General features: G+C 45.7%; 3 protein-coding genes across 3 annotated transcripts; all 3 read left to right on the top strand.

Annotated features, from left to right (window-relative positions):
• The first annotated feature begins 15,401 nt into the window (after positions 1 to 15,401).
• Positions 15,402 to 28,398, top strand: LOC115320459. The gene is made up of 2 exons (XM_040214778.3): positions 15,402 to 16,770; positions 28,372 to 28,398. The coding sequence occupies exons 1-2, from the start codon at positions 15,496 to 15,498 to the stop codon at positions 28,396 to 28,398; spliced, it is 1,302 nt and encodes a 433-aa protein (XP_040070712.1). The 5' UTR covers positions 15,402 to 15,495.
• A 3,804-nt stretch (positions 28,399 to 32,202) lies between these two features.
• On the top strand, positions 32,203 to 58,210 carry LOC115315241 (the record flags this gene model as incomplete). Its single annotated transcript, XM_040214792.1, has 6 exons — positions 32,203 to 32,403; positions 45,377 to 45,534; positions 46,396 to 46,475; positions 52,557 to 52,658; positions 52,750 to 52,914; positions 57,891 to 58,210. Coding segments are annotated over exons 1-6 (1,017 nt in total), but the record flags the coding sequence as incomplete, so codon positions are not given.
• A 19,406-nt stretch (positions 58,211 to 77,616) lies between these two features.
• On the top strand, positions 77,617 to 90,400 carry LOC115315242. The gene is made up of 5 exons (XM_040214791.1): positions 77,617 to 77,760; positions 80,183 to 80,355; positions 84,146 to 84,216; positions 87,538 to 87,741; positions 90,114 to 90,400. The coding sequence occupies exons 1-5, from the start codon at positions 77,617 to 77,619 to the stop codon at positions 90,398 to 90,400; spliced, it is 879 nt and encodes a 292-aa protein (XP_040070725.1).
• Positions 90,401 to 103,021: the final 12,621 nt, after the last annotated feature.

Here is a 103,021-nt window from a genome sequence, read left to right as displayed (position 1 = left end):
TCAGCTAGCTTGCACCTTTGCATTTAATCGCATCTAATCGTAACTTTAAAACGCAAGCTTCGCCTATTTTGGTGTTAGACTGTTGGCAGCTGATAAAACCCGTTTTCTCTACTGACGTCTAACCCCTTGTTAGCTCACTCGGTGGAGCGCTCCACTTAAAGTGGAAAGGTCCCGGTTAAGATACCTGGACCAGGCGGTTTATTTTGGTCGCACACAAGTCACCTAGCTGTGTTTGGGGATTTCTGTTTGTCCTTTGCCCCTCTTGTTCCCCTTCTCCAGGGATTATTTTCGTCATTTTTGTCCAGCTCGCTTGCATTGCATCTAATCATAACTTCAAAACGCAACCTTCGACCGTTTTGGTGTTAGACTGGTGGAAGCTGATGAAACTCGTTTGCTCTACTGACGTCTAACCCCTTGTTATCTCAGTTGTGGAGCGCTCCACTGAAAATGGAGAGGTCCCGGGTTCGATACCCGGACCAGGCGGATTATTTCGGTCGCACACCAGTCACCTAGCTGTGTTTGGAGATTTCTGTTGGTCCTTTGTCCCTCTTGTTCCCCTTCTCCAGGGATTATTTTCGTCATTTTTGTCCAGCTCGCTTGCATTGCATCTAGTCATAACTTCAAAACGCAAGCTTCGACCGTTTTGGTGTTAGACTGGTGGCAGCTGATAAAACCCGTTTGCTCTACTGACGTCTAACCCCTTGTTAGCTCAGTTGGTGGAGCGCTCCACTGAAAATGGAGAGGTCCCGGGTTCGACACCCGGACCAGGCGGATTATTTCGGTCGCACACCAGTCACCTAGCTGTGTTTGAAGATTTCTGTTTGTCCTTTGTCCCTCTTGTTCCCCTTCTCCAGGGATTATTTTCGCCAAACTTGTCTTTACATTTTCTACTAGCTACAGGCCGTAAAAGACTGAGTGAATTGTCTTCTATGCGCAACAAACGCGAGTGTTTACCTGCTGTCTGGACAGTCGCAAAATTTCAGCCGCACTTGTTTTGACGCCCATTTTGTTTTCTTTTTTTTTTGTGATCAGTGATTGACCATGCGAAAGCCAGCTTTTGCTGGCTTTTGTGTTTGAAAGAATCTGCTCCTTGTTTTAGAGGTAAGTCCTTAGAATGCAAGAATGTGCATTTAGCATACCCTGTGATTGTGTGATGCTCCCTCAAGACGTCGACAGCCTACCCTGCCGCACCATGAACCCATGGCCAGTTAACACCATGCATGTTGCAGCTGTGCAATTTTTTGACAGCTACCTGATTGACTCGGGCGAGAGTTTCAAATATATTTTTTCTCTAATACGCCGTTCCCAAGATTCACGTTTTTAAGACGGCCCCTGCGAATCATAGGGACATGCCCTTGGTTATAATTGTTCAACAACTCACTGGGACTCCTCGTGAAAGAAAAAAACGTTTGCTATTAATAGGTCGCTGATCAAAACAAACTTTAAATGGTACATTCAAACTTTTCCCGTACTCGAAAAGGTTGCTACGGGCAATTCGCTCAAACTGAGAAAAATCCTCTCGTACAGAAAAAGGAGTATATTTTATCTTAAATCCGGCAGCCAAAATGCTTTTTTTTTGTCGTTGTATCTGGCAAACTTGACAATGATAGGCCTGTATTTCTCTGGCTGATATCTGCCTAGGCGATGCGATCGTTCAAGATTTGAAGTGTCTAACTGAATACCTAACTTCTGCGTGCAAAACTACTCCACTTTCACTTTGGATTGACCTCAAGTCTTGGTTGAATTATCTGAGCACCAAAAGAAACGACGGGTTTGATCTCCTAAGCCTATTTTCATTGTGCTGACACTGCCTCTGAATAGTTGCCAGCTCGACAGAAATATCTGGTAAATATTTGAACAACTTCAGGGTGAAGTAGCTCATTAAAATGAACAATCCTGATCAAGCACAGCAGAATGAACATAATGCGTTTTGCTGCAGCAGCTGCAGCAAAAAACAAAGTGTCAAAATTTCCACATTGCACAAGGTGAATGTATTGCTCACGTCACTCAACGCCCCACCAAGGAGCCAATCCTGAACAATAATATAGTTCAAAGACGTGATGCACATTCCTGACGATGTAATGTAATTGTTAAATTGTAGCCGACAGCCGCAGAGGTCCTGGAGCAATGTACCTGCCTGCTGAGTAATTCTTAAATGGCTTTCCGCAGAAAACAGTAATTGAATATATAAAACATGGTGGGCGCAACGATTTTTGTACTTTGAACACATATCGCTTAGATACAAATGTTCACGCTCTTAACCCACGCATCACGCGTTAGTTAAGACTTAGTTACTGAAAGCCACAGGCACCGAGTCTCAAAGTTCTGTTGTTTTTTTTTATTTTTTTTTTTTTTTTTTTTATTAATTTTATATAGGACCCGAAACTTCGAGACATGAGAACTGGAAGTTGCATGTGCTGTCAGACGACCAGATACCGGTACTTCAAAACGCAACTACTTGCGAAACATGTGGATAACGTCGGCATGGTATGGCCGCACACATGGAGTCAGCATTAACAGACAACTCCGAAGTGAATTGCACACACCAAGTCGTGATTAAAAAGGGGACATCTTTCTGTGAACAGATATAATCTAACGAAAAGAGAGTCAATGTGCAAGCAGGTGAGCTGGCGTTAGTGAACCATTTTCTGTAACAGCCAAGAATGAAGTAAGAAAAAAAAAAGGCTTTGTAAACAAAGAAAATGACTCAAAGGGAACTTCTCAATTGAGGAAAAAGAAACAGGGGGGTTATTGGCTACACTGCTAACCAAAAAGCGTCTCTGTGATCGGCATTCGTGATTGGGCAAACGCTCACTATGATGTCTCTATAATTACTTCAACGGCGTTGTTTTAAGAACGTGATGATTCCAAGCTTCTATTGTGGTTTTTAGCCACAATAGAAGCTTGGAATATATAGCCATGATAATATATAGCCATGAATACCACTCGTGACATAACGATGAAGAAAATTCTACTCCTCACATCACGTACGAAAATTATTAGAGGGCGCAACCGAAACTGCCTGGCGCTAAGTGTCTGTCGAAGGAAAAAGAAAGCTTTCGTTTGAGTGTGGCTTTATTCATTTATAGTGTTTATGGACTAATAAAATCAATCGATTGCATTACTTTGCCATTCGTGCCTCTTCTAAGTTTAGCAGTTCTCTGATTGCTAACTTGGCAAACCTGAGAATAAAAATGTGTTCTTATTTGGAAGTGAAAGCTTGCCTGTCATGTTTGTGTGCGATATATTACAGTTTGTTGGTTTAATACGAGTCCCTCCTCTCGCACACCTATTTTTGTGTAGTGCAACATATGTACTAAAAATATTTACTGAATAGAAAAGCCCGGGTTTTGCACGAGGATCTGGGCCCCATTGACATAAATATGTCTGACAAAGATGCGCCTTGAAAGAACTGTTTTTTTGTTTTTCAAGGGAAAGTGATTAAAGGACGGATAAACCTATATAGTTGTTTTAAAGTTTATTGTGGAGGAAACTCGGGGAAGTTCCATTGAAGAGCCACCAGAGAGTTCATCATCGGGCAACCTTTAGAGCGGAATGTCGTGTTCAGAGGATCATATGAATGTTATGCAGCTGCAGGCGTCAGCTGTCGCCCTGAATCGAGGTCGTGGAGTTTTGGCGAAGTTCGAAGCTGTCTCTGAGAAGAGCTTCAGATTTTGCCCATGACGCAGTCAGGTCGTCCCGCCTCGCCGCCGGATCACTGCCTTGAGCGGGAACCCCATTACCCAGGTGCCGTTACATGCCTGCCTCCCTTTTTTTTCATTTTCTTGAAGTTTTACCGCTAGGTGGTGTGTGAACAGGGAGCGTTGACCGTGCCGCTAAAGTAAGTTATCACAGCAGACATTAAAAAAAAAAAAAAATCGTCAATTCATTTTTGAAGAGCCATTGAGGTCAAGGCTGGGACCGGTCCGTCCAGGGACTAGCCTTGTGATGCAAGGATGAGCTGTTTTGGAGCATCTAGCGCCGGTCCCGGGATGTTGACTACAACAGTTTCTGCACTAGGCCGTTTCTTTTGCGCACTCAGTCATGTGGTCGTCTTGACGTCTTATTCGGAGAGGTTTCTTGTTTCTAGCCGAACTGGTGACATGTGCCACAGGCCACAAGTTCTGGCGACAGGATGTCTACCAACGTATAAATCCTGGAATTGTCAAGGAATTCAAATGCATCCGGAGAAGTGAGCGAATTGTCAGAAGAATCGTCCAAAAGTTGGCAAGTTTGAGGAAATGTGCAATGTGGGCGGCACAGTGGCACGCAACGAAGCAGGTGGGTATGGCGCAAATGAACTTTGTACTGAGTAACAGTTGCCCGACTCATAACGGGGCAGCGCCAGCCAACATCCGATTCGCCCGATTAAAAAAAAACAGTCCGAACAGCCACTGCAACCCCGTCCTCCGCATTTTCTTATTTTGTAATGATCAGGGAATTTAATAAAATTATTAAAGAAAAACCTTGGGAAAATCAGTGAATTTGAAATATGTAACTTTATAGACGCCCTCTCTTATCATGCAGGCATATTTTGGCTCAAATCTAGGGATCCCTTGGCCCTCAAAGTTTTCAACAGCCCTCCGTCTTTCTACACCGAGAAGTACAGCACTCACTATGCGTTGCGTGCAGCACCCTAAGTAAGTTTTAAAGGGCTCAGAGATCTTTTTCTTCGTCAATGCCGTATAAAATACCCAGAGTCTGATTATCTGCACGTCTTCATGAGCCTCAAATTCTGAAATTTCATGGTTGCAGATAAAGTATTCATTTCCCCTATAATTCGCAAAATTCAGGGACAAGTGACGAAACCCAAACGTTAGTCGAGACGATGTTCGCGGTGGGTTCAATTCTAATTCGGTAGTTCTGTCAGCGAGATGATTTCCCACTCGGCCATTTGTGGGGCGGTAAATGTTTTTGCGCGTTACATCTGAAATTTTGAAACGCCCGGCAAGCCTCAATATCAAAGCGCAGCGCGTTAACGTAGCTGAGTCAGGCAGATGAACGGCACAATGCTCCGGCGCTTGTGGCTTCTACGAAATACCGCCCAGCCCATCCAACGTGGGCGTGCATGAGATCCGCGGGCGTCACGCCACAGTCAGTGTCGTTGCCTTTGCTTTCCTCAGTTAAGGGGTTCAATTGAACGTGGGCATTGTTTCACGTTCGTTTACCCGAGTGAAGGGTGTAGGCGCAGTTTGTTTTTCACTAATCTTCGAACACGATTTTGTCCAGGCGAGAACACTGAAGGGGTGACAGACCCCAACAGTCGACTTATCGGCACATCTGAACGGCTGCTCGTTGCCGTAGGTATTAGGCTACGAGAGGTCTAATTTCTTGGCTTGAAGCGAAGCTCACCGACCGGGTGTCGTTGGGCCGAGACAAAATTTCAAATCCCGAACGTCCGGTCCTGCATAGTCAAATTTGGTGCACCGGTAGACCTCCGTGTTTCGAAAAAGGTAACAGTAAAGATTTTAACGAGGCGAATGAATGTTTAATGGAAAACAATGACCGAGATAAGAAATGGCGACTCCACCATTTCAAAAACAATTTCCGTTCATATTTGTTTTCAAAACTATTTTACCGCAGTTATTCCGAAACTTGCATTTGTTTCATCGACTGTAATTCTTGTTTGCGGACGTTCTCTAACCCTAACGGTTGCGCGAAAGTTTCTGCACCATCAACAATACAGCATGTATGAGCATAAACTGCATTCTCGAACCCCAACCCACGGGCCAATTCCGGCCCGCGGACGTCTTCCGACTGGCGCGTAGCTGGCTGCAGTACTCCCAATGAAACTCTGCCCGCGGGCCGCGTAGAGCGGGCCCGCTGGTACCGGCACAAGCATAAGCGCGCGTAAAGGAACTGCGCCCGACCAGGCATTAGCCGCGTAAACGAAGTTACAAGAAAAACGAGATGAAACTTCCTGCCATAAGGCCATGAGGAGGGGAGGAGGAGGGAAGGGTATTGAGAAGAGGGTAGGCTGCTCTTCCTCCCTCTCCTTCTCCTCCTCCTCCCCTCATTCTTCAATATCCTTAGGGTTGTTCATTTTCAAGTTTTATATTTTTTTAATTCGGGGGGTCAAAATCGGGTGCTATTTTTCAAGCTGATAATCGGGGAGAAATCGGGTTTATTGTGAACACATTCCGAAATTCGGGTTTTTTTCGGGTTAAATTTAGAAATGTAATCAATAATACATTCGTTTTTTTTTTCTATTGGAGTGTATTACGAGATTTAACGCTGACGCGTTAAAATTAGCGGTCTCTTTGGTGCTGGTAATAGGGGGGACATCAGGGTTCTCCAGCTCCGATATCCGTCGGTCGCTTCAAAGAAAGCACCACCCACGGAATCCTCCTCTCCCTCAGGTGTCAACAAAAACCCCGACCGTTCGAGGGACAGTCGTCTTTGATCAGATATTTCGCTATGGAATAAACCTATTAAGTTTTCGCGATCTGTTTACGCGACTGACTGGCTTGGACGTTGTTCGTGAGAAAAGTTGGCCGCCAGCGAGATGCCCATGCTGCCCGAGAAACCCTGCTGGGCGTCGACACCTCAACGATTGAAGGGGGATAGGTAGTGCATTTCACAAGCTAAGTGCAGCAGGGCCGAAGCTACGTTGCGCGCCGAGGCGGTTCCACCTGCGCAGCGGGTGGACGGAAATGTTCCTCCGAGGCCCCAACGCCTATTGTCGCTTTTCCTCAGCTGGCCTCCACAGTATGTCACGGTGAGGTAGGCGCGCTCGTTAGGCGGTTGGTTCAGAGTCGTGTAGCGTCCACACTGCTGCACGCAGCTTGCGTAATGAACTATAGGTCACTGCTGTCCCGAGGTAGGGTAGCTAGCGTGTGTGCACCGCAAACTCCGTGCGGCGTAAAAATAAATGGGTTGGTTCTGTGGTTTTGGAATTCGGGGAGAAATCAATTTTAACCCGATTCTTCTTAAACGCGTTCGGGGTGTAAAAATCGGCTGAAATCGGGTTTTACCCGAAAACGAACCACCCTACATATCCTCCGAAGGGGTGACCCTGGGGCGAGGGGGCGCGTGAACCTGGGGATTCACGTGACCTGAAGGGTCACGCGACCGGGGGGGGGGGGGGGGGGGGGGGTTCACGCTACGTGGAGGGGTCATGGGATCTGGGGATCGCGTGACCTCAAGGGGAGGGTCACGTGACCTTGGGGGGTCACTTAACCTTGCGGTTACACCGACGGCGACGCCGCCCATGCCGGAAACGGGCCCCTAAGAGCTGCGCTCTAAAACGAGATAAAACTTCCTACCATAAGGCACGTCATCTCGTCATATTTTTAAGGGTGAATGGTACCCCGACATATGCCTTCAAGATGTTCTGACATTATCTCAACTTCTCCGGTGTAAAAACGGTTCAATCTTTCCAGGCGTATTATGTTGTGCTTCTAGTCATACCAAGCAAAAAATGATGTAAAAATAGTGAGGCATCTTTAATTTATAAATATATGAAATTAATAGTTTTTTTTACCTTATTTAAGGAACATTTAGAATATAGCTAGTGCTAATAAAACAATGAAACTTCTCTCACACCTTCTATACAATATGGCATTTGGCTGAACTAAAATAATAAAATTTAACTTTTTGTTCCTGCCTCGCGCAGATCCTCATCGAGATTTATCTATTTTTTGTGGATCGCGCGGTGAATGAGCATCTTGCTCGCTCGGGTAATGAATGTAAGATCTTCCGGTACGTTGACGACTATCTCGTTCTTTATCCTCTCTGAAACTCAGATGTTTCCATCCTTCAGACATTCAAAACTAACGCCAGTGGCCTCACCATCAAAAGGGAAGACCCTACTCAGGAGGGCCTTCAATTCCTTGATCTTTGACTGACCCATTCATCTCACGGTCTATGCTGGTCTTTTCAACAGCGTTCCCAGAAACCTGACCTCCCCTTCCCTAGCCTTTATTCAAAAACCGTTAAGTCCGGAATTGTTCAATCTCTCCTTTCCTCCTCTTGCAAAAAATCTTACGATCAAATGATCAGAGGGAGCCTGTCGCTGCAGGCCACCAGGCACCGGAGGGCGGGCTGCCGGTTGACCTCTTAGATAACATCAGCAAGAAACTCATCCTGCAGTCTAGGAGCCGCCCAAAGGAGGCCCCCTCCAGGACCCAGTCGGCCCGCCCAGCGTGCATCTTTAACTCTCACAACACGGCACACCAACTCTGCGCGCTTGCACATCGAATCAGCACCAGAGTTCTTTTCACATGCAAATTTAAATTCGGAGGCATGTGCAAGCAAGTCACAAGCCCAGAACCCGCACCCACATGCACAAAAAAACAAAAAAAAAAAAAACACGCGCAGTGCTTTCGGCCTTGCACAAGGGAGAAGGTGTATAGTATTCCTCTTGTGTGCGGAGCCGAGTACATCGGTCAGACGGGGCGCTGCGTGAATGACCGTCTCCGGGAGCACGCCAAGATCTCGTCACCCTCCCCGGGCTCCTTCCATCCAGTCGTGGCACACGCCAAAAACTGCCCCTCGTGCAACCCCTAGTTCTCGAAAACCAAAATTTTTTGCGGACACAAATCTAGATTCGGCAGGGAAATCCTTGAGTATCTACATATCAAATCTTCAGTCTCAAACCTGTCTAGCCCATCTCTTTCTCTTTCCGATCAAGAGATTCGCTTCCTGCGGGGCGAGAACGTTCCTCGAAAGGCATAAAAAGTCTAAATTCTTGTATCTTCTTCTCCTCCTATTCACCGCGCCCATTTCCCCCTCTCCCCTCCCTTCCCCAAGAGGGCATCGCCGGCACATCTCCTTTTCTCGGCGCCTTTTTCCCCTCCTCCCTTCCTTCCCCAAGAGCGGAACGTCGGCACTCGGGGCTGCGGGTAACGGCGACGTGTCAGTTGACACACAGCAGACAACCGCCCCCTTCCACCGTGCACGCTTAGCTGCAGCCAGGGCCACATGGCTCACGATTCTCTCACCCTCCATCCTCCCTATTTAGTAATTTACGTCCCCGACGCCCGCCCTCGAACTTCTAAAGGCGAAGTCGAGGCAGTAAAGGTTTAGTTGAAAGTCGGGAGCCCTGCCTTGTCTGTTTGTCTTAAATGTCCCTCTTTCCTTTTCGTAAAATTAATTGTATATTTGTTGATATTTTCTAATTTTTCGGAATTTGAAAAAAAAAAAAAAAAACCCAGGAAGGTATAAAAACATTGTGAAAGAACGATCGCTTAGTACACAACTTTAGGTTGGTGTCGAATTACTTAATAATACTCCCTATATTACACTAAGATACAAACATTAAAGGAGGCCAATTTAAGTCCAAATAGGAGCTCCAAAAAGAGGGGACATTACGGTAATACTTATTTTTTATTAATCTTGAAGCTCCGGTTTCTGCCACAGCACTTGTGTCCTTTGTTCTCATATAAGTAATAATTAAATTGCATGTGTTAAATTTTCAAAGCCTTCTTTTGTTGCGTTTATTTGAATTACAGTATCTTCAGTTTATACAGCAGCGGCCTTATTGAGAGCCAGAAAAAGCAATGTGGTCAACGGTGCCCGCAACTTTCGAAATAGCCAAAAGTTCAATCCACCTCACATGCTCAACATATATGAGAATTAGAAAAGTAACTTGTGTTGTTAATAGGAAATATATATATATATATATCAGTGTGTCGAACCGAAAAAAATACGGGTTCGGTTACGGTTCAGGTTCAGGTAAATTTATTTTGTTCCGGTTCAGTTCCGGTTCGATTAATTTGATCCGCGAACCGGTTCGCGAACCGGTTCGGAAATTATAAATGACAAATTGCAACATCAAAATAAATTACAAATAAAACATCTGAAATCAGCACATACGAAACGGGATACATCGTAGTGTAAGGCTTAGGGATTTCTACCAGAAATGGTTTCTTTATGTGCACTCAAAGGTTACCTCACCGACGTTTACGCATTCGGACTTCATCTAATTGGGTCCGACGCAGTAGCTGTAAAATCCGCGACCTCCTTACAAACCCACTTACAAGTAGAACTCGCTAACTATCCCGCCACCTCGGCATGTAAGCAATTGAAGGAACACTTGGGAGAAAATACAGCTTTCTTTATTTGAACTAGCCTTCGGTAACTCAAATTAGACCCTTAAAGAAGTTTTAATTAAACAAGATACGGAGTATGAAAAACACTTCACCGAACGCAACGCCAGAAGGACGTAATAGGATAAATATTAGAACAGAAGAGTTCGCTGTCTCACAAATATGTTAGCTTCTAAGTGCCTATACGAAACCGGATGCATTATTATCAAACTCCACAGCCTTTTCTTTTCTCATTCCGATGGAAGCAAGCCTCAAGAACTCGCGCGTTCTAGAAACGTGTTATGAAATGAGCATTCAGGATTTACGAGATTGTAGGAAAATAAAATCCCGTGACGCGATTTTTTTTTTTTTTTTTGCGCAGCCTTTTAATTATTTTTCTTCCGTGCAGCCGCGACCAGCGCAATACTGGTTCCTATGTCAAGATTCATGGATGCAGCATTTGTCAAGATTCATGAATGCAGCGTTTATATTCCTAAGACCGAGTGGAGAAGAAAAATATGTAAGCGAGGTGTGTGTCAGTTGACGGCACTTAAAAACCAAACGGAATTCATAGCACATTCATTGTCAACAGCGCGTGGCCGAACCGTTTTGACATGAGCCGGTAACCGTTATTTTTTTTCCGGTTCAGTTCCGGTTCGGGTTCATCGCGATAACAATATAACGGTTTCGGGTTCGGGTTCAGTTCCGGAAAAAATACCGGTTCGGTTCCGGTTTTCGGTTCGGTTCGGTTCCGGTTCGACACCCTGATATATATATATATATATATATATATATATATATATATATATATATATATATATATATATATATATATACATATACATCTTTTTTCTAAGATGAGTTTTATGATGCTGTTAGGCGCTCGCCTCATGGGCGACACACGCCGGCGTTCGTAAACGAGGCATCAGCGGTGTGAGACGCCTCCGCAAGGTCCTTCAACGGTCTCCTGAAAACGCTCTGAATTCAGTTGAAGTGTACGTTATCCTCACTTCTATGCATTCTACTTGCGTTAGGTAATGATACTGGCGTCTTTATTTTAAAGGGATACTGAACCAAACAATTTAGTGTCCATAATAAGTAGCGCGTTCTTTCCAAGAGTAGAAGCCGCCGGTGTGCGCGAGCACACGCAACAGAATTGACGTCATAGTCCCCCATTCGCGCTGAAGAAGACAGTGAAATGTATGGGCTTCTGGCCGAAGGAGAATAGGAACCGGCTTTTCATCTCCACAAGTGAAAGCTACGTGCTCGTTAGACCAATTGATCGATTACTTTTTACACCAGGCCCTACTGTGGAGATGAAAAGCTTCTCATCATTCTCATTTTCCCTGGAGCCCACAAATTGCAGTGTCACCTTAAGCGTAAATGGGGAATTATGATGTCAATTTTGTTGCGTGTTCTCGCGCACACCTGCGGCTGCTGGCTCGTGGAATGATCGTGCGCCGGTTATTATAGATACTGGAATTGCGACGGCGTAGGACCGGATGTGCTGCTATGGAGCGGGTCCTAAGCCGTCGCAAGAGGCTTAAAAACTGGTCTTGTTTCATCCGGTCCTATTCCGCCGCAACTCTGTCAACGCGCCATCACTCTACTTCTGCCCAGGCAACTGTCGGCGAACGCAGGCCTGCATTGTCTGCTTTCCGAGTCTGAAAACGAATACAGCGCGTCGGCCTTCTCTGTCGCATGTCGAGATAAAAAAACTATTAAGACTGAATAGGTATTCACCGGTGGAAAACGATAACAGTGACTGGCAACATAAGACAGTTGCCATCGGGTTCGTTTAAGTTTATAGGCACAAATTTGCCCCCCTTCAAACTTTAAGTTTTCTCAGTTGTTTATCGTCTGCCATTTTTCATCCGTGACAATATCCATTCGCTGTTCTGTACTGCGTTAGTACTTGAACTGTAAAATTACACGAAATCATATTTTCACGAATATGATAACAGAGGTGTAAAATATGTATTTTGTAGAAGCGAATTTGGCAAATCCAAGCTAAATCAAAATCATTTTATTCAAAATGAATATACAAAATATAACACTGCGTAATTAGGGTTGGTAAACAAAGAAACAACAATATTTGATTAGGTTGAACATGCACAACGCAATCGTCCACTCATGCGGTGCAGCCGAGGAGATGGCGGGATGCCCAGACGAGATATGCGCTGCCGATCCGTGCCGTCACCCAGTGAGCGGTCCCAATTGCGGAGAGCGATGACTGGAGGTCGGCATATCGAGCCCTTTGGTTTGCCGGAATCATCCTCCCGCGGTGCATTTTGGCCTGCACGGAGCGAGCCTCCCTTTGGTGACATCGATATGCGACGGACGGGGGCAGTAATTTGGCCACCGCTTGTTTCGCTGCTCCAAGAAGAACACCAGAGGGAAGAAAAACGACCTTACACAGACGGGTCCGCCTCCAACGCGTCTGAGAGAAGCCGGCGCGGGAATGACAACAGCAGTAGGCATCCCACGGAACCAACCAGCCTCCCCTGCAAAACAGCTAGTGGGACTCACCCAACCCTCCCGCATACTTCTCTGGCAGCCGACCCCAACCAGCCTCGGCTCCCGGTCTCCCCAAATGATCGCGGCCGTCCCCCTCCCAGTTCGCCTGAGGCGCACGCTGCTGCTCCTCCTCCTCTCTTCTCTACTCTTTCGAGAGGGCATGCGACACCAGCGCGGTGCATGTGCGGACACTCGGGGAATTCCGCGGAGGTGCTGAATGACTTCCACCAAAAGTGTGTAGCGACGGAAATGATCCTTTATCACACCTTCACTCCACTGGTTAAAGAACTGCTCTCAAGTCTGCTCGAGGCTAATCCACAAATGAAGGGAACATCCGACGAAGACCGAACCCCACAGGAAAATACTAGTACTGCCCGACAACTATCAGACACTCAATCATCACAGCCACATTTCCGAGGGACAGAGGAGTTCCCGCTCCTGCCTTCTCGGCGGGAGACGTCTACAACCGCCGATACCGAAGACTTGGTGTCGCCCGTGCGGAGAAATATCAACCGCGATCGACCTCTGCACCAAGACATAGACACACGCATAGACCAGCTGGAAGGCGAGATGCGCGAAGTAAAGCGCTACTTGAAGACCATCCTTGACAGACTCCCACCACCCAACAATGGCCAAGACAAGTAAAGGTTGCATTGTGTGGCAGTGGAATTGTCGAAGCTTGGCTCCGAAGAGGGGACACCTTCACCAGTACCTACAATCCCTACCACCAGAACGCAGACCAGACGTTTTGGCCATACAAGAAACGTGGAAGGCCATCACCATTCCGGGATACCAAGCCTTTAATCACACCAACTCATCAGGGGTCGTACGAGTCACCACGCTAGTGCGACGGAACCTACCAGCACGACTTCATTCAACCGGCATCGAAAACATTGAGCACACCTTCATCGAAATCTTGGCGGGCAAGAAGAAGAGCCATCGCAGCACGTTCATCCTCAATGTATACAGTCCTCCGAAGGCACGACACTCGTTTCACCAGCTCCTGCGCGCCGCCACAGACATGGCCAAGGGAAAAGCTCTGCTCATCGTTGGAGACTTTAACGCACCACACATGTCATGGGGCTATCCGCGGGACAGCGCTAAGGGTCGGCAGCTTTGGCAGGACATTGCCACCCTGGGACTGGACCTACTTACAGACCCGACGCAGCCAACTCGGAAAGCCACGGGCGGATACAAAGACACATCACCAGACCTCACACTCGGTCACTGCTTGGACGCAGAATGGCACAACACCCTGGAAACTCTGGGCAGTGACCACTATATCCTCAACATCCTGCTGAGACGCGGCCCTACGAAGCCCATGGGAAGGCCTCTGCGAGTGGTCGAGTGGGACACTTTCAGGCAGGAGCTTGACGAAGTGGACCGAGACGGAGAGATCAAGGACCTGGATCAGTGGACCGCAGGCATCAGAGAAGTTGAAGCCTCAGCCACAAGAAACATTCCCGAGGAAGCAAATCTGACCGCGGCGGACAGTTGGCTCCTGCACCTATGGGAAATGAAGACAAACCTTGAGGCACGCTTAAGGCGAAAGAAAGGAAATCGTCGGCTACGCAAGCGAATCGCAACATTGTACAAGACCATCGAGAGTCACGCCACCTATCTCACAACTAAGCAATGGGAAGACACATGCAACGAGTTCGAAGGAGCTCCCAACACTCCAAAGACGTGGAACATCCTTCGACATCTCCTCGACCCCGGACAAAGCCGAACCACAGTCCGAAATCAGATGGAGTGTATCCTGAACTCATTCAAGGGAGATTGAAACGAGCTTGTCCAAGAAGTACAAAACAAGTATATCGGACGAGCTCCGCCAACACCTGCGATGGAATACACGGGCCAGCCAAACCTTACGCTAGACGAAGAATTCCGACCCTTCGAAGTCATGGCTGCGATCCGAGAGCTCAAGACCCGCTCCGCTCCAGGACCTGATGGAGTCTCCAACAAGCTACTGCGGCACTTGGATGACAGAGAGATTGACCGGCTAACATCATACTTCAACGTCTGCTGGCAAAAAGGGGAAATCCCAGAATCCTGGAAGACTGCGAAGATGGTGTTTATACCCAAGCCTGGGAAAAAACTTCAACTGGATGCCCTGCGCCCCATTTCGCTCACGTCCTGTCTCGGGAAGGTCTTGGAGCATGTCGTACTCAATCGCCTTAACAGGTACGCAGAGGCCAACAAAGTCTTCGCGGACACGATGGTAGGGTTCAGACCCAAGCTCTCGACGCAGGACGTGATGCTCCGACTGTATCATCAGATTATGGCAAGGGAATACGCACCCAAAAGGGACACCAGAGCCGTACTCGGGCTGGACATCTCCAAAGCATTCGACAATGTCAGCCACGCAGCCATCCTCCGTGGGCTAAACTCCATTGATGTGGGCGAGCGCATCTTCAAATACATACAGAACTTCCTATCAAGTAGGCAGGTGCAGGTCTCGATCGGCGGTTTCCAATCTGACCTGCAAACTCTGGGCGGAGTCGGAACACCGCAAGGAGCAGTGCTCTCTCCGTTTCTCTTCAATATCGCCATGAAAGATTTACCGACGAAACTACAAGGTATCCCCAACCTTCACCACAGCATATACGCAGACGATGTCACTCTGTGGATGGTAGGAGGAAGCGATGGCGCCATCCAAGACTCGCTGCAAGAAGCTATACGCATCGTGGAAGCCTACGCTAAGGAGCGCGGACTAGCCTGCTGTCAGGAAAAGTCGGAGTTGCTGCTCATGGCCGGCACCACGGTAAAAACTCCCTCAGGCATCATACTGCAGGTCGGAGGCAAAGACGTCCCTCGGGTCCGGCGACTTCGGATGCTCGGTATGTGGTTGCAGGAGGATGGCAAGAACACATACAGCATCGGAGTCCTCCGTAACCACGCACAGCAAGTAGGAAGACTCATAGCAAGAATCGCCGGAAAACGGTACGGGATGAAAGAGCGGAATGTCATTCGCCTTATCAAAGCCTTCGTGATTAGCCGGATTGCCTACATTGCACCCTTCCTGGACTTGACACTCACGGAGAAGGATGCCATCGATCGCATCATCCGCTGCGTATACAAGAAAGCGCTTCACCTAACACCTTCAACAGAGACCAAGCGACTCGAGAAGCTTGGGCTTCACAACACCCTCTCGGAAATCATTGAGGCACAGAGGATAGCCCACTACGAAAGGCTATCTCTGACCACAGCGGGAAGAACCATCCTCACATCTTTGGGCATCAACTACCACCCAACAGGGCACAGTACGCGAGGCTGGCTTCCAAACGAGCTACGCGAGCAACTAAAGATTTCGCCTCTGCCTCGTCACATGCATCCAGTGCAGGACGCAGGCAGACGCATGGCCAGAGTGAAGGCTCTGGAGAACACTCTACAGCAAGGCTACGACGACTCCGAGGTGACCTATGTCGACGCAGCCTCAGCTGACAGGGGTCGAATGACCCTTGCAGTTACGAATCGCTCCGGCCAAATCCTCACGGCAGGCAGCATGTACACCAGCAACAGTGCAGAGGCAGAGGAGGCAGCCATCGCCTTGGCCCTCACCCTCAGCACCACGAAAGTCATCGTCAGTGACTCCCAGATGGCCATCCGCCAGTACATGCGTGGTCACATCTCTGACAAAGCCCTCAAGATCGCCACTGGTCATCGTCTGATTGACCACCCAGTCCGCATACTGTGGTCTCCAGCCCATGCGTCACTCCCAGGCAACGAGAGTGCTCACAGTGCAGCCTGCGCTCTTACCAACCGGGCTAGCACACCAAGTGAGCACTCGACCTCCGCCACGTGGAACCACGACAACCTCTACACCTATAAGGGGGTGCTGGACCACTACCGAGTAGAACGCCGAGCCTACCCAGAGGCTCACAGCACTCTCAACAAGGCAGAATCCACCATCCTCCGTCAAGTCCAGACGGAGACCTTCCTCAACCCGGCGCAGTTGCACTCGTGGTACCCAGATACCTACGACCCGTCTTGCAGGAACTGTGGCGAGATCGCTACACTCCACCATATACTCTGGGGGTGTCCGGAGCTGCTTCTTCATTCGAAGAATAGGGAGTTCATCAAGCAAGCCAGGCAACCAGGCGCCTGGGAATCCTTCCTGCGGGATCCTGACCCCACGACTCAGAAAATTCTAGTCCAGCTGGCCTCGGACGCCGCCGGGAACATCGCGTTTCGTCTGTCGACCGAGGGGATCGCTTCGTCAAAGGTCTCTCCCTAAGAGAGACTCGGTTGACGCGGGGATCTAACAGTCTTGGACCCAATAAAGTTTACCTCACCTCACCTCACAACCACATGAGAGTAAAGAAGAAAGATATTGGATTCTTTAATCTAATTATGAGTTTCTTTCAATCTTCAGGATTGCTATGAATCGACAGGAAATATCGACCCTACCCGCAGCGATCTTAAAATCTAGTCGAAGGTGTATGGTTGTGACACGTGACCTTGTGAAAGTTTAAGGCATAGCTTCCTTTGTGCAAGATATTTGACAGCGACCTGTGCCTTGAAATGCGGTATTCGAGAAGCAATCGTTTAAATTTTGTAGAACACATTAAACAGTCATTTCGGGGAATGAAGAAGGACCTATATTTGTATCAATTTCCCCGCCAAATTTAGCGGGTGAAATGATTTGGTGTACAGGTGACGTAACGTCAATTTTGCCGCTAAATTCAGTAGGGAAAATAAAGTTATCTGTAGGTCTCGTAACGTTATGGTCACATGGCATCGCATTTCCCACTACATTTCGCGGGGTACCTGAATTAGTGTTTAGGCCAAGTTACTGAAGTTTCCCCGCTAAATTTAGCGGGAAATGCCCGGACGAACGGACGGACAGTTAGGAAATTTCAGAATTGGGGATTTCGTTAAAAACCATTTCGTGCTATAAAATGATACTCCAAGCTGTTTAATCTCTAACGTTCGGTGACGACTCAAACAATCGAGTGAGTGGGAGTTGTGCCTATAGACGTGTCAGTCAGACGACGCCATTATCCGCATTCCACTGCTGCACCTAAATCACGTCAAACCCAACAATGCTAAAATACTTCAGAAATTTTGATCCCCGGAGAATCAGTTGACGTGTGTGTTTACGCACGGCACTCGTAAACAGCAGAAGCGTTAGCATGTACCAGGCGCAGTGCCTTCGATTTCCAGCTGCCGTGCGCTAGTGAATATTGGACACGGCTGTCCTGGGTTCAATACCCGCACGTGCCGGCGTATCGGCGTGCGGTCGCGTACCACTCCAGCGTCACGCAACTTAAAAACACGTCTATTCTCTATTTTACCTTACGACGTTCCGATGAGCTCGCGCTTCTAGCCTTTGCTGCGCTGCAGCATAAGGTGAAACGGAGTATAGCACGGGTACCGCACTGGGTAGATTTTCATCTCCAACGGGGACACCTGCTGGGCCGATACTGCGTTCCAGCTGAAGTCCAGATGAAGCCGATGAGACAAAGGCGAGCATGTGGTCCTGAACAGCGCTTGCACTGCACGAGCGCGAGTGCTTGGCAGAGACGCTGAAATCCGGCAGCTCGCTCTTGTAGCATCCGCTGCACTCACACTTAAGGAGACATTAAAACGAATAAAGAAAGAAATATTTTTCTTTAGAAGGCAAAGATAAAACACTTATACATTCTTCTGTATTTTTTTTTTTTTTTCAAAAAAAAAAAAAAAGACGAGACACTGCAATATTTACGCTGCTAGACGATATTTCGGTGGAGGACAGGACACGACACGTGCGCACAGATCAGTGGCCCCGCCCATTAATACTTCACAGAGTGTCGAACGGAAATTTTTATCGGTTCGGTTTCGGTTAGGGGTTCACGGCTTTCGGTTCAGTTCCGGTTCAGTTCCGGGGAGCGAAAATGAGGTTCGAACCGGTTTCAACTGGTTCGTACCGGTTCGAATCGCTAAATTGAGAATATATATTTTGCGTACTTTTGAAAATAGGCATGATTTCTAAAGTGAAACGGTAACTATATTGCTTTTCATTGTTCGTAGAATCCACTTTTAATTTCAATGACCAAAAATAAATTGCGGTATTTAATGTCAATGAAACGGGGAAATAAAAGCTAGATTACCCTATAGGACTCAACATCTTTTTTTATTTTCTTTGCCTCAGTCGTATATATTTTATCCGATCCGAAAAATTATCAGTTTAACAGGTCGCCTAGAATACCCATGATTATTACAACTTTACATCGCACTATTAAAAGTCGAATACTGTTGTGCTCTTGAACATGGAAATTAATTACCGTACATAAGGTCATGAAATGGGCACGTCCGCGCCACATATAATCTGAAATCTGGTTTACAAAGTACATATCAATATATATTGTCACGGGTGGTGAGTCGTGACCAATAAACAAGAAATAAACAGAAATAAATAAACGTTTAATGTGGCGAACTTGTGCCAAAAATAAAGAAGGAAACAGAAGAAAGCAGAGCGTCGCGGGCGTCGAAGTCGGCGTGTCAGCAGAATCGAGCGCTGGGGCGAGACTCACTCGACAAGGTCGCGGGCGGCCTCTTATCTAAAGTGCGCCGCTATCTCGAAGATTCGGCGAAAGCGGTTCGAGCGTCGCGTGATCGGGGCGAGAATGAACACGCACTTTCTAGAAAACAAAAGCAGGGATAAATGATAGAAGTTACGTGCGGTACATGAATAAACGGGAACTTTCTGGAGGACCGTAACCGAGCGTTGCTTTCTCAGCCTTGCGCGCGGCATTACTCCCCCCTTTAAAAGTGCATCGCCCCGATGCAGTGTAAAACAAATCAAAATAAAAAAGAACGATAAACTAAAGAGTCTTTTGGAGCACAAAAGGTCCACAGTCCTATCGAGCGTAGTACGGCTTCAGGCGCACGACGTGGACGACCTCAGGTCGTGGTGGGCGGCGTGACGATGTTCGTGTTCCGTCGGGCATCACCTCGTAGTTCAGCTCGCCGAGGCGACGAAGTACCTTGTAGGGTCCAAAGTACCGTTTCAGCAGTTTCTCACTGAGGCCGCGGCGACGGATGGGCGTCCATACCCACACCCTATCTCCGGGCTGGAAGTGGACGTCCCTGCGACGAAGGTTGTAGCGGCCGGCGTCGACGCGTTGCTGGTCTTGAATCAGGAGTCGGGCGAGCTGGCGAACTTCTTCGGCGCGTTGAGCAACCGCCTGGGCGTCGTCGCTCTCGTTGTCAGATGGCTCATGGGGCAGCATGGCGTCCAGCATGGTCGTTACCTTCCGACCATGTACCAGTTGGAAAGGGGTGAATCCAGTGGTCTCTTGAACCGCCGTATTGTAGGCGAACGTGACGTAGGGGAGCACCTCGTCCCACGTCTTGTGCTCTACGTCGACGTACATAGAGATCATATCGGCGATTGTCTTGTTGAGTCGTTGGTCTGCGGGTGGTACGCAGTTGTACGACGATGGCTGGTGTGACTGAGTCGGAGGATTTCTTGGGTCAGTTGTGCCATGAACGATGATCCGCGATCTGTAATCAGAACTTCTGGAGCGCCGTGCCGGAGGACGATGGACTCAATGAAAAACTTGGCAACTTCCACAGCAGTCCCCGAAGGAAGAGCTTTCGTTTCGGCGTACCGCGTGAGATAATCTGTGGCGACGATGATCCAGCGGTTCCCCGACGTCGAAGGCGGAAAAGGACCAAGTAGATCCATTCCGATCTGCTGGAAGGGTGCAGTTGGAGGAGAAATAGGCTGCAGGAGTCCGGCCGGCCTCGTCGGAGGTTTCTTGCGTCGCTGGCACTCGTGGCATGATCGTGTGTACAGGTCGACGGTCTTGGGGAGCTTGGGCCAGTAATACTTTTCACGAATACGGGCCAGTGTCCGGCTGTATCCGAGGTGTCCGGACGTCGGGTCGTCGTGACATGCTTGAAAGATCTCCCCTCGAAGGTCGGTCGGTATTACCAGCAGCCACGGCGAGTTGTTGTTCCCGAAGTTCTCTTTGTAGAGTACACCTTGCCGAATGGTGAAGGTCGGCACGGCTCGTGAGAAAACACGGGGTACGGTACCGCCGCGCCCTTCCAGGTGCTCGATTAAGGCTCGCAGCTCCGGATCGTCTCGTTGACGTCGTGCCATGTCATCGGTGTTCACTGCCCCTAGAAAGCACTCGTCATCATCGTCGTCGCTGCTGCCGGAAGGTGTTTCGACAGGGGCCCTGGACAGGCAGTCAGCGTCGCTGTGCTTGTGTCCTGACTTGTAAACCACAGTCATGTTGAACTCTTGTAGCCGGAGGCTCCATCGAGCGAGGCGTCCTGACGGGTCCTTGAGGTTCGCAAGCCAGCAGAGCGAGTGGTGGTCCGTGACTACGCGGAACGGGCTTCCGTACAAGTACGGACGAAACTTCGTGATTGCCCAGACGACCGCAAGGCATTCTTTCTCAGTCGTGGAGTAATTTCTCTCTGCCTTGGACAGTGTCCGACTTGCGTAGGCGATGACTCGTTCGGTGCCTTCTTGTACTTGAACTAGTACCGCGCCAAGTCCTGCGTTACTTGCGTCAGTGTGAATCTCGGTGTCCGCATCCTGATCGAAATGTCCAAGAACCGGAGGCGTCTGGAGTCGTCGCTTCAGCTCGTCGAATGCCTGCTGCTGTTCCTCGGCCCATTCGAACCTCTCGGCGTCCTTCGTGAGGTTTGTGAGCGGTGCGGAAATCCGTGCGAAATCCCGAACGAAGCGACGATAGTAGGCGCAAAGTCCGAGGAATCTTCGCACGGCCTTTTTGTCTGTCGGCACTGGAAATGACGCGACGGCGCGAGTCTTCTCAGGGTCTGGGCGCACGCCTTTGTTGCTAACCACGTGACCTAGAAACTTCAGTTCGTCATAGGCGAACCGACACTTTGACGGCTTGAGGGTGAGTCCAGCGGTCCGTATGGCTTGAAGAACAGCTCGGAGTCGTCGCAAGTGCTCGTCGAAGTCGCTGGAAAACACCACGACGTCATCGAGGTAGACCAGACAGCTCCGCCACTTCAGTCCTGCCAGTACGGTGTCCATAACACGCTGGAAAGTTGCTGGCGCCGTACATAGTCCGAAGGGCATTACCTTGAACTCGTACAGCCCATCTGGCGTGACGAAAGCTGTCTTCTCTCGGTCCCGTTCGTCGACTTCGATTTGCCAGTAGCCGCTCTTCAGGTCCATCGATGAGAAGTATCGAGAGTGGCGCAGCCGGTCTAACGTGTCGTCGATTCGGGGGAGTGGGTAGACGTCTTTCTTCGTCTCCGCGTTCAGCTGCCGGTAGTCCACGCAGAACCGAAGCGTTCCGTCCTTCTTCTTAACTAGTACGACTGGAGAGGCCCACGGACTGCTTGATGGCTGGATTATGTCGTCGTTCAGCATCTCTTGAACTTGCTCCTGGATCACCTCCCTTTCTTTAACGGAGACTCTGTACGGTGATCGATGCACAGGGCGCGCGTCGTCCTCGGTAATGATGCGGTGCTTCGCAACGGCTGTTTGGCGCACCTTCGACGACGTCGCAAAGCAGTCACGGTATTCGGCGAGGAGGTTCATCAGCTGCCGTCGTTTTGGGTCCGGAAGCTTAGGGTCGATGTCGAGTTGCGCTGGCGACGTACCGTCTTGCTGAGGTGGCGAGGATTCATCAGTAATGGCGGCGATTTCGGCGGAGTTTCGGAGATCATCGACGTGGCCAACGGCTGCACCTTTCGTGAGGTGTTGCGTTTCATTCCGGAAGTTCGTCACGAGGACCACAGTGCGGCCATCCTGAAGTTCAGCTACTCCTCGTGCGACGCCTATTCCTCTTCCCAGGAGCAACTGGAGGTTACCTTCCAGAAGAACTTCGCTACGGGTAGCTGCGTCGGTCACGACAGGTACGACAACACTTGATCGCGGCGGCAGATTCACGTGGTCGGCAGCGACTCGGACGGCGGCTGACGCAGTTTGGAGTTTCTCTGAAGACGGAACAGGTGTCCGCAGCGTCAATCTGTTTTCTCCAAGGTCGATGACGGCGCCGTATTCACTCAAAAAGTCCATGCCGAGAATGACGTCTCTGGAACAGTCTTGTAGAATGACGAATTTCACAGGACACGTCTCGCCGTGAATTTCGACGCGAGCGGTGCACCTTCCGACAGGCGTGATGAGGTGTCCTCCGGCGGTTCGTATCTGCGGTCCATCCCACGGCGTCGTGACTTTTCGAAGGTGGCGAGAGAGCCTCCCACTCAATACTGAGTAGTCTGCCCCGGTGTCAACGAGTGCCGATGCGTTTTGGCCATCGATAACAACGTTTAGGTTGTTGGACACCGTTGCAGGCGCGTCGGTGCAATGCGGGGCGTCGAGAGAGTGGGAGCGCTCCGGCGTTCTTGGAGGCTGTTTGCTTCCGTCGTTTTCGGCAACGTCACCTCCAGGCGTTGCCGCACTCAGTTTTCCCGACGACGCAGGGGAGACAGGCTCTCTCGGCGGGATCGTGGCGCTGGGGAGGGTGAACGTCGTGGCGATGGGGAGCGGGCTTCACGGCGGAGTGACGACACTGGGGAGGGGGAACGTCGGAGGTACTCCTCGATGTCGTGAGGGCGTTCGCCGTACCTCGGGCGTGGGTCGTTCGGGTGGAACCCACGCAGGCCCATTTGCCGGTAGGGACAACGACGGTAGATATGGTCGGCCTCCCCGCAGTGGTAGCACAACGGGCGTCGATCGGCCGTCCTCCACACGTCGGTCTTTCGTGGAGCAGCTTGTTCTGGGCGGACGTACGCCCGATCTTCATGGCGTCGTGAATACTGCGGCGCTAGAGGTTCACGTCGAGGTGGCGCCGTATACGGGTGAGAAGGGGGCGGTGGTCGTCGGGTAGCTGCGGCGTAGCTCAGCTTCGGTGGTTCAGGAGCGGCGCTGGCGAGAACTTCTGGCTGCAGCGCCTGCTTGGAAGCAGCCCCTGCTTGGAAATATGGAACGGGCCTTGCTACCCCGCACCTCCACCAGAATGTCACGGGTGGTGAGTCGTGACCAATAAACACGAAATAAACAGAAATAAATAAATGTTTAATGTGGCGAACTTGTGCCAAAAATAAAGAAGGAAACAGAAGAAAGCAGAGCGTCGCGGGCGTCGAAGTCGGCGTGTCAGCAGAATCGAGCGCTGGGGCGAGACTCACTCGACAAGGTCGCGGGCGGCCTCTTATCTAAAGTGCGCCGCTATCTCGAAGATTCGGCGAAAGCGGTTCGAGCGTCGCGTGATCGGGGCGAGAATGAACACGCACTTTCTAGAAAACAAAAGCAGGGATAAATGATAGAAGTTACGTGCGGTACATGAATAAACGGGAACTTTCTGGAGGACCGTAACCGAGCGTTGCTTTCTCAGCCTTGCGCGCGGCAATATGATGACGACGCAACTGAGCTAAAAGCAGTAATATTTTCGAAGTGTAAGGAAATCATTAGAACATACCCTTTCAGTGTACCTTCTACAGAAACACTGAACGGCAATAACAACGCTTGCTTTCCGTACCAATATTGTTTGCACTCAGCACCGTGATGCAGGCGAATACTTCTGCAGAAAAGAATGACCTTCGTACTCAGATCTGTTATGATTTAAAATGGCGCGTATCGAAATGAACATTTCGACATAGCTTGGCGTTTGAGTTTTTTTCTGGACAATATGCCGGTCAGTTCAATTTGCAAATAAGCATCACCCTTGTTTTTTTTGTTAAATCCAGCAACACGACATCGCAGCTACTTAACTGCTCACTCTCTGACGGCCGGCGTCCGCAATCGTCGTATTTTTGCCATGCGCCACTGTGTACTTTGTTTTCGTCCAGCCCACAGACACTAAAAGTTGTTTCCCATCACATAAAAGAGGCGACATACTTCTTTATCTTTGGGAAGTTGAATATGCGTTAGGAACACTCATAGACGTGCCTATCGAGGATAAAAACGCCGGTAAAGATTTTCAGAGCATATTTCGGATAATTTGGGGGTGCCTTTACTTACGATCTATATCTTTAGGGTGACCGGTCCTTTATTTATGTTGTCAATTCTTCAGGCGGTAATAAAATATTTTTTCTTAACAATAATAAATTTGACTGTACGAAGTTCAGATCCTGCCGTGTCGCTTGAGACCAACACGGGAGGAAGATACTCGAAGATACGCCACCTGGTGCGTCTGCGGAAATGTTTCGTTTTTTCGCTGTTTGACAGTGTGAAACACCGGGTCGCTGGGTATGCCTCAAAGGACTATGTACTCACGTTATAGATCGGAAGGCAAATACACAAAATGTGCAACAAGAGAGATGATAATTGGTATCTTTTTAATAATAATAATAATATCTTTATTATCTTTGACAATATACAGGTGTAAGCGTGGTTGCCCACGAAAGCAAAGATGCTTGTATGTGGGACCAGGCAGCCAACAAAATATCGTGACACATTCAACACTGGAGAAACAAAACAAACAAACAACAATATTGTAGGAATTTGGGCAACGAATTCGCACTAAATAATTATATAATTATTATTGCGGGAGCGTGAGGCACCATTCTCTTACATTTTGTTTTACCGCACGAAAGGATGATAAGTTCAGCAAAGACTCTGGTAAACTGTTGAACATCGAAGGGACGTAGTGTGATTTTAACATTTTCCATAATTTGTTTGTATCTTATGGACCTTGAACCTATCTGTACGCCGCAAGTTTCTTTTTATTAGCTCTTGTTTAAAAGCTCTACTATAATAATTACTTCCTATTATCACATCTTTATGAAACTGATTAAATGACAATACCTCTAACGCGCGCATTTTTTCTTCAATGTCTAGTTTATCCAACACTGACCCGTAAGAAATATTGTTTACACTATATTTTATGATTCTATCAATTCCCTGTTTTTTTAACTCTGAACAAATCCCATATATCGTAATACCATACAACATTACTGATTCGCTTAGAGATCTGAAAATAGTTCTCCGCAAGTTTACAGAATATGCACTTTTCAGCCTGTAAAGATAGGCCGATACCACCCGCATTCTCTTAATAATATATTCGATTTGTTGGTTCCAAAGGAGATGTTGGTCAAATATTAACCCCAAATATTTAACCGAGGAGTCATAAGGTAATGGTCTACACGTTCGAATGTGTTGACAATGATCATGAAGGTGAAGATATATGTTTGGTACTAGAGTAATTTGTTTATGGGGATTACGAAAACAGACTAATTTAGTTTTATTGACGTTCACAGAAATGAGATTACCTGAGAACCAGTTAACTAATACATCTATATCGCTTTGAAGCAGCGAAACCGCCTGGTTACAGTTGTCATGCGGTAGTAATAGAACAGTATCATCCGCGTACTGAAACATTCTAGATCGCAGTTGTAATAACACTAGATCATTCACATGTATATTAAACAATAACGGACCTAGTATGCTACCCCGTGGCACGCCGCAATCGACTCTGAGTTTTGTACTAAGGCTACTTCCTATTTTAACCATCTGAAACCTGTTTGTAAATTAGTCAGTGAAGAATTTCTGCCACGGGCCCCTGAAACCATGCTTATTGAGTTTTGATAGGAGGAGTGCATGATCAATTGTATCAAATGCCTTGGATATGCCCAATAGAAGACAAGGGCTACTTTATTATTTTCAAGCGTTTCATTAACATAGTCCGAGAAAAGTTCAAGCAATGAAATTGTGTTCCTTTGTTGCCTAAAACCGTATTGCCCGTCGTTCAATAACGAAAATCTCTCACAGAAGCCATTCATACATATTTGTACCCATTTTTCAAGAATGTGAGCAATTGTTGGTAATATTGATATCGATCTATAGTTTCCTAATTCTTTCTTACCACCATTTCTGTATAACGGTCTCACTATTGACAATTTTAGTCCTTCCGGTATTTTTCCTGTTGTCAGGCATCCGTTAATTATAGCGAGGAGGACCAGTTTTAGACTTGAAAAATTGTAGCGCAAATCCCTAATCCGAATTCGGTCTATTCCAGGCACTTTCGTTAATGACATTGAATTAATAATGTTCATGCTATTGTACTCGTTTATTTTTGGTAAATGTGCTTAATTTACACAGTCAATTTGGTCAGCCGGTTCATCATTTATATGCACCGCTATCTTTCGCCTTAGGGCTTGTACGGCACTAATGAAACAGTTGTTGAAAGATTCGGCAAATTCCGCGTAGTTATCTAATGCTGGAAAATTATTTCTAATTGTTTCCTCAGTGTAAGTTTTCCTTTTCCTGCCCATCAACTCATTTACGAAGTCCCATGTTTTCCTTGGGCTATTTGCAGAACTAAATTAGCTAGTATAATGATTTCTTTTGGCTAATCTAATTTCAGCAGTTAACATATTTTTTAGCACACAATATTCGGTTTTTAAAGTGGTGTTACCCGGATTTTGTTTACGTCTATGCCATAACCTGTCTTTCGAATGGGATATTTCTAAAATCTCTTCATTAATCCAGACAATTTCGTGTTTGCTTCAACATTACATTTTTGACAGATATTTTATATATCTCTAAATTTATCAGCGAGCGAGTCGTAAGCGGTAACATGGTCATGTACTAATAATGAATTTCAGTCGTACATACTGATACGATGGTCTACCTTTTTGTTATCTAAAATGGTTTTAAATACCCTCTGGTTTGACATTTCATTTTTTGAGCTTTCACCCAATCTTGCTAGTGCTACTAAATAATGATCATCTACCTTCTGTTTAATTACCGCCTGCATTAATGTTGCATTACTAATTCTTATTACTATGTGATCAATGCATGACTTAGTTATTGTACCGCCATAATATTCTTCTCTTGTGTAATCGTGTATCACGTTCTCGAGCGCGAAGGCGGAAAGCGTGTCTAAGTACTTTGATACTCCATACTTTTTCTCGCTTAAGACATATATGTTAAAGTCTCCGGCCAGTATGATATGCGGCTTGTTATCGAATTGGCGCAATAATGGTGAGACTTCCTTACAGAACATTTTTATATTAGAATTAGGCGGTAGATAAACTGCGCATACAATGTAACACATAGATGGCTTGTGAACAGAAATTTCGCATAGTCCTGCATGGTCAAGGGAAACGTTAATTCTTTCCGACAAACAACTATCATTTATAGACATCAACAAACCTCCTCGCTTTTTTCTTTCTCGACAAAGACAGTATGAATGAAAACCAACCAACTATATTCCACAGATTCTTTCTCTTCGATGTTTATATCACTTAGTGTCAATACCGTCCAGGGACGACAGTTTTCCAGATAACAGAACCAATAGGTCGTCCCAGTGTTTGCGTAAACTTCCAGCATTCGCGTGTATTAGACTGAGTTTTCGACCGCTACTATCGTTTTCTGCTAGAAAGTGTGCAATAAGACTCTCTTATTCTTGAATGGTGACGAATGTGCTTTCCATTTCTATGTTATCTTGGCTAAATCTCTTTCGCACTCGATGCGAAGAGCACCGGCGCGTTGTTTTTGCCTCACAAAGATTTTACCGTTTCGCACCCACACAAACTTATATGACTTTGCTTTTGCACATTCCTTAGTAGCCTACAGCAAGTTTTTCAGTGTTTTTGGTAGATTTTCGTTAATATATTTTTTTACATTCCGCAAGGTCACGCGCTTTGTCAACCAGAGTTCCCGTGGTCTCCTTTCCACAAACCTCACCAGGATTGGCGCAGTTTTTTCCTTCGCTCGCCCCTAGGCGGTGAGCAGCCTCAATGTCCTCAGGGCAAGTTGCGGCAGCTCGAGTTTATCGGCTAAGTTATTTACAACTTCTAACATATTCTCGTTTGTTCTTTGGGCAATTTCATAAATTTCGATATTTTTGCGCCGGGAGTACTGCTCCGCGTTATCCACAGCTATCTTTATTTCTCTGATTTTCAGGTCCTGCTCGGTTACTTTAGCTTCTAGTTGACCCGTCCTCTTTGTCAGTTCCTTGATTGTAGCGCTCTGCTCATCCAGTCGTTTAAGAAGCTCATCGTACTTCCCTGACAGGGTGCTCATCGAGGCATCCTTTGCTTCGACAGTTTTCCCATGCGTGTCTAGCTTCGTCATGATTTCATCGTCTTTACTGCTTTGTTTTTCTATGAATTTTTCAACGCCTTCCATTCTGTTCAGGATGTCAGTTTCTTATATATAGCTTCGTTTGTGGGCAGCAACTTATCTACATTCAGCTCGCGGCAGCCACTTGAAGTTGCCCTCTCCCCTTCTGCGGGGCCGCGCTCATCGGACGTTGCATACTGACGGGAAACATGAAGTTTGCACGTGTTACATTTCCACGCATTGACGCTCTCTCCCGTCACTGCCTGCAGGGACTTTTTCGTAAGGCCAGAGCACTTCTCAGTATGGTGCTTATTTTCGCAGTCTGAGCCCTTTAGACTGAGACCCCCTGCTGGCAAAGAATTCATACCTGCAATACACTCGTTTTCTCCCGCCATATCACAGTTTTTAACGCAACGAACACTAATAGGCAGACCAGCGAAATGCAAACCCGTAGGCTCACGCTAGCGTATTGAGTTAAAATCAAGCTTACCTAAAACAGAAAAGGCAGCGCTTAGCTTTGGGCATAAGGCATCTCGCTGGTCTGTGACGTGCTGTTCCGTGTTTGGCGCTTTTGTAGGCGACGAAACCAGGCTCTCGGTGTCACAGCAGATAACCTTGGTGCTTGCGCCGTAGCCTGCTGCGGCTCGATGAACTTCCTCGTGACGAGAACTGCCGATGACTGGGCAGCGGGCGATCTTGTTGCTTGTCCCTCCTGCACAGGGCGCTCCTGCGCGAAGCCAAAGGGCTGCGGTCGTGGAAAATCAGGCTTGAAACCGTTTACCGATGATCGTCGCCTAAAACAGAAAAGGCAGCGCTTAGCTCTGGGCATAAGGCATCTCGCTGGTCTGCGACGTGCTGTTCCGCGTTTGGCGCTTTTTTAGGCGACGAAAACAGGCTCTCGGTGTCACAGCAGATAACCGTGGCGCTTGCGCCGTAGCCTGCTGCGGCTCGCTGAGCTTCCACGTGACAAGAACTGCCGATGACTGGGCAACGGGCGATCCTGTTGCTTGTCCCTCCTGCGCTGGGCGCTGCTGCGCAAAGCCGAAGGGCTGCGGTTGTGGAAAATCAGACTTGAAACCGTTTGCCGACGATCGTCGCCTAAAACAGAAAAGGCAGCGCTTTGCTCTGGGCATAAGGCATCTCCCTTCTGGTCTGCCAATAATCCAATACACGAAGCCTTACTGTAAGAACAAATATATTGAGATGCATGTTCTAAAGGTAAACACGTTTGACGGAACTCCGTCTGGTTGGGTAAAAAATTCGAGAAACGCAGACCTTCACCAACCATGTCCTAAATATTTAGGAGCCCCCCTCCCCCCCCCCCATCTCAGGGTCTACAATATGTCGATTCATTCCTAGCTCGCCCGCACTGCATCACTGATTACACCTCATTTTAATAGGTCCAGCTAAATAAGTCGACAGGCACTTAAACACCGGCGTATGTCAACGGACTAGGGCACTTGAAGAAGAGAAAGTGAGTGAAGCAAACGAGACACCGTAGATGGAAAAGACTCTGCTGCTCTCCATGTACAAATAGTTGACACTGATGAAAAAAAAAAAAACGAATCGGTTTTTAAACGTCGGGCTCCTAACACTTTAGACATGGTTGGCTATGGTCCGTATCTCTCTAATAGAGATGCGTGCATTAATATTCCTAATTAGACATAAATATTGCGAAGGAGAGGCAATATATTTCTCATCTTTATTACTTTAGGACATCGGCCTGCACGAGCTCGAATCTCCGCAAAATACTGTCACGGGAGGCGAAAGTTATAGTCAATTTTACGTGCGCTTGTTCTGGGACCTCAATTTACAACTCTGTGTTTTAACAGTCATGCGCGCTCTAACAATTTATTGGGCTGCCGCATATCATCGCGAGACTGCTATATATACTGCACAACGGTACAATTTGGAAATCCCATTTGGCTCTACTTCGTTTCAGCTTAAAGGGGCGGTGCAGCGATATTCAATTGGAATGTTTCTCACTCTACACGAGCTTACAGGCACTAGTGGGAAACAAGGATACTCGCACGCAACGCCACTGGGCAAGAAACTCCTTTGTTGCGGTGTAATTTCAAGGACAAAAACGGGCGGTCTCATTCAATATCTCCTTCCCGAAAATTGATGACGTACCTGGGCGGTCGCAATACCCCCCAGTGACATTACTTGAATGCAGCTCATAGACTGGACCCGGGCAATGCGTGGGCACTCGATTTGGGCTCGTGATAGTCGATAACTCGAGAACACTGAAAGTGAAAATGGTCAGGAGCCTTCTTTAGAAGGGGTCTCCTGCTAGTTTCCACGATTTAAAAAATCCCAGTCCAGACGTGCTTAACCACAGTCCATCCTGCCCTCGCTCGCGAATAGACCGATCTAACCAGCTAGATTGGTCACACCGCGGCTGCCGCAATGCGTCGAGGGAACTTTTGTCTTTCTGCACGTCGAAAACCTTGCTGGAGCTCTGCGCAAGCAGAGCATGAGACGGCACGTGCCTTTTCGTGCACTGCTGCCTGTCGCACAGTTGTGCATGTATAACACTCAAACACAGCAGGGAACGCGCCCTCACACATTTTTATGGAAAGGTTTATACTAGCAGACCGCACGCAGACGAAATCCGTTGGCAGCAAAAGCGCCGTCGCCATGCAAGCGTTTTTTTTTTTTTGCTATGTTTTGCTTTTACTGTCAGCGCGTATTTTCCACTTAAAGGTGCATTACAGAAAGATTATGTTCATTTTAATAAACCATGGTTGTCGCGAGCAGTCTCGATTCTGGTCTCAATTGCCTTGATGAGGAGGTAGGGCCATCTATCAATACGAACGCAAAACACGCCCCGGAACAGAATGTGGCCGTCTGCGTCGCCGCCCGCCGTTGGCTTTGGCCAGTTTCTTGGCTTTTGAGTTTTACAAGAAAAAACGACATGGTGAAATAAACTTTAGATTCCTATGTGCAGGCGTCGATTTTTACGGTCCGTTTTAAACGGAGCCAGGGTGACTTCAGGCACCCTACATATAGTAACTGACGGCTTAAGGAACACCGGGCGTCACTGATAACATTCACTCTTGTCGCTTTGTCATGCATCCTTGGGCTTTGTTTTCTGCAAATTCCAAAATCTAATTGGTTTCGGAGCAATAATAAAACTATTGGGTCCTGTCACGCGCTGGGTTGTTTAGGACGTCAGTGTCCACAGTTAACCACGTCGTATCACCTTTCCTTGCTTCTGACAATATTCACCTCACGACAGTGCAAGCTAGGCTGTGATAAAAAGTAGATGATTGGCTTAATTAATTTTGATTAAGTTAATTTGGTTAATTTTGAGTTTATTCGAAGGACGGTGTACGGCGAAGTGGAACTTTGTCTTGTCTGTTGCTTCAAGGCTGTATCAAGCGTTTGTGCCAGGTGCAACCCCAAAAACCAAAGCGACGAGGGCATCGGAACAACCATTTCTTTCCGAGCTCTTCTGGAATTTTCACTCCGTTGCGTATTATTACCAATTGTCTCCCATGTAAACGCAGCCTCTGTGAACAATGCTTTTCCCTTGAGAGGGTCTCGTCACAAACGTCAGCTATGATCCGGTACAGCTGTGTTGTAAAATAACAACAAAAAAATAGAAACCTATTTTATCACTTACGCAGTGTTCAGTCAGTCTCAGAAGAGGAGTGAACGCGGATAGAATACGTTGCAATGGGCCTCCAGTACGCATTTTTGTTCGCATGTCTCACCACGGCTGAGGTCTGGGCACTGTACGAGGAATGGACGCCGAGCTATCACTGGACGCCGAGCTTTCACTGGACGGAGAAAATGACCATGAAAAACCCGGAAAACAACCCTACCTTCAACGACCCAGAACTTGGGTCTCTGCAAGATGCGTGGCAGGTATGTGGTTAAGATAAGAGGGGATAGGAGAATGAAATTCAGTGTGTTTCTTTAAGGCTTTACAGATTTGTTTTAAAAATACACGAAAGCTATACTAATGCGGACTGTGCAGGTGAGTTACACGGTCAGAGAGACATATTCTGAATAAATAAACATCAAGACCAACGAGTTAATTAGCTCAAATGTGTTAATGAACTTTTTAATGATTAAAGGTAAGGATATGAGTCCAATCAGAAATTTGCTGAGTGTCATTGAAAACTACTGAATCAGCAAATACGCTTGGAGCGCGTAGGAAACTCGATATCGCGCTAAAGTTACAATCATATCATCTGCAGCTTTTCTCCAGGTGACATACGCCATAAGAGATGACGCCGGGGTGACTTCCGGTATAGAGGGACACGCCCCCAACGATGACCAAAACCAAAAGACGCTATTGGACGAAAAGCGCACCTGATTCGGCGTCAGCAGCGGCTTCGGTGCGGTTTTGGTCACCCTTACGGGTGTTCCACCGACCACGTCCTCCACTTCCGGCTTCACACGGGCTTTTCTCGTTTGGCTGGCTTGTGTCTCTATGTCGCCTCTTCTTCTTCCTACCTCCGTGTTTTCGATAGAAATGCAGTGTTTTATAGAAGACGGGGTAGTGTTGGGACCGGAGACGCTCGTGTGAGGCGCGTGTTGTAGATCGTGACAGGTGTCGACACCGGTGCATTGGTAGTGAGCTGAACAGGGTGGTGGTTGGGCACTTGCTCCTCGATAGCCTCTTTTATACTGACAAAGCCTGGCAGATGGCCACGATAAGCTGCCACCGAAATGGAAAAGGTAGAGCGGCAGACAACAGATGAGAGGAGAGCCACGTGACTCGCGCCCCGCTGCGGCGAGAAGCTGAAACACACTTCTCCCGAGTGAAAAAAAGAGTGTTTCGGGTCCTCCCCGCGACAAAAGCTGTGCGCTGACATTCGGGTTCTCCGAGAAACGGCTCTTCGATGCTCTCTGCTACGAGATCCCCCCGCTCCAAATCGGCGACCGGGCACTTCATGGCTCCGTCGTCGAACCGCCAGGCTTTGTGAGTATTACCGGCGAGATGCTTGGGTGGCGCCCTCCTGTGGTTACCTCTCGTGACGCCATTACTTTCTGAACCACAAGTTTGATGGTGCTTGTATTTAGGACGGTGGAAGCTGGAAATCAATGCGATCTTAAAGCAACCCTGACAATACCGTCAAAATCGAAGTTCTTACATTACTCTTATTTCTGTCGACGAGACCCCTATCCTTTGCTGACGTGGAAGAAAGCATTCGGCCAATCGTGGAAGGCCCACCAGTGCGACGCTTTCGATCGGTCTCGTGGGCAATAGGGGAGGCTATTCTACATGCTCACGCGCACGTGCAGCGGCCTGTGCAGGCTTCAGCGACTTTCTGCTGTCGACTCCAGCGCTGCGTTCGTTGTCTATACGTGCAGCCTCACGAGCTGCCACTGCCTAGACGCGCCGGTCCAAACACTACCCCGCATTCTAGTACACTGCAAGAAAACGACCTGATTAAGCGTTCCACGCGTGCGTAACGTCGATAGAAGTGTAGTTCATTGAAGGGAAGCACCAGTTCTCGAGACAGCTCGTGCCACTTCGTCCTCCGCTCGCGCAGACCCTCGGCGTGGTTGTTGCGTGTGCAGAAAGACACTAGGCGCGTTCGATTTACCTGAACCTCTCGCACCTGTGCAGAAAAGTATAGCGCGGTGTACTTCCGGTATCTGTATCGGGATACGACCGGAAGCACACCGCCCTACGCTTTTCTGCACCAGTGTAGGAGGCAAAGTGTCGAACCGGAACCCAACCGTTATCTTTAGCCAAACCGAACCTGAACCGAACCGAAATTTCCGCCGCCATCTTGGAACTGAACCGGAACTGAACCGAAAAAAATGTAATGGTAACCGATTCAAAACTGTTCACGGTAATTTTTTTTTTTTTGTATTAGAAAATGAATGTTTTAAAAATCGAAATCGGGAGCTGTATTTCTACAGGGTGATTCAAGAAGACGCCAGGCTCTTTAAATCGACCGCAAAATTCGGTTTCTTAACCTATCGCGCGACGACTTTGTGCCGCGTTGCCCACAGAGGGTGTATTTTTTTTTTTTTTTTGTAAAGTTTGCAAAGAGTGAACTTACCTGAGGAAAAAACAAAGAAAGAAAAAGGCTTAGCTCCCATGGAAACGCAGCGACGCCACCGGTCTTCAAACAACACGGCACCGTTTCGCACGGGATAAAAGAGATGGCGCAACGAACGCCGCCAACGAACAAGCATACGGCGCCGAGAGGCGGCGTCTTTCGCAGACGAACTTTTCGACTCAAAAGCGGCGCGCGTTCCGCAGGCGGCGAAAGTCGCAGAAACAAAAACACGCGCGGTAACAACAAGGCCACTGATCTCTATGTCTATTTGCTGGATCGCGTTTGACCAGCTCCTCCTATGGACCGAAATGCGGTCGCTGGCGGCCATCTTTAGGTAGAGTTATATCATCTCTAGCCATCATAGTAATATGGCGGACAGCGCAATGGCGGCCGGGTGCCATAAAATCAACGAAGTAGAGGGGCTTAGAGTGATAAACCGGAAGTTCCGAAGTGGCACCCCCCCGGTTGCCGCCATGTTTTACGCAAATGTGACCACTCGTCTCGTGAGCTTACAAGAGCCGTGACGTCGCAGGTAAGATGGCAGCGCCCAGAGCTGGCGGATGCGAGTTTGTTCGGTGCGCGGCAGCCGTGATGTGCAGCGGCTTTCCAACGATTTCGGGCTTCTTCGTGCTCGCTGACGCAGGTATATTGTGAAAATATGAAGGAATGAGACTTTATACCCTTTTTACGCAAGATCTCTCTGGATCATATGAATATTAACACCTGTGAGACAGCATCAGCCGTATCGCCGTACCGGTGCTCGGATTCCGAGATGTGTTCGAGGATCGATAGAACTTTGAGTGCTTTTAGCATGAAATTTTCGCGTTCTCTTAGCTTTGTTTGAACGTTGAAATGGCTATAAATCGACGCGAAAGGTATACGTCGCGTTAGGGCCTAGGAGAAGTTGTTTGAGGCCTGCGTCACCGAATAACCATAGCAACTTTTAGCGAGGAAACTCCTGCGCCCTTTGTGCTAATCGGCGATTCTACATTCGATCGCCTTTCTTCCTTTTTTGGTGAGTGCGAAGTGCACACTTATTTTCAGCTACGAGGATGCCGTTTTATTGAGCGTGGGGATGAATAAATCGTTGCAGGCACCTGCTTCAAAGCTATTCGACTTGCAATAACAACAACTGGTTTGGTGTATGCATAGATTAACTGTACCTTTTTCTCTTTCATAGGATTTATTGCAGCAATACTTTTTTTCATCAGAGTGCATTGTATTAGTCGGTCAATTATTTACTTGGTCTAATTACCTGGATAAGATGATTCATATTTGTGTTCATCCCTTGCCTGAAGAGCAGTCTTGTTGAAAAATGTTGACCATTCCTTTCGGTCTCTTCAATAGCCTTTTTTTGAAAAGTGTGGGTTGTCTATACTTCGTATCATTGTAACCTAGAAAAGGACAACCGCCACAGCCCCCTCGAGCCAATCAGAGAGACAGAGCGAAGGTGTGTGACAAATCTGTGCAGACGAGCACTCTGAATGACATGTTGTCATGTGCCTCTCTCCAACGTGCATATTGGCTCACCGAGACTGTAGCCTTTGCTGTTTGCCAAATTGTGATGAAACAAATTACAGTAGCTACTACTCTAATTACCCCAGGCTTTCATACTTGGTCATTTGTTCTACAAGAATGTTACGTCCGCCATCACTGTGAACTCGGCTCAGCGCCCATTGGACTCGAATGCTGCATTAGCATTTGACGTGAACTGGGGCCCATTTGTGTGCTTTACGCCGAAAAAAAATGGCAGCAGTTGTGTTGCTTGATGGGTTTCTGCAAAGGGTCTACGTATAGGAAGTGTCCTGCTATATAACAATGCATCAACGCATACGATTAAAGTATATGCTCAGAGGTGTGTTCAGGAAAAGTGGAATGAGTGCAGCCCAATGCAACAAGTCTGCCAGTCTGGTATGTCCCATCGATTAATATTCAAGGGTCAGAGATGCGAGTGTCCTCAAAAGTACCTGCGCGTGTGGTGAACACAATTCTTTGTGTATAAACTCTCAAGGCATAAAGGTAAGCGGAAATAGGTTTATCTGGTTAGTGTATCAAATGTTTATTTCCACTGCATTACATAATTATTGATTCTTAGTTAATGGTTCTAGAACGAGTTCTTTCTGCGACAGTCTCCTGTCAGGCGTTCAATCGTAATACCTGTGGACCTTGTTGTGGGACGACGCTCCTGGCACGTCGGTGTTCAGTTTGGTCGAGTAGCAACTTTAACCGACTGATGCCATCTTGTAATCATACGTCATTTGCGCCTACTGACATCTGATGCACTGAAGCTGCAGGGCTGGCTTCTAATCCGCAAATTTTTCCTGGTAGTTTTTTGCACCAATGCAGCAAGCTCGGGCATGTATTGGTTATATGGCTGTGCCTTTTGCTGTACCGTTGACTTGATAGCTGGCAACAATCTTTGCTATCCAAGCCATTTCACTTTTATTTCGTAATGGAGATTTATTGTGCATCCCACGACCACTGCAACTTGTGCAAGTCTTGTGTGGCAAAGTGAAGTCTCGTGATGCTTGTAGTCCACTTTTGAGAGAAACCAACCATTCTATTTCTTCAGGTCACTGAGCGTCATTTTCCCTCAAAGTTGGAAATTGTGTGCTTCATGGCTTGGACACAGATAATTAGTGTCAGCAAATTATTAGGTATTGTCCTTGGGCGACAACCGACACCAGATCCACTCTCCTTGCATTGCCGCTCACCTGCTTTGTCGTGCTTACCTCCCGTCCAGATGAAGTAGATCACGAGCTTCGGGGTAATGTCGGCGCCAGGGACAAGGACCGCCGAAGATAATCCTAAATCTTCCCCGGACGCTCGCCAAGACGTGGTCGAGGGTCGTTCGGCACGAACCCTTGCAAGCCACTTCATTGGTACGGGCACCTCCAGTAGACAAGGTCGGCCTCATGCAGTGGTAGCAGAGTGGTTTTCGGTTGGCCATTCGCAGTACTTCCGTCTTCCTCGGTGTACTTTGTTCAGCGCGGACTTACACTGGTTCTTCTCGATATCGGGAATGCTTCGGCATTGGGGTATTTCGTTGAATTGGCATTGAATAGTAATAGGTAGCCGGTGGTGGTCGTTGTGACTTTGTGGCATAAGTCGCCCTCGTTTCGTCAGATGCCGCTTCGCTCGAAGAAGTCTCCAGTTGAAATGCCTGTCAAACTTCTGAAAAAATTTCGGCGATCAAAATTAAAGCCGGGCAATTGATGGCAGGAACTAGCTTCCTTATCTCCTCCCGGACACCATTCTGAATGATGTCACGGATGCCTGGGGGGCTGGCGTCGAAGTTGCAGCTGGACGACTTGAGTGTCGCGACGCTGGGGAGTTTTTAATAGTGACGTGCTCGGGCTTGCAGTGTGCATTCAATGTTGGAAGCTGCATTGATATGAACCCTTCGACTGTTGTCGTGGGGTTGCGGACAAGGCTGCTGAAGGTGTCCCTCACATGAGGAACGTGGGATTCTTAGCTTCTTGTCTTCTGTAGCATCAGGGTTGGCGTGGGTGGTCGATCAGAAGCAAAACATCCTCCACGAAGGTGGTGACGCTTTCGTTGGGGGCGTGTCCTGGACAGAATCGGAAATTCGGCTCTCTCTTGTCAATGTTGGCTGATGAACATGCACTTCAGCTCGGTCTTGCAAACTTCCCACGACGTTAAGGAGGATTCTAGGTTCTCAAACCAGTGCCTCACAGTTTCTTCCACGAGAAGTATAGGTTCTGCAGGAGCTGGTTGTCCATCTACCCACTGTGGCGGGCGACACGGTCATATTGTTCAATCCAGCCCTCGACGTCTTGTGCACCTTGCGTGAAAGGGCATCGGAGTGCGAGGTGCGACGGGCATTCAAACGATGGTGGGAGCGAACGTGGTTTGGTGTGACAGGGTTGTCATTGTTGGCTTAGTCAGCTTCGGTTTTTCTGGCAAAAGACCTAATTCCGTTGGTTCTTGCTGGTAGCAGCGCCTGGCTTGGATTTCAAGTTCTTCGTGATGCGTTTCCTAGTTTCGCCCTTGTGGTACTCGCTCGTCTTGCAATTTTGCTGCCGGGCTCGGGATAGGACTTGGTTCACGGCTCGCCGGGGGTTTAAGACTCGGGATAATGCGCCACCCGTGTCTTGTTATCGGGCAACTCTGCTGAGGAGCCGCCAGGGTAGACAAAGAGTGAAGGGCTATGGGTAAAGTGCGCAGCACCTCCACCAGAACATACAATGACAGCTGAGCATAGCCTGGAACTTTCCAGAATAGTAAATATTGATAGAAAATAGGACTGGAGGAAGCATCCGAGACAATATAACAAAACAGACAGAAAAGAGTCTATCCTGACCACTAAAGAAGCTGCACTGCTTTAATGGCATTCTGTCCGAATAAATCCTCTCCTTCGGGGTCTGGCGACTGCCGTGGACGAGCTGAACTGAAATCGATGTGAGACCACTTTTCTGGTAATGAGCCGCGGCAGACTGCCGTCGCAAAGCGGCGTGAATGGGTGGACTGGGTAGGTAACGCGCGCGATGAAATGTCCACACAGCTTGCAATTCGCGTAACGAGTGTTGAAACTTTGGTGTCGACGAAACGTGCGACAGACCAGCGGACTCAATACCTACTGCAACACCTGTGCTCAGTGGAGGTGCACGTCTACGCCAGAACAATTTAGTAGGCAGCACAGCATCACCTAAAGAACGGCACAGGAACTACCAGCTTGAAGGCAGCTCTTCGGCGCGCCGCACACCTGTGCTCCGTAAAAGAGCACGTCTACGGCGAAACAATTTGGGAAGCAGCACAGTATTACTTAACACGGCACGGGAACTACAAGCGGCAAGGCAGCTCTGCGGTGCACCGCACAACCAAAGTGAGCCTTCGGGCATTTGAACGAAGCGACACCACGATTGCACACTGCCAAGCACGACTCACACAATTCCCGTCGCTAAACTGTGGTGTATCCATACATTGCACACGCTTTACTGCAGATCTCGAAGGTTCCGACGGTCAACGAGAGCACAGAAACATCGCCTTAAATTTTATCCTAGCAGTATCCGAATCAATCCGAGGTGCGAGCAACGTAGGGCAGATTGTCTCTTCCGTGGCAATATCGACGTCGGTCACCAGCGAAATGCACACCGTTCCTCCGTATTTTCACCTTATACCTTCGTCAGACACCACGCTGAACTCTGAGGTCGCTGTCGACCGGCCTCATATGACGGCTTCTGCGCCTGAAATCAACTCGCCGAGACGAACGACAACCAACAAAGCATCCGACAAGCTCCAGCCCAGCTGGGGCCAGCCGCTGCATGGGCGCTGCCATCTTTCCTGTGACGTCACGCATTTGGTTTGGTCATGTGACGAGTGGCCATATCTGCGTACAATGGCAGCCGCCTTATGGGGGTCACTTTCGAGTGCAGACCGGAACCCCGGTTTATCGCTCTAAGCCCCTCTACCTCGTTGCATAAAATAGCCGTGGATCTAGTAAATTGTACCGTGGGAGATATTTCGTGCTTGATTCAAGTTGTTCGACCACGCAGATTCTTGAAACCCGGCGTGAACGGTAGCCTCATCTTTGAGGACCCGGAGAAAGTTCTACGAAAGCGCGGAACCGGGGGAAAGCAGCGCAGCTCGCATCGAAAGCAGACTCCGTACCGGCGTCTGCTTTTGATGCTAATTTTGATGCGACTTTCGATGCGAGCTGTGCTGCTTTTCCCCCGGTGCTGCGATTTAGTGAAACTTTCACCGGGTCCTCAAAGATCGCGCTACCGTTCACGCTGGGTTTCAAAAACATGTTTCGTCATACAATTTCAATCAAGCACGAAATATCATCAACCCTATTTTGACGGCAGCCTGCTACCACACCTGCCCAAACGCTGTCTGCCATGGATGGGTTACAGTGGCTGCAGGAGCTGTACCTTGGCTAGAGGTAATATGACTCTACCTAAAGATGGCCGCCAGTGACCCCCTTCGCAGAGCGGGCAAACGCGATCCAGCAATTGTCATTGAGATCAGTGAACAAGGCACTGCAGTTGCTTGTCTGCTAAATACACCGGCTCTCGGCGTCGTATGCTCGTTCGTTGGCGGCAGCTGGCGTCGCGACTGCTTGCGCCATGTCTCGTCTCCCGTGCGAAACGGTGCCGTGTTGTTTGAAGATCGGTGACGTCGCTGGATTTCCATACACTCTCAAGAAAAAAGGGTGTCAAAAGGTGTATTGTTACACCCTTTGTCCCATATAATACACCCCAGAATTTCAATTCGACGTACAGTGCCCTACAGTCGAACAGAGGGCCCGAAACTTTACGAGGGGCTTGATAGCCGTGTGGTTCAACTTATTAAAATAGATAATGTACAGATCAAGGACCACATAAAGAAAAAACCGAGTTTTGGAGTAGGGCCCAGAAAACCCGGGTTATTTTTTTGTGTTCAGTAAAACGTACATTAGCTATTTTAATAGGTTGTACTACACGGCTATCAAAGTCCTCCTAAAATTTCGGGCCGTCTGTTCGACTGTAGGGCGCTGTATGTCGAATTGAAATTTGGGGGTGTATTATATGGGACAAAGGGTGTAAGAATACACCTTTTGACACCCTTTTTTCTTGAGAGTGTAGGAGCTAAGCCTGTTTCTTTCTTTACTTTTTCCTCGGGTAAAATAGCTCTTTGAAAATTTCACAAAAAAAAAAAAAGCGCCATCTGTGGGCAACGCTGCACAAAGTCGTAGCGCGACAGGTTAAGAAACCGAATTTTGTGGTCGATTTAAAGAGCCTGGCGTCTCCTTGAATAGCCCTGTACGTGGTGATCGAATTGTCATATACCGAATCGCAATGTATGAGAAAATGTGGGTCTTTATGGCGCTCTTTTATAGTCACAATGGTTAATAATGTGTCAGATGGTCATGTCACGGCATGGTGTCAAGACATGCGGTGTTTTACTCTGCCAAACAGCGAACAAAAAAGTCCGTTTGCGCAGACTCAACAAATGACGTAATTTCGAGTATCTTCTTCTCATGTCGGTCTCAAGTGGTCATGTGAACTTCATGCAGTCGAATTTATTAATAATAATACAAATCTATTTACTGACTTAAGATTTGGCAACATAAATAAATGCCAATGGCCTTAAAGATATACATCATTAGTAAATGCACCCACAAATTGTCTGAAATATCTCCTGCGAGTATTTTCTGGCGTTTTTATCCTCGATAAGCACGTGTATAAGTGATTTGGGAGAGCCTTAAACAAATTTCTGAGTTTGTAGATGATTTAAATAACTACGTGTTTCCGACTCATAAATGTGTTTCTGAAACATAAATGTGTTCCTGACATATGTGTTCCTGACACAAACTATAATGAGTGCGCACGTAGACGTCAAGAAGAGACTAATTAAGTAGCTGCAATGTCGAGTAGAGTTGGGAATACTACTTTTGTTCTATTTAACTAGAAATCAGAAATTTCCAGTGGTGAAGCTTATTTGCTAATTACATTGATCGGCATCTTGTCAAGAACAAACATAAACGCCAGGATATGGGGAAAATATTCGCTTGTGTGGGCGCCATTGAAGGGCATATTGGATCTGGGTGCGAAGGTGGGTATAGATTAGAGTAAGGAACTTTGATCACTCTTTTCTGGATGATTTTTCGCCTACATCACGGTTCTGAGAGCAAACAATGTTGGTCACAAAAAAAAAAAAAACGTTGTGATTGCCACTGAATATCTTTAAAAACGTAGAATGAAATGGATTGTCCTAAAACTTTCGTGGCATTTTGAAAATAGTGTTGCTTCTAGCTTAGTTGCGCCGTCATCCTTTATATTATGAAACGTATTTCCTAAACTAGATTTCACGATATGTATGGCGAGGAGGTGCCAATTCTATGATTTTATGCACTGTAATTAATTTCTGAGTTCAAGAGAACAACTAATATTCAACTTTTAATACTGCGACGCAAATTCGTACCAATCACGGGGATTGTAGGCGACCTACCAGACTGATGACCTTTCGATTTAAGTAAAATATATGCGACTGAGGTAAAAAAATAGATGTTGAATCATATAAACACGACTTTTTTATGGTAATTTAGCTTTTATTTGACTGTTTCGTTGATATTAAATAGCGTTTTTTTCTTATTTTTAAAGTGGATTGTACGAATAATAAAAAAAAATGTATAGTTACTCGTTTCACGGTTTAAATAGTGCCTATTGCCGAAACAGCGCAGAAAATATATTCACATTTAGTGGCTCAAACCGGTTTCAACCGGTTTGAACCGTTATTTTCGCTCCCTGGAACTGAACCAGAATTGAAAATAAAAGGACTATGCACTAAGTGCGCACGGTAAACCCGTTGCAGACCATCTAAACGAAATATCTTATTTGGACCCCAAAGTAACCGTTGTGGGATATACACCGAAAAGTACGGTAAATTATCACCCAATATCTTTAGAAACCATACTGCTTTATTACAAAAAACGAAGAAAGCAGAAATACTTAAACTATACTTAAATATAATTTAGGGAGCGCTAGAGGATCATCAGCTGTCGTTTCTAAAAGCATGGGATGACCGTACGCAAATTATTTTTTTTAGTATACTTTTCAGTCCTAAAGAAATATCAAACCTGCACATGCGAGTGCTAGAGGTGTTTAAAATCCACTGCGTCGTTTGCAGGTGTTACTTCTATGTAACCATATACTTGTTCTGAACGGTTACACAAATACGCGCTCGCCAGTAATATATTGGCACGTGCACATTTATGTTGTAGTCGTGTTGAAACCAATGTTAGTGATACAGGCGTTCGATTTGTTCTTTGTGTATGAGCGTTGATTGAAGGGTATACAGTCTAGACGAACACCGTTACTTTGCTGTGATTTAAAGTGCCTGATGCAATCCCTGATTTTTACTGTCGACAGGGTACGAATGCTTAAATGTAAGTAATACCTGTGCCGCAGGGTTGGGCAGTATCGCGATACAAATGTATCGCGATAGTATTTCAGAAATACATTTCGTATCTGTATTTCTGTATCGCGATACATTTTTTTTTACCGGTATCTCTATTCCTGTATCGAAATACATTTGGAATGTTTCTTTGTATCGCGATACAATCAGGAGGAAATGTATTTCGTTACATTTCTTGACAAATACTCCCCCCCCCCCCCCGAAAAAAAACAAAGAAAAACAAGGCTGAACGCATTTTTTTTTTTTTTTTTTTTACTTCTGAGGGCACCAGAGTCAAGGAGATGCTGGGGTATTGTTACTATGCTGACCAAGGATTCTTTTGATTCTGCAAACTATTTTTCTATACGTCATCTTCCCTCTTCTGAGAAGTGTTGCGTAGTCGGGGACTCGAACCAGGTGGCGTGCCAGGAGTGGAGTCAGAGCATCTTCTGCCGCAGGTCCTTAGGTGGGAATTTCTTGAGTCATTGTTTCCTGGCAACCAATGCCCGCTGCTAACCGTCTCTCTCACCTTAGCGTACAGAGTACACCCAGCCGGCAAAGCTGAGTCACATTCCGTTGCAGCACGAGCCAGGTGGTGGTTGACTTGAAATAGTAGGAAGACTCACGCTGTGAAGTTCAACACATATTCGAATGAATCTGCGGCTGCGCCCGTAACATTGCACGGCTCAAGGGTACGTCATCAGCCGACGTGAACGTGACCCGCTGCTCTGGTGATACGAAACCCAGAAGGAGGCCAGAAGTGGCCTTGCTGTGCCATCCCGAACTATGTACTCTCGCGACTAGACTCGAGACCGCTGTTTCTTGGAGAGCTCGCACCTGTGCCGGCAATATCAGCTCGCAATCCACGAGGTCTCTGTTTGGATAATGATAGGCAAAACTTGAGGACTGCAATCCGCGCGTCGGTGGCGGAGGGTCGGTAGTAAGGACCTTCAGAACAGGGATGCTACCGTATCGTTTCTTCGACTGTAAAACAGAAGATAAGACATGTATTCCAAGATGCTTCAGGTGGTCCACTATTCTCAAAAATTACAAATGACACTGCATGCATGATCTTCAGCTAGGTAGCCTAAAACGAAAACACGCATTGTCCTTCCACACAGCAGCGTGGTAAAGTTTCATGTTCAAGGCCACACCTACAGATAAAGAATTCTAGTTCACTCCACCGTGACATAATGTGATCAATGTTGACAGAATTCCCTCGTCAGACAGACAGGATGTCATGGAAGGGACCGCGGTCAACAATTGTTGGAACTTTTTTTTTGGGCCCATTGAAGACTCCTTGTCCGAAACCTCTACCTTCAAGGCAAAATGCCAAGCCTAGAGAAAAGTAATTTCAGGATCGAAAACATCCACTTCAAACTTCAAGCTTCATCACAGTTGGCGTCTCAAAAAAATTTGGAAAATGTATTGCAGTATCAGTATTTCTGTATTTGTATTTCTGCCCTTCCTAAAATGTATTCCTGTATTTGTATTTCCAAATACTTTTTGCCTCTTTTTAAAATGTATTTCCAATACGTATCGCGATAAATTTTTACAGATGTATCTTAGTATCAGTATTTTAGCTGCTATTTCAATGTATCCCAGTATTTGTATTTCCAAATACATTTTTGAGTATTTCTGCCCAACCCTGCTGTGCCGCATGGTCAACTCGAATGCCATTTATAACGAATGACTTTTGAAGGATCGGCCAATCAGCGCGCGACACCCCGAGCGTGGAGCGTTCCACGCGCGACAGATCGCGAGCCCATTCGTCGATCACGCGAATGTCATTCGTTGTCAATGCTATTCGAGTTGCCCGTGTGGAACGGGTATAAGTGGCCTATTTAGTTGGCCCTGCCGTGCGTCTTCTCCTAGTATTGAGGAAATAAATAAGAAATGTTTTGTTTTGATGATTGCAGGTCCTAGAAGAAACGTCAACTAATACGTATTTTCTGTTGTTTCGCGCGGCTGTTCCCGTTGAAAAGAAATGTGTCTTCGCAACAGCTAATATCACAGACAAAACCGACAAAACCGCCACTCACACAATAACGATTTACGATACGAAAAAAAGGAAATAGTAAGTACGTTACTACTCAGCTGAATAATAATAATAATAATAATAATAATAATATTATTATTATTATTATTATTATTATTATTATTATTATTATTATTATTATTATTATTATTATTATTATTGATCGTTTATTCATAACTGCCGCTGTCTCCAAGTGTGTTATTGGGGCCGATCAAAACCAGCAGGGGTTTGTGGGACCGGACCCCGATTTAAAAATAAAACAAGTCGAAACTCGCACAGTCCCTCGTGCACAAAAAAAACAAAAACAAAAAAGCTTTACAGAAGTCAAGTTTTGCACACAAAAAGTTTACATAAAAAATTGATACAGGTCGGGCTTTGCGGGCTTACGTGCACAAAAAAAGACCCTGCAAAGAAAGACCCCAAACGTCGGAAATTGATCTTTGAAGTTCGCTTTTTAGTTTCAAAACGATAAAGGCGTCTGGTATCGATGGCATCAGTGCAAATGATCTGCGCCGAAATTATGATTCTATGAAACTTCTGCTCCTTCACATGTTAAATGGTTTCATTCTCTTCTGAATGATCGCGGATGCTTTGAAGGGCGCACTAGTGAAGCCACTATTTCAAAGGGGAGAGCACAAAAAAACTTCACAATTATCGACGGATTTCCATTTTGCCTTGTGTTAAACAAATCTTAGAAAAACACATTTTCCAAAATATGACAGCCTTTCTTGATCGCTTTAGCATTATGTCGCCCAATCAATATGGATTTGTCAATGGGTGTGGGAGCCAGCGACCTCAGAAAAATTTTGCAGACGAATTGCATCCAGTCTCCTTCTCTTTCTCAGTTTCTCGGCGCATATGTTTTAAAATTAATTTGCTCGTAAATTATATTATTTACAGCGAGAATGCCACAATACAAGTGAGAGCTCTGAATCAAGCTGACTACCCGCTTGAAAACGTTATAAGGGCCAACTTCAAAGGTATGTAAAAACTTTAACCACGCTTTAAGGTTGAGGGGGGGGGGGGGGACGGTGGGGAGTATAGCCTGGTAGCATAAACCTTTGACCCTTCATTCAAATTTATTCAAATTTTCAGGACGAATTAAGCCCTATTAGGAATTATAAATTCCATAGTTTCAGCCTCTTACACCAATTATACAGCATCTTAGGCTTCTCAAGCTCCAGAAAAGAAGTGACTTCATTAGCAAATGTGTTAAAGAAAAATTGTAATTTCAATCCAAAGAATTATATTTAATCTGAAGTAAAGTGCACATAGTACTAGTTAAGGTAACTACAAATTGTAGAAAAAAAGTTAATTTTAGAAAAAAAGAACACGATAAAATAAAAAATAAACATTCACAAAATGTTTATTGTGAGAGCTTTTTCTCTTAGATTGAGTACTTTATGATGATAATGCAATTAAATGCAAAGGCGCAAGCGGTACCCGGACCAGGCGGATTTTTTCGGGTGCGCCAGTCACCTAGCTGTGTTCGGAGATTTGTGTTTGTCCTTTGTCCCTCTTTTTCCCCTTCTCCAGGGATTATTTTCGTCAGTGAGTACTTTAAGTTCTTCAGAAAATTTTAGTTCAGAATACACCTAAATTAAGGTTTTACGCTATCAGAACATCCAATGATAACACATCCTGCTAAAAAGTGAAGCTGAGAAAAATGCATTTGAAGTTTCAACGACAGATTTCTCTAGTGTTTTGAGTGTGAGGCTTACAGAATTCACATGAAGCATGGAGCACCTTCTTTTCTGAAACCTCGTTGTCCTTATAAACGAAGCAAGCCATCTTTGATAGCAGGCATTCGTCTACAAATAAACTGCCGAGAACAAAGAGGCAAATGATACTAAAGAGCCGCAAAGTAGCAATCTGAATGGAATTTGAAGATAATGTAAACAGGTCACTTTTAAAGATAACACACTATCACGTCACCGGGCAGGACCAATTGTAAGCCCTGTTTCGGATCTCCAACAGTAAAATTGCTCATACAATTTTTTTTTTTTTACATTTAGTCTGTTTGTATTAATGGGGTTGTCCTGGGCATTAATCATTTAAAACTTGAAAAACGGCGACAGGCTAAATCTAGAGAACGAGGTGCTTCCAAGGAGGGTTAGATGTTCGGCCTATGTTACACGAGAACGAAATAGCCCTAATTAAGAAAGTGCAAATTTCCTCCCTGATGCTTTGGAGGGCTGCCGACGTGCCGAACAAAAAATATATATATAGAGAGAGAAGCGAGCAAAACAAGCAGATCTTCTGAAAAACAAAATGCTGTTTTTATTTTTAGTTTTTTTTTTTTTACTTTGGTGACTTTTGAACTTGTGCTAGTTTTCTGTCTAATCTTTTTCTCAATAAAGAATATTTTCAAATCACACTTGAAATAAACAGAACGAGGACCTACATTCATATGGCGAGGCTATCTGTCGTTTCAATATCACTTTTTAACTATGGAAATTCGTGCACCTTAGCCCGATTCTTTATATATATGCATATATATATATATAGAGAGAGAGAGAGAGACAGATTCCTTTAATTTACCCAAGGTGAAACACGGTGTTGGGTAAATATTGGTTTATATCTAAAATGTTCGGTTGGATGACGGACCGGACTTTCCAAAATAAACCAGTATGAGTAAATAGTGAAACCTGCTTGCTTTGACTGGGCCATTATTACAAATATTGCCCCACCATCGTGCTCATGTTCGTCCATCGTCGGTTTGTGTAGGCCACATCTAACCATAATGCTACGTTCAGGCAATATCTTAAGGCAATGTCTTCAGGCAATATCTTAAGGCAATGTCTTAAACCAAACCGAGTCCTGATTAACTCCCGCGTCAGAGATGATCTCCCGAGGTTTTCAGGTGAACTCTAAAGGCCCGTTGACACCCTTGCGACGGAGTACGACCGAGAGAGACCAGACCGTTTTTTAAGCCTCTTGCGATCTCTTAGGACCAGCTCCGCTGCAACGCATCCGGTCCTAAGAAATCGTAAAAGGCTTAACAACAGGTCTGGTCTCTCCCGGTCGTACTCGGTCGCAAGAGTGTGAACGGGCCTTAAGATACTGAAGGTCCCGCTACCATGAGAAGAAAGCTAGGGCTTGGTGTTTAGGGGATACGTTCAGTGTGGGTCATACGGAAACAAAATTTACAACGTAATAAATTAAAAAACAAAACACGAAAACTCTCTTTCCTAATACAAGCGTGGAAAACTTTGACCTCAACATTGGTGGCAGTAGAGTCAAAAACTTAACCGATTGAGGATTTCTACTAAAAATAAGAGCGCTCCGAAAAATAGGTAGGTTGTTTTAGCAAAGGTGGATTATATACAACCAATCAATGCGGGTTTGCAGTTGTTCTCCACGGGCAGGCACGGTTGTGGCTTTGAAGCGGCCAGATATGTATCCGGTTGCAGTGGCCTGGCCAGAAAGGTTTATCTGGGGGGTGCAGAGATGGCTCGGATCTTGATGACTTGGGATGTGAGGGCAAGGGGAGGTGGAGGGGGTGTAATAATATCTGTGTATATTATAGGTCGGCTGAATGTTGAGGTGGGGGAGGGGAGGCTGAAGCCCCTTAAGTTCCTCCCCTGGCAACGTCACAGCCTGGTTGTACCTGCTAATATTAGCCCATTTTGGTGCCACTATCGTCGGAACTAGCTTCACTACAGAGCTGTAAAAGTTACTTATGACAGCTAATTAGGCTACAGTTGCAGTTACCTGAGTTTATATGGAGTTAAGTCACACTTACACACTTACAATTGTAACTCGTTAAAGTTAGTTTTCAAAAAAAATGAAACTAAGTTATACATCCCAGGTACTTCACTCTAATCTATTAATTTAGTTCTAAAAAAAACTATCTGCTCTGAACTGACATTTTGAACCCTGGAGAGTGGGGAAACAAAGTGGGAAAGCCATTTATTGCACTCTGAGCTAAGTTTTCATTCTAAAATTGTAGAGCGGGGAGTTGTTAAGTTTGTGCTAATGAACTCAACAAAGTTTTCTAGTGCTCACCGTTTGGGCACCGGTTTGGTAAAGCAGCTTGTAGATTGTTCTTCGCGAAATACAGCAGGGCGTTCGTGTTTACGGTCATCCGTCATTTCCTAAAAATTCAAACTTACGGAAAGGCGTCGGAGTAGAGAAAAGTTCCGTAAGATCCCCAGAAATGACCCACCTTTGAAAAATAATGCACGCTTATTTTTTGACGATTTGCTATTTTCATAAATCGCCGAAGGATAGCCTACTTTGTAATTGCAGGGTCTTGGCCTATCATCACCTCGGCTGAAATATGGTGTTACCTAGACACGGCGAGAGATAAGCGAACATTGCTGACTGGGAAGGAGAGTTGTCTTTTGTTCCTCGCCCCTCATTGCGATTACAAGTTTCGTAGATCCCGAAATCTAAAAATAACATTTTTTTTTCAACATTTTTTTGATCGCACACCCAAAGTTAGACCACCCATTATTTCACCCTATTTGCTTTTGACTTTAGGTGGGCTAACTATCGGGATGTTACGGTCGTTTTTTTTTTTTTTTTTTGCTTGCCGCATCTCCGTGGTGTTTCCAATAACCTCAAAGCGCTAGTGAAGACGTTTGGTGCGACAGCTGTTTTTCAACTCAATTTTCGGATCGACCGGCTTACACTTCTTTCGTCACAGAAGGCTGATTCTAACAAAAGTCAAAAACCCTCTTCTGAATTGCGATCTGGGTGTAGTTGGGAAACGTTCTGTGAAGTTCGGTTCTTGCTATGTGAGTCAGACAGCTAGATGTCTTAATGACAGGTTAACTAAATACAAACGAGCGCAGAAAGACGAATCCGTAGGTTCAGAATAAGAAAATCTTCTCTCTTCATGGAGCAATTGTGTCGTTGTTCGGAAAGATAGTGAAGTGCCCCACTGGGAAAGGGATTGCTACAAATATTGAGTGAAAGTGTTGTTGATGATGGGCAGGCACGCTATTTGTTTTAGCAACATGTTTGTTTCTCTAAACATTAGCATGAAAGCGTTTCTTAATCTAAGACATTTTCTTTTTTGTGGCTGTGTTAGAATTCGGTTAACCTCATTCCTTTTTGTTGTTTAGTGATCGTTCGGTGTTTGACTTTTACTTGGTCCTCAGTTGTTTGTGTTGTTATGAGGATGTGATCTATCATTTCCTTTCTGCGGGATCTCGTTTGGGCGTTCAAATGCACTATGGATACGAGTACCTTGCTTGGGTACGCGTGACATCATCGCTTTAATCATTATGTTCTTTTCATCTGTTCGTTTTTTTTTTCTTTTTGTTTTGGTTGCCTATTTAAGGTTGTGTTTTGTCAAATAAACGTCAGTTGTGTGTATAGATTCGTGTTGTCCTGTCCCTACGTTTCCCGCTTAACCTTAACCAGCTCGTCTGCACCCTTGGATTTAAATTTGTTCAAACCCGTTCGATATGGATCATGATACCCTGTCATTTTCTTATGCACTTGAGAACAGATGCAGCAAAAAAGCTTTAGCGGGTTGCATTCGCGATCATCGTACTCGTTGCATTTACTAAACTGCGGTTATATATGTTAGCCTGTTTAAGACAATCGTCTCATGAATTTAATTACCGATAGTGTTAACCGTTTCTTCCAGTTCCAAACGTGCTGCTCACTCCGAAATGTTGATATATTAGCATTTTCAATCAAGTCAAGCTGTATATTTATCACTCAAAATTAACAAATTCCAGTGTCATGTGAAGTCAACCCAGTAATTATTCAAATAATCTCACCGACAGGGCCTTCCGCAGATTTGAAGTGCTCGACGATAATGCTCAGAAGTTAAAATTCGGAAAGTAATTGTAACTAAACCAAGTTACAAGTAACACAAAAATTACTAAGTTCCATTTATAACGCATGTAAGCCAATGCTTTTAAGGCACATTAGACGTCCCCAAAAAATCAGTTTCTCAATGTATCGCACTGCGATTTACTCCAAAGGTGCAAGCATGCAGTGGAAGGCTACATTGAAAAAATCCAGGAACGAACTTACCTTGTTAAAAAAAAAAAAAAAAATGAACGACGTTTACAAATCTCTATTGCGAACTTAGAGCGCGGCTCTTGTAGGGGACCAGGAGAGGGTACCAAGCAGAGTGTATGCCCCCCATACCCTCCCCTCCCCCTCTCCTCCTCCTCATCTCCCGTCTTCCTTTAATCCTTCTTCACTCCCCTCTTCCACTATGTACCCTCCCATCCTCCTCCTCCCACAGTTTTCCCGCTGGATTTAGCCGGAAAAATGACGCCACTTGACTTCAACACCAATTCAGGTCCCTCGCTAAATTTAGAGCTGAAAATGACGCCACATGACTTCGTGTCACATCAACCATAAACAAATTGAGTTTTTCTGCCAGATTTAGCAGGAAACCTGACGTCACGTGACCAGAACACCAATTCAATTTCTCGCTAAATTTAGCGGGGTGGTTAAACCGACGGCGACACCGACGGCTACGCCCAATGCGGGGAAACAGGCGCCTAAGAGCTGCGCTTAGTGCGAATGCATTAACTCTCCCATGGAGCGAGCCTACGTCCTCGGCTTCGAAGCCGTGCCAAACGGCATCTTAAATTTTTTCTCCAAGTGAAGCCAGCTCCCAGCTACGAAAGCAAGCGAAAAGCCTAGCCAAACGGCACCTAGTTTCCCCTAAGCCAAAGGAGCGGAGTAAAGCTGGTGGGTTTTGGCTCTTTCTTTTCCTTTTAAACCACGTAACATCATTTGTTGATTTTTTTTTTTCGTTGTAAAATTTCATTACCTGCTTGTACCTCTGTAGAAGGTCGCAGCGCGATACGTTGCGAAACTGATTTTTGTAGGTGGTCTATATTTTTTTTTCAAAGCGTTTTTTTACATGATGTTGTTGCAAACGTTTTATTGTAACTTGAAAAAGTATTTAGTAAGAAAAAATTTAACTAACTACAGTAACTCCAAATAGATGTAATTAATTTCTTTACTGCTTCGCTTCAATGTCAGTTCAGGATTACCGCGCAGCCAGGGAGGATTTCAGATGCCCAATCGTCTAAACTATATTAAAAGTGCGTTAATTTGCTTTTGTACCCCAAAATCAGGAACACTCCCAAACGCTACTCCAGTTCCCCCAGGAAGCTACACGTACGCTGAGAATGATAACTCCATCTGCTATTCCAGAAGTACTCCCTTTCCTGATAGGGGTAAGTTCAGGTTTAATGTTCGACAAGCGTTGACCATGTTTTTGTTAGTGGTGCATTCAGTTTGAATTCCGAAAATGATTTTCTCACTCAGGTAATGCTGTAGATTCTCGTCAGAGTGCACGAAACTATGGTAATTCTAAGAAGAATGTTCTAGATGAATTGTTCCCCTCTCCGGAAAGTGCTGACTATGCTGACATGTACGTCGTATACAACGAGCCGCAATGTTATATCCTTAGGAGTCCCGCAGCCAAAGGAGGTAAGTTCATTAATACCTTAGCGACACAAATGTCATATCGTCTTGTTTTTCGCTAATTTAAATTATCAGTTTAGCAGATACCGTTTGCTTTATAACAGAAGAACAAACAGCGAAATTAAGGTTGCTTAAAATGGGAGTCTTGAATAAAACGAGCTGTCCATGGAGACGTATTACGAAGGATTTACTTTGCGATGCTTTTTTAAGGTTTCGCGCTTAGAAGGCTTCCGACATGTGTAGGATAAACCCCACGTTTCGCGGTATGTTCATTGCACAGAGGTCGTGTCTAAACCCGTTGGTAATTTTCGGTGCCTCGAAGGTTCTGATCCATGGGTATAGGTTAACCTAAACAGAGATACTATTGGTACCAACGTTTTGTTTCAACTAAAAACGAGTGCTCCCTACATTGCCCAGTATCACGCACAATTAACGATTGTTCAATTACGATTGCAGAAGGTGACTTCGCAGGACTGTAGTGAAATGTATTACACTGCAGGTGTCGTGTGCGATTTCAAATACATTCGGAATGCTAGTGCAACTTAATTTCTGGGTAATTTCGTGATAAGTGGGAAACTTGCAAGATAATTGAGGATGAGAGGTGGGTCCTAGTACGAAACAACAAAGCATAATAGATGTTTTATGCATCGCTTGTGCAACAAATACCTAAAAGTGAATAGTCCACTTCAGCGATAACATGAAGATTTAATTTATGAGGAGAACACCATCCGCCATTTTAGCCTCCCGGCGATCGAAAAATATGCGTCTATTCTTGTCTCACCATAGCTTGGCAAACGGCGAAGGCTACTGCCCGAGTGAACCAATCAAAGCGTCGGAAAAAGAAACGTAACAACACTTTATTTCACTAGTTATACGCCATGAAAAATTCCCGCTTGGTCCAATTGTCGCATTACGGCCAAGAGTGCATTAGTACCCAGAAGGGCGGAAAGGCCGGGAGTGTCTGTGAAGCCGAGTAGGGCGTAAGGGCCGCGAACTGCATTAAGGCCGATAGTCTTGAATGGACTGGTGCGGAAGCCTTTTCGGGGCTCGCGTTGTGGTTGACGACTTTAGTTGCCATCAAATAAGATAGATGGCGCCACATTGAACAAGACGGATGCAACGCCATACTCAGTGTCACAACTCAGACTTCACTTTTAGGCTTAACGTATTTTCAATCTCGTCATACGCCGAGGTCTCTTCGCAGATTTCAATATTGGCGCTCCGAGTAGGATGCGGGAAACTAGATGTATTGGCATTTTTAAGAGTGTATCTGTCGGTGACTGCAAATACTGCGGTTTTGGGTTTGTTTCACCATTCACCGCCAGCACCAGTCGGCACGGCGACATTGCCTAGCCGAATATTTTATTTATTGATTTCCTTTTCTGCTCATTATCATTTCTTATTCCATCGAGCAGTAGCTCCTTTGTCTACATATTTTTATTATTACACGCACACGCACACATTCACGCACGCGCGCACACACGCACACACGCACATCCGCCCGCACGCACGCACGCAGGCGCAAACGAATTTAAAAATCGACTTTATTAGATATTATGTTATAGTATTATAATATTAGAGATAGAATTATAATTATAATTATAAATAATAATACAATAAATAAAAATATTAATAATAATATTATTAATAAAAGCTCAGTAAAAAAGTTATTGGGTCTTTTTAATTTTTAGCACTTTAAATAAATTAATGATGTGTCCTTGTTCTACCTGGCGGCCGCGAAAACGATGAGTGAGGTGTATTTTAGAAATTTCATTTTCAATCTCTTTACAGCGAAACGCTGAAGGAAACACATGCATGCAGGCTAGGAAATATAACAAAAAAAAAAAAAAAAACACATGGACAATGCTAAAAAGAAAACCTGGCCTCCAAATCTTTTCTCGCCTAGCTTTTTAGCCCCAGCAGCCAGGACACTTAATCAAGGAAGGCGTTCATGTTGTCTGCGAACTCGTGCAGTAGTTTTGACATGGCTGCCACTCCCATTCCTGCTGCGGCGTTGATGCAGCTCCACTCTCGCGCCAGTTTCGTCTTCTGGGTGCAGATGGAGTCGATTGCCACGTATCTTGGCCTGCTCGTGTAAGGCACTTCTCCGTTGCGGAGACATGCCAAACACGTTTCCGTAAAAAATGAAGCAATAAATAAAAAAACGCAGTATTTGCCGTCACCGAGAGATACAATGTGCACTGAGAAATAAAATAAACATGGGGCGCCATCTTTCTAATATGGAGGCAAATACGGTCGTCAACCACAAAGCAACCCCCCAGGAGGCGGCCACACCAGCCCTTTCAGAGACTATAGAACTTAATGCAGTTGTCGGCAGTTATGCCCTATTCGGCCTCAAATCCATTCCCGGCCCTTCCGGCCCTCTAGGCCGTAATGCACGCTCAGCCGTACTGCAACTATCGGCCTAAATGATAGTGACCCGTACGTGGTGCTGTCAAAGCCATGAGCGGCGCAGAGGAGAAGGCCGGTTTTGTAAAAATTTTGACATACGGGCAAATCTCCGAAGGGGAAAACAGCGACGTCTGGGCCCCACAAAAGTAGGGTTCGGATTAAAAGGGAAGTTCCTTCTTCCACTCCACTCCAACTGCTCGGGTTGCGTTCACGCCCGTCTGACTTTGTTAATGTCTGTCACGTGCTTCAACGTCGTCAATCTGGTTGGCTCGAAGGTGCCGCAGTTCTCGCTCTTTGCCAAGCCAAGGTAAAAATGATGTATGCTGAAGTTTGTTCTTGGGCTTAGCGGACGATAGTCATCCATGTTTCGCACCGCCAGCCTGTTTTGCAGTTGTACCTTTAGCGCACCTCCGCAATATGCATGTCCATTAAGTCCTAAAATTATACAATTTAGTGGTCTTTAATGACCTACAGCAAGTTTCTAATGGGAACCATACGTCTATTTTCACAAACTAAAAGTTACCTAACAAGTTTTAGTCAATTGTCCGACTTGTTATGACAGTTATCCCACAATAATATGACCCCCTGATTTTATTCCTCATCCGCACACAAAACAGTTGTGTAATTTTCACGTCTTTTGGCATCTGTTCCAATTAAAATGAAGCACAATGTATATTTAGTTTACCATATTCTCAAAACAGTCCGAGAGCGTGGTAGAAGTGCAGCTGTCTAGTTACTTCAAATAAATATTCCATTAATCGCAACAAGGTTTCGTAAAGTCGAAAAGTGTTGAAATTAACTTAGCAGTCTATTTGAGTGACGTTGGCTTCATTGGTTGCCTACTATGGGCAGATCGACGCCATTTATTTTGACTTAACCAAAGCATTTGGTCTTGCGCTCCATGACAAGCTACCGGAATATAAGGTGCGTTTGCCGGTATGTTCGTGGTTTCATCGTATCTTTCCTGGCGCATCAACAACGCTCATGTTAACGGTGCGTTATGTAGATCATAGATATCATCTTGCGTTCCTCAAGGTTGTATTCTAGGACCCTTGCCGTTTAACATTTTTCCTATAATGTCTCTTTTAGTATTTCCTTCGATTCGTTGATTATATTAAGATGTTAGACGGACCAAGTCACAGGTTGATTGTGAGCTGCTGTAAGACAAACCTGCTATCTCATCGTGATGAGCAACAAAAAATTACGTCGAAATATTAAAAGACACTTTTTGTTTTTGTCACGGAAGAAATATGCTCTTAATTTCTTTCTATAAACAAGACAATCAACCATTGCGACGTGAATATTTCATACATGACTTAGGAGTTTATATTGATCCATCCTTTAGTTCGATCATCTGTCGAATTCGGTTAGTTCTTGATTGGGGCTTTTAGGTTTGTGTTCGCGTAAACCCGTTATTTTAAAGAGATTTCATGCCACGTCAGGCTTTATAAATGTATTGTTCATTCGAAACTAGAGTTTGGCTCTGCACTTTGGAACTGTCTGGGATCATCCAGCCCTGCTAGCCCAGAACGTGTGAGAGAAAGTTGGCACATATAGAGTACGATTCTTATCACGGCACCCGGTTCTTTTGTAGCTACGCGTCAAGGTTACTTCGGCTAAACTTGGCAATACAGACGCCGGAATTTTCGAGAGTATGCATTTTTGTCTAAACTGCACATAACAGAATACATTGCCTTAGACATGTTTCTTTGCTTTCACTCTATGGCTCTTCCGTGAATTGTCGTTTCCACAGCACTTTCTACGTGCAAGACATGTGTTAACTTCCCATATTTTATTAACTCAAAGTAATCTTAATGCACTGAGTGCGGTAGTTGGCATTTTTGGGAGTGAGTTGGATTTGAAAAGTATCCTAATCATCTACATTTGCAAACATCAGTGCTCAGCTTTTCTGTGTGCTTCGTTATTTTGTGTTTCGTTTTTCTTATGAGGGTGTATGTGTGTGTGTGAATGTGTTCCAAAACTAAAAAGGACTCGGTTGTTTTAGAACACAATAGAAAGAAATATCTAAGAAAACCTAAAAAACATATTGCTTAAAAAATATCACAGGGATGGTTACGGAGCGCTGTGTCAGAATAGTCAGCTTACCTCTGACTATAAAACAAAATTATTCATTGCCTAATCTTGCCACTCTCTTTCAAGAAAAATTGATGCCCATTCAATGAGATATTCCTATCTTATTTAACTTTTTTGGCGTGTGGTGAAATGGCTCGAGTCTGGCGGTTTAAACATGTGACAAAAAAACACTATGCTTATCTCAATTTTGTTTACCTTAGTAACGATTAGTGTTACGACATGATTAACGAAAGCAAAAAAGAACGCGCAAAAAATAGAAACAAAAACAGACATCCAGAAGAGTACTGCACGCGACAAGCGCTGACCGACAACAGACATTTTTATTTTATATTATTGCTTCCACCTGCTGTCCGCGCTGCCACTGCTTTTTGTTTTCAATTGGAGTCCCTTGCTTTCGCGCGTTTGAGTACCTCCACAGTCTCCCAAACCTGTCTGTACCATTTTCGCAATTGATTGGTATTTTGTCGATTTTATAGGATGTGACTTGTGGCTGAGAAAAACCGAGTTGAAAAAAATAGTGGCTGACCTGGAAGATGAAATTATAAGAAAAAAAGAGAAACTCTATAAGGAGGGTAAGGTAGAATGGGGAATCTATGAAAACTGCACTGCGACAGCTTCAGACAAAAAAAGAGTACAAATTTACGTAGATGATGGCCTTCAAAGATGGTGGAACGATGTCGTATGGGAACGGATTTCCGTCGACTGCGTTCTCGCCTTCATGATAAACTGTGGAAAGCCATTCTATAGAGTTTCCGATCCGATAACCTGTAATACCACACTAACAGGGCAATACGTGTCAATTCATTAGAATTGACACGCGTGATTCTCAATTGCATGTCGGATGGTGAGGAAAAGCCGTGTGTACGCAACTTGACATTAAAAAAAAAAAATCTGTCACTGTGTAGTGTCTTGCATCCTTGGAAATAAAATTATTTGGAAAAACCAATGATTTCATTTCGTTCTCAGTGTAAACAAAACAAAAACGTACAGGGTCTTCGAGCAAACTTGCGCCAAGACTTAAAAAAAAACATGGTGCGCGCGACGCGTTTTAAGCGAACGCAGTATTGTTCAATTGAGCAAGTCAGGTCACTTTTTTTAATAGGTCAAGCTCGCTAGTTAACATAAACGAAGTAGCCGAGTTTTTAAATATTATTTTGTGCGCATCCTTTCAACGAAATTGTTCTAGGGCCTGTGGAAAACCATCCGATCGTTTTGTTTTCACTCCATTCGTGCCTAATGATTTCAAGAGTTAAAGAATGCATGGGAATTTTTTTTTTTAAATAATTATTCTAGACAACTAAGGGCGTTCACATTGCAGTTCGCCAGTCGCTAGTTAAGTACGCCATTTTAAATCTCGTGCGAGCTCTTTAAGCTTTTTTAAGGCTAAAAAATTTAGACACACAACAGGACTATGAACTATGCATTGGTTGAACAAGCGCGCACCAGCTTTTTTTTAAGTCTTGGCCCAAGTAAAGACACCCCTATACAGGGTTGCTTATCCGTCCATACCGCCGGACGCCTTCCTCCCGCGACGGGTAGAGGAAGCCAAAGAACCTTGTGGTGTCCCGGACTACAACCCTCAATCGGTTTGAGAACCGGGCTTGACTCTAGGTCGTTTGCTCACCGGCCTCCGTTACTGGCACAAAACCTTTTTTTCTGATAAAAAGAAGACGTTTACAACTCTCTGTAACAAAGAATTAGAGCCCAGCTCTTCAGCTGGAGGAGGGTATGCCCCTCCTTCTCCGTACCCTCTCCTCCTCCCCTCCTCTCCATCACCACCTTCTCCCCTCATCCTCCCTCTCCCGTCCTCTATCCTGCCTCTTCCTCTTATCCTCCTCCCCCTCCTCCTTTTCCTCCTTCCCCTCCCTTCCTCCCCTCCCTTCTTCCTTGTGACGTCACTCGTGACCCTAGTGACCCTCGAGACGTCACTGGTGAAGGTCGTGACCTTCGCGTGACCTTCATTGTGGAGGTGGTGAGCTTTGTCTTGACATTCATGAGGGGATCCGGACATTTCGGTGTCGGATGTTTCGGTGTAGGGCGTTTCGGTGCGGTCTTTTCGGTGCACGGACTTTTCTGTCCACGAACTGTTGGGTGCACGTACGTTTCGGTGCACGGACTTTTCGGTGGACGGACTTACGGTGCACGGCCTTTCCGGTGTTAGACGGTTCGGTGTATAGACGTTTCGTGAACGGATTTTTCTGTGCATGGACATTTCGGTGTAAATATGTGCCTTGATTTATTTTTAGAATTACAATTGAAGTTTTATATCTGAAACTGCATTTTACTTTTCTTTTAACAGCTTGCAACCTCTCCAATGAGAACAACTCTCAATTCTAAAGCAACGTTCTCGGCTCATTGTTTTCTTTTCCTGGTTCTGGCCAGGAAACTCTAAGAACTACAAAGTAGCACTAAAACGTATATTGTTTTATTATTTTTAAAAGTGCAAACCTGAAACCATGTCTGGCTTGAGAACAAAACAATGATCAAGCTTCTACAATAAAAAAGCGGAGTTGCTCACCAAACATTTTGCGCCAGTAGCTCGATGATCCATATTGCTAATATGGCTCCCTAGAATTCTCTAAAACGCAACACCTGCCAAACTCACACAAACTACTGTCGCTATATAAACCATATATAAAACTAATTTTGCATGTCCTTGTGGGTGACCCGGTCAACTCGCCGAAAGTCAATCCATCAAAGAATACTCGAAGGCCAATTTTTTTAAATAAGCCATATGGTCATTGGACAATTTGCGGAGCGAGAAACTCGACGGAAATGCCAATTTGCCCCAGGACAATTTGTTGGGCTCCTGGGGTAGAGTTCGACATGAAATTGCTCTTTCATTATCGGCCTTGCTTATCGTTTTCCCGTCAAGACCTTTCTTTTTTTTTTAACTTGTCTGGAGAGTCCGACGGAGTCGATACTGCATACAAATCTGCAAACAAATATTTAAAATTCAGATTTATTTGTATGCATATTGGTTCCTTGGACGACTTGCAACCAAATCGATACTCTGCCAATATTAAAAAAAAAAAAGAAGTGAGGGCTAATTTAGTTTAGATTTTGTTTGCTGGCCATGAAGTGCACGAGTACGGTAACTTGAGCACTCAAACTCTTCGCTTCGCCGTAAAACATGAGGGATATAATGTGGAGCTGTATGTGTAATCTAGGTTACGTGGAGAATTTTCATCGCCCAAATTTAGAAGATGTTGCGGATCTCATGGCTGACTGCTAGGGATTTCTTTCGTCCATCAAGGATCGAATAAAGCTTCGGCTGGGGTTAGTTGGTTCATACCGAATAAAAGGTGATGAGCGATAAATGAGCGATAAAACATTTTTATTAGTTGTATGTATTTAGGTGATTGGGATCGGGTTTGAAGATGTACGTGTCGTAAGTGCGTCTTTTTTCGTCCTGTTTGCTCGCGCCTTTTAACCTTTTAGTCTATCAAGGTACTGCAAGAAGGATGAGCTTCAACGGCAGCCGAGTTAGAAGAATGGATATTACACCTTTCGGCAAGATATCCAGTGAAATAAGTTGATTCTGTGCAGTAAAAGTTTTAAACACCAACAGGTGCGTTTATTTCGTCGAACGAGTTACAGAAATCTGTCCTTTAAAGCAAAACATGCTTGTCAGTGGGGCCACGTTCACATGTTTCATAGATCTCTCCGACATATAATACAACCTCGTCCATTCACGAAAACTTGTCAAAAAACACCTAAAACCTACATTACGGACAACGCCCCTGAGGAATCGCCCGTCCTGCTTGCGGTCGTAGTCCCTTTAAAGCGTCTGCAAGAGCTCCGCAGCCTTGTCATATTTTTGGGTTGCTTGAACCGGCGGCCCATTTCCAGTTGCCCAAGCCGGTGCAGCTGCCTCTGCAGCACCTCCAGAAACCTCCATAGGCTTAGGTGGGGGCACTGCAGGTGGGCCTGAAATCCCCGGTGCCAAGCCTCTACTGAGTTCGTGGTCTTGGGGTCGCTCTGTACAGCGGTCTCGTGGTGGTTTCATAGTTCCACCGAGAACTGGCCGTCTCGCCGTCCTCGAGCTGCCGGCCGGCCGATAAAAACATCTCGAAGTACTCCAGTACCGGGAGCAACTACGTGCGGATGGTGGTCGCCAGTTCGGCGAACACGACCACCACGTCTTCCCGGTGGACAATTGATGGAGCTGGGACCATCCTAGGCTCTAAGTTAATCTGGGTTAATCTGGGAATCAAACGCATACAAGTCCTGTAGTCCGTCCGAATGAATCCTACAGTCCTTCCTTAGGGGAGGAACGGTCTTGTTAGCTATGTTCCTTTAGAAAGGGAGACTTTCGTCCCTGAAGCAGGGGAGCAAAGTTCCTCCTTCGCTTGCATCTCAATATGGCGGCCCCGAATCGAGCAAATCGCGCCCAATAAGGCTTGACGAGGACGCTACGTCTCTTGTACGGGATGAGAGGAGCAGCAAAAAAAAGCGTACACGAGCTTTCCGCAAACTGTGTTTATTTCCGAAGCCAGATTCCCCCCACAGGTACAGAAACTTGTGTTTCGAAAGCAGTTACTCAGTCTTCTCGTCGACAGCACTGCGATTTTACACGGAGACAACCGATACCCAGTTACTTCGCGTACTTTGCGTCTTACCTTTGGTGTTCCTCAAGTCACAATTCCTTCGTCAACCGCACATCACGGAGAAGGGCAAACTTAATCCGCAAAACCAAAAGCCGCCCTCGAAAGAACAAACTCAAAGCCGCTGTTTATCGCGTAGCGTGAAAAAAGGTTTAATCGCTAGCCGCCAGATGGCGGGGTCAGGTGAGTAATCGCAAGTAGCTAGGCTAGGTGGAGCTAGGTACCGCCCAATAGATGTTCTACAAAAATTAATTTGCTTTTCTCAGGCCACTACTACTCCGCCTGGGGATCCTCTTACTATACAAACATCACGCTGATTACAAGCATCAGTTGAACATACATTGAGCACATGCACGGCACACACAATGTCAACACAAAGGAACACCACACCAACCCGAACACTACACCTGTGCTCTGCGTTTCCGTCTTTTATACTGATCGTTTTTTACGTACGGAATTTCGGTGACTCCCGAAGCAATAAAAAATATTCCCAGCATGTTGATTTTTTTCCCAGCAATGTCATACCTCTGAGAGTATTTTGAATGGCTCAGGGGGTGAATCTCTTATTAAAAAGCAAACGCTTGATCATGCCGTAATTATTTGAGAACCCATAAATCAAGCAGCTCTAATGCGGTTCGAGGCCATGAGTTTGTTTCCCCACAAGGCACGTCGTAGCCTGTATTTTTATTGGTTTGCTGTTCGCGCAAAGCTGCAATTGCCATCTTGAATTAATTTCTGTAGAGCGGATATTCACTCAGCCGGAAGTGATGCTTCACGGGCTGAGAAATCGCTCTTCGATCAACTTGAATCCAGTCAAAGCCGCGACTTGCGGCAGGTGTTAGGTGTACGGAGCTACGCCGTGGCGAGCCCGAAAACTTCTAGCGCTCATCCCAGCGCGCCACTTGGAGAGCAGTTTCTCCAGGAACCGTAGTATATTGAAACAGCAAAATAAAGGGTAGCTTTCTTTTTCTCGATTTTATCTACTATTGCTTTTTAATGCCGAAATACCATACTGTAAATATACGTACTTTCCGTCACGATTTCGTACTGTTCAGTCCTTGCCCCAGAGCGCAATCGCTCTCGGGGACGAGACAATTCCGCCCGTCACTTTGGCCACTGTGCCATAGGAGCTTCCACTGTTCAGACCAGCGATCCAACATGACTATCCGCACGTTGATCGATTGCACGTAATCCCTTAAGTGGTATTAAACCTTTTAATGTAAAGCGGAATGTCAACCTGCGACACCCCGCCTCCTCCGATCACGGCCCGACCAGCGGCATCAATGCCCAACAGTTTACGATCTCATCGTCTTGGTACACCACTGATACGCGAACACACGGTCATATCGGCGATAATTCCAGTCTTCTGTTCACAACCCACAACACTGCCATCACGATGTTGCAGCTATGCTGCTAACAGGCACAAACACAGAACCACGTTGAACGCCGGTTGCACTCGGCATCGGAAAACAGAACCGAACTCTGCACAAAAGGCACCCAGGCGGCCGGCAGCAAAACCTGCCTGTCTTGGACGCAGTTCCTGCGGTTTCCATAACGTCGAAAACGTCGACACAGTTCCGCGTGGTTTCGCTACTGTAGTGACTGTAGTTCCGTGTCGCGCGAGTCCCGCAATCCGGCTGCGTATTTTCGGCACCGATTTGAAGTTCAGGGGTCGTGGCCAATGGCGTCACGGATGTCAAAATAACGGCTTGCTATTTTGACGTCAACAACACGTTTTATTTTGGATGCCGCTGACTGCATTTTGAAATGTCGGGTGGTCGGCGGCTCGGCGGCGTCTGCGCTGGTGCGTGCTGTTGACGCGCCCCCTGTACTCGTCGCGTTCTCCCCAGGCACATGTAAGCTCTCTCCATTTTCAAACTTCGCCCGGTACCGTCCTTCACTCTTGTTGCAAATGAACATTACGTGTACCGGAGGCGACAGAGCCCAGCCGCAGTAATGTTGTACGCATTTTTTCTAGGACTGTACTCGTGTGTAATACGACGGATTATCATTTTTGCATAGAATAGCTGCGAAGGCCGTGCAAGCGGCGAGCGAGTAGCCTTGACTGGCGACGTAAGCACCCGCTGCAGGAGAGCTCGTGCCGCATGATCCAAAGCAACCATACCTCGGCAAACCTCACTCATGAGGGCCCCCACTCACCCTCACTCACCCTCATCTTCACAGGTGAGGTGAGGGTGAGTGAGTTTCTGAACGAGGAAAATTCATGAGCGTGAGGGTGAGTGAGGGTGAGTGAGGGCCGTGAGGGCTGTGAGGGCGGTGAGGGCCGTGAGGGCGGTGAGGGCCGTGAGGGCGGTGAGGGCCATGAGGGCGGTGAGGGCCGTGAGGGCCGTGAGGGCCGTGAGGGCGGTGAGGGCTGTGAGGGCTGTGAGGGCCGTGAGGGACGTGAGGGCGGTGAGGGCTGTGAGGGCTGTGAGGGCTGTGAGGGCCGTGAGGGCCGTGAATGCGGTGAGGGCCGTGAGGGTGGTGAGGGCGGTGAGGGCCGTGAGGGCCATGAGTGCGTGAGGGCGGTGAGTGCGTGAGGCGCCCTTCAGATCGAGCATCTTTCTCAGCAATTTTGGTGTTAATGGCGGGTTGTTCTCTAGCTTTCCCTAGATCGACACGAATTGCTGAGATCGGGTCCGGCTCGAAATAAGCAAGCAACTCGTAGCAATTCGAATACTTTTGAAGCGGCTGCATCCAATCAGGGACGCAAAATTTTCACGTGATACCTGGTGACGGTGATGATGACACCCAAAGACTTGGTTCTGGTTTGAAATCGATCTTTTTTTTGGAAATAAACTGTTTCGGAGAGGTGCATTAGGTATTCTTGACGAGATTTAAATGCATAAAAACACGTTTGTAACGCGTAATTGTGTCTAAATAGTGCAAGAAAAATAAAATTTTATGATGACGATGGCAAATTGCAGCAATTGGTTGCTGCGTGTGATCGCGGGCGGCCCGTGTTGCTGGTGTTGCGACGTAAAGATTTTGGGCGAAATTGCCCCATCTGAAGCTGGCCTGAGTGGCGTGAGGGCCATGAGTGACGTGAGGGGCGTGAGGTGGTGTGAGGGCCGCAAGGGCGGTGAGGGGCGTGAGGGCGGTGAGTGGCGTGAGGGCGGTGAGTAGCGTGAGGGCGGTGAGTAGCGTGGGGGCGGTGAGTGGCGTGAGGGCGGTGAGTGGCGTGAGGGCCGTGAGGGCGGTGAGGGCGGTGAGTGGCGTGAGGGCTACGAGTGCGTGAGGGCCGTGAGGGCGGTGAGGGCCGTGAGGGCGGTGAGTGGCGTGAGGGCGGTGAGTGGCGTGAGGGCGATGAGTGAGTGAGGGGCGTGAGGGCGGTGAGGGCCGTGAGGGCGGTGAGTGCGTGAGGGCCGTGAGGTTCAGTGAGGATGAGTGAAGGGCTGAAGGTGAGTGTGACTGTGAGGGTGAGGATGAGTGAGGGGCTGAGGGTGAGTGTAGCTGTGAGGGTGAAGGTGAGTGAGGGGCCTAGGTGAGTGTGGCTGTGAGGGTGAGGGTGAGTGAGGGCGACCTAAAATGCCGACCTCTGAAAGCAACTAGCTGGCACTTTTAGCACTGTCGTCGACAACATTCGATTTTTTTTTTTGTGTGCGTGTTAGTTGTGAAAAAGGAATGTTGTCAATCTCGCCAAATGCCCCTCCAAAACAAAACGTTCGAAATTGAACCCGCGACCGTTTGCGCGCGAGGCAGACATCTTACCACTAAGCTACGCTCAACTTCGGAAATATGGTTTTCGCAATCTTGTCTTATATGAGACTTTCGGACGTGTTTGGAGTACCGTTGGTCGGCACCCGGGGGGGGGGGGGGGGGGGGGGGATACTTTGCAAAAGTGCCGTCGGACGGTACTCTAGACATTACGAATCTTCATTTGCAACAAGAGTGACGGACGGCACCAGGCGAACGAAATTGGACAACGCTTACCTTGCTGTTCCTGGATGTCGGCAATTGATACGCAACAGAACGCGACGAGCACAGGCGGCACGTCGACAACGCACACCAGCGAGAACACCGCCGATCGCCCGACCACGAACACATTCGCCGACCGACCGACGTTTCAAAATGCAGTCGGCGGCATCCAAAAATAAAACGTGTTTACGTTAAAATAACAGAAATTTTAATTTTGACGCCCGTGACGTCATTGGCCACGCCCCCTGGACTTCAAATCGGTGCCGAAAATACGCAGGCCCCGCAATCCGGAGACGGCCATCCCCCAGTGTACGTGGCGCTGCTGGCACTGCTCCGGAACTTCGCTGTTTCTAGCGGCTTCGTGTGCTCGTTTGAGAACATTAGTGATAAAAACGTCAATGCAAGCGAAATGCTCTGCACGTTTAGACTAGAAGACGGAATTACAGGCGGCCTTCGCTACCGCTGAAGCTCAATCGACTCAACAGCTATTTATTAAACAACGTGCGCGACCTGCTCGAAAAACGAAACCGAAAGCTTTCTCCCGCCTGCCTGGAGGAGGAGAAAAACGTTTCGGTTCCTTCCCTTTTCTCGTGTCCGCTTGGGGGCGCGTCAGTAGAAGGGAGGAAGACGCGCCGTTGCTACTTTTTTCCTCCATTTTATTAGAGTGTACGGTACACGCACTGCAATAGGTGAAAAAAGCACCCACGGACTTTACAGTTCGGAAACACCGTCCCGAACGCATTGATGGCCGCAAGTTCATAATCTGCAATCATTGTCGTGGGGTTGCAGACACCACCGCACTCGCCGTTGAGGGCGGTAAGTGCTCGGGTGTACGTAGTGCGATATTTTCGCGTAAGCTGCATCTACGCCGCGGACAGGACAGATCTACCATCCTCACAGTGCACGCTGTACACCTGAAGAAATAACTCCGGCGCCACCTTAAAGGTGCATTCACGCGGCCGACAAATTCCGGGAAGGATGTCACAGACCTGTAAATATGCGAATCACGTGGCTTCGACGTCACAACGGACAAGTCCGCGGACTTGTGCAAGTCCGAGGACATGCGAATTAATACTGAATGGTTGCCGTGAAACGAGGCGAGGACTGCGAGTCCGAGCTCGTACCATTCTCGCTGCCTTCAGTGCACAAGCTACACTCTTCAGGATTGGTATTTCTCAACGCACTTTTCGGTGCTTTATACCCTTTGCAATGTACCAGCTGGCTCATCAAAGCATATTATCAAACAAATTTTTTTTTTCCGTGATGTCCACCAGCTCGCCTGCACCCGACTGGGCCCCATACAATAAACCCTCAAATAAGTAACAAAAAAGTTAACAAGATCCTGTTCTTCGTAAAGTTATTGGTTTTACGCTTTTTTCAGCTTCTCCTTTAGAAAAAAAACTATACTTCACAAAACAACAAAAAAAAAAGGAACAGTTTCTTTCTTTTTGTTGTTGTTTCTGTGAAACCGCAACGAGTTCTCGTTCCAGTTATACCAGTGCAACATGGAACGGTGGCGTTCCTTCGTTCCTGTAAAAAGTAACGGGTTCCAGGAATATCCTCCCTTGATACACCGTTCTGTAGAACGCTGCACTCAATAACTTCAGCTTCAGTGCTCCTGGGGCGTACTGAATACATGCAAAACAGCACAGATACTGAGCTTGCAATATTAAGCACGCCCAGGGTGACGCCCTCTACCTGAACTATGTAGGAGTGGGATTGCGTTGCCGTCGCACAAAGTACAGTGCCGTCGGGTGGGGGGCGGCACTTCAGGGTCCTACAATCTCGAAGAGAACAACAAACCTTTCAAGGCAGTTAGCTCATATATGCGTGTACGTCAATATAATCCAAATCTACCACTTTCGTTTTCGCCTCTTTCACTGGTGCCCTAAGCAATGTGTCGGCTAGCACCAAGTTTTTTTCAGGTAAATAGCGCAGGTCAAACTCGAACTTCATCAGGCGAATAAAAAATCGCTGCAACCGAAATGGCATGTTTCCAATGCTTTTCTTTGCTATTGAGATCAATGGTCGATGATAGGTTTTCAGTGTAAGTTTGCGACCATTAATAAAGTCATAGAACTTATCATAGGCGGACTTGAAGGAGAGCGTCTCTTTATCAATTTGTGCATATCGCACCTCACAGCCGGTCACCACTCGTGGCGTATGTGCTACTGGACGCCACTCTGTATCATTCAGCCGTACAAGTGCCGCTCCCAATCCATACTGTGATGCATATCCCTGTCACTTTTGTCTTCTTTTTGGGGTCAAAAAATGCAAACACTGGCTTGTTCGCCAGTGTTTTCTTCAGGCTGTCCTATGGTTTCTTGTAGTGCTCTTTCTTGGAGCAACCCCATACGTGTACATCATCAACGCCACTCTTAGCCCTTCAAGTCAATCAAAAACCTCGGTCCTGATCTGTTGTACTGAGACTTCCGGTGAACTTGAGATGGCAAATGGTAGTCTCAGAAATCGGTAACGTTCAAATGGCGTACCAAACGTGCAAACTAAAGAGGCCTTCTTATCAAGTAGTATCTGTTGGTACCCGCTATTGGCATCCAGCCTTCAAAAGAACTTGACATTTGCCAGTTCTGCTTCAATGTATTTACGGCGTGGCATGTGCTGCCGGTTGATGCATTCATTCACTTGCCTTTGATGTTAGATCAATGCAGGTTCTAAGAGCACCTACTTTCTTCTTGAATATCACAATTGGGCTTGCCCAATCAGTAGGTACATCGACACGGCTAATCACTCCAGTCTCGTCCGTTCTCTGGAGTTCTCGTTTGAGCGGTTTTTTCGGAGTTTGTGGCACTTTTCTCGTCGGCTGAACCACTGGCTCTCCTCCTTCTTTAAGGACAATCTTACACTCCCGTCCCACGCACCGTAGTCTTTTATACAGCTCATGAAACATATCTTCCACTTCTTGGGCCATAGTTTCTTTCACCGTGTGCACTCGCTGGACTTGCCCCAGGAGTTCACTACCTCCACCTCCTAGAAACGTTTGGTGTGCACCTCGCTTCTGGAGTAATATTTTTCTGAAACCTCACCAAGGCCTGTCAACAGGCGTCAAACTTCACGTCTAAAAAGGCCCATTTTGCGAAATCTCGGTTATCTCTAAACCGTGGCGCGATAAAAAGATGCATCGTGCAATTAAGCTTTTAGTCTCATGGAGCAGACGGTTCTTGTACGCCCAGACATATCTTCCTCGTCATTCGCCGAGCGCCTCTCTAGAATGCGGCAATTGACTTTACCAAGTGCTTTGCGGGAAAGTACACGCATTGGATTTTGTGGAGTGTATGACAGATATAGTGTTAATCTGGCTTGTCTAAAACGCGGGAGGGTGAGGTTTTCTCGCACCGCTGCAATACTGGCGGCATTCGCGGTAACTAATATAGTTACGTGGGGCGTCCTGCAAGCGCTATGGGCTAGCGTGCAAAGCCGGGAGCTGTTCCCACGCTCTTTTAAAATACCAAAAATGTATAGTGATTGAAAGTAAAAATAAAAACAATCACTACGAAAAAACAAGAATAAATTACGCCGAAATTGTTGCTGATTTTCGACAACATGATTTAGCATCTTGCTCAAGGGTTTCGACATAGAGAAGGATGGGAATTCCAACCTGGCAACAGTCAGGACACGGCTGTGTTCAGAGAGCCAGTCTGTTCTTCCGGGCGTCGGCGGTTTCGGATGCGGCCACCAGAGCTTCTGTCGATCGCCGCCTACGGTTCGCATGATGATGTCTTCCAAGAGCCAATCTTTCCTCCCGGGTGCAGGCAGTTTGGAGCAAACGGCGTTGTCGCTCCCCCTAGCTCTTACATTGTCGCGTACGTAGTGCCTACCGAGGAAACGAAACTATGCGACGTCCCGGTGCCCTAGTTGGATGAGTGCATGCCAACAGTGGCGCCCAAATGGAAACCTGCGGGAAGACTCTTTCCATGGGCGTATCATCCCAGGGGGCGGGAAGCAACGCCCCCCCCCCCCCCCCCAGTTTTCAGGAAGGGGAGGTCAAGGCATCTGTGTTGACCCCCCTCCCCTTTCTTAAACAGCCGCCACTGGGCAGGGCAAACACTGGCCGGCGGCGCCCAAGGGCTACAAAGGGCACCACCCCCGTACTCAAAGCCAAGTTGGTACGCCACTGGCTCTGTCCTAATTACGTAAGAGAGAAAGGGGGCGTAACGAGCGACAGAACGGAGTGAAAGAGCACGAGGGGAACCGCGCGTTAGCCTCAAGAGCCAGTCCAGTCCGGTCCAAACCACTCCGTCCAGATCAAAGACGTCCCCATGCATAAGGTCAATATATGGTGACGCAATTAAGATACAGAGAGACCCAGGAAAAAGAAAAAGCGAGTGGTTCTTCGCATCGCGGATGTGCGGACCAGAGCAGGAGCGACACGTGCGAGCAGTTTGCTGCGTTCGGCAGACCGTTCCATGTCGGCCCAGAGACAAGATTATTTGCTGCAAGTGCCACCAGCTTAGCGGCCACCAGAGGAAGCCACACTCCCCCCCTTCCCCCCCCCCCCCCCCCCCCCGTTATATGCAAGTCCGATAACCATTGCTTGCACACAGGATCGCCCACTTATTTGACATAGACAGCCGTAATAGACGCAGAATGCAAGAACACGAAACAAAAAATAAAAAAACTTGCATTATCGCCCGAGCTTTTTTTCAACTACCATATTACTTTCTTACCCAAAAACAAGAAACAAACAACAAAAGTCTAGACTACGAGTAAGCATAATCAAAGGAGCGCTAGACACTCATTAACTGTCATCGCCTAGAAACATGGGACGGCCAAACGCAAATTAAAGTTTGTGTTATGCATTTTAGTACTACGAAAAAATCGTACCTTTTTTGTGCGTCCTGGAGATGTTTAAGATTCGCTGCGTCCGTGCACAATTTTTTTTTTTTTTGTACCGTATATTTATGTTGTACGTCTACACAAGTACGCGCTTGTCAGTAATGCAATGACCCGTCACATTTACGTTGTAATCATGTTGAAACCAATGTAAGAGATACAGGTCTTCAATTTGCTCCTTACTTCGCGCATGAGCGTTACTTGGCTGTAATATAAAGAGGAGCATTGCCTGATTTTTACTGTCGACAGAGTACGAATGCTTAAATCTGAGTGAGTGCCCTTTTTATTTGGCCCCACCACCCGTCTTCTCTTAATAATGGGAGAAATAATGACATGTTTTGTTTTGATGTTTACAGGTCCTGGAAGAAACATCGAAAGATACGTACTTCTTGATGTTTCGCACGCAAATTGTTTATTTTAAGAGATGTTTCCACGTAACAGCAAATATCACAGACAAAACGAACAAAACCGCCAACTACAGAATCACAGTCCACAATGAAAACAAACATAGTAAATACTTTACTAATCTCATTAATACTACTAATAATAATAAAAATAATTACAATAGTCAATAATCAGCTTTATTTGGTACCTAGAAACGACCCTTCGGTTTTAGGACTAGCACACCCAAACATAACCTCATGAGACACATCCCACCTACCTTCCCGTCGTAGATTCGTGACACGACTCACTTTGTCAAGGAAATTTCTAAAATTAAAATACCCAGAGACGCTTCTGTAGTGACAATGGATGTAACTGCTCTGTACACCGATATTCCTCATAAAGACGGTATAGAGGCGCTTGTAAGGGCATATGAAGCCCACTGGAGGGATGACTTCCAGGAGGGCCACAATCTGGCTGCCCTTTCGAGCCCGGTCCTTGAGCAAAATAGTTTTGAATTTTTAGACATTAACTCCTGCCGTCCGATAGCATTAACAAGTTGCATAGGCAAAGTAATGGAGCGAATGCTGCTTACTCGTATCGAATGGGATCTAGAAAATGGAGATCTATATCCTTCGTCCACGAATGGATTTCGACGCGGAAGAAGCAGAATTGACAACGTTATTGACTTAGTAACTAGCATTGAACAAATGAAGGTACTAAATAAGAAAAGCAGCTGTATTTGTGGACATAAAATCGGCATTTGATTGTCTAGAACACAACGCTATTCTCTAGGATATGAAGGCTATTGGATTTGGAGGACGTGTATACAAATGGATAGCCAGTTACCTAAAAGAAAAATAAGTGTATATATCGACACACGACGGCAACACTGGTCTTCATCATATTAATAGTTGAGTACCACAGGAAAGTGTCCCTCAGCCCCATACTTTTTAGCATTTCTCTCATAGGTCTCCTGAAAATTCTCCCAAAATCCGTTCACGTGTCAATATACGCGGATTATATCTGCTTCTGGACTTGCAGTAGATCTCTGTACATCAACAAAGCAAGACTGGAGAATGCCATTAACATTACCGCACGACACCTACACCTCCGAGGTCTGCACATATCGCCGGAAAAGTCAGCGGCGATGGCATTCACAAAAAAAAAAAACACACGGACAAATGCCCAATTGAAATAGACGGAAAGGAAATTCTATAGGTCACAAAACATAGTTTCCTGGGTGCCACTCTCGATAGGCAGCTGATCTGGAGCCTCCAAGTAAAACGCCGTAAAAAAAAGCTCTCCTCTTTCATCAATATAATCAGGATGATTAGTGGAATCAAATGGTCATGCCCTGTCTACGCACTCCTTTTCCTTTATAATGCCTTATTTCTCGAACTTCTGCGCTACATCCTGCCTGCTATGCATAACATCTCATGTACTCTTTTAAAAGAACTCGAGAGTAATCAAGCACAAGCTCTTCGCACATGTTTAGGGCTGTGGAAAGCGACTTCAAATTTGCGATCTTTTGCGGAAGCACGAGCGATTTCACCAGCCGTTTTAACAACGCAAGAAACGATAAGAGCTCATCTTCGTCACACATCTTGGACATATAAGCATCAGCTCACAAATATTGTAACAGAGGGATCATCATCTGGCTTTGCACAAGTTATCACACTCTTAGGGATTACACTCCACTTCTTTTGAAGCAGTGGTAATTACAAGCTATTCACCGTGGAGGTACCCTGACTTAGAAATCAGAAGGAGTATTCCGGGAATCGCTTCGAAGAAAACAGTGCCCGCCCCCGTGATTACGCAGACAGTATTGGAATAGATAAACCGAACTTATGCTTCATTTAGACATGTCTTCACCGACGGATCTTCAATCTCCGCATCATCAACCCTGGAAGCCTACATTCCGTCTCTCGACGCATGCACACAAGCAAGGTTGAGTCCCGTTACCAGCAATTTCAGCAGCTGTTGCACACGTGGGAGCCGGGAGTTCTAGTTTTTGGGCTATGTTTGCGGACTCTAAATCTGCAGTACACACCCTCTCTGCGATGAAGAAATGTAGCCCAAACTTGCAACTCGCACAGGATATTCTGGAAGCAGCTCGCCAAGCTTCATGCAAAGAGCACCACTTTATGATACAGGGTCACTTTGGTATAACCGGAAATGTTATCGTTGACAGAGCTGCTCGAAACGCTTATGTGAGCGCTATTACTGTGTCAATTTTTTTATCTAGGTCAAATGCAAACAACTTGGTTAAGAGATATCGGCCAAGAAATAGCGTCTTCGCTTCGGAGAAATCCTGGATATCATTACCCCTATCTTTAAAATATCAATCCCAAACTTGAAGTTCGGGTGACGAGACAGTCCTACATCACTTGAGACTGAATGTGGCATACACCACAGCTACCTTCATAAAATCGGTAGAGCTGAGTCGTCTGAATGTGCTTCGTGCGGAGTCACACATACATCGAACATGTATTGTGTGAATGCAAGGACTACAGCCGTGAAAGGGACCTTATGAAGACAGACCGGAGGCTACAAAATGAATAAGACGTAAACATTCGTACTCTGCTTGGTCCATGGATTTCTGCTGCTGAGGGGTAAAGAGCTACAAAAGCTCTGCTGAAATTTCTAACAGCTACTCGCTTACAGAAGAAACTGTAGGGGAGTAGAAAACAGCAATGGCCAATGAGAATTCCCATTCAAACATTTTTTTGTTTCAATGGGGAAACTTTTTTTTTTTTTTTTTTGCCGCGCATTTGGCGCCTGCAGTTTTCTGGTTGCCTTTCCGTTTTCGTTCAGTCAAATTTTGCAATGTTGTACAATTTTCTTTTTCTGGCCAGGTTTACACCGGGGGCTTATTATTCGGGTTAGGCCCCAAATAATCGGCTTTTGTTGCGATAGCTCTGTCGAGTCTATCGTGCTGCTGGTGCAGGAGCGAGGTGTATTGAATTAGCATAATCTCTTGAACTCATGGGCCACGTGTGTAACCAAGGTGTGTCAATGTTTCGTTAAATGTAACCAGTCTTGAAAAAGGTCTGTCTCAGGTCGAAACGTCGACGAACTTTTCGAATATATGGTTTAAAAACTACAACAACCGTCTGAAGGGTGTTTTATTGCCATATATATATGGACCGGTGGCCAGTCGAACTCTTCTGTAGTGGCCCGTAGAGGTCGATACCGACTCGTTCGAAAGGCGTCTCGGAGCAAGGCAGAGGCATCAACTGTTCATCTGATGCGTGTCGCGGAGGTCTGTGGTGTTGGCAAGGAACGCACGATTGCACATACTTCTTGGTCGTCCGATACATGCCGGGCCAGAAGTAGCGGGACCGGTGGCGGGTGTACGTCTTGTATGTGCCCAGTTGACCCACTGCGGGATGGTCATGGAAAGTCGCGAGAACGGTGTCTCGTAACTCTTTCGGTATGACTAGGTATCGCGCGCCGTCAGGGAGGTTACTTCGTTTGTAGAAGAGACCATCAAGGAGGAGAAAGTTGCATATTTTTCGGCAAAACTTAGTGTCTTGAACTGGGCTAGGGAGGCTACGAATTATCTTAGCGCTCCAAGGATTTTCTGTTTGGGCAGAGATGATATTTGTGTGTGTTACTTAACTGACGCTAGGCAAATCGTCGTTCGTCGATGTCGTCGGTGCGGGTACTCGGTGGAAGAGGGCAAAGAGACAGTTCATCGGCATCCAGGTGTTTCTTGCCACTTTTGTGAACGATAGTGACTCATAACTTGCAACAAACTTTAAAAAAAAAGAACGGAGCATATTGCGACGGTGCAAACCACTATATGTCGTTACCAAGCGTTTGGGAACATACGTAACATTTTTGTTTTATGCGCGAAGTTATTTAGTTAATTAAGACTAATTTGCTTCTTTTTCGTTTAATAGCCGATGTGTGAATTGGAGAATTGTAGAGCGAATTGAGAAAAACCTAATTGAAATGTTTCCTACCTAATACGTTTTGCGCGCTTCTTTTTATTAACCTAAAAAAATGCCAAGGAATTATTTTAAAAAAACACGTGACAGCGCGTTAGCGCGTGGCGATTGCAGAGAGCTCTGAAGGGGCGAAGTCCGCTGGTGCGCTGTCCGATGCAGGGCTTTGCTGCAGTAGGTTCTCGCGCCCGTGCTCCACGAGTGGTAACTTTAGCGCACTACTACACTTCTCATGCGCTAAACGTCGTCCTGAAAATCACTAATTGAGTGGTTTTCGATCAGGTTCAGCAAGTCTCTAATTAAAACCTTATGTCTATTTTCAATTACTAAAAAGTGAACTAGTCATGCTTCTGGTCATTAACAAACTAATAATAAGTATTGCGCCTTTTTTGACGTCCGCCACCACAAGTAATGCGGTGCCGATGAATTATCTTTTTACCTCGAATACTCTAGTTTCGGGAACTTTTTTCAGCCTTCGCTTAAGCATGCTGTATATATGTATATACTCATTGTTTTTGCTCTTAAATGCGTTCCTTTAACGAAAATATTAAAACCTGCTGACAGGCCAGTTGGTTATACATAACGGAAATCAATACAGTGTAAGAAAGTGCTCTACAAGTCCTTCCAAGACAGGATCGAATGTTCTTTTCTCGTTCCTTCTCAATCTTGGAACGAGTTCCCGTTACAAGTTACAATGGTTCGAAAGGAATTCGATCCCGTTACATCTGTAAGATGGAATGTGCCGTTCAATTAATTGTGCAATTGCGTATTTTCTAAAGCACTACGCTAGATAATACGTAAGTAAAATAAAGCGAACAAGGGAAAATATATGGTTGAAAAAACCCCGAGACTGCGGGTAAACGACACAACACTAAAAAGTCTCTAACACAGCTGAAATTTTTATTTTCCAAACCTGGTTATATAGGCACTTCGATACAAAAGAAAAAAGGGGGGAGAGGGTGAGAACCTCAAAGAATGCCACTTTCCACCAACGTAACCTCTTGACTAAACAACAAGGACAACAGACTCTGCGTCACGCACTTCACTTATCTTTGACCCCTCGCTTCCCGACCGCCAAACACACTGGTAACCCCAAGCCCAGTAACACATATACAAAAAAGGAAAAAAGAAAAAGAAAAAGGAAAGAACGACCCATCGTCCCTTCTACCCGAAAACCGACAGACATAAACCTTGAAGGTCAGAACTTTTCACAGCCTAAGAAAACGCCGCAGTTCATTGTCCAACCCAAACGACGGCTTATTAACTGCATTCCCGTGACCTAATATCGTTAATGACTCTTTTATCAACCGCTTATGATCATCTTTTTCCCGCAACTCTACTGAAGTTAGATGCCACAAATATATGCACGTCGAACTATGTATCGAATTGTCAGAAGCAAAAGTTTTCAGGCGAGTTGGTTAGGAAACATCGCAACGTCAGGTCACATTTGTTCCAGTTATTTGTATTCGAATACCTTTCGAACGCTGCCCAATACCTTGAAATCAGAGATTGAAGTTGACGATAATAATAAAAAAAAAAGGAATATAGTCAGTGACAAGTTAAGAGTAAAAAAGAAGCGAGTCTCATCTGTTTCCACTTTGCAAGAGCGAATGCTGGAGAGAAAGTACCCACCTCTCCAGCGTTCGCTCTGCTCATGTGGAAAAAGAAGGGAGGAGCTCCCACTTAACTCTTAACCTCTCACCGACAACAAATCTCCGCTATAGGTCCAAATAAATTTTCAAATATTTATAAAAAAATATTCGTTCCTTCAGCAGTTCTTTCGATATGTAATGAGTTCCCGTTCCACCGATGCAAGATGGAACGGCGGCGTCCCTCCCTTCGTAAAAGGAATGCGTTCCAGGAGTGCCGTTTCGTCAGCACTGGTGCAGAACAGAAGGGCTCACGGGAGAAGACAGGACAATAAAACTCTCCTCTCTGGGATGAACGAACTGCACATGGAAAGTTTTTTGCGATTCAAGCTCAACAAATATCAAAATCTCATTAAATTCACCATTTCGTTGAACACCAATTACTGTATTGTGTGCCGCGGTCGTATCGAAAGCCAGCCGTAACAACGGGCGGACGAAACAGATCAGAGGCAGACGTATTCGAAGCCTCACGTAGCCAATCGAGCCGACCGAGCGGCGAGCAGACGAGAGCAGCGCCGGTTCGCAAGGCAGTCTGGGACTGAGTTTTTTTTTTTTTTAGGCGTTGCTGCTACGCATGATGTCATGCCGGGTCCTAGGGTATTGAACATCCTCACAAGCGGGGGAGGATTCATTGCCTGACAAAATGAAAAGAGGCACACCCACCGAATTCGAAAAAAAAGGTGGGAGAGCAGTGACTTTTTTAAGTGTACACATGTGAGTCTTTCTTTTAACAGCACAAAAAGAAAAAAAAAATCGATTCTTCCAAGAATTACGTAATCGGGAAAACTATATAAAGCGAACACGTCTGCCCATATTGCCACTTCGTCTGAGAGGTCGTCAACGATGCTGTCCCTGAAACATTTGGTGTTCTGTCTAAGCGTTTCTGCGACATGCGCCGACGTAGAGTTTGAAAGTTGGAAGAAACCGGCAGACAACAATCCTGACCTGAACAGAGAAATCTTTGGCGCGATGCAGGATGCCTGGAAGGTAGGATTTATTTTCACCGGGAATATAAGTTATTGTAACGATATTATAGCCTTCTGCCTGCTCATAAAGCGATTGCTGTTTCAGTCGAGATCCTCTTTATATTAGTGAAGAGATCTCAGCCGGATTACTTTGTGAATACGTGTACCCGAATAATGCCCCTGCTGAAAACAAAGCCTACTGCGTACTGCAAGAATTGCTGATTGCCTTGAAATGTTATAACCAGAACCCTTAGTTACAATTTGTTTTTAATTTTTATTTTTCACTAACGTCTTGCGTTATATTTGGGCGAAGTCTGAGCCTTCGAGGATGCGTAGATGTTTTTAACCTTTGTAAAGAAAGCAGTTTTATTTTATCGGCAGCGGCTTAATATACTCGTTTCCCAGGTGGCACACATTTAAAAGGATGATGCCATAAAATGTAATGCCTATAATCAAAATCAGCTAAATGAAGGTAAACAAACGCTGCTATTTTTGTTACTTAATATCAATATTGCCTGTTTGTTCCTTTCTTCGAACAGTTTTGTCTATCGATCAAATTTTTAAGCACGAATATTGTCTTTAAAGGGGCATTCACAGGGTATTTATGCTCGCCGAGGTTTTTAGTTGTACGTGACATATGAGAGCGCTACAACCCAGAACGAAATTCGCGGCTCGAAATTCAGTTTCTTTCCACCCGAAAACCGCCGATCGAGAACTGGCCGGTTTGAGTCGCGCTCACTCTCTTTTCCGTGGTCACGGGCCGTTTTCTAAGGTTTCGACGCCACCACCAAATTTAATCAAAGTCGAGGGTCATTGAAGGCACAGAGTCAATATCAAAAATAAAAAAAAAACATGAAACCCATTTTTTGCTGCTTCCGAGAAACTGCAAATATGTTAATTGAAAAAAAGAGTTAGCACAGACAACCGGAATCCTTCTGTGCGTTCACTGCGTAATTCTCAACAGGGCGTCGTTTTGCGTATCGTGGGACTAGCGGATGGCAGCGGATGACGGGTGTTGGACCTCTACTTCAAAACTGTCGTTCGCGGTACTGGCGAATTCTGCCTTCCTTCGAAAGAGAAATTTTGAACTGATCAAGAAAATTGATATTCATCCCGTGCGACACGCCCGACCAGCAAGCCGATTGTACGAAGGCGTCGCCGAGCCGTCGTCCCTTCTCGTGGCTGAAAACATCCCTCGCTCAAACGTCAAGCACGAAGTGCGTACTTCGAGTGGAATATGCACGCGTGCGGTTTCTTTACGAGGTGCGAATGTGGCATATGCGTTGTGCTGCCGGACTTCAAGCCGGGATTGCGTGTATTGAAGGGAAAATGGGCATCAAAGTTTCGACATTCAGTCTACCCGTCGCATTACTACGCATGATTGAGTTCCTTCAGTAGCTCAGTGGAAAGATGCCTGCTTCACACGTGGCGGGCCCGGGTTCAATCCCTGGTGTGGGTGTACCTTTCTTTCCCTTTTTTTTGTCAAGCATTTTGCGATGTTTACATTTCTTGTTTTACAATAATCACTGAAAAAAACAATTGTTGTGGACGATACGTTGCTGAACTAAATGGTATGGGATTCCGTTTTTGACATTTGCGAACTCAATGTTGTAACTTTCCACAATATGCAAGGAGCATATAAATCAGGTGCGTCCGCTTTCCGAGCTTCGCGTAACTGTTCTACAGGAATTGCAGCCAGCCATTGAATCCCGACCCGTTGATCTTTCGGAAACTTGTGCACTCTGCCGCACAATGCAACTTTCTGAACCAGGACATGTGAGGCAACTCTTCACGCAACATCTTGGAAGTATTCTTCTCGGAGCCGATCACGCGAATTCACCACGGCACTCGGGCACTCACTACTGATTGCCAACACTTAAATGTACATCTCGAAGTGCAGAACAGCGAGCGGAACAAACATATCTGCAAAGGAATCGCACGGCGAACGAAAGCATTTCGTCTGCTACTTGCGGAAAAAAAAAATATCTCACGGTCGGGTGTAGCCACGTGACTTCCGCCACTCAATCTATTTGGGTTTCGAGCAATTGCTTTTTTGGCTTTATTAATAATATACGTGACTCTGTAGCAAAATATTAATTGGGTAGTGTTCCGACAGCATTATGAGTCGCCTGACGAAAAAAAATAAAAACATGGGGTGTGTCAGTGTCCTTTTGAAGCCTTTTAAGTGTTTGTTTTTTACGCCCAGTCTAGATGTGTCATTTTTATTCTTCTGGAGAATCAATGACGCGTTTTCACACGGAGACTGCGTGGATAAGAGTGGAGTCTGCATTTTCAATCTTCATCGCAATTTAATATGAATGCAAAAAAAAAAATCGATAGTCCTCTTACGTTTAGCTTAGCTTTGAGTAGAAATGTCTTCACATTTTTTATTTATCATGTAATTTGTGTCAAACTAATTACAAGAAACATTAATATATTTTCAGATAATCGAAAGGACGTCGAATCAGAGCTATTATCTAGTTTATAGTAGCGGGTTGGGGACAAAAGAACATTACGAAGGTATTAGCTGTCTTCACGTGCAAACAAGTGACCTCAATGACACATTGAAAAGCGCTAACTACACATCAAAATGGTACGACAAAAAATCTAAAACAATGTAAGTATGTTCATTCCTTCACAATGTCCCTACCATAAACGTTTTAATTAAAATGTCCAACCAGTCCATTGAAGGGGTTAGTGGCCTTTTCAAAAACCAATAAGCATCCAGGAGTTTCACTGAAGCACGATCACGGGCTTGATTACTTTATTTTTTAGCCAATAATTTTGTATATATACTATTTCGAACTGTATATACTAAGGCTTAAAAATAGGATGCATACAAAAGTACCGATAGCCCTCTCATAACTATGATAGGATCACTATTACAGCAGAATAGTTACATCGTCTGAGCACCGCATGAGCACTTGCGCGCAGCATATATAGATGTGCCATTGAAGGAATACATGGCAAAAAATACATTTCAACAATATTGTATAGGCTGCGAGAACAAGCAAATCTTTATTTTACGTGGAAAGATTAAAGAAACATGTAGGAGACATTGCTTATAGAAAAAAATGAGGCTGCTCGCAACTCCAAAACTATATGGAAGCTTCGCAAATTGAGTCAACTAAGGCTGACAAGATGTGATTTAACAAAATCTGCATCAAATACGATGTTCGGGAAATTTTCAAAAGCTCGCGTGGTCTCTAAAGAAGAAATAATAAAAAGTATGCTGATGAAAATGAGTCGTACTAAATCATTTATCAGTAAGTTTATTACATTGGACTGTTTTCGATTATTTCCTCTTTACGGACCATGCACAGAGACGAAAATGGTCATTGATATCTTCAAGCGTGGCTTTTGAGTCCTGCAAATGTTGATACTGTACTTTGTAAAGCTTCTAAACAAGAAATCATGCATGCATGTAGACGTGGCGGGACAAACAGTGAGAAAACCTCTGGAGCACCACAAGCGCGTGCAACGTTCCATCAATTTTCTTACCGCGTTCCACACGGTGGCATGTGTTTCCAGAACACCTCTGTTTGCCTACAATTCCGTTCGGTGCACTCATAGAGCAAATACAAGGCGGTGAGGTGGAGTAGCACACTTGAAAGGGTAATTGTGACTCAAACCTCGAAGCACGACGCCGTCAGAGATCTTGTCTTTTGAGCGGCTCTGTAGCGATTCTCTCATCCGCTCAGTACGGTTAATTTTATCTACATATTTTCGAGATGATCTTCGTATGCTCTTCAATAACACAATACGTACATGACACTGGTCACTCTATTGTAACACCACAGTAAGTATGTGTCTCGATTCTGTATCGGCGTATACAACGTGGAAGTTCGTCTTTTTCTTGCATACCTCGTACGTTTGCTTACTCCCGACACGCGCACAAGTGCTTTTGTTTCTCCCCGACCTCAGGCAATGTTGCCTTTTGATTGGCATGCTCCTCCATTGTTCCGATGTGCCAGCGACGGATTTTGGAACACAATTGCTCGCCGTATTACGTCGATATGTCTGACTTGGCACAAACGAAAGAAAACGCGTCCCTTTCCCCTCAAATATTGCGATTCCGCTGTTTGAACGCAAAAACAAAAACAACAACGCAATATTTGCCGATCTGTAGCCGGGTGTGGCAGATATGGGAGGGACGGTGTCCCGTCATTGGGAGCACACATCAGTCAACTAAACCAGCCCCCATCCGCTGCTAAAATCGGCGTAGGCCCCTCGGTGAACAGTCTCTTGTGTCGATCGCACGCCGCAATCTTCGGCGATACTATACCTTCAACATTGGGCAATGGCAGAGGGTGCGCTGGGTTCCCAACCCAATGGGAGACAAGGTTTTACTACAAGTGACGTCACTCAAAATACAGCTTCGAGAGTTGAGGAATAAGGCGACCTTCAATTTTTTTATTTGTTTATAAAATAAAAATCAGCGCGCACAAGGTAAAAGCGTTTCGTGTTCTTCGAAACACTTCTACGGCTAATTCTCGCAGTTAACTGGCCAAATCCCGAATATCGTTGCGCCCCCTCTTTAAGGGGCATAATTCGCACATACTGAAAGCTTGAATGTGACCATAATGATCAGGCAGCGGAACAAAAAGAATAATTTATTTCACTAAGGCAAGATTAAGATACGGAAAAACGACACCCACCCTTGTGTGCAAAAACCAAAAAGGGCCATTTACTGAAAACTTAAAAAAGTCATAAGTTGCCAGCTCCCACTGGCAGCTGGCAAGAATTTAGAAAAACGATCTCACAAAATGATCATCGATATGTGAACCAGTCTTATTTGTCCTTTCTCAAATATAACTCTTTCGCATACCTAGCACGTCCATAGTAGCAAGCATATACAAACTGTTTAGGGCTAAGCATTTTATGTTGGTAGCATAGTTTCGCAAATAGTTCATTCGCTCAGATTCTCGTGTATGTGTCTAGTTTCTTTTGGATGGTATTGAAGAAGAAGAATTGGGGTTTTGTGTATATTTACACCGCGTGTAGTTGGTCAGCCATTTCAAAGTTGCGACGAGTCACTCGCTGTAGATCAGCAATTTAGCCACTGTTGTACAGCCGCTAGCCTGGGGTCTTTAACGTGCACCACGCAGTAGTGATACACGACCGCATGCCGGTACGATGCTCATCCAGACCGAAACTGGCACGGGTGGGGATAGAACCCAGGATACTGGGTTCTGCAGTGTGAGCTTTCGATCCACGTTCTCCAAGCTGGCGTGCGCTAGACCACTTTTGTTGTATTTATTACTTAGAAAATGTCGGTAGAAGCAATCAATACACCGTCTAACATAGTTATCGCTTATTTAGATTGAAGGTGCCTTGTGGTGGTCACAGGGAAATACGAAGAAAGAGGGCCATGGTAACATATTTCGAAGAGGGTCACATCTCTAAAAGTCGGGAAGATGAGCACATTTGTCAAGAAGTGTATACCATTCTGGGCGTTTCTTAAGGTGGTCGTACACATTACGTACATGCGACACACTTTCTATGATATTAGACTTTCTTTACCGTGGAGGATCAGCATTTCTATGAATAATCCTTGTTTTCCAAAGGCAATGCAGACCAATCCATGTGAGCAGGTCATAAGGAAAAGTATCATGATGCTTTAAAGGCAAAAAAACGTATGATAAATGAACAGATATTCAGATCTTTCTTCAATGTTTTCTGTAGGACATCCCAAAACAAATTCAGCCACCGATCCCCCTTCGATGGTATTGTTTCGTTAAAAGACAGTGTTCTTTTGTTTTTTAATGAAGAACGAATTTGTGGTCAGGTTTAATTCAATTTCCCTACGGAAAGATATAAAAAAATTAAACTCGAGAATCCTTTATTTTTCCCTTGCCGGTATTGACAAACAGAAGGAATGAAGTTTAAGCCTTTCGATAGGTTCAGTTCATATAATTCAAAAATAAGCAAACTGTTAAATATATTTTTTTTTAATGTCAAGCTATGCGTTTGTAAGAGAACGAGAGAAGTCTACCGCATATTGGTGAAATAATTTTGGCTAATCTGAAGGTACGAAAGCAGCTAAATGATAACTTGACGTTTACTTCTGGTTACTATTTATATTTCCGATTTATGAATTTGAGATAGGCTAAATGAACAATGGCTAAAACTTATGTTACCATGGCTTTAAAAAAAGCGGGAAAGATAATGCCTAGTTAATATATACCAAGCCGGCGTACACTTCGCGCTTTACACTTTTACATGCCTGCTCCATTCCTATATCCTCTCCACTTTCTACCTTGCCCGAACTTGGCTCCCCTCGCAGCTTAGGAGAATGGTGCGCTAAGAGGAATATCATTCCTGCAGAAAATCGAGGTTGTACGTCGGGCTTTAAGTGTAAACAAGATGTCTACACATAGTTTTTTTCCCCCCATCTTGTGCTACAGGAAATCAAAAACACAATTTGTTCAAGCTGTAAAACAAAAGGATTATAGTATTGAAAATAATATGCAACTGGGTACGTACCTTACAATTTCTTGCAGTAATAGTTAACACTTACATCATCACCGCACGATTTCTGGCAAGCGTTGTGAGCGAACCAGTTGTCGCCGGGAGGCGCACCATGAATGCAGCAACTGGTAATGGATTTATTAAGCGCAGTTTAATTGCCAGGTTGTCAACGCGACATCTGTCGACTAACAATACTGGTCTAAAATTTTAGAGCGCAGCTCTTAGCGGCCCGTTCCCGGCTTGAGCGGCGTCGCCGTCGGCGTCGCCGTCGCCGTCGCCGTCGCCGTCGCCGTCGGCGTCGGCGTAACCAAGGTCATCCCAAGGTCACGTGACCCCCAAGGTCACGTGACCCCTCCCAAGGTCATCTCAAGGTCACGTGACCCCACGTGACCCCCTGAAGGTCACGTGACCCCTCGAGGTCACGTGACCCCTTCCAAGGTCATCTGAAGGTCACGTGACCCCAAGATGACCCCACGTGGCCCTTTGAAGGTCACGTGACCCCAAGTCACGTGACCCCTCTGAGGTCACGTGACCCCCGAGGTCGCGTGGTCGCCTCCCCAAGGTCACGTGACCCCTTCCAAGGTCATCTTAAGGTCACGTGACCCCACGTGACCCCCAGGTCACGTGACCCCTCTGAGGTCACGTGACCCCCCGAGGTCACGTGACCCCTCCAGGTCACGTGACCCCAAGGTCACGTGGGGGTCACCTTTGGGGTCACGTGGCCTTGAGGTCACCCCCAGGTCACGCCTCCCCGAGGTCACGTGACCCCCTCCCCGAAGTCACGTGACACCCCCCCCCTGGAGCATATTAAAGAATGAGGGGAGGAGGAGGAGAAGGGGGAGGGGTCTACCCTCCCCTCAGTACCCTTCACTCCTCCTCCTCAAGAGCTGCGCTCCAATTCGGCGTTACAGGGATTTGTAAACGGCTTTCACTTTTTAGGTGGTCTTCATTGTTTTATTTAACCCCTCACATATGTTTCATGCTAAACCTGCGTGCAAGTAACTTTTTTTATATATATTTGTGTACCGAGTGCGACTACGGTTTTGGTGAGGTTTACTAGTGTCATGTTTGTTTGAATAACCTCTGTGGACGTACAGGGGTTAATATTAGCTTAAATAGGCTCCACTAGGCTATTTTGTATCCAACATTTGGCAGTGCACAAAAACCGGTGTAAACTTACCAGGAACACGAGGTCACTGCAGTTTGGTAATGTTAGGCAAGTGCCTCACATTACCAAAATGTTGACATTCAAACTATCATTCTGGTTTGCTCTGCAACATTTTGTTCCTCATGTGTACGAGTAAATTAAAATTATTGAACGTATTTTTACCATATATGTTCTTGTTTTCTTTTTCAAAATATGAGCATGTTCAGTTCTATCCAACCCTTGAAAGAGTTACCCTTCTTTTCTTTTTTTTTTTTAGATCGTATTTCCATATAATATGCAATTCTTATTCGAGGTTTTATAATACAGAATCGACAAAATAACACTGTCTAATGTACCTTTGACACTTATCTCGCATTAACCTGAAGCAACTAAATGTTCTCAGATTACCTAAACCATAGCCTGCTTTATACTCACAAAGCCTGGCAGTTCGATGGCGGAGCCATAGCGTGCCCGTTCGCAGATTTGAAGCGCGAGGATCTGGTAGCACACAGCATTTCTCGTGGAGTCTGGTATTCAGCGCACAGCTTTTGCAGCGGCGAGGAACCGGAAACATCATTTTAAACCCGAAGAGAAAAAAAAAGCGGCAGCCCGAGGAACGCGAGAAGCACGAGCGGACATGCCATCGCTCGGGACAAATGTGTTCCGGCGTCTCGCCGCAGCGGGGCGCCCGTTAAACGACACTTTTCACTTTCGGCGGCCGCGTCGCATGACAATCTACCAGGCTTTGTCAGTATAAAGGAGGCTACGCCTAAACCTACAAGCTTTTTCTTTTTTTAATGACGTCGCAGCGCGGCAATTGAGAGCAACAAGATGGCGGCTGTCAGTAATTAGAGCAATCCGTGTAACCGTCTAAAATATTTCGTTCGCGCGCCCTGCGTTGCTGGTCGCAAGACTTACGTATTGTGCTCGGTTTCTCTCTCCTGCTTTAAGAGCCCCGATTCAAAGCCAAAGCCTAGTGCATGGGTAAAATTTGACAAACGCGGGCAAGCTGGCGCTCCTCCCTTAATTTCAGACGTATTATGCTTGACGTGCGTGCTTGTTCAGCGAGAGCATGTTTCGAAACCGCGATCTCGTGTTACCCTGTAAGTTGAAGAGTAAGCGGATTATAGACTACTGTTTATTGCTTGAATACTTCTTGTAATTATTTGAATTGTTACGTAGTTTTTGTGTAGGGTATGGGAAGCAGAAAGTATATATTATTAAAACCTACAGTTTTATAATAAGCTATTTCTAATAGCGTACAATATTAAAACTATAATATTTAACTAATTATAAGCTATATCTAATAGCTTATAAGCGATTAGAAATACGTGGGAGAAAGAAGAAAAACGAGTGGCAGTTGCTTGCAATTCTATCAACTTCCAATGCCGGGGCATGAGGAAAATGACCAAACAAGAAGTTACGCCATTCAAGACGGACAGAAGGCTACAGAGAAATCGTTTTCCTTTCGCTTTTATTCGGGAATTGAACGTGGAAGACTTCCGCCACCAACTTCCACTGACCAGAAAGCTCAATGGCGTCTTCACCTGGGTACATTCTGGGCATTCGACGGCCTTAGTCGAAAGGCTTTGTTATACTCCAGCGTTGGGCGGAGCGAAAGCGGCGTAGCGCAGGACTCAATATCTGCGGCTAATAAGTATTTGTGTGCGCTGCGCTACGCCGCGCTTGCCTAACTCGACGTCGGATCATACCAGGGCCTTAAACGATCAGCGCAATGCAGTATTTTCAAAATTTCACCACAGCAGAACTGGCCGTCGCCATTTTTTGGGCACGAAGCGATGGATTTAATTCGAGTCTTTCCCAACCGCTGATGCAGCACTCGTCTTTAAGATGAGCTCAGTGCACATGCTCAAACAAAGGCGTACTCAGAAAGTTGACCCAGCAGCTATTGGTGTGCACACTTTTAAATGGGTTCTATTATCCGTGGCTACATACTTATTTTCTGTCTTCTTTACTCGTTTTGTCTAATTGCTGACGCCATTTATTGTTGACTGCAATTATAGCTGTTTGCGGCATTTCTTCTAATTATTTTTCACTGTGTAATTTTGGGCGTTAACGCCACACGCCAATTCCTGACTAAAATCCGATCCGTGCGTATAGTGTCGAGCTCACAACGTACCACTTAATTAAAAAAAATTATCTTCCATTTTTCTTTTCAAGGCCAGCCTAAGCGTAAAGCCACATCACCAAATGGAAGCTGCTACGATCTCAATTTCAACTTCCTCTGCGATAACAGAGGCTGCACCATATATCATCCGGAGTGTTGGGGAACACCCTACATTCAATATTCAGAAAACTACGTGCTATTCAGCAATTCCTTTTGTCATATACTGAGATCACTACAAAATCGACTGGACTCTGCATGTGGGTATAATGAAGTGATTTCTACTACAGTGGCAACTTATTTAGAACATTTTCTAGGCGCAAAATGAAAGACATTGAATTGAAATATATGCAAGATATTCAATATCTTGGTTTAAAACAGCCCGACCAAAAGCAAGGTAAAATTATAGACGAGACAGAAAACACCGCTGTCGTCTCTGTCGTTTCTTTTTTTTTTTTTTTTGTCCTTGTTTTGTCGGGCTACTTTAAACCAAGATGCTCGTCGACCAACTAGCCCAAACATACCTTTTAGCAAGATACTCAAAGTCGTTTCGATCTTAATACCAACTCAAACACTTTTACAGTCACGTGCCGTCCAGAAACTGACAACTAAGCGTTGAATGACTGCGAAAATCACCCAAAGGGCGAGACAAAATCATTCTAACAAAGGGCGATATGTGTAAAAAGTTTACTGCGACTTAACACAAACATAGACATAACAAGAAGATAGACACGTGGGTTGCACTGACGTCACATCGCATACCTTAGACCATCATGTAAGAGGAGGAGAGGTGAGCTGCTTTTGTAAGAATTTTGAGTGACGGGTTAATCTATAAGCGTCTCGGAGAAGATTACCAACGTCTCTGCAAATCCGGGAGGCAAAAAAGAGGATCCTGATAAGAGGGGAGCTCGCTCTTCCCCTCTTCTCTGGTGGTCATCGGCGCGCTCTTTGAATGACGTCACGTGCAACCCATGTATGCAAGAGGCCTCTTCAGAATAAACAGACACGAATGAGGCGAGAGTCCACTTCCATACAAGCTCAAGGCAATAATCCTTTCCAGCGCTTATCACCCAGACTAAAAAGGCCGAGTCAGTGGGATGTGGACGCATGCGCCCAGCCTGATGTTCCGCATGAGAAAGCAACTGCGCAGGCTCAGAACGTGTTCCCCAGACCAGAAAACAAGAATGGCAGCGCGCAGTCGGTGACTGTCTGAAGGATCTATAAACGTTTGCAAGTACGGCCTCTGAGCCGTACTTGCAGGTCTGAGGCGTACGCACAGATTCCAGACTGGCGTAAAAAAACAAAAAAAAAAGCAAAGTGTGTTTCATCCACAGTGGCCAGACTAGCTCTTGAAGCGCGGCTCCTTAAAAACGTCTATAGGATGCGTCGTTGTCGGCGTGGCAGGCAGAACTGCACACTACCGTGGCGCTGACCCCATGCGGATATTTATATGACTCCTTCTATACTCATGCCAAGGTCTGAAGCGGTCCTTGTGAGATCAATGGTTGGTGAATATACTCAAGAATTCCACCAGGTCAGGTGAAGCGCAAAACAAGTGTCGGGAGCTGAAATTGCATAGATGCAAGGACAACGTCCACTTAGCCACAAACCTGGTGAAGGATATCAGTCGTAACGCATGTGTAGCTACCACGTTCGCACGATGCTAATTTTAAAAGATAATCTACTTATTTTTGTTCCACTAAAGTAAGAATAAAAGGACGTAAATGAAGTACGAAATTAGTGTAGCAGTAGGCCGGAGAAAACGGTAGTTAATAAACATGCAAATACATTTCCAGGTAAAAATATCACGTGTCACAAAGTTTGGAGATCTGAATTTGGCGCCACCCGACGGGAGCTAATATTCGAAGCTTCAGTCAAAAAGTAGGATATGAAAAATAAAACAGCCGATTGGAAATAATGTAGTGAAACACCCCTAATACAAGGGTACAAACAGTTTTTCTAGCAGAGACCGGCGCTGGAGTCGTGTGTGCCATCGCGTATTCTGATTTTAGTATTTTATTTCTACTTAGACAAAAAGCCACGGACGAAAAATTAGACTGGTTTTTCTGACATTACATGTAACTCCTCATCTTCACGCTACTTGTAAGAAACCTATTCAAGTGGCGAAGTTAAAACCCCTTGTTGCACATCGATCGGGGTACAGACGGCTGCCATCTTGCTGAATCTGTCTTAATTTTTATAGACAGGCCAATATTGAAAGTGCTCCTTTATAAACTCATTGGGATTTTGAAAACTAGGAGAGCGGTGATATGGTGTAGCATTACAGACCGTAAAAGCTCGCAGCGATAGCCACACTGCTGAACATTAAGTTGAAGATCGCAGAAAAATCGATTGAAGTGCTCATTGTCATACCTTTGAGAACATATTAAAATGACTACACTCTCCTGTGAATCTTGAATCTATGTTTAATTTCGTTTTTCTGAAAAGTTAAAAAGGATTCTCCCTCGTGTTTTCTTTTTTATTTATTTATCTTTTCATGTTGCGCAAACTTATGTTTATATTTTCGCCATGAAACCGCTTGTTTTTCGCTTGTTTTATCCTAAGCGAACTATTATAAACTGACATGCGAGTTTTTTCTTTTGCTTCAACATATCGTTACTTTTCTTTCCAGCTTGTGAATTCTGGTTGAGGGAAGATTTGTTAAAAAATGTGACGATTCCCCAAGTGACTACAAGAGCACGAAGCGAAGAAAGTGATGAAAGGAAGAAGGAATTTGACAGTTCGAGTAAAACTACGTATATGTATAATTCCTTATTTAAGGAACTTCCGTCCAGCTGTCGATACGCATTTCTTCTCAACTGTGGATATCCGAAATACAGAATATATGACAAGGAAGATTGCGACAAGATAGATAAAACAGATAACGCCGCATCGGGTGACGTAAACGCAAGTAATTAGCACAATAATTTCTGCAAATACACTTTCCGTCTCTGTATCGAACATCGCGCTCCAGCCATCTTTCAAGCGTCCTTTGACGTTGTCTTTTGTTGCTCCGTAAATGGGAACCAGTATAGTATCTGAGACAGTCATGTAAACACTGGGAATGACTTCGGACAAGTGACGAAAGCAGCAGGACTTTGTCCCATGTGATATCTCGAGAAGAAATCTTGCAGTCTGCAGTGCGGAAAAAAATACTAGTGGTAAAAAAGTCAACTTTAGCGAGGAGTACCTAACATATACTTGGTGTGGGTATTATATCAATAAAACTGACAATAAAATAAGCATTTCTTGCAATAAACATTTGTGATTTCAAAATTGTTTCTCTGAATAAAGTCGAGGGGCTTGCGTTTCTGCAGTGCTTGGCTACAGGGTACGTCGAATTCCGATAGCATTGCATGTCTTCTTTGAAGGCAACATGCCGCTGATTAAAGGGACAATGCAACGATTTTTATAATTTGCGCGAATACCGCTCAGAAAGGAACCCCGACGTTAAACCCAGGAAACACGCGTTTGTTTTACTGCCCCAACTCGCTGCCGGGACAATAGGCCAAGTGATCTGCAACCGACTTTACGCCGCTAATGTTGATCATAGCCAAGGGCTAGGGTCGGCAAAGCATGGGACACATGCTGAGTTCCAGACATCATTATAGTTCGGCAATTGTCGTCATTGAGGCGATTGGACATGGGCCACTACCAAGATGCTTCTCGAGTTATCGATTATCACGAGCCCAAATCGAGTGCTCGCGCAATGCTCGGGTCCAATCTGTGAGCGAATTCAAATCTCGTCACTGGAGGGGGTACTGCAATCCCCCAATTACGACACCAAGTTTCGTGAAGGAGAGATTCTATGAAAGCGCTCGCTTTTGTCCTTGAAATCACATTGCAACAAAGGATTTTCTTGTCTAGTGGCGTTGCGTGTGAGTATCCTTGAGTCCAACCAGCGCCACTAAGCTCGTGGAAAACATTACAATTGAATATCGTGGAACCGCTCCTTTATTGCGGATTCTTGGGCGAGTTGGTACTGAAACTTGGAGAACATAATAGCGCTTCACGACAGGGACGAAGAGTAGGAACGAGACAACAAAATGCGCTAACTTCAACTGGTTTAATCGTTAGAAAATTAAGGGCATAAATACTCTGCATCATCGCGCCATTCAGCCAATCCCATGCCATGCCACTTATCGCAAGAACTGTGTTTCTTTGTTGCCCAAATCGATCGACGCCACGCTGACACATAAATCCCCGTAGTTTTTTTATCAGGTCTCCTTCTATAATTTCCCTTACCGTCTTATATCTGTGTTTTTTAATAACAGTGCACAAATTAAATTCAGGTTTGTACCCACAGTCATGGGAGTGCATGGACAAATGACCGTCATGCTGTCCGCTCACTTTTTGGTTGTGTTCGCGGAATCTGTCATTTAGACATCTTCCGTCTGTCCCACGTAATTTTTTTCCGCACGTCAGCGGGAACTCATAGATGACGCCTTCTGCGCATTCTACAAACGGGCTGCGATGCTTCTTCACGCAGCCAACCGGTGATTTGCGGTATGGGTCCGTCATTTTGCACAACTTCGCAAGTTTTTCCGGTGCCGAAAAAACCACCCGAGCATTCACGTGGTTTGCTATCTTATTGAGATTGTGTGCGGTTTTGTGCATGGTAAGGCACAACCGCCACTCTTTGTTTCTTTTGGTCCACATCCTGGTCTGGACTCGCTACTATTCGTAGCTTCTTTAAAACCTTTTCAGGAACAGACACCAGAAGCGTCCCCGGAAAACCGGCAGCCACCAAGCGTTCTGTCTGCTCCTTCAGACCTGAAGGCATCGCATGATGACACGACCTTCTGATGGCGTTCACAAACCACAAATTTACAATTCCTCTCTTAACAAGTTTCGAATGGGATGAATTGGTCGGCAACAGGGGCTTATTTGCTCTTGGTTGGTATTTCCAACACACATGTTGCTCTGAAAGTGTAAGCCTTGTGCGTAAGCTTGAGAGGATCTAGGACGGTACTAAAAACTGTTAAAAGGCTGTCCACCACCGAGGGAAAGTGAGAAACATCATGGGGAAGAAAAACTAAATAATCGTCGACGAATCTAAAAACCTTGCTAGCATTAAAGCCATTCAGGCGTTCCGAGAGAACTCTGTCATGATGGGCTAAAAATATATCGCTCAAAACTAGAGCTAAACACGAGCCAATACACACCCCTTCCTTCTGAATACACACTCCGCTGTTCCACTCAACAAAGGTCGAGTTTAGATAAAATGTGTGCAATTTGAGAAAGTCATTTTAATGACTATCTTTAGATGACTTTCTCAAATCGCTTATATTTTATCTAAACTCGACCTTTGTTGAGTGGAAGAGCGGAGTATATATTCAGAAGGAAGGGGTGTGTATTGGCTCGTGTTTAGCTCCAGTTTTGAGTGATATATAAGTACGCGGGACAGACGGGAAGATTCCTAAATGACATATTGCGCGAACACAACTAAAAAGTGAGCGGACAGCGTGACGGTCATTTGTCGATGCACTGCCATGACTGTGGGTGCACACCTGAATTTAATTTCTGCACTGTTATTAGAAAACACAGAGATAAGGCGGTAAGGGAAATTATGGGTGAGTGTGGCGTAAATAACCTCTTTACTGAGTAACAGCTGCCCGAGTCATTACGGGGCAGCGCAAGCCAATACCCGATTTGCCCGATTAAACAAAAACAGTCCGAACAGCCGCTGCAACCCCATCCTTCGCATTTTCTTATTTTGTAATGATCAGGGAATTTAGTAAAAATATTAAAGAAAAACCTTGAGAAAATCAGTGAATTTGAAATATGTAACTTTATAGACGCCCTCTCTTATCATGCAGGCATATTTTGGCTAAAATCTAGAGTTACCTCGGCCTTCAAAGTTTTCAACAGCCTTCCGTCTTTCTACACCGAGAAGAACTTTACTCACTATGCGTTGCGTGCAGCGCCCTAAGTTAGTTATAAAGGGCTCAGAGATCTTTTTCTTAGTCAATGCCGTATAAAATACCCAGAGTCTGATTATCTGCACGTCTTCATGAGCCTCAAATTCTGAAATTGCATGGTTGCAGTTGAAGTATTCATTTCCCCCATAATTCGAAAAATTCAGGGATAAGTGACTGGACCCAAACGTTAGTCGAGACGATGTTCGCGGGAGGTTCAATTCTAATTCGGTAGTCCTGTCAGCGAGATGATTTCCCACTCGGACATTTATGGGGCGGTAAATGTCTTTGGGCGTAAAATCTGAAATTTTGAAACGGCCGGCAAGGCTCCGTATCAAAGCGCGACGCGTTAACGTAGCTGAGTCAGGCAGATGAACGGCACAATGCTCCGGCGCTTGTGGCTTCTAAGAAATACCGCCCAGCCCATCCAACGTGGGCGTGCATGAGATCCGCGGGCGTCACGCCACAGTCAGTGTCGCTGCCTTTGTTTTCCTCAGTTAAGGGGTTCAATTGAGCGTGGGCATTGTTTCACGTTCGTTTACCCGAGTGAAAGGTGTAGGTGCAGTTTGTTTTTCACTAATCTTCGAACACGATTTTGTCGAGGCGAGAACACTTAAGGGGTTACAGACCCCAACAGTCGACTTATCGGTGCATCTGAAAGGCTGCTCGCTGCCGTAGGTATTGGGATTCGAGAGGTCTATTTTCTTGGCTTAAAGCGAAGCTCACCGACCGGGTGTCGTTGGGCGAAGATAAAATCTTAAATCCCGAGCGTTCGTCCTGCATAGTCAAATTTGGTGCACCGGTAGACCTCCGTGTTTCGAAAAAAGTAACAGTAAAGATTTTAACGAGGTGAATGACTGTTTAATGGAAAACAATGTCCGAGATACGAAATGGCGACTCTACCATTTCAAAACATTTTCCGTTCATATTTTTTTTACAAAACTATTTTACCGCAGTTATTGCGAAACTTGCATTTGTTTCATCAACTGGAAGTCTTAGTTGCGTACGTTCTCTAACTCAGAACTCTAACGGTTGCGCAAAGGTTTCTGCACCATCAACAATACAGCATGTATGAGCATAAACTGTATACTCAAACCCCAACACACGGGCCAAATACGGCCCGCGGACGTCTTCCGACTGGCCCGTAGCTGGCTGCAGTACTCCCAATGAAACTCTGCCCGCGGGCCGCGTAGGGCCGGCCCGCTGGTACCGGCACAAACATAAGCGCTCGTAAAGGAACTGCGCCCGAGGACGCATTAGCTGCGTAAACGAAATTACAAGAAGAACGAGATAAAACCTCCTATCATAAGGCCATGAGGGGGGAGGAGGAGGGAAGGGTATTGAGAAGAGGGTAAGCTCCTCTTCCCTCTCCTTCTCCTCCTCCTCCCCTCATTCTTCAATATCCTCCGAGGAGGGGGGGGGGGGGGGTCACGTGACCCTGTGGTGAGGGGTCACGTGACCTGAAGGGTCACGCGACCTAGGGGGGTCACGCGACCTGGGGGGGTCACGGGATCTGGGGGTCACGTGACCTGGGGGGTCGCGTAACCTTGCGGTTACGCCGACGGCGACGCCGCTCAAGCCGGAAACGGGCCCCTAAGAGCTGCGCTCTAAAACGAGATAAAACTTCCTACGATAAGGCACGTCCTTTCGTCATAATATTGAGGGTGAATGGTACCCCGACATATGATGTTCTCACATCACCTCAACTTCTCCGGTGTAAAAACGGTTCAAACTTTCTAGGCATACTATGTTGTGCTTCTAGTCATACCAAGGAAAAAATGATGTAAAAATAGTGAGGCATCTTTAATTTATAAAAATATAAAATTTATAATTCTCTTACCTTATTTAAGGAACATTTAGAATATAGCTAGTGCTAATAAAGCAATGAAACTTCTCACACCTTCTATACAATATGGCATTTGATTCAACTAAAATAATAAAATTTTACTTTTCGTTCCTGCCTCGCGCAGATCCTCATCGAGATTTATCTCTTTTTTGTGGATCGCGCGGTGAAGGAGCATCTTGTTCGCTCGGGTAATGAATGTAAGATCTTCCGGTACGTTGACGACTATCTCGTTCTTTATCCTCTCTGAAACTCAGATGTTTCCATCCTTCAGGCATTCAAAACTAACGCCAGTGGCCTCACCTTCAAAAGGGAAAACCCTGCTCGGGAGGGCCTTCAATTCCTTGATCTTTGACTGGCCCATTCGCCTCACGGTCTATGCTGGTTTTTTCAACAGCGCTCCCAGAAACCTGTCCTCCCCTTCTCTAGCCATCATTCAAAAAACATTAAGTCCGGAATTGTTCAGTCTCTGCTTTCCTCCTTTTGCAAAAAATCTTACGATCAAAAGATCAGAGAGAGCCTGTCGCTTCAGGCCACCAGGCACCGGAGGGCGGGCTGCCGGTTGACCTCTTAGATAACATCAGCAAGAAACTCATCCTGCAGTCTAGGAGCCGCCCAAAGGAGGCCCCCTCCAGGACCCGGTCGGCCCGCCCTGTGTGCATCTCTTACTCCCACAACACGGCACACCAACTCTGCGCGCTTGCACATCGATTCAGCACCAGAGTTCTTTTCACATGCAAATTTAAATTCGGAGGCATGTGCAAGCAAGTCACAAGCCCAGAATCCCCACCCACATGCACAAAAAAAAAAAAAAAACACGCGCAGTGCTTTCTGCTTTGCACAAGGGAGAAGGTGTATAGTATTCCTCTTGTGTGCGGAGCCGAGTACATCGGTCAGGCGGGGCGCTGCCTGAATGACCGTTTCCGGGAGCACGCCAAGATCTCGTCACCCTCTCCGGGCTCCTTCCATCCAGTCGTGGCTCACGCCAAAAACTGCCCCTCGTGCAACCCCGAGTTCTCGAAAACCAAATTTTTTTACGGGCACAAATCTAGATTCGGCAGGGAAATCCTTGAGTATCTACATATCAAATCTTCAGTCTCAAACCTGTCGACCCCATCCCTTTCTCTTTCCGATCGAGAGATTCGCTCCCTGCGAAGCGAGAGGGTTCCTCGGAAGACATAAAACGTCAAAGTTCTCCTTCTCTTCTCCGCGCACCTCCTCCTTTTCTCAGCCCCTTTCTGCTGCGTCGCATAAGCCACCGCGTGCGCGCGAAGAAAACCGAGGAACAGTTGGTGGCAGCGTATCAACGTCTTTATTCGGTTGTGTTTCGCAATATATAGTTTTCTGAGCGGGACGAGGATACTGATAGGGTGAGGGAAAGGGGGAGGAGGAACGACGGGGTACCGATTATCTCTGGTGTCGGCGAACGGAAGAAACGAAGCCAGCATTTGCGGGAGTGACAATGCAGAAATAAAAAGCTAGTGACAATACAACACTTTCTCCCCTCCTCCTTTCTTTCCCCAAGAGGGGAACGTCGGCACTCGGGGCTGCGTGTAACGGTGACGTGTCGATTGACACACAGCAGACAATCCCCCCCCCCCCCCCTTCCACCGTGCACGCTTAGCTGCAGCCAGGGCCACAAGGCTCACGCTTCTCTCACCCAAAATCCTCCCTATTTACCTCCCCGACGCCCGCCCTCGAGCTTCAGGAGGCGAAGTCGAGCCAGTAAAGGTTTTGTTTGAAAATCGAGAGCCCTGCATTGTCTGTTTGTCTTAAATGTCCCTCTTTCCTTATCGTGAAATTATTTGTATATTTGTTGATCTTTTGTAATTTTTCGGAATTTGAAAAAAAAACTCAGGAAGGTATAAAAACATTGTGAAAGAACGGTCGCTTAGTACACAAACTCAGGTTGGTGCCTAATTACTTAATAATTTTACACTAAGATACAAACACTAAAGGAGACCAATTTAAGTCCAAATAGGAGCTCCAAAAAGAGGACACATTATGGTATTATTTATTTTGATTAATCTTGAAGCTCCGGTTTCAGCCACAGCACTTTTGTCCTTTGTTCTCATATAAGTAATAACTAAATTGCATGTGTTAAATTTTCAAAGCATTCTCTTGTTGCGTTTATTTGAATTACAATATCTTCAGTTTATACAGAAGCGGCCTTATTGAGAGCCAGAAAAAGCAATGTGGGCAACGGTGCCCGCAACTTTCGAAATAGCCAAAAGTTCAATCCACTTCATATGGTGAACAAATATAAGAAATAGAAAAGTAACTTGTGTTGTTTATAGGGAATTTTTTTTTTTTTTTTTTTTTTTTTTTTTTTTTTTTTTTTTAAGTTGAGTTTTATGATGCTTTCAGGCGCTCGCCTCGTGGACGACACACGCCGGCGTTCGTCAACGAGGCATCAACGGTGTGAGACGCCTCCGCAAGGTCCTTCAACGGTCTCCTGAAAACACGCCCAATTCAGTTGAAGTGGACGTTATCCTCACTTCTATGCATTCTCTTTACGTTAGGTATAGATACTGGCGTCTTTATTTTAAAGGGTTAGTGAACTAAACAATTTAGTGTCCATAATAAATTGCGCGCGTTCCTTCCAAGAGCAGAAGCCGCCGGTGTGCGCGAGCACACGCAACAGAATTGACGTCATAGTCCCCCATTCGTGCTGAAGACGACAGTGATATGTATGGGCTTTTGGCCAAATGAGAATAGAAACCGGCTTTTCATCTCCACAAGTGAAAGCTACGTGCTCGTTAGACCAATTGATCGATTACTTTTTACACCAGGCCCTACTGTGGGGATGAAAAGCTTCTCATCATTCTCGTTTTCCTTGAAGCCCACACATTTCAGTTTCATCTTAAGCGTGAAGGAGAAACTCTGATGTCAATTTTGTTGCGTGTGCTCGCGCACAACTGCGGCTGCTGGCTAGTCAAATGATCGTGCGCCAATTATTATAGATACTGAAATTGCGACGGCGTAGGACCGGATGTTCTGCTATGGAAAGGGTCCTACGCTATTGCACGAGGCTTAAAAACTGGTCTTGTTTCATCCGGTTCTATTCCGCCGCAACTCTGTCAACGGGCCATCACTCTACTTCTGCCCAGGCATCTGTCGACGAACGCAGGCCTGCATTGTCTGCTTCCCGAGTCTGGAAACGAATACAGCGCGTCGGCCTTCTCTGTCGTATGTCGACATAAAAAACTATTAAGACTGAATAGGTATTTACCGGTGGAAAACGATAACAGTGACTGGCAAGATAAGACAGATGCCATCGGGTTCGCTTAAGTTTATAGGCACCAATTTGCCCCCCTTTAAACTTTAAGTTTTCTGAGTTGTTTATCGTCTGCCATTTTTCATCCGTGACAATATAAATTCGCTGTTCTGTACTGCGTTAGAAGTTGAACTTAAAATTACACGAAATCATATTTTGACGAATATGACAACAGAGGTGTAAAACCTGTATTTTGTATAAGCGAATATGCCAAATCTAAGCTAAATAAAAATCATTTTATTCAAAATGAATGTACAAAAAGATGGCACTGCGTAATTAGGGTTTGTAAACAAAGATGGTTGGTTGGTTTGTTGGTTGGGGTTTTATGGCGCAAAAGCATCTTAGGCTATGATGCGCCATGTACATACACTATTGCAGATAGGGTTTCGGAGAGGATAGAACTTTAGTAGTTGATGATAGGTTAAAATTATGTGTATGACTTGTAAGTAGTTATGGACATGAAGTTGGGTGTAAAATCATAGTCGGTGTAAAAGGCCGATAGCTTTCAAGAAGCTAAAAACGCTGTGATGCGGAACTAATGGTTCGTTGCCAAGCAAAATAGGAAGGTTTAAAGGCGTATGTTCTTTATATAGCTGAGAAAAATGTTTCCGTCGGTCTAGGTCATAAGCAGGGCATTCTAATAATATGTGTGCGACAGTTAAAGAATTATTGCAGTGCTCGCACTCTGGGGCTTCCTCCCTGCGCAGAAGCTGGCCATGGGTGAGGTGCGTATGCCCTATCCTTAGCCGACACAGGACAACCTCATAAAAGCGTTCACGGTGTCTTGCACTCTCCCACTCACTAAGCAGTGGCTTTACAGTATGCAGCTTGTTATTTACTTCTTCATCCCATTCTTGCTGCCACTTCTCTCTTATACGATGCCTTAAAAGTCTGTGATAGTCTTTATATGGAATGTCATGCAGTTCGACTTCTTTGTCACCAGCAGAACTGGCTGCAAGGTCTGCTTCCTCATTACCCGGTATACCAACATGGCTAGGGACCCAGCAAAAGACTATTTTAATGTTCTTTTGGAAGCATCAATGATTTTATTCTGCAACTCTATGATTATTGGGTGTTTAGAGGTATTTAGTGATGAGAGCGCTCCCAATGAACTGAGTGAATCAGTATACACAACTGACTTCATGCTCTTCGTTTCTATAATATGATTAACTGCCAGGCGGATACCACATAGTTCAGCTGTTAAAATAGTAGCTGTATATGCAATTCGTTGAACATAGCGAACAGAGGGGCCAACCATAGCACATCCAACGAACGTTTCTGTCTTGGTGCCATCTGTGTAATACGAGCTGTGACCAGCGTATCTACTTTGGATTTCATAAAATTCCTGTTTGATACATTCTGGTGGGGTGTCTCTTTTTCTGAACTCAGTCAGTGAAAAGTCACACAAAATGAGTCACACGGAGATATTGCTTGAGGTACGGGGGTCACGGGCATTGTAGTGCTCAGTCCAACCGAATCAGCTGCAGCTGCATTTCTCATACTAAAAGGCGAGATTACAGAGGGCTTGTTGTCAAAGGTGCGCTTATATCTTGTTTCTTCTACAGCCTCGCGTGTAGGATGCAGGGTGAGTGAACGTATTCGAAGGGAATACATAAATCCCAAAGCAAACCTTCGCTTTTCCAGAGACCATTCATTTGTCTCTGCATAAAGACTGGGGATAGGCGACGTGCGAAATGCACCTGTAGACAGTCGCAATCCCTGGTGATGAATGGGGTCAAGCATTCGAAGAGCTGAGGGCCTTGCCGATCCATATACACAACTACCATAGTCGAGGCGTGAGCGAACCACCGAACTGTAAATTCGGAGAAGACAGAGACGGTCAGAGCCCCATGAGGTATGAGAAAGGACTTTAAGAATGTTTAGTGCTTTCTGGCATTTTACCTTAAGATACCTAATATGAGAAAGAAAGGACTATTTTCTATCAAAAATAAGCCCTAGGAACCTCTGCTCCGGTTTTGTTGGAATTGGAGTGGAGTGCATGGTCACCGATGGATCTACTGTAGCTCCTCGTAAGCGAGAAAAGCAAACAGAAACTGTTTTTTCTGGTGAAAACCTAAAGCCATTTTGATCAGCCCAGTTGAGCAGATTGTTTACTGCTAATTGGACCCTACGTTCACAGAGAGCAATGTTACAGGATGAGACGGATATCTGAAGATCATCAACATAAAGTGAATACTGTACGGATGATGGGATGGCCCGGGCTATCGAGTTTATTTTTATTATAAAAAGGGTGACACTCAATACGCCTCCTTGGGGAACACCGTTTTCCTGGCAGAATTCTCGAGAGTAGGTAGTGCCTAATTTGACAAGAAAGGTACGTATCGCCAAATAGCTCTTTACGAATGCTAGCATCCTGCCTCGAATGCCATAGCTATACATATCTTGTAGGATGCCATGCCGCCAGGCAGTGTCGTAAGCCTTTTCTAAATCGAAAAAGACAGAGAGGCAGTACTGTTTATTTACGAAGGCCTGACGGATGGCAGACTCCAAGCGGACAAGATGATCCAATGTAGATCGTGACGAACGGAAGCCACACTGATATTTATCAAGAATATTTTCTTTTTCTAAAAAGTACACGAGTCGCTTGTTAAGCATTCTCTCCAGAGTTTTGCTAAGACAGCTTGTTAGCGCTATTGGGCGGTAACTGGATGCACACGATGCATCCTTTCCAGGCTTAAGAAAAGGAATGACGGTTGCTACTCTCCAAGGCGATGGAAATGTACTCTCCTGCCAAACGCGATTAAACAAAAACAAAATTATGTCGAGTGTGGAAGGGTGAAGGTGAGTAAGCATATGGTAGTGAATTCCATCTGGTCCAGCAGATGAAGGTTTAGTTTCATGAAGTACCTGTTCTAGTTCATTCAGTGTGAGAGGAAAGTTGTAGGCCTCTCGAGTTCCGCCGGATGTCCGCATGGATTGGAGTTCTGCTTGTCTCTTGTGTTTCAGAAATGCAGATGAACAATTCTGAGAGCTAGAAACACGTTCAAAGTGTTTCCCAAGGAGATCTGCCTGTTCTTCTAGGCTCTCAGGGCACAGCCCGTTTTCGGAAAGAAGCGGTACTGAGTAAGCCCGGTAATGCCCATTGACTTTATGCACTCTATCCCAAACTTCCTTGGTGGTGGCAGTGCTGTTAATAGAGGAAGCATAACCTTAGGAACTTTGACGCTGTGAGACGCGGCGGATGTGTCTCGCATGAGCCTTCATCCGCTTGAAACTGATGAGATTAGTCACTGTTGGGTAACGTCTAAATATGCCCCATGCTCTGTTCTGCTTTTTTCTTGATTTTTCACAGTCGGCATTCCACTATGGTTTAGGGCGGCGGGGTAAGCGAGATGAAGTCATAGGGATAGCTAAAATTACAGCATCGAGGATGTGGGTGCTAAGCAAATTGGTGAGTTCATCGATAGACAGTTTGTTAAGCGATGTACAAGCGAGCTAAGTTGCTTGGCTGAAGACAGACCAGTTTGCTTCCTCAAACTTCCAACGGGGAGTTTGTGTAGGCACTGTAACAGGTGGATGTAGTCGGTTCAGAATGATAGGAAAGTGATCGCTCCCATAGGGGTTAGGATCGACAGCCCAGGAAAACAAAGGAAATAATGTCGGATCGCAAAGAGACAGATCAATAGATGTAAAAGAATGAGTTGGGGCACTGAAATACGTAGATTCTGCTTTGTTCAATAAGCATATAGGTGTTGAGGAAAGAAAACGCTCTATCATCGAGCCACGTGTATCTCGTCTTCTACTACCCCAAAGAGGATTATGAGCATTGAAGTCACCGAGAATTAGGGCAGGTTGGGGTAATTGGTCGTGAAGTGATTCAAGCTCTTCGCGGGATACAGGATAGCTTGGGGGAATGTAAAGAGAACAGACGGTTATTAAACGGTCCAACAGAACACGAACTGTCACGGCTTCCAGAGTGGTATTCAAAGGAACCTCAATACATGGGGTAGACGGCTGGACAACTATAGCTGCTCCACCAGAACTGTGCGAGAAAAGAGGTCTGTCCTTGAGAAAAACCTGAAAGCGCCTTAGGATATTAGAGTGACTATTGTTTAAGTGTGTTTCCTGAAGACAAAATGCTATAGGGTGATGCTGGTCTAACAGAGAGTGCACGTCATCGTAGTTTCGAATTCCCCTCGACAGTTCCACTGCAGGAATGCTGCCATTTGCATGAATTAGAAGAAAGACTATTCATCAAGACCTAAAAATCAATTTTGATGCGGGGTGCATTTTTCTTTTTAGATGTGTTCTTCGGCCTATCTGTGTTACCACAGGAAGTCGAAGGTAAGGACTCCGAGCTTGAGAATGGCCTGTCGTCCTTGGACTTGGGCCCGCTCTCGTCCATCGGCTCATCAAGGGCCGCCTCTGGCTGATTCCTAAGGGCCTGCGACCCTGACGGCTCACCAGGTTTTCGGGCGCCTTCAGAGGGACGAGAAGGAAGTCCCCGACCTCGAGGCATCTGCGTTTTGGATGGCGCAGGG

This window comes from Ixodes scapularis, unplaced genomic scaffold (assembly GCF_016920785.2).
Source record: "Ixodes scapularis isolate PalLabHiFi unplaced genomic scaffold, ASM1692078v2 PGA_scaffold5__190_contigs__length_132052651, whole genome shotgun sequence".
Lineage (NCBI taxonomy): Eukaryota > Metazoa > Arthropoda > Arachnida > Ixodida > Ixodidae > Ixodes > Ixodes scapularis.
This window is presented reverse-complemented; position numbering and strand designations above follow the sequence as displayed.

Coding starts and splice junctions, on each gene's coding strand:
- LOC115320459 (XM_040214778.3), top strand. CDS start 15,496: ATGAAAGAGCGGAATGTCATTCGCCTTATCAAAGCCTTCGTGATTAGC. Junction 16,771..28,371: donor AGGGGATCGCTTCGTCAAAG/GTCTCTCCCTAA, acceptor TCTGATTTTCAG/GTCCTGCTCGGTTACTTTAG.
- LOC115315242 (XM_040214791.1), top strand. CDS start 77,617: ATGCTGTCCCTGAAACATTTGGTGTTCTGTCTAAGCGTTTCTGCGACA. Junction 80,356..84,145: donor GACAAAAAATCTAAAACAAT/GTAAGTATGTTC, acceptor CTTGTGCTACAG/GAAATCAAAAACACAATTTG. Junction 84,217..87,537: donor TGAAAATAATATGCAACTGG/GTACGTACCTTA, acceptor TTTCTTTTCAAG/GCCAGCCTAAGCGTAAAGCC.